This window comes from Gallinula chloropus (genome assembly GCF_964237585.1).
Source record: "Gallinula chloropus genome assembly, chromosome: 3".
Taxonomy (NCBI): domain Eukaryota; kingdom Metazoa; phylum Chordata; class Aves; order Gruiformes; family Rallidae; genus Gallinula; species Gallinula chloropus.
Genome location: NC_140087.1, coordinates 5,622,684 through 5,766,862, shown reverse-complemented (window position 1 = coordinate 5,766,862; position 144,179 = coordinate 5,622,684). Strand labels below are relative to the sequence as shown.

Below are 144,179 nucleotides of genomic sequence, written 5' to 3'. Positions count from 1 at the left end.
CAGATGCTGGTATCTAGTCAAACAGAACCATGCACAGCTCTCTATCATATGCTCTTTGGTTTAAAAAGAATCGTCCCACCCAAACTTGTTTCTTCAGAAGTGATCCAGAAAGTTGTGTGTCACAAATTTGTTGTGGTTAAGACCAACGCTGACTCCTGAGTTTGGAAGGTAGAGTTGGGGTGTTGTTTGAGAATGGGTCTTTCTATTTCAGGTTGGTGGGCAGCATTGGTGGTTAGTCTACCTTACCTGCTTTAGGTAGAAACTTGAGATCGCTTTACCACATGTGGTATCATCATGCTTCTTCTCTTCTTGTCTGATTCAGTTTTCTTTCTTGTGCTTTCAAAACACTTTGAAATGTTAGAAGAGACTTTACAGTATCTCCTGTCCCTTATTCCCCACTGCAAAGAGAGACTGCACTGAATTATCAAAATTAAAGGTGTGTTTAAATGTGTGACTGTGAAATTTCAATGTGACTCTTTAGGTCTGTGTTTTGATAAGACCAAATTATTTGAAAGAAACAGTTAAAAAAAAAATCCCATTTTTTGTGACGTTTGAGGTAAGCTAGAGATGTCTTTGACCTGAAGGAGTTACTTTGAATTTACAGTTCAGTTATAGTTCCTTATTTTGAAAATGCAGGATAAAAAAATTAAACAGGCTATAAAATTACAGTGGTATTTCACTTTTTAGGGGAATAGTTACTAATCTACAGCATTAACATCATTTGCAAATAAAAGAGATGACAACACTCTGCCTTTCTGCTAATGAGCATGGTCTTCCAGAACAGGAACTTGAGGGCTTCTTTTGTGAGGGTTTTCTTGTTTGGTCATGTGTCCATGTCCATGTCTGTGTCCATGTCCATGTCCTGTTCCCTGTTGTATCGTGTCCCATCCCCCCCACAGCCCTGCCCTGGATTTAATCAGAACAGAGCAGAAGCTTATCCCAGTGGCTTGTATAAAGCACAGGTGAGAGAGGTTGTGGTCTGAACCAAGAGATGGGAGGGCAGGTACTGCATGTGGTGTCATTTGAACCACTGTTTTTCCTAGAAATGCCTTTCTGCCTGAAGCAGCGATTCCTCTAACTCAGGTAGCAGTTCGTGCTGCACTAACTGCTTAAAAGCAACAGTCACTATACACGAAATAAACTGATGAGAAAAGCAAAGTTTCAAAAACCAGAAAGATGAAAGATTTAGTTTCCTGAAGCCTCTGCAGTGTGAAATATGGAGTGCTGGAGCAACTGCCTCAGGCTTACTGCAATTAACTCCAAACAATTTTTAGATGCACAATGAAATGTGGGCAGTTGCTATTTTTTTCTGTGAGTTTTTTGTTTCTTGAAACAATATGGCAATTAACACTGGTATTGCTGGGGGGTTTGCAGTTTTGTTTAACAGAAAATCCTCTCTTGCTCTGACAGGTGTATGAGCCATTTTATCAACAAGATTTCTTTGAAGAGGAATCGCTGTGTTTTGTTGCTCTGCAGCAAACAGCTATGATTTGGAAGATAAAAGCAGTTACAAACAAAAGGTCTTTGTTTATGTTGCTCACACAAGTATATGAAAGAAATCCTCTTTTTAATATGTATTCCAAAAGGGAAGGAAAGCAATCCTACCCATGGATTTAAAGTGTACTCTTGTTAGTGTTGGAGTGAGTAATTTAAAACTTCATCAACATTTTAAATTCTCCTAAACCTCATTTGCTGGTGCAACCTCTGATGACAGTCCTCAGATGGGAAGTTGAGATTTTAAAAATGCAAGGCAGCTGGAACATGAGACCTTGTGCTCCTGACAAACTCCTGTTGGTCCCAAGAGATACAGCTGAGGCTGGAAATTTAGGACTTGTGAGTAATAAAAGGCTTGAGCGGAAGAGATTCCAGGCTTTGGAAGGAGACAAGATATAGAAAGAGATTTTGACTTGGATATCACTATCAGACAAGAATATACAATATTTGGGACCGCATGTGGTTAAAAAACAGGAACTATATTTTCTTTCAGCACTTGTTAGAAGGCGAAGGTTTTGAAGTTAGGTGATGACTGGTTTTTGTTTTGGTGTACTGATGGTGTTCTGACGTGGTGGTGAATTTTAATGCTTGAGGTTTTTTTTCCCTGGCAGAATGCTTAAGAGGGAAGGAAGGAGCTATGACACAGCTGGTGATTATGATACCACTCCAGTTGTTGACACATTAATTTCAAGTGTTTATTTTGAAGTAAAAGTCTCCTATGCTCATTAATATTCTGCTTGTATGTTTCAAAGAACCTGTTTCAGTGATAGAGACTAATGCTAATGTAAACAAAAAACCCACAATTGTGTTGTATTTTAAGTGCTCTCCCAGTTTAGCATGTTTAAATTGCTAGCAATGTTTGCATTTTATTAGACTGCCACTTAAGAACTCGCTGTCAATTCCTGAGCATGGACTAGAAAAGGTACCTATTTCCTTTTAATTTCCATAAGGATCTAAGACTCTCTTTCATCTGGTTTTCCCCTTTAGTTGTAGACTTTGTGGTTAAAGTGGCTTTTCCTACGCTGCTACCTTAAAATGGGAGGTTAAAAATACTGCAGCGACTGGGAAAATACCACATTCTTCTAAAAAGAAACAGAGTTTCAACTCTCTTGATTTGTTTCTCATTTCCTGTGGTGTTTATTGCTTGAACTAGCTGCTGCCACCTCCTCGCTAAACTAACTCAAGGGTCTTTTTAGACTTCTTATTTTTTCATGCATATATCAAATGTTTCCATAATAACTCTAAGCTAGAGAATAATTATTTTTCAGCTTTTCCTTGAAGTCAATGTGAATTTTTATATTTAACTTTTGAGGGAATCGTTATCAAGTTCTGTGTGAGGAAAGCTGCAGTAATGTCTCCAACATCTTTACAGGTGCTTATATCTCTTTTACTTTCCATTTTACATAAGCCTAATAAATCTAACTTATGCAGAAAAGGCTGTGTTTATAAAGCTAACTTTTTCATCCTCGTTTTCTGTTCCTGAGTAGTACAAGGTGTCTTATAACAAATTTCTGTAGACATCTAAACATTTATCCAATGAAATGAGCTAGCTAAGGTACTGGCTTTAAAATGTGTCAGTGTTCACGTTCAGCATCTTTATTAGTATTCCTTTGAAATTCTTAATCCATTTCTATTGAAGTCATGGAAAAAGAATATATGTCCCTAGAGTTAATCTAATATCTGTGAGCTCCCATAACTATTAAGTGATGTGAAAGTACACGACTGGCTAATATAGCACTACTGTATCTTTATAAGGCTGAGAGTTCAAACTCTACTGTGATTGTCTTCATTTAAAAAAAAAATATTAATTTGATATGTATTTTGAAACTACTTTATACATGTAAAATACATTTAATGTAAAGTATATGTGCATCGTAAGCATCATAATAATTAATCATGCTACAGAATCAATTATATCCATGCTTTATTTTCTCTTGAAAGCTTTACTTCTTGGCCATATAATACAGTTTCTCCCTTTGAAAAAGGCAGAACAGAGGGTACTTTGACATGATATCTTATTTGGGTAGAGTGGATCTGTGCTTTTGAGCTTCTTGGTTCACCGTTCCCTAATTGGGAGGTTTACTGTTGTTTTGTTAGGTGTACCTTATTAATATTTATCTAGTTGTAAAATACTTCAGAAGTGCTTGTGCTATGCATGAAAGTCATATGCTTAATTTGTAGTGTGAAAACAAGACATAAAAATTCAAAAATTCTTCATTTTGTAATTAAGGGCACTCATTTCCTTTAATTAACACCCAATATTTCTCTTGTGGTATCTAATAGATACAGAGACATTTCAGTTTTCTATCTACAATATTAAAAAGTACCATTTTGCAGATGAAAAGGATATGTAGTCTTTCTGTGGTTTTCCTTCTGCACTAAACTGTGGAATATTGTCTCCAAATGTATAATTCTTTTGAGCTTCTGTATAATAATTCACAAGCCTCTGTATATTCTCAGCCTGTGTTCAAATTGAGCAAAATTTCTATCCTTGAAGAAATTTGATACCCAAAGAAAACCTGTCTCTCCGTTCCAGAAGCTCTTAACAGAATAATTAATATGTGTAAAGCTTTTTATCATAGAATGGTTAGAGTGGGAAGAGACCTCAAAGATCATTCAGGCTGAGCCCCTTCCATGGGCAGGGACACCCTCCACCAGACCAGGGTGCCCAGAGCCCCATCCAATCTTACTGGTTTTGCATTGTCAGTTCTGAGTGCTACTTAAATTAATATTGGGAATGTGAACTTAGCAAAATGTATGAAAAAGACCAGTATGGTGATATATGTGACAGATAAACAATGTGGTGTATTTGGACATTTATAAAGCAAATATTAAGTATGGCATTTGTATCTTCTATTTGTTAATATTAAAAATTATTTTTAACACATTGTGAAAGAGGACTGTTCCAACCTATGATAATCTACTCTAAGCAGAGTTAATGTGCTACAAGACTTGTGACTATGTGGCTGTTTTGAGGAACGTTTCTGGAACACATCCATAATCTGCCTTTTGAAACAACCACAACATAAAATGATGAAGTAGACTTGACACGTGTTCATTTACTGGGTCTCTACAGAAGAAAAATGTAGCTTCACTAGTCTAGTGGTTTAGACAACCAGAATTCATCTCTGTGCAGATACAGCTTATTCACTAAGCTGATAAATATTTTCCATAGCTATTTTGATTTTGATATTTTTCTTATTCAGTTCTCAGTATTGACAAACTGTTTTAATTATCTTGAAGCACATGCTCTCCCCCTCCTGCCTGGGTTGTTTTTATTAACATTGCATGAATGAGTGATCTCCAGGCTCCTCTTAGGTAGGATACTTAGTTACATAAGAGAGGCAGCTTTGTGTGCAATGATCTCTCTAAAATATTGAAGAGACTTTCTTGTCTCAAGAAGAACCAAGTGGTACAGCTGATATTACAGGGTAGAGTGTTTCTCTCTCTCCTCTCTCTTCAGCATCCCCTTCACTATCATAAGAAGGGTTAGATAAAGCTGCTGGAATCTTGTTAAATGTTTCTCCTAATGGAAACTTAATTTTGTTCAGACTGGAAGTGTATGTATCCTCTTTGAGGATGTGGAAAATCACTTTTGAAGGTGAGTAGTACAACTCTACTGTCTGTCTCATGAACCACGTTCCATTGTCTGAAACATGCTGTCACATGCTGATGGAAGTCAAGAGCTGTGTGTCTGCCATCATCGTTGTGTTCAGCAGGTGATAAAGCTAAGTAAAGTTTAGAAGTGTGACATGCACATAGGACAGATGTAAGGCATCAGGGATCTGAGAACTTCATGGAGAAATGTAGTTTTGCACCACCATTTGATTCTGTGTGTGGAAGCATACAATTTCATTAATAACTAGGGAAGGGCTGTACGGAACAAGTAGGTTTGAGACCACATCTTTGGCCATACCTGAACCTCTGAATGGAAAATCTATTATTTTCTTTTTAAATTGTTTTACTAGTCAATGACTGAGCAGACATTAAAATGTCTTGGCGCTGTTGGGGACTTTCAGTAATTTTAATAAACCCCCATCTTTCAGTGAAGCTGAGCTTTTCTAAAATTTATTTTAAGAAATGCAGACTTTTGCCACTTTGTCTTAATATGTGGATTAGGTTAAATCAAGCAGTGTTTTTAAAATAATTTACCAGGAAACAGTAACATCTATTGAATCTTACAGCCTGCTATAATCTAAATCTGAACCTCTGAATATTAAAACCTTGATTCTCCAAAGTACAGTGTGCTTGAATGTAAGCAAGTACAGTGTTTGGTGCAAAACTATATTGTCCCTAGAGGACTTTCTTATTGGCTTTAAGTTTTTGCTTTTTTTTCTAAAGTTCAGTGCTTCAACGTTTACATGAAAGGTGAGTTAGATTTCCAGGAAGGGTAACTGAATACAGCTGATATTTTTATGTGTAGAGAAAAAGATTCAAACATGGGCCCTGGAGGTAAGCCTTAAAGCCATTTTCTAAAACATCTGAAGTTGGAACTTCAAACATAAGCAACAATGAGATTCATGGTGTGCAACATCAGATGACAGGATCCTGTCTGTTCATTCATGTATGACAGGTCACTGACAGAGAAATTCACAAAGCTTAGTAACCAGTAATTGATGGGCACATTTGATCAAGAAGACATAAATATTGATGTGAAGATGTTAAGAAATCAACATTTACCACTTTGGTTAGCTGGTTTCAATCAATATCCAACTTCTGATTTAAAATATCCTTATATTTTAATTGGGATATTTTGTTATATTCATTTAGACTAAAACATTGAGTTCTTGGAGCACAGAGGAAGTAAAGGATGGTCTTTCTCAGTCATCATTAGAAAAGAGGGAGTAAGATATTTGGATGGATGTGGTAAGTTTGGAGAGTTGGGTTTGCATGTAGCATAACTTTACAGCTGAACAGGGATCAAAACTTGACCCTAAATCCTGTCAATGAAACCACGTACAAGTAAGTGATTATGCTGTTCTCTGAAGGAGTTTAGAAATGTTCTTATGCAGTGTTTGGAAGTTACCACATTGGAAAACCTTTTTCTTTTACTGTAGGTGCACTTTTTTTTTGTGTGGACCAAGAAATATTTTGCCTTTGTTTTTTAACATAATATTCCATGCCTTAATGTTTTAAGCAATGTTAAAAAGTGGGCCAGATTCTGAGTTACATCAAAGATGGCCTTACAAAAATCATTGGAACTATCTGATATCCCAACAAACTAATTTTTCTATTTGAAAATCTGGCTGAGAGTTTAACTTGGTGAGTTGTTTCTCTCTCTTCTTTCAAGAATTCAGTTTTTATTGGATTATGGTTTCTGTTTATCTTGTCCCCTAACTGATGCAGAACCTCTGAAAAAGAAACAACACTGTTTATATGAAATATTTTTTTTGGTGTAGGTTGATTTTTCCAGATTGACTCACTGTCCTTTACTTCCTATGATTATAACTCTTAGTTGGGAGAAGGGGGAAGCCGATTTTATTTAGGTGAACCTATCTATAGGACAGTGCTATTTGAAAGGGAGGCACAAGTGCTGAACCAGTAAAAAAAGTAACGTAGTTACTGTGTGTTGGAGCCAGGCTTCATTAGAAGTTCTGAGCACAGGAAGGGGTTGAACTGTGACATGAATCAGCAGAGGGAAATGAGTTTTACTAGAGTGAATCAATATTTGAAAGCGTACAACTGGTGTTACCATTTTTCCAGCAGGTACTTAGCATGTGCTTAGCTGTTGCCAGAAAATTCTTACTAGCTATTAATAATTTAGAGCTTTGACAAATCAACTATCTGTAATCCATTGGATATGCCAGATCAGCCTTCATAAGAAATTTAAAGCCTATCGTTTGACTTGATGAACAGTCAAATCTGAAGCGTTACAAGGTGCTTTATTTGTATAATATTGACATCATATACATACTTTTATAAATTTCCTGACACAGGAATCCAGAGTAAAAAGAATACTGTTGCTTATTTTATACAGTATATACTTCCTATTCTATGTCTTCTACTTCCTGCACACAAACACGGACCTATTTGTCTATGCTAAATATATTGCCTGGAACAAGTTTCATTTGGGGCTCTGCAATTTTATGGACACACATTTCTTGCTGTGGTGTTCTGTTGGATTTATAAAGTATTGCCAATGAACTAATACTTCTAAGAAAATTAATTAGCTAATTAATAATGTAACAAGGGAAAGATAAGGAGCTAAAAATTTCAAAATAAAACTTATTTACAGTAGCACTGGAAAGGTCCCTTGTTATATTGCCTTATTGCTTAGGCTAGCAAACAGTACAATGGAGTTGTGTTATGAAATGAAAAGTCAGATGATTAATCCAGAATCAATTCTTCATAACTAACTTGTGGGCTTTTTCACTAATAGTAAATTGAATATATGTGCTCCAGGATATTTTTGGATGGTGTTAAAGAACGCTTTTAATGCAGCAAATCAGGCAACTTTTCCAAAATATCTTATCACATTTTTAAGAATCTGATCATACAACCTTTATGGAGAAGTATCTGCAAATACTCTTCACATAGAGCTTCTCTTTTTTTCCTAGAAGACTAAGACCCAGAAATGTTGTATAAGTCATCGTTATACCTCATACAATAAAGAACAAATAAAATTCAATATAAGTAAAAAGAAATAGTAATTTTTTTGCCCTCTGTTGAAGCTGAAAGTTTACTATTTGGTATTTACACTTTGTTATATGTAACTGTCAATGTGAATATGCATTTGCACCTCTCTGTTTGTTTTGCACTCATCATTGAAATTGAGGACTAGTTGCAGGCAGGATTCTTGCAGACCTTGGTCTGCTCCCCTATACAGAACTCTAGTCTAACCTGCCCGTGCTCCACTTAACCCGGATAAGGATGATAAAGACTGCAGTTCTGCTGTCCATTCCCAGCTGAACAGTATATCCCAGAAGACCCTGGGGGGCTATACTCCTGTTTTCCCACCACACTACTTGCAATTATCCAAAGGGAGCAGGCAGTCATAGAAGGGTTAATCCATTATACTAACAATGGTAAGGCACTTGCATTTCTGAAACCAGATTAGAAAAGGAAATGTGCTTTGATAACCTCAAAATCCAGGTACTTGTTTCCACCAAGATGAATGGTTGGTCTCTTCAGCCAAGTGACGTGATAGGACAAGGGAAAATGGCACAAAGCAGCACCAGGGAAGGTTCACATTAGATGTTAGGAAAAAAAATTCAGTGAAAGAGTTGTCAGAACCTGGAACAGGCTGCCCAGGGAGGTGGTTGAGTCACTAACCCTGGATGTGTTTTAAAAAAAAGTGTAGATGAAGTACTTAGGGAAATGGTTTAGCATAGGAAAGGAAAGGTTGGACTTGATGATCTTAAAGGTCTTTTTCAACCTAGTCATTCTGTGATTCTAACTTTGGAACAAGACTGGAATGAGTCTTATGTGTCCTGATCAATATATGAAGCACAATGCTGTCAAAGTGCTGCTAAACTCTTGGTAGGTAAAGAAGATAAAGCACCTATTCTGTGAAGTTGAGCTCAGATGTAGCTGTGGCAGAGACCAAGATTCTATCTCAAAATTTCTGTTTGTGTTTTTCATAGTTCTTGAAAATGAGCAATAGATATATGCCACCTATCAGGTAAATGAGAATGAGGGAACAGATTTGCACCTGGACCTCAAAATAAGCTATTTCCTGCCCAACTGCAGTTCCTAGGTTTATATTATGGACTATAATGTTCTGCAAATAAGCAGCTAACCCCTGACTGACAAGTAAAACCATGTAATTGCTAATGGGTGCAGCTGCAAAGCAAATTAGGTATTGACCTGGGCAGCAGGTATTCCTTAGTAACGGTGCCTCTGCCCACCCTGTTTTGTGTGACCCTAGGCTAATCATTTTGTGTCTCTGTCACCGCATCCATGCTTAGAATGAGAGAATTATATAACCTCCTTGGCTTCCTAATATTGTTGCTTAGAGAAATAATTACCCAGAGCGTACACAGAGTTCTGAAAATGTAAAATTCTGTATGAATCCACAGATGGCATTTGATTCCTAATCTAGAGAGACAGCTGCTTTTCTTAGCATGCTACTTTGTTAATTATCATCCACACTTTGACAACACAAGTAATAAATATATTAGAAAAAGTTTTGGTAATACTAAAAGGGCTATCATAAGGAAAAAGGCAAAACTGACTGCTGGATCACTAGATGGAAAGGGCTTGAAAATTTATTACAAATAATAGAAAAGGTAAATCCATAAATTTAAAATAAAATAAAAAAAATGTGAGGTACTGGCTATTGACCAAGTTGCACTTGTCAAAATTTAGTGACAGACTTTTGAGTCAGATGTTAGAAAACTACACCTTCTTCTTCCACTCAAGAAACAGGATGTTCAAATGTTCAAAATTGCCCTTTGTATAGCATAGGTTAAACAGTTTCATGGTTTTGAGGGTTCTATAAATCTTATAAGTCAAAGTGCTGATGAGTTAGTGTCCTTACACGACTGTTTTAAAGTGACTGCTTATCACTAGCTGTAGTTCTTCCATTAAACTGTGAATTAGAGATTAAGGAAGCTTGTTTAAAGAATGCTTACTGCGGTCTTTTAGCACAGAAAGCACTAATTTGCCATTTTAAAGAGATTAAAAAGTACAGTGATTCTTCATCATCTTGGGGTCTGCAGTGAAATTAGCTCTTGTGAGAAGAGAAAGGGATTTGGGAACACTTCTGGAAGAGGTGTAAAAGCATTAAATGGGTCATAAAACAATCAACAGTGGCAGATTTACTGGGGACAGTAAAGGCAGATGAAGATAATCTTGTTATTTTCACATGTAGCATCAGAAGATACTAACAATGAAATGGTGCCTTAACTTCCCAAGGATAAAAGAGAATAGCCAGAAAGGGGACCTGAAGCATCTTGCTAGATGAAGGTCTAAGAACAGCCCTTTTCTAAGGCAATCTGTTTTTCTCACAAGCTGAGTAATTTTAGGCAAATGAGCAATGTGTGCCCTCGCACTGATTTCCCTGGGCAGCTACAGCTTCTTTGCTGAGATGTGAGGGGCCCTTGGCTGCTTTATGCCTATATGTCTTTTACCAGCTCTGCTCTTTTCCAGAGGCTTATTGCTGAGAAGGTCTCTACTCTCAGGTTCTGCAGTTCTTATCTATAGGTTCTTTACTGAGAGGGCATCGCACACTGGAACAGGGTCCCCAGGGAAGTGGTGACAATACTGAGCTTGGCTGAGTTGAAGAAGTGTCTGGACGATGCACTCAGTTCCATGCTCTGACTTGGCTGGCCCTGTGTGAGGCCAGGAGTTGGATTTGATGAACCTTATAGTATCTTTCCAACCCAGAAATTCTATGGTTCTATTTCAGGAGGTAGTTTAATGTTTTACATTACTTCACCTATTCTTGTGATGACTATAGTTCTCAAAGTTTAAATCAAAGACAGCAAGAGCAATGCCTTTAGAACAGCTCCATAAATTTTAAAATTTAAAGGTTTTGGGCCTCTCACTACAATAAGACCATCAAGATGCTTGAGCATGTCTAGAGAAGGGCTACAAAGCTGGTGAAGGGCTTAGAAGAAAAGTCTTATGAAGAGCAGCTGAGGGAGATGAGATTGTTTAGTCTGGAGAAAAGGAGGTTGAGGGGAGACCTCACTGCTCTCTACAACTACCTAAAAGGTAGTTGTAGTGAGGTGGGGGTTGGTCTCTTCTCCCTGGTAGCTAGTGACAGGACAAGGAGAAATGGTCTGAAGTTACATCAGGGGAAGTTTAGGTTGGATATTAGGAAAAATTTCCTTACTGAAAGGGTTGTCAGTTATTGGAACAGGCTGCCCAGGGAGATGGTTGAGTCACTATCCCTGGAGGTGTTTAAAAGAAGAGTACATGTTGTACTTGGTGACATGGTCTAGTGTTGGAACTAGTAGGGCTGGATAGATGGTTGGACTCAAGGATCTTGAAGCTCTTTTCCAACTGAAGTCATTCTATGATTCCTCTTTGAGTTTCATCATCTGTTGATCATGAACATGTTCATTGGTTTCATCAGAAGGTGTTATAAGAAACTTCTGCTTCTTTTTAATGTTTACTGAGCCACTTGCTAATTAATTATGCAATGTAATTTCTCCTTGGGCATCTCAACTCCCAATTCCTATTTTAACATTTTTTTCAGAATCTGTGTTTTTCTTCAAACATCTTTGAAGAAAAGTGTAGAATATTTTTATAGTTAGGTATATCAGGACAGGTTCCCTAGAACAGAGGAAATAGGGCTTATGGAAATCTTTCCTGTCTTTTTCTCCTAGAAGGCTTTTCTTTTTGATTTAGCCCTAAGATGTGATTTAAGTTGGACAGCTAAAATGCTTTAAATCAGCTGCCTCATTTAAATGCCATTGTCTGGAAACTCTGACAACATAGAAAAGACAGAACCTTTTTGGCCTGAAAGCTAGCACATAATATTTTATTTGTTGGCCCAGTAAAAGGTATTGCATTATCTACCTTGTCAGTAGATCCTGACATTCATAGTGCTTAGCCCTTACCTTGGGACACATAAAACCCTCTTGATAAATTGCTTATGAAAAGGCTGGGTAGACAACAGGCATAATGACAGTAGTGTATCTCTCTTCCCTACTTCATTCAGGAGAGACAGCATGTTTAGTTCTTCCAGTATGGGATGTTTCAGAACAATTACAGTAATTGAATCTGGTGGTAGACACATTTGTTGCTTTGCAGAATATATCAATGTTGTAAAATCACATTCATTGTTTTCTGTCTTTAGTCTGCTGCAATGGTCCCCTCCTCTTCCCACGGAGTAGAATAGCAATTGAGTTAATAGCTTTTGTATCTGTTGAGGAGTTAGCCCTTAAGTGAATATGGTTTTTTATGTGCATATTGTTTTCCCACAGAATCCCAAGACAAAGTCAGGGATTCAGCATTGTCCAGACTGTGTTTTCAAAGCTGTTCCTTGATACCTGGAGTTTGAAGATGGAAAATTTGTCCTGAAAGCTGCCTCAACCAAAATGCAGGTTTCTACGGGAGAGTAGAGCTTGGGCACGAGGAAGACAGAAATGTCTGGCTACTGAGAAAATGCAGGGCAGGAACATTCTGAACTAGCCATAAGCAGAGCTTAATGTTTAGCACCCACTCACTAAGGAAAACCCTAACCCAGGCCCCACTAAAATAAAACATTGCACAGCCATTCATATGGATAAAGGAGGATGAAAGAGTTTATATAGCTGATGCTCTAAGTTCAGGGACTGTGAAAAGTGCTTGGATGCTACAGTGAACTGTATTTCCATAGTTTGTGGAGCAGATGTAGTTTCAGTACAGGCTTAAGAATCTATGCAGATATGAACTGATACCTGGAACTGCTCCATCTCTATCCCTGAATATTTACACCATAGCCACCAAAGTCTGAGGGTATAGAATGACATGAAACTCAACTCATTAGCTGCTGAGTTACCATGCATTCCAATAGGTTACAGGTAGTATATCTCCTAGGGAAAAAAGAAATCTACCTTTTAAAGGTTTTTAAGAATAGTTATATATGACAAACTTGCTTTTCAGAAGTCATTGATATTCTAGGTGAAATATTTGTGACCTGTTTTGTCATATTTTCCCTGGGAGGGTTTTTTCCATCCCCCTCCCTCCATATTTTAATTAAACAAGTGAAAATGCTGTAGAAAATTTTTAAATTATTCTGGCATCTACAGAGATTAGGTGAATAAAGGTGTTGTGGGATTACTTGGGTTAGAAACGAAAACAAAAATAAAAATCAGTACTTAAATGTTCATTTAAATTACATTATTTGATGTATATAATAAGGTAAGAGCTGTATAAATGCTTTCTACATAATAAATTTCCAGAATATTTAATTTTAGAACGACTTTTTTTGTAAAGGATCTTGGGGTTGAAAGAAATGGGAACTAATGAAAAGTGGTACTCAGAAAACATGACAGAGTGAGTTCATATAACAGTGATGTGAAATGTTGATGACATTTCAAAGAATCTCTGTTCTATTTCAGCTTTGTAGGTTGGAAAGTCATGCTGCTTAAAAAGGATACCTGTAATCTGTGAGGGAAAACATTTGACCACAAAAGAAAGGTTGCATTTAGATTGTGTCTTTTATCTTCTCTTTCTGGTTTTTTCAGGGATTGCCCAATGACTGTGCAAGGATGCAGAATGAATCGGAACATAGTCATTTGGATTTCATTTGGATGCAGGTAGTATGTTTTGTGCTGGAGCCTTGGAAATGGAAGATAAAACAAAATAAAAAGAAACAAACAAACAAAAATGTTACACCAACAAAATGTACCTGTGCATGATGAAAATGAGTGGTGGGGGTTACCAGTTCATGAACTAGTGGTTTCATCCTGTGCTAGAATCCATACAGTTCATGGATGTAAAAGCAGTAATCTATCAATGAAGATAAGTGAGATATCCACAGTTGAGCACACTGAAAACTGGAAAGGGTTTGATAAAGAAATCAGGCAATTTCAGCCTTTGGTGGGGGGGCACAGGAGGAAGAAAAGAAAAAACCCAGCAAAACAAAAAACCACTAAAGATTCCACTTCAGTGAGAGATCTAAGAAACCCAGTCCACTTAGTGTTTAATTTAAAGCAACATGAAAGGTGAATTGATTACAGTACAGAGGGACATAGCTATTGGGATTTCTGAAAGTAGTAGCTTATTAAAGTAGGAGTAAAATGCAAACTGCTAAAGAAAGGCTGAGTTCAGCCAAGAATATACTGCTGCTTTTCTTAAGGATGACAATTAAATATGGCCATCAAGCAGCACAATAGTCCTTGAGGATTTGAGCCTTCTGTCAAGATTTAGATATTGAGCACATAGAAGTTATTGGTTGGGTGAGGTGTGTGACCTATGATCAAAAGGAAATCAGTACTTGATCATGAATTATTTGTTTTGCTTGAACACTTGTGATTTTTCTGTAAAAGCAGTTTTCTTATTAGTGCTTTAAAATGTTTCCAAAAAAACCAGCTTTTCCCTTTAATCCTAAATTTATCTACAGCTACGTTTGTTCAGAGCATTTATGTTGTTCTTTATGGAATGGTCTCAATTGAACACTTACATCCAAATTCCCTCAAAATTATTCGTTCATCTCAGTAACACTTTTGAAGGTAGGAGCATATTATGCATATTGCTAGATGGATTTGGGATGGATGAGGGTCAGTTTGTGTGGGTCTTTGACTATTCAACAGGGGTTTTGGGGTGGGGGGGGGGGGCGCAGAGATGAAGAAAGGCCCCACAGTTGGGTGAATGTCCAGAACCAACATATTTTCCCTGACTAGATGTTTGCAGTCAGGGTAGTTTATGTCACTTCTACTACTTTGATCTTGGGTAGCAGTAAGCAGACTTTTTCTTACTGTGCATATTAACTTTGATTGGGCACATGTGAAAGTAAATGCATCATAGTCCAGCTCTGCTACCACCATAGAATAGAAATGGAGTATTGTGGATTGTGGGACTGTGAAATCTCTATGCAGAGCATATTGACTGACAAGAGATGCGAGCACAGCAACTGTCACCCTCTTATTCCCTGCTTTGTTGTTACAGATATAGATACAGACAGATCTGTTTGTCAGTAACTAAACAAGACAAGCCCATATGTTTTGATTGATTAATTTATTATTCAACTGCAACAATAGAAATGGAGACCGGGTGATCACATCCAGGAATGTCTCTGTGGAAGTCAGTTTGTGTTGTACCTGGTATCTTTGCAAGGACATTTCCACTTTTCTATTCAGTATGTGTCTATCAATGGAGTCAGGGAGGACCTGGCAGTCCACAGATTCAGCGACAGCTAAAAGGCACGGTCTCTGTCATCCTTTAATTTAGCTCCTGACTGATGAGATTTGGCCAGTTTTCCTTTCATTCCAAGATGAAAATCTTTTGACTGCGCTTCAAATAAAAGAAAAAGTTGCTTACTTTGTGTCTGACAGAAGAACTAGCAGGGGAAAAGAATTTTTGAAGTGGTAAGCACAAAACAGTCAGTGCCATCTTTACTCATCCTGGTAAGATTAATTCCTTGCAGATCTATGCATCCAGAGACTGAGTATCCTTTCCAAAGGAAACCAGAAGCAATGAGTAAGTCAGCTTCACTTCTTTGCAATGCTAGCTAAATTCATATGTGGGTTTACAGTACCCTTGTTAGCTAAATCAGAAACGCCCCCTAAGTCTGAAGTTGTGATACCTCTTCCCCTAAAAACCAGGAGGAAATGACTTGCTTTTATAGAGAAATACCGTTTGCCACATGGGCTGTGCTTTCTAGATGGGGCTGAAACAATTTTCGTAGCGGTTAAAAATCTACTGTATTTATTGAGTGTAAGGGAACCAGAGGCCAAACGCATTACACCTTCAGAGCTGCATTCAATTTGTGATTCTAGAATGGAAACTAGGTTTTTGCTAATAAAGCTTGTAGTGACATGAGGAACGGAACAGATAAGCCCTTTGCTCTTTTTGCTACTCATTTCTGGAACTGAAACGTGAAGTCTGAACTTTTGCAAAGGTGCAGAAAAGCATTGTAGGATTTCTTGAATAGCCTATTCTTCTTAATGGGCCTTTTAAAATCCTGTTCCAAGCGTTTTTCAAATTGTAGCCTATTTCAGCTTTTATCTAGCACTCCTACCTTTACTCCACTCTCTTTGTGATAACCAGAGACTGCATTATATGTCTGTGTTTCAGTTGAAGGCAGATGGAATTTTTGTTTTCCTTTGTTTTTCACCTAAGGCTTCACATCTTTTATTAGAATACCCAGGCATTTGTTTGCTTATGTATGTATCCTCATTGCAGCCCTACAAGCTGATCCTCATATGGGTTAATTTTGTGGTTGCCAGAAACTTTGATGAAACACTGACCACTTTATGTCAACAGAGCATTGTCTCTGCTCAGATTTACTGTTCCATCCATCTTGCTGGGAGTTTTCTCATCTCTTCTTGAAGGAAAAATGGAGTTATAGGAAAGAGACAATATCCTCCGTAACTGTAAATCATTGTAGGATTGATTTTGGAGGGAGGAGGAGATGGGGAGACAAAGGTATAATGGTTTATAAGAGTTGAGATATCTGGACATAATAGGCAGACAAAATAGGGATTCATTGCAGAGCAGTACCCTATACTCTTCCTTTCAGGAAAGATCTTTCTCACCCAAAGTGGGGTTCTCTATGAGTTTGTAATGTGTCCAGCCCACATGTACTGCAGTGAGTGAGGAAGCTGTGGGGATGAATTGCATTTAGCTCTACCTGTTGCTTGTGTTCTGCCTGCAAATTTAGCCCTGTGAAGAAAAGGAAGCATGATGCACTAGAAAATGCCAATGATCTGAATTAAAGTCAGGAAAGGGTGATTTCCTCATCAGAGTCTGCTAGCCTGAGCAGAAAGGCATCAGTATTCAGTATAAGCTGCAAACAGTTTTAAAAGATGTAGTATAACCACCACTGCCAGGAGACAGCATAGGCGAATCACTCCTTGTCTGCTGCCGTAGAATAGAAATTACACTGTCCCAAAAGGCTGTATTGAAATAGTGCTTCATATCTCTGCTTTGTCCTATATAAAAAGTTGTGATACTTGGAGATTGCTCTACCAAAAGTTTCTTTTGGTTTCTTTTTCTTTTTTCCCCTGTACCTATCTGAGGAAGTGGGAGAAGTTTTAGTATAGTGATATTTGCTAACAGGAGTTGTTGAAGGTGTCAGCATCCTGTAAAGCCTACAGTGGGAAGCAGCAACTTAAACAGCCTCAGGGAAGACTTTTAAATGGGCTTCAGGATACCCAATAGGCTCTGTTTCAGGGGTTGCTCTTCATTTTACTGAAGTTAAAGAAATATTTTCCCAGCAAAGGTCTTTCTGATTTGACCTTATAAATGTCTTACTCTCCAGTCTCTGCTGAATGAATAGTGAGGGGATGAACACTGCCAGTTGTGATACACATGGAAATAAAGAAGAAAATGTGAGAGAGAAACAGGTTTATGTAGTTTAGTTGAGATTCGTAAAAGTCACAGTATTACATGAGGCATGTAGAGATCTGCAGCTTCCTAGAAGGAGAAGCACAGCAGGAGTACAGGCCAGTGTCATTATGTCTGTTTTTACTTCTGACTAGCTTTTGGGAGTACATAAGTGTAATATTCAAAACCCCCAGTCACTTCATAATGCTGTGCTACATTGGAATATCACTTTTGCATAGGTAATGTAGTCTGAGGTGAGCATTCCTCACAGGCAAAGGTTGGGAAGGTCTCAGCTGTGAACTTTGGATCCTGAAATGCTGATTCATAAAGTTTTTTAAATGTCTGGTGTCTTTTTAATTTTGCATAGAATCAGCTCTTAAACATGAAATAAAAATGGAGCCGTAATTTAGCTTCACTGCCATTACAAAAAATCAGAACTTACATAACAATAAAGGCATCATATTTTTTATCTTCCTTAAGATGTTAAAAATGTATAGAAATTTTCACTTTTACCTTCTGTTAGAATTGAGGAGGGAAATGTTAATATTTTTGATACTGTTACTGATTGCATTGTAAAGGCTTCTGCAAGCACTTACAATGTTCAGAATATAAATTTTATTTACAGAAATTTAATCCTTCTATATATTCGCTAAAGACCAGTTTGATTCTGAGTGAGGATAAGGAGGGTTGATCTATCAAGAGTCAGTAATATTCATAGCAAATAATAGACAGCTTGTACATGTATGCTCCCTGGAGAGTGTTGTCCATTCTTGCATGGACCAGGAAAGTAATATGAACAGTTCCTTATTTTCCTTATCTGCCTTAGTTTTGCAATACCAAATCAATTCATCAGCAGTGACATGCTGTAAGAAGAGCCTCATTGCCTATCAGTCATGAACCAAAAATCTATTGTTCAAGACCACAGTGTCAGCCAAAATGGACGTATTCTATTTTACCCCTGTCTCAAAGGCTGAACTTCTCATGATGACTGTTACTTTCTTAAAAGGGATTATGTTTCAGATGTTTCTGAGAGCACAGAGAATCATCCTAAGTATCTCAAAGAGGCTAAGGAACCAAGTTATCCTCTATCAGTTGAAGAATGATCAATACTTGTAATCAACAGGAACCAAATGTCAATTTTCCCTGCCACCCTGCACATCCAATATTGATTTATTGCTCATGAAGTCCCTCTTCTTTCCCACTGCAGCTATTAGATTACCAGGCATCTTCACAGAAGAACAGAACATTTTTATTCCACATCATGGTGTGTAGTAAAGTCAGGTAGGATGACATGAAGAAGCCTGGGATGGACTAACTACCTGGGACCTTCAAAAACCCAACCTGACTTTGGTCTGGGTGAAGGTGTGGCACGCTAACACCTAATTTAGAGCTCATTGTTTCAGGTGGCATTGCAAGGCAGGCTTCAAGTGAAGCAAAGGAAACTTGTGTTCAATAAGGAAGGATTGAATGAGAGACTTTTTTTTGTTTTATTATTATTTTGTAATGAAAAATTTGGTTTTGTTACCCACTGCAAAACCAGTTGCATTAAACTGCAGCTGGAGTGTTAATAACCTAGCCATTTCTTTCTGATGATTCAGGCTTAATGCACCTTTAATTAAATTTGTTGGAACAAGTGCTTTGCTTTCCTTGGAAAGGTGAAAAAAATGTTGAGAAAGATCCATTGCTAATTTAGGGATTGCCTTTTTGCAACAATCAATGCAATTAGTGAATGTTGCTTGGATAGTTTGAAGCAAAATGTAATGTTAGGGCTTTGAAATGTTTTCTCTAATCTTTTATGTGTGTAACTCTTAGCAGTGATAACAGTAAGATGATTACCCTTTTTGTTAATTTTTTCAGTGCTTTTCCTACAGCAAGTACTGCCAGGATTAAAGGGAAAAGAGAAGCATCCTTATTCTTTCCACTTTATTGCTGAGCTGAGCAAGTGAACGATATGCCACTAAATCTCACCTTTTACATGGGAATAAACATGGAAAAACAAAAAGTGAATTATCAATGCTGTTGAAGTGATGCTGTGAACTCAGAATGAACTCTAAATCACTGAAAGTTCAGTTCTGGCAGTAGATGCTGAAAGTATGGCTGGCTGGCTGATAAACCTCAGCATCTCACTGGTGCCTATTCACTTATCTATATCTCACAGTCACAGCTTAGATAACAATGGTGGTAGGGTAATGAGCTTGGACAGGATCTGCTCCAGAGGAGGTATATCCCCCCTCCTTTGCTGTTTATGTGTGGACAGTGAGGAAGGGAAAGCAGAAGAAAAGAAGGGAGGAGTTGAAACAGTCTTCTAAATTGTCTTCCTCCTTAGTGCTTATAGTATTTAATGGGTGATGGTAGACTCCTCAAGAGCCTGTCTTTTTCTATTCCAGAGTATGATGGGGGAAGTTTTTCTATTGCTCTGAGATCTGTGTGGAAAAAAATCAAAAAATACCAGGAGTATTGCTAGTGCAAAGGTGCTTTTGTTCTCATTAAAGTGTGTGTCCCCCTCCCATGCTGGCTTATAGCACAATTTGCTGCAATTCTGTGTTATTTCAATACCTGGCATGATGCATCAACAGATAATGAATCCTCCTGAATCATAATCATTGGCCTGTGGCAATGGATGGTGGTAATGACTCTGCTGGAGGTGTGTATGTAGACAGCATTAAGCTCTGTTGTGGTGTGCCCAGAATTGTTTTGCTTAATATAGAAGAATTTCTACCAATAAGATACCTTTAAAACAGGAGAACTGGGACCCAATAAGATACCATTTGAAAGACACTTCTGTTCTTTCCAGACCAGATGTTAGTGGCAACCAATCTCAGTGACAGGGTGCAGCCACCTCTGAAATACTTGTTTAGTTAAGATTGAACTTTTGTTGCTTGCTGGGTGTTTTGTGAAACAGAAATCCCAATGGCACATCTGCTCTCCAGGTACCCCTTGGTCAGGGAAATCAAATGTGGCAGAATTGTATTACCTGTTTGTGGGCAGAGAAAGTTTTTAGAATTTGGAATCTACATGTTTCCATGGCACTATAAATGATGATAAATGTATGTTTAGCAATAATAGGTGTTATAGAAAATGATTAATCTGTTTTTTAAAAAATGCAGAAAAGAAAGTGACTTCCAGAGTGTGTCAAGGAGCCCTGTAAGTCCCTGCTAACAGCCATGCATGGAGAGAAGAAGGCTTGGGCTGGAGGCAGAAGTACATTTAAGTTTTCATTCTGCTGATGTAGCAACAAACATTCCTAACCAAAAAGTCCCAAACCTAGTTTTATTTGTCCAAAGAGGTAATGCCTGTACAGGCAGGCATTTGGGGAAGAGAGCAATGTTACGACCCAAAAAGAATCAGATGCAAACACATACTAATGAAGGTAGATATTTATAATGAGTAGATGAGGAAACATAATGTCTATAGATTCTTTTGATGAATCTCTGCTATACAGAATGAATTTTCAGCTGCCCTGTAACAAGCAATGTGTATCATCAATAAGGTGTTCTGAAGTTGTCAGAAGTTCTCAGAGGAAACATAGTTTAGAATCGTTAAGGATGTCCAGTGACAGTCCTAGGATGATAACAAAAGCAGTGAAAGTGTAGGCACAGGACCACAGAGAGGCCCTCAGACTATAAACACAGCCGACTACTTATTGATCAGTTCAGATACAACCTGGACAGGAACTGGGTTTAGAGCAGAACAGCACCAGTGAGGCTGAGGTGTGTACCCTTGAAGAGTCCTGAAAAGAGGAATCTCCTGCTGGAAAAAATTATATTGTGACAAATGGTAAGGCAAAGCAGCCAATTTCTGTTAAATATTTTGCCCAGCATGGTATGCTGGGTTCAGGTAGCTTAATCATGAAGAGATTTGTGTATCAGCCTGAGAAATTTGCACATAACTCATTATATAGGTGGAAGTGTCTTTGGATTGTTTTTGCAAGTGGCAGATCCTGATACTTACCTGTTCAGCTGGCCACGTATTACAATTTGGTTTATCTTTTCAAGTAGGATAAAACAAATGAGATTTTCCACAGCTGAATACTTAAATTGTCAGAAGCTGAACGTGGACATAGTTTGTCCATCGATGATACTGCAAAGATGGTGAAAGCTGCATCACACCATTCATCAATACACAAGGGAAGTAACTACCTAAAAGGCTGGGAATGAACTAAACACCTGTTTTTAAAAAAAACAGTTACATTATTTACCACAAATGTCACAAGGATGGAGGGGAATACAATAAATAGTTGTTTATTTTCCTGGGTGGAAGAAAAGCAAAGAACCTGTAACAATTAAAGGCAAAGTTAAGATATGATTTCCTCACAAATTATTGGGAAAAGGTGATTTGCAGTATCAGAAAAAAGCACATTGTGGTGGGTTGACCTGGCCAGATGCCAGACCCCTACCCAACCGTTTTCCCACTGCCCCTCCTCAACAGGACAGGGAGTTCACTCACCAGTTATTTTCATGGGCACAACAGGCTTGGCTTGAAGAAAATTAATTTAATTTATTTCCAGACAAAAAATAAGAGTAGGATGGTGAGAAAGAAAGACAAAGCTAAAGCAGCTTCTACTCTCCCCCTTCCTGCCCTTCTTGACTTTGCTTCTTTGTTCCTGACTCCTCTACCTCATCCCACCCCGAGTGATGAGTTCCCTTCAGCCCTGACTGCTGGGTGGTGATTTTGCCCTTCCTTACCCAAGCTTTCCCCTATTGCATCTGTGGGGCTCAGCCGTGCCCCACAGTGGCTGGATTGGAGCCAGTGGGAACCTGGCCTCTTAGCCCCCCAGAAATGCTTGGGCACCTGAACCCAGTACACAGACAAAAGGGATGTTGGAAGGAGCAAAACCCATGAAAACAAGGACTTTTAGCATGTGGTGGAGGGGAACACAGGTAGAAAGAACCTGTGGTGTTTGTTTATAGGGCTATCTGCAAGGGATGGTCACTAGCACTGCTCTGTTCCTGGTGTGGCTGCTGGAATGGTTTCCTTGCTGCTTTCCAACTTTAAAAATATTCCCTTCGAATGCAAAACACTGAGATCAGTTTTGGCAAAAGTTCAGAAACACACTTAAAAAAAAAAAACCAAACCCAAACAAACCCAACAGACTTTTATGTTTCAAATGATCTGCTGGAAGTTCAGCAGGGTTGAGCACATGTTGGAAGCAGCGTATGCTGTCATGGAGCCCCTTGCAAACTACAGCCTCACATGGCCCACAGCCCTGCATGATCCTGCCTGACTCCTAGAGCTTAAACAGAAAAAAGATTGAGTAGAAATGCTACACAATAAGTGTTTATCTAAGCACTAATATAATTTTTTGGTAGGTCATTCATTATAAAGCTTACATCAGAGAACTCTGGCTTGTAATTAATTAATTTCTCCTGCTTTAAACTACAGGTATTCATGAGCCTACTCCAGCCTCGGTGTTACTGGCAACCTGAAGTAATACAAAGGTTGTGTCATGTGCACAAGCAGCATGGAAAAAGAGGTAAAGCTGAAAAAGTAATCACAGTAAACACGGGAAGAGTGTTATCAGTGGCCTTAGGTTGTGTAAAAACAGGTCCTTAGACACATGTAGTGGTAGTAGCTTGGATAAATTTCTTTTACTGACCTCTTTTCTGGACATGCAGGCTGGTTGAGATTACACCCAAGAGTGTTCTATGGTACAGATTTAGGAATTATGGTAGAGGCAGGTGTAAATTTCAGAGTTTTACTGAATCTTAGAAGGGTTGGGTTTGGCTTGGAGATCTCCCTGTCTGAAAATTCAGAGGCTGCAATGTCTACAGGGTTACATCAGGGATCAGCAGTGGTATCTACAATATCAAAGGTGGCAGGTTAACCAAAAGATTCATCAGTAGTTGGGTCCTAATTCTTTTGGTATTGTGGGAAATGGCCTTTATTATAGTATCACAATCATAAAGTATAAATGCCTTTCTCCTATTTGCATTACTGAGGTGCAGAACAGAAACTTAAAAGTTTATGAGAAGAGAATGATCACTGAATATCCCCGTTTTTATTTGTTCTTGGTGGTTTGAGGGCTTTTCTGTTTCTTTCTTTTCTTTCATTACTTCCATAGCCAATTAACTTTGGGGGTTTAATGGGAAATTTGGGATACCAAGTTAATTTATAATTGATTCTTTTGTAATTTCTTTCATGCAAACATCTCATCTACATCAGTCCTAAACCGGTTTTTCATTTTAACTAACATACAGCAAGAAAATGTTCCCTATCAAACTGGGCATGGGTTTAATCCCTACTTTTTTGTGGGTGAAGAAAGGTAGGGGTTTTTTTCCAGGCTGAAATCCTTCTTTTTGATGAATGGCCTATGTTGCTTAAGAGCTTTTGTACCTTTCATCTCTAGGCCAGGTGGAATGCTTCATTGCTGCTTTTCAGAACAGATTTTCTCTAACAGTGTTCCCTATTCATAAAGAACTAAATAGCTCTTGCAGAGTCACAGGGAAGCAGAGTGGGGAGATGGGGTCAGTCACGACTTGAAAATAGTCAGAAAGAAAGTGGTCTCCTGAATGACCACTTGCATACTACATGTGGCTAATTAAAATCCATTACTGCATTCTGCTGTGCAAAAAGCTGTTGAGATAGATTATTGGCAGCTCGTGGATAAAGCCTGAGGAAGGTCATGTTGAAAACCAGTTAACTATTTGCAACTAGGTATCGGGCAGTGATGTATCTGGGATGTACATCCAAGACAGATTATGAATGATCAAAATATTTGAAAGAAATGAGTAAATTCTTAGGGGACACACACATAGTTCCCACTGGAACACCCAGATGCTGGTTTTAGAGCCTTAGATCCTAAGTACATATGGCAATTTGAATGCCCACACAAAGAATTGTATGCCAACTATTGAGTGCCCCAAACTTTGAAACAAATCTGTATTTCTTTAAATTGGTTTCCAGGATTAGCTGTTTGTTGTAGAGCTGGTGGAATACCTTTGCCTAAACAACTGTGTGGAGCTGGAACTTCCAGATGGTATTTTTAAATCATGTTTGGGGGGGTTCTTTTTATTCAAAAACCTGGAACTTTTTAAGCACCTCCATCTAATAAGAAGGTGTTTAGAGCCTCCAGTTTCTCAATGAGAATGGAACTGGCTAGGCTGATGTGGAGATGTGCAATTGTGTGCTAGCTCAAAGCTGCTCACTTGCCTGGAAGTTGGATGGACATTACATGGGCACACATCCACTCACATCTCTATGAGGCTTCCCAACCTGGCCTAGGCTGTGCCTTGTTAGTGTACAGCCTGGGCAACCTCTCCCTGGTGTGACAAGGTGAGGATTTTCTCATTTGCTCCTGGTAAGGTTGCCAGTGCTTCCAGAGCAGGTTGGAAGGGTAGGAAGAGCTTGATCTCAGGTAAACCAAGCAGGGGTTTTAAAATACCTGCCGTGGATTTATGGAAAACTTTACTGTAAGATGTTTCAAAAGAGCTGCCTGAGGCCAAAACACTGGCAGTTTTAACAAAATGGTTCTGTCAAGAAATTGTCAGCTGTGTAAACACAGGACAGCATTGCACAGAAGACACCATTCTACAGTAGGGTGAGAGCTCTGTTGTTTTCGTTTACCCCTTGGGGCCGATTTTTGTTGCAATACTTTCATACCCATTGGAACTGCAATTTTAAATTCAGATGGTCTCTGTTGTGCTCTGATTATTTTATGAAGGGCCCTGCTTTCCAACTCCATGCTGGCATACTAATTTGATAGTTATTTCTTTTCTAATTTCTTAGTCTCAGACCTAATGTTTACACTCCCTCTAATTGTTTTTTATTATTACATTTACTGTTTAAAATTCTAGTTTCTCTCTGTACCTTAAGTAGCTTTCTGCCAGTGCAGCATCTTTGCTACACCACTGTGCACACAGTGTTCACTGTCTGCATTTGCATAATGAGCTAATCTTTGTTGGCTGATTACTTTGTGGAAAGAATTGAACATTTAACTGATAATAATTGCAATCTATCAAACTGCACAGTCACCTCGCCAATTATCACAGTGTGTAGGCTAAAACTTCTGTGGAATTTTAGGGCCTCTCCCTCTCCATACTGACATGTGATGGGAACCTCAGTACCCTAACAGCTCTACCAGAAGAAAGCCTGAGATTTGTACCAGGTCAGTTGCTCTGGAATTAATAAAAGCAAGAGATTTCTCAAAAAAAAAACCAATCCAGGTTCTTGGTTAAAGGTAATGATGTTCCTTAATATGTTTTAGGACAACAGAGGAAAGTATGTGCTTTTCCAAGGTACTGTTTAAATTGACCACCCTGCCTGTTGTTCATTGAGTTTATAATTCTAATGTTCTCTTCGTGAGCAGAACACCTAAAGCTTTAATTTCTTCAGCCAAATGAAATAATTCTAAAGTTACACATTAATTTCTCATATCTACCCTAAATGCCTGAACCCACCTTTTGGCAGGAAAGCTGTAGGAAGTCTTAGCATGGCTTTCTGTATTCACAGATGAAACTTTGGAAGATGAATTTGCAAATAGGCTACTCTAATCTCAGTGAAAATATCACAGGGATTAAATAAAACACATATATCAACATTGGTCTCTACATTGGCACAGTGGCATGTTTTCCCAAGGTGATAAAGTGCAGCTAGTCCTTGGGGTATGTGAGCAGCACATCCTTCTTGTGACTCTGACTTCTTCATAAACACCAACCATGAGACTGTAACTGTGATTCGAGGAATCCTGCTTCGCTTCCTGTTCTGTGTTCTGAAATGCTTTGAAATGGCAATAAGAGCTGCTAATACAAATACTAAGGAAAAGGCTCTTCCTGAGGATCTTGAAGGAGCTGAGGTGGAGAGGGAGCAAGTATTACTCTCTGTGTTGTACGGCTGTGGATCTGCAGCACAGGTTACACCTGGTTTCCACGCCATTGCCCAGGAACTAAATGCAACTCTTCGTTTTGAGTGTCTGCTGACAAAAGACCTTTGAAACCAGGTATGTGAGGTTTTCCATATTGCTCATATCTTTAAGTAACTAACACTCAGAGGCTACGTTTAGAGCTCTGAGTTTAGCACAAGCTTCCACACAGATTTCTGTTAGGAGCTGTGGCAACTCTTAAGCCGTAGTAGGCTGCGCAAAGCCCTGTGCAAGTCAGGGAAGGAGGAGAAAGGCTAAACCTGGGCCATGCACAACAAACATTGTGAAAGCCCCAAGGCCATCATGACTTGTGACTGTATTGACATCAACCTGGAATTTGCAAGCAATGGTTCCAACGCTCCTTTGCAGTTACTGGTTCAAATTTCTGCTTGAAGAACACAAACCCTTTCAAATGAATCCCTGATTCTGTACTATTGCAGTCATTAAATAATTTTGCTATTTTTTTTTAAGAAATATAAGTAAGCACTGGGTATACCAGGACCTTAGGGACACTGGCAACTCTGGTAGATAGGGGAAGGAAAAGGGCAGTTCGATCAGCAAGCTGAAGTACAAGCTATATCCCAAAGAAAAATTAGTGTGGGTTGCAGCTGGGGTTATCCCAAAGGAAAACATCTGCCATGTTGTAGGTGCTGAGCTTCTTTTCTTGGTTAGAATGGGAGAGAATGTTTGGTATTTTCTAGTTTATTGCCTGTTTGTGTCTTCTGAAAGGCTCATCTGGAAGACCAGTTTCTGACATTTACCTCTTCTGCTCTTTAAAATCAAGTCAAACTGGCTGGTTACAATCCAGACTGTGCTATACCATAAAATATGTTAATGTATTTCTCTAAATCTTTAGAACTTCTTCAGTAGCAGAAATTTATAGTAGGAATACGTTCATGTGGGGGGAAAACAAACTATTCTTACATTGGAGTTTTGACAGTTTCATCATCTCTACAGTAACAAATGGTAGTTTAACTGTGCATGACACCAGCCCAGGAGAGATTTTTTTTCCATGTGTGCACTATTACTCATGTTACAGGTTCAGCTTGCAACCCTGATGGGGCTGCTTCTCCCCATCTGAGCGTCTAGAAAACAACTTCCACAAAATAAGATGATGTCCTTCTGGTCCTTTAATGATAAAAACCAGCTAGTGGAAGAATCTGGCAAGAATCAGAGTGCTGCAAGTGGTGGGATTATTTCCCATTGAAGCAGGGGTTTATAGAAGATAGGAGGTGGCTAGTTTGTTTCAGCTGCATGTAAGAGCACATGCTTGGAGCTCTTTATGCTGTCCTTCTTGGGGGAATGTTGTATTTTAAATAATTCCTTGTTATTTTGGGAGGCAGTGCTGATGGGTAGGGGAGCTGTTTTTTGCGGGAGACGTGTTCTCTGAAGGGAATTACCGTGCTTTTGGAAAATATTTCATGAAATGTGATGTTAAAAGAACAATTCCAATATCATTCACAATGGAGAATGAGGTAGCAGTTTGCAGGCGGAAAACGACACTTTTCCTCAGCACAGCGTGTTGGTATCATGTGATGGTGTCAATAGCTGTTTCAAACTCCAGCCTTACTGAGCTCAGAGGGTGGGGAGCAGTGGAGCAGAGTCTGACTGGAGACCTGTGACTAGCTGTGTTCCCCAGGGCTCAGGGGAACCTTGATTGAGGACCTTGATGAGGGAATAGCATCCACCCTCAGCAAGTACCTGATGATACAGAGCTGGGAGGAGTGGCTGACACGCAGGACACTGCGCTGCCATCCAGAGAGACCTGGACAGACTGGAGAGCTGGGCAGGAGAAACCAGATGAGGTTCAACAAAAGCAAGTGTAGAGTCTGGCAACTGGGAAGGAATAACTGCTTGAGCCAGTACAGGCTGGGGGCTGACCTGCTGGAGAAGAGCTCTGTGGAGAAGGACCTGGGGGTCCTGGTTGATGACAGGTTGGCCATGAGCCAGCAGTGTGTCCTGGTACCTAAGAGAGCCAATGGGATCCTGGGGTCCATCAGGAGGAGTGTAGCCAGCAGGTCTAAGGAGGTGATCCTCCACCTCTGCTCTGCCCTGGTCAGGCCCCACCTGGAGTGTTGTGTCCAGTTCTGGGCTCCCTGGTATAAAAAGGACAGGGATCTCCTGGAGAGAGTCCAGAGAAGGGCTACAAAGATGATTAAGGGCCTGGAGCATCTCCCCTATGAGGAAAGGCTGAGTGAGCTGGGACTGTTCAGTGAGTCTCCATCTCTGGAGAGATTCCAGCCCCGTCTGGACGCTGATCTGTGCAATATGAGCTGGGGAGCTGCTTTGGCAGGGGGGTTGGACCCGATGATCTCTCGAGGTCCCTTCCAACCCCTGTGATTCTGTGATTCTTACAGATGAAGAGGAGCTGCCATTAAGAATAGCCATAGTGGTGGTAATCTGCAGCACTGTTGCAGAATAAAGCCAGGACGGTGGATGTCAAGCGCTACACCGAGCGTAACTCCCGTGGTTCGGGGTGTTTTGGGAGTTTCAAGTCTATTGCATGTTGAAAGTGGAGACAGTTATTCAGGATATAACTTATTATTACTTTTTTTTAAAAGGAAGAAAGCTGTTTGGCTCTAAGTGGTTTGGTTAAAAATACATTAAACTTAATTTTCATGGGAGTCTGGAAGGGTTGGGATCTCTAGAGGCCATGGTTTCCCCTCACCTCCAGGATCTGCACAAACTAAACTTCCTATGAGTATCTGAATGAGTCCAGAGTGATTTAGACAGATGGTCTAACTGGCTTCATGGGTCTGTAATTTCCCTCAGTAGGAACTCCTTGCCAAAATTGTATTTTTTCCAAATCTTGGTTTCCTGTTTTCTAGCAGGAGCCTTTCCTTTGTTGATTTAGAGCTGGAGGAAAAAAAAAATAAAAATAACTAAGCACCATCTTGAATCTAAATGGGGAATAATTTCCTTTGGACTTTAAAGTTTTACCTAGAAGGTCCATGACGTGAATTGTGACAGTGTATGGTGTTGCTCACAGCAGTGGGGTTTACAAATCAAGAGAAGTGTGATATAAAAAAACCTGTTGTAATTCGCCTACTAGATGAAAATTGCACTGCAGGAGGTAGTCTCCAGAAAATGGAGGGAAGGGAAGTTCAAATAGATGAATGTAAAAATGACAAAATGGGTGCAGTGATTGGTTTTTTTTTAATTGTTTCCATCACTTTTACCGCTTTGCCTGAAATTTAATCTTCTCCTCTAGAGAAAGCTGACAAATGGATTCTGTTATTAGGCTCCTTCCCCTTTCAATTAGTGTTCATTTTACCAGTATGGTGAGACCCTCAACCTCCTGGTTTTGTTGCTTTTTTCCAGCAGTGACCTTACCTGCAGCCATGGTGCAGAGGAATGTGTAAATGTATTTTTGTGTTGTGTTAATAAAACAGCCTTTAAAACTCAAGTCCACTTTAAAAGCAGCTAATTCCCACATCGTGGATGAATCTGGCACCATGATGGGCTTTGGGTTAGAGCACAGGAAATACCAAGAGCAGATGAAATCCTTTGAGAGAGTAAACACAGCTTTCCTTCAAATGGTTAACTTCCCTTGGAGGTTTTATTTTTGTTGTGTTTGTTTCTTTAAAAATGTACCACAAAAAAGCCTGCCTTCCCCATTCATCACTCTAAGCCAATTTTGTGTATTCTCCTTGTCTCATTCTATTTCTGAGCAGGAAACTGACCTGATGAAATATTAGTCAAGTGTCAGTTCGCAATTTAACCCCATCTAAACTAATTTCTCAAACCATGTTGATACCTCCCTATGCACCCATGCAGTTGTATGTTAAGTTTTAAGACCTTTTTCTTTTTTTTTTTTAATCCTGATGAAACAGAATCAAACAGTATTATGCTCTGGAGCTGTGGGGCTTTTTTAATTTACTGGTGGTTTGGTATCAGAGGAACAGGGAAGGTGTTTTTTTCCCTGATGCTATGCTGCATATACAAGTTTTTGAACCAGTTTTTGTTAGGTGAAGTAATAAAACTGGTACCTCCCTCATGATCTGAATTTAAAAGATGTGTTCTGCTTTAGCTTAGGTTTTGGACAAAAAGGAAATCGGAAAGGACATGGTCTTGTGTATCTCAAAATAGCATTTTAATATAGTTTGAATAATCTACCTTTGAAAATAAGTCGTACCTCTGTCTACTTCTGTGTGTTCAGTTAATAAACACAGGGCCAGAAGCAGCAGCACAAATATACTCCACTGATTTGCAGAAACAGTACACACATTGAAGCTCTCCCAATTACTTCCTTACAGGAAATAAATGCTGGTTGCTACTTCTGACACGAATATAATCTTATGTTTCAAACAAGGTTTGATTTTTCTATCCACTCAAAGAAGTTAAAATTGCATCTCCAGTTCTAGTCCAATGCAGCATATAGGGATGTATTATAATTTGAAAGAGAAAATGTGTGCTGTCATTACCATGTATTCTTAAATTCTTGATAAAAATTCTTTGCTCTTCTACCTCAGCTTTGCTCATCTGTAATTCCTTCTGTTGGTTTTATTTGTTGGTGGTGTTTTGGGTTTGGTTTTTTGTTACGATTTGCCTAAAATGCATCAAAGAGAACTGGAAGAGATCATATTCCATTGGTACTAGGTGAAGTTTTAGGGGTTTTTAAGGGACAGAAAGGTCCACTATCACAGGCAACTCCCTGAATAACTTGGGCTATGGAACTTGGAATAAATTATATATTTTAGTGATTGTTTTCTAGAATAGCATATCTCAAAAATTCAGCTAATGACTGAAAATATTGACCTCATGATTTAATATCTAGAAAGTAACTTTGTTCTACTGGATAGTTATCGTTATTGTACAACAACCAGGTCTTTCAGTGTATTTCCATAGGTCCTTGTTCCTACATCCCACACATTCTTGTTGGTGATGTGTTTTTCCTGTTTGTGGGGTGGTGTCGGGGGGAGGCCATTTGGCTGGATTAAAAAGGTGTTACCAGCAATCTCTTCTCCACATAGGCACACCACAGAGAGTGAGCAAATCATCTTCTAACAATCCAACCTAATAATCTTTGGAATGAATTAACTAGACTGTGCCTCACAGGCCCTAAACTGTCTGTTTATTTACAAATTAGGATTTCTCCCTCAGCCACAACTCATACAGTTTGACAGTACGAGATTCTTTTGGGTGGTAAACTTACTTGTCCTGTCAGTTCTTTTATAACAAAGTCCTTCTGCTGTAAACATGAGGTTTGGTCCCCATTGACATGTATGACGTGGCTGTTGGCTGTATCAAAACGCATGTGTTCTTATTAGCCTCCTTCACCAGCTAACCCAGAGCAGGGTCTATCTCTGTGTCCTGGTTCTGGCCAAGCCACAGTTACCCTCCCCAAGCAGCCAGGAGAGGTGAGCTGAGTTATCCTGGGCTGTTCTGCATACTACCTGACATCACTCCCCAATAAAAGGGGCGGGTCATGGAGGGGTGCTCATGAATGCCTCCATGGCAGTCTGAGCGCAGCTGGGGTGTTGGGTCAGTCCTCACGTTGTGCAGCACTCTGGGTTATGCTCAGGTCGTTAAGGTACTTCATGTTATCACCGGGTGTGAGTGGAATTTGCTGTGGGTTAACTGTTCCCCTTTCATGGTGATTTGTCAGTAAACTGTCCTTACCCCCAGCAACCAGCATGTGGTGCTCTGCCACTGCTTGGGGCTGAACCACCACACCCACCGGTTGTCTTATCTCGGCTTTTTTTTTACCTCTCCATCCGTTTTGTAGACACCTGGAAATGTTCTGAGAGAGGGTGTTATAACGTCTCTTACATCGCTGGTTCTGTTGTGGTTCCTGCTGGTTCAGGTCCTGGTACAAGTTGTGACCTGGTGTTGTGGATAAACCTGATGAAATCTGTCTGTTTCCTTAGGAGATGCAGCCTAAAGTAATTGCTTTCAGTGGTTTTTAGTGATGATGTCAAATAATTTACCTTTTTTTTCCTCAAATGTTGACTGATTCTCCAGGCAGCTGCAGCTCTACCTCACTAGTGAGTGTGGGACCTGCTCTAATCTGAGCATTGCTCTTAGTAGGGGCAGAGGTATTCTGAAACTCCCTGGGTGCTAACTAACTCCATTCTTCTTGTTGCTCTTGAAACAAAATCCCTGTATCAAAAATGCAAATGATTGAACCAAATACGTGTTCACTGGTACTACCTTGACAAGCAGTTGAGGATGATTCTCATGCTGGAGGTGGCAAAATAGCAGTGCAGCTACTGTGCCTTACATGCCACCCCAGCTCTGTCTGCAGTCTGCCTTTTTCTGACTCCCTTCTCAATGCCAAGTGCTTCTGCTTCTATTCCACATTGTGATTTCATGTTGCTAATGTTATAATGACACTCAGCCTATTTAATGGGGGTCTTTTAACATCACTCAACCATAGCTCCTTTTGAAATTAATGGAATATTGCTAGGGATTAGCTAGAAGTTACTTAAAGACCATACAAAAATGTTTTAGAGAAGCTGAGACTGTTTACCTGTTGGCCCAGTGATTGAGTTAAGCAACTTTAAAACAGTGGGAAACTGGCTTCCTGGGCTTTTTTCAACAGTGTGTGGGGTTATTTAGTGGGGTTTGGTTTGATTTGGTTTTGTCCCATTATGTTTATTATAAGTAACGTGTAAGTATGAGGAAGGATACACCTCTTATCTTTTAGTGCTCAGACTGTCATTGGGAACAATGAGACTGCTGAAAATGAGAGAGAAAAAGCCTGAGAGAGGGAAATAGAATCAAGATGAAAAGCAGGGAAGCAGCTGGAAGAAGCAACAAGAAAAAAATAGATTTAGAAACTGCCAATGTCTACATCTCAGTAGGCTTTAGTTCCCTGAAAGAAAATGGGGAGCTGGGTCAAGGGAGAAATTTATATATCAGCCAGCAAGGCTGGATGAGGGAGTCCTCAAACCTGAGGTAATCTACCATGTGAGCATGTCTTTGGATACCTGTGATTTGTTTTTTACACTGTCATTGATCTAAAGAAGATGCCATTGGTTCCCCTGACTACCTCACTTCAAGCTCTCTTCCAGTCTGCCTGTAACCTGTCAGCATCCCATTTCAGTCATATGGCACAGCGGAATTTTTATATTACTATCAAGAATTAAGATTTAGCTGGGCACAGAGTTTCCAGGCACTAGATGTTTTACAGACATTCTCTAATTAATTATCCCAGCACCTACATGAACTGCATGAAACTGGAGCTGTTTTGCAGCTGACTGAATTGCTGGAGGGGACATAAGCACTGCTTTGCTCAAGAACAGCACTGGGTACTTGGGCTGTTCGCTTTGTATTAGTATTCAATCCGCCCTGATCGTTGTGTGCTGTTGCCTCCTTGCATCAACTTGATGCAATATTGATCAAAATCATTGGTATTTAAGGGTCAGCTCTGCAGTGCCTCTCTCTCTTCTTTTGGGGGAGGTGAGGAAATACAAAGTGGGGGCTGTTTGGATGGCAGGAGTCTAGCCTGGCATTACGAGCTACTTTTCTTGACAAGTATTTGCTGCTAACAAAGTTACTGACATTGTGATTGGTACCTTAATCAACCTTGGCCTCTTTAAAAGTGTAGAGAATTTTACAAACACATATATACTAGTTTAAACACCCCTGGGTGTTTGTCATTTGGTTACTTTGAGATTTATGCCAAAAAAAACCCCAAATTTAATTTTTTAAAAAAAAGAGACTGGTATTAAGGTTAAAAGAACAGTTTTTATGGAAGTCTTGCCATTCTTTGACCTCCGTGTCAAGCAAGTACTTGGTTCTATCAGTTGTCATAATTCTTTGCTCATGCTTGCCAGCCTCTTTTATTAACAGTTCACAGAAGTCCAAAAATATTTAAAACACTTTTTCTCTAGACAGGAAAAAAAGCAAAACCTGTGAACTTATGAAATGCACTGTCAGGAAAATAGAAATTAGTGGCAAAACCTTTGTCAGTGCTGCTCACTCTCAGGTTGTGTATAATTACAGAGATTCCAACTGCAGGTTCTATCCTCTGACTTTGTGTGTATATGCTCACACGTTCATTTTATCCAGTGAAGCTGTTTTTCAAGAACTTTGCAGTAATGTTAAGTTTGTCTCACAGGAAAGTGTGGCAACGATATTGGGTAAGTTTAAATTATTAGTAGCTTCTGATGGACTTTGAAAACATTTATTATATCACAAAGTCACGTGACAGCATGTTGAGACCCCAGGCATTCTGTAAAGAAAACATTCCAGCAGGTGTTGATAAAGCACAGTATTATTTTCCCTGCTTCTTTAACCAAGTAACTTTCCCTGTGTAACATCACCTGGTAATGTTGCCTACATAGCTCAAATGCATTTGGGGAACTTAACGCTGCTCAGTTATTAAACTAGCCACAGCAGGGACCTGCCCCATTGTGCTGACCACTTCACAGCATCTGAGAATACAGGTAAGTAACTTCTTCCTAGAGAAGCTGTATCCTGTTTCACCTGATAAAGGAGCAATGTCACTGGAAGCATCAGGGTACCTAGGGGCTGATATTTCAATGTATAAGGCAATTTACCTACTTTCTATGCAAAATGATTATCTAGACCAGAAACCTCTTTGAGGGCAACTGCAGGAACAGGGCACGTCCCTCTAAACTGAAGTAATGCAACAATTACCCAAAAAATCAGAACAGCTCTGTACAAGGAGTTTGTTCTTCATTAGTTGATTTTTCACACAGGTGAACACACACTACCAGTTGTTTCTAAGAAAAATCACTTTATCAGACTCTGGCAAAATACAAAGGTCTCAGGACTGTGCTACAAGAAGGCAACAACAATGCAATGACTTGGGAGCAGGTTCAAGGCTTTATAAGGAAGACTTATGTTCTAAGGAAGACAATGCAGCATCCTACAGGTGGGTTCCCAAGCTTCCTTCTGCCAATAAAAAGTGAGGCTGTGCATAAAGACTGTAGGGGAAAATGTGGTATTTTAGGTTATCATATTTAGATAAAGTCCTTTTGGAAAAACTATATTCTGAAAAAAACTCATCTTTTTGTACAGTATGTACAGTTACACAGCCTGACTTCTTTCTGGTGAGACTGATGTATCGATCAATCAGCACCCTTTTGAAGGATGTAACCAGAACTGGAATACAAGGTGCTTGTGTGCTTCAGCTATGTATTCTACAATCTAATGTTCCTCATGTCTTTCAGCAGCATAGGTCTGTAGATTGCCTCCAAGCTTTCCATATATTCCAAATAGGCACTCACTCGAAATCCATGGAGTGCTTCTTCCTGCACAAATGCAGAAAATACTTGTTAGTTAGGAAAAAAAATAAGATGCACAACTCAAATTTAATGAATTCCAGGCTGGTAAATAGAGCTCATTTTGTTCCCCTTGTCACAGCCTAGGTATTTAAAAAAATACACACATTTTATTACATCTCATTTAAAAATAAAGGATTGGTAATCTCTGCTTCCAGACAGTTCTTCCTAATTGAAGGCTTTTTAACAAATAGTTTTTTCAGTTGTTAGTCTCATTTTTGGAGAATGTGATGAACAAGTTATCTCAAAGGGTTAATAGCTGTTTGTAATCCATCCCAGAGAGCAGGAACAATCAGAAAAAGGGAAAAAGTATTCATGGGCAAATCATTACTTCCGCTTTCCTCTTGGAAAAGAGGAAAGGCAAATTGTAGAGTAATAGAAGATGGTCCCTTTGATGGGTTATCATTTGTGGGGTTTTTTTTAGAAGGACACATTGAACGAGTGAATTGTTTTAAGTGCCAGGCATAATGTTGTCTGAATTGACAGCAAAGTTGTCTCCAACTTCATAGAATTGGATAATCACATATTGGCTTGGTTTGGAAGGGACCTCAAGGATCATCTAGTTCAAAGCCCCCTGCCAAAAAAAAACCCCTTCTTTATTTTTGTGTGCAAATGAAAGTATATTTCATATTTTAAGGACAAATTATTTTTTAAAAAAATTTAACAGCTAGCTGGAAACACTTACTAAATAATACCAGCAAAGGCAGACTGCTGTCAAATCATCATCTTTTCATGACAATTATAAGGCATGTAAGAAGCCAGGGAGAAAGTACCATTGGCTCTTGGAAGGAAAATAGGTAGAAGGACTTGTTCGTATAGCAAATGACCACAGCTAGTATGAACTTCAATATATGACATTATATGTAAATATAAAATGAATATGCAACGTTCATTGATGGCTGGGATTTTTTCTTAACTAGAATTATGTTCTTAGAATAGTTTATGCTTTCACTTGTATGAGAATCACTCCATCACAGCAATTTAAGCTTGTGAATGTTGTGCTGTGATATAAGCTGAATCTTGGAACTGAATTTGGCTGTTTCAATAAAAGGGCAGCTGATTAGCACTTCTGCAAGTATTAAACCCAAGTGACCTCACACAAAGCCCCTGGTGTAGCTGAAACGGAGTGACTGCACTGACAGAGTATGAAAAGCAAGTGTACAGTTTAAGTACATGATCAACTCGGTGAATTGCAAATACTCCAGTAGTGCACCAATGCTATACAGGATTTCTCCTTAGCTGAGCTGTACCATGTAAACTCTTCAGCCTGTTTATACCACAGGTGACAATATATACATTCTCTCTGCTATAATTTATGTGAAGTATCCCAATAATGCCATCAAGATGAAGTAGTTTTTAAGCTTCATTGACTAAAAACAAGTCAAACAAAACAATTCACTACATAGCAAATGTTTTCAAGGAAAGTTCTTGATCTGGTGTTATTCCTATTCAAGAACATGTAAGTTGGATGCAGAATAGTCAGAAAACTAGTTTGTTAGGTCAGATTAAGATGCAGACATATAGCACTCAAAAGAATTTTGACTGGAGGGAAAAAAACCCAGAGAAAAAAGCAGAAATGCTGCAGAGAAGAGTCAAATACTTGCATCTATACATGACTGTAGCTATAGCTGAGCAGTACTCTGAGGAAAAAAAAAAATCCAAACCAAAAATGTAATTTAAAATATGGCAAAAAATATGAAATTATGAGGCTGATAATGTAGTAATTGGAATCTGTCCAAAATATCAGCTCACTGAGCTTTGTGCTGCAACGTCTTCAAGCTTCAGTAGGACACCACTGCATAAACCCGCTTTCTGGAGAACAGGTACTTGAATGAGATTGGGGCCTGTCTTGTTTTCAGCAGGGGTAGCATTAAATTTTCTTCTGGCAGCTGACAGAATGCCCCATTTGGGAATGAGGATGAGAAATATCGATAACAGGCTGATGTTTTAGTTGTTGTAGTCGTGGACTTTTCATCTTATGCTGCCCTGCTAAAGAGCAGGCCAGGGGCACCCAAGAAACAGGGAGGGGACAAAGCTAGGACAGCTGACCCAAACTGGCCAAAGAGATATTCCATACCATACAATGCCATGTTCCATTTATAGCTGGGGGTGGCCTGAGAGGTGTGGCAGCTGGGGACTTCCTGCAGCATCCACTTTGGGTGGCGAGAAATTGCACTGTTCATCACTTGGTTTGTATATATTATTTTTATCATTCTCATCATCCTTTTTTGTTTGTCCTATTAAACATTTTTTATCTCAACCTACGAGTTGTCTCACAGGGAAGCAGCTGTGGGAGGCTCAGTTGCCAGCCAGGGCTAAACACCAACAGGGTCACGCAGGGAACTGAATTAAATGCCCTCATGGCTTAAGGTGGCTTTTTACTCTGCATACAAAGGAAACTGATCAGGACAAAAAGCAGGAGAACTCTTCTCTGGAAAACACTATACCAGAATTTCCTGCCAGGAAGTAAATAAAACTAAAGCATTATTTCACTCATTGAAAATCAAGAGAAGTTCAGTAAGAGCTTCAGGTGAAGTAACATAGGTACTTTCAGTACTGGGAGATTTGCTTCCCCTCACTAATTAAAAATTAAAAAATAATCCCTCACTTTAAGAAAAACTTGGAGATCCTGGGCTTCAGTGTGCTTCAGGATGTCTTGCTGTAGGTGTTTGAACACAGAAATACACATGTATATTTGATAATCGGGACCCAGGAAGATGCATATAGCAATGTAGTGACAGATCTCACTCCAGTCCATGTAATTCCAGAAACACTGAGTTATCCATTGCAGACAAATCTAGGTGAGAATGAAAGTATATATAATTAAATTGCTGTAGACATCCAGTCATAACCCATCAGCTGAATCTCTTAACTTTCCCACAATGCAGACCTTTTTCCTGTAGCATCACCCTACTTACAAAAGTGAAGGGATCAATTACAAAAGAAGCCAAGAAAGACCATTTTTAAAATCACAGGCTCTGACCAGACTTCTGGTGAGTTCTGCCAGACATAACCCCTGCAGATGTCATCTCACTGGTCTGGGTGTATTCTGGCAGCTCCTGGCAGCAAGCCTTGAAACTCACAGTCCCATAAGAGTGAAGGTGATTTTTGAAGGTTTTTTTTTTAGTGGGCTGGAGTGTAATGAGGGTGAGGAAGATGTGCTTAATGGGGATTTTTCTTTAAATTAACCTAGTTCTTTGCCTCATAAATGAACATCAGGCCCTAACCTAAGAGACATTTTCATTTAACCAAGTGGCTATGGAACACACTTAGCGACTCCTTTTTCCAGGTTGAAATCATGATGTATTCAGATCTGTACAGAACTTTCCATTTAGTTCTAGACCACACATTTTCTGCTGATCAGTCCCTAAAGTGTTTAAAAACATGCAGCAGCAGAAATACCAAGATTCTAATTAGATGACAGCAATCATACTCTGGCATTCGATCTGATTTCAGGTATTGATGCACACAAGCATCACACTTATATACATCACAGTCACTTTCTCAGTTCAGGGCTTGTTTGGTTTTCATCCTGCAGCAGGACTGCAAAATGACACAGAAGGCACAGTGGCACCCACCAGTCGTATTTCATTAAATAAAAATAAAAATATCCCCCAAACAAATGAAAAAAATTTTGTCAGCAATAACTTTCTTAACTGTGGTGAGAGGTCATAAGCATCAGCAATCTAATTCATCACTGCACAAAGCTCTTTAATCTTAATCAGGACCATAGCCTTTAGAAACAATGCTCCATACACATTACCAAACAATTGCAGTAAGTATGTAAAAACACTATGGATATTCTTCTTTAGTAACATCTCTTTCATGTAGAAGAATGGCAATGGATTGTAATATTTATGGCAGCTCATAGAAAATTAATTTTGCTCTAATATCACCTAACTGCTTCCTATCACACACATATCCCATATTATTCATTTCCCTCCTACGGAAAAGTTTAAAATTATTCCAGTTATTCTATTTATTTTTAATGATAAATCTGAGGTTTAAATATATATTATTTTTATCACGTTTTCTGCATGAACACATAATGGAAGGTCACTGGTACATAGCAGAATACTGTCATTCCTCCACCAAAGTCCGTTGCTTTCTATTCCCTGATGCTCTTAAGTCACTATGCATTCAATACTATCCCTCCATCTGCTTCCTAATCACCATGCAAGTGCTATAGAGAAAAAAAAATCCAACACAATAGTTCCTGAACGACCTTGATTTTGTGGATTTAAGTAAAAAAGCTGATGATGCTTTGACACACTTTCCTCAGTTACCTGGGACGGAGTGAAGCCAGACATGTGAAAGGCTGAAGAGACAAGTGGCAACTCAGCTTTCAGCAACATTTCAATGTGGTGAGCACTGCAAAAATAGACAGGATGGATCCCAGACTCCACTGTGGTAGCAGGCAGGTGGATCTGATCAACAACAACAACAACAGCAGCTTTAGGAAAAGGATTACAGACTACAATAATGTGGGGTTTTTTTAAATACTTTGCTGAGACTAATACATAAAATTATACACATTTATTTCTATGATAAGTCATCCTGATTATTTTAAAGACAGGGAATAAACAGAAAAGCCAGCGCCACCATCAGGAAAAACATGTAGTTAAACTAAAGAAAATTAAAAGTTAGAAACCATTATTATATATACACACATACACACATATATACAAAACATATATCCTGACTATTCCTCTGCATTAGCAATCTAAGTTTTTGCATGTAAGATTTAACTGTCAAAACAGGAACAGAGAAACCATTGTTACACTTTAAACAAAAGAAAAAAAAAAAGACTAATTTCTATTGGATTTTTTTTTCCCTTTTACTGGTGTAAAAGCAGAACTTCCATGGTATTTGTAGTTGTTTTCTGTGTGCTTGTTTCTTGCAGCATGTGTGGCTGGCATCACTGACTCTGTGCAGCAAAAGGATCAGTATGGAAAGCTCTGGATGTCAGTGGTTTGGTTTGCGGTAAGGAAGCTAGAAGGTCAAAGTGCATCCTTTGGCATCTTCCCCCTTCCTGAGCATCACAATCCAATGGCCGGATTTCCTAATTCGTGTTTTGACATTTTAGTTTAGTTTACCTTCTCTAAAAGTTATGCAAATAGGTTGATTACGGATTTTTTTTCCTTTTTTCTGAAAGATACACTATGAAACAGAAATCATTTGGGTATTGAGAACGAACATTAGCACAGCAGCACCCTGCTTTCAGTGCTGACCAGCTCTTGTACGGACAGCACCACATAAGTTCTTGGCACTGAGGATGTTCATCACAATGATATTTACACAACAAAACCACATTTCATCCAGTCAGAACAATCTGAGGGCTGGACTCACTGCTGAGAGTGTGCCAACACGGTCACTTCTGGTGAAAAGACAAACCAACTCATGCCAATACAGAGGTATGCATGCAGAAGAGGTTCAGCATCTAGTCTGCGTTTCTTATACCCTAGATGTCTCTAGTAAAGGCTACAGTTGTTTATGGTCAAAACATTTAAGCCATCAGGACAACATACAAAATCAAACTGAAGGGGTTTTACCTTAAATAGATGGAACCACATCTAGTAGAAATGGGCATGATGATGTTTCTTACACTACAAACCTCACCCAAAATTCTAATTATTTAACTCTGCCAAGCATTCAGTATTTACACATTCAGTAAATTTTAAAACTGTTTTACTAAAAAAATTCAAAAGGATGGATTTGCACACTCTAAAAATGAAGAAAAGGTCTTTCAATGGTATTGCAGCCTGCACACAAAATTAAATGCCACTAACAAAGTTTATTTTCTTGCCAGCTTTAAAATTCAATAGCATTGCCTCTACTATCAGACCACCATTTATTCCACTACTTTTAAATAAACATTTGAGCATATAATTCTCAAAGAATTTTTCAGGGTCATGTATTCAGTTAAAGGGCTTTAATGAGAACTTAAAGCATTAAAAAAACCCCAACAAGCCACTACCCAAAACTAAGGAAATTGATAAAGCCTCCTCTAAAAACTTTCAAAGCTGCATTTCAGAGAGAAACAGCTTTTAGGTTCTTACAGATAAATGCAGTCGTGGCAGCCAGAGAAATGCTGAAACAAGAAGACGTGAAAATCGCTGAAGAAAGGTCAGTGTCTTCTCCCCATCCCCTGACATCATGAGGAAGACCGAAGATGCAAACCAGTCGTAGCCAGCACAGCGCTCCTGCAAGCAGCCTGTGTGAGAAGGTTAAGGAATTCAGCCAGGTATCTCCTCGCTGCCCTCCTCCTCCTTCTCCTCCCCAAACCCACACACACAGAGGCAGGAGCTGGTTTGTTGGAGCAGGGCAAGGGGAGTACTGCTGCACAGAAGGCTGCTTCTTGAGGCACAGCTGCCCCCCAAACTGAAAGAGGAGGAACAATTTATGCTGTTTTCCCTACGCGCTGCTGTGTTCTGGTCCATGAGCAGCCAAGCCAAATCAAGTCAAAAACCATGGCTACATTCCTGTAGATCACATTGCAGCCACACATTGTTACATGGGCAACACCATCAACAATGTTGGTAAGGTAGGAGTATCAAAAATACTCGTGCATTGCTCTAGACACTTTATCACATACAAAAAGATGTGATCCTACTCCAGAACAGTTGTGACTGAAATGAATGAGACCCTTTTTTTATATCAGAAGTATGGGAATAAAAGAGTGAAGTTTTTCTTGAGTGCATGGCATGTGCAGTTAACTTCAGGAAAATTCCAAGTAGAAGCACCTTCTTTTTTTCCCCCCTCCCATACTGAACAACTATACCATCGTCAGAAGACCAAACTTACGAGTTCAAATTCTCCTGGTGTTTTCAGGCAGTACAATCTCTGCCATCAAGAAAGGATACAAAGTGAAGATACCACAGTTCTTTGCTGTTGTTTCAGAAATTTCTCACAATTTATTAACACAAAGCACAGCCCATTTTCAGCGTGGTCTTTTAGCAAGTTTAGATGTTTTCCATATCTAGCACAAAAAATTAAAATCCAGAACTGTTTAATGTTTAACTGGGTTTTTTTTTTAAATTCCTAAAAAACAAGAACTCATATTTACTTGGCCTGTGATAGTTAAGCTGTCATAGTGGTGTTCATCACAAATGCATAAATAGATTTAATAAAACCAGCAATACTTTATCTAAGAAGGTTCCACACCAAACATCTGCTACTCAGTGTTGCAATTCGTCATCTACATTCCTTTTAGTTCCGTTTTAGAGACTGGTGGTGGTGAAGAGCAAGGACTCTAACACATGACTCATTTTCTTCACATATGTATTTAGAATTCCATCTAAGTACATGCAATTATCAGCATCAGACTTTAAATATTAATGCTAAAGATAACAATCTGGGGAGGTATAAACACATTAACTTTTCCTTCATCACAGCTCTGCAAATTACCAGCCAAATAAAATGTTTAAATGGCATGTAACTAAGCTTAGCTAAACAGAATCATTTAGAGAAGTAATGTGAGGGAAAAAAGCCACATAACTCAGGATAATGTAATTTTACAGTAAGTCTTACTAACAAGTTACAATTAACCTTTACAACAATAAAGGATAATAACCTATATAATCTGTAAAGATAATTTAATTATGTACTAATACCTTTTTCATTTTCAAAGTTAAAATTAATTTTCTTAAAGATGATCTTTGGATTTAAATGGTATAAAGCACTGAGTTGATGGATTAAATATCATTAAAGTCAGTCCACGAAAATCAAACAAATTCTAGAAATACTCTAGGGAAATATTTTAATACGACGTACCTGACTGTCATTTCAACACCAAGCTGATGCACAGATGAAAGAGTTTCTTTCTTCACATCTGCATCCATAGCTAAAACAAAAGAAAGAAAAAACATAATGTGTTATGATAAGTATGATTTTAACTGAACACTAATGTAAAGCTTTTATCATCCATGAACATCAATTTTGCAGAACTGTTTCGTATTTGAAATGAGTTTAGTAGTCTTTGCAAAGGATGCATGAAGAACTTGCACTCCTCATACACTTTTTTTTAAATTAAAATAACTTTGTAAGAAAATCTTGACTTGTGGTATGGTTATCATTAGTTTACAACCCAACATAAAAAAAGAACCTTTTTTTCAGACCCATTTCTTATTAGAGCTTTATTCCTTCTGGTCAAGAAACAAGACAAAGCAGCATTTTCTGATCTACTTTTTCCATTCCAGTGCCCTTGAAGTCTCCTAGCTGTAAAAGCAGCCTTATTCTGCTTTGATATCAATGTCAGCAAGTTGTATAGTTGATGGATTTCAAGAATCCAGTACTACTATGCGTTGTTCTCTCACACAGTAATATAGACTCCATATTCTGCATTTGTTTAAATTAAAAATCCAACTTAACATATGAATAAATCATTACTTAAGGCAGCCTCTGTTGTAACACTTTCTCAAAATTTTAAATTCTAAACGCAATTAAAAATGGGGCATTGTTTCTCTCATGTACATATATCATCTGATATGACTCTACCTCAGATAAACTACAGCCCAGTATTATGAGTTACAAAGCCGGGAACTTCAGCTTATTTCTGACAAAGTGCTATTTCAAAACTAAACCCACCCTACCCAATACAGATCATAAAAACACCTCTAGCAGCCAACATACTTTGTTAAAAGTGTAAATAATAGATATGGAAGCAGATGTTCAAATATACTCGTGTAAGTGACAAACGTAAAAGTCCCATTAAGTAGATTGCACAGTAATTTGACAGGTATTTTCTTCTATATCCTTCTCAGACAGAGAAATCAAACTGAAGGACTCCCTTGACTACCCATTCAGGTAAACACTCTGCGTTCCGGGTAAGCAAACAGAGACTAGGTATTAAAGATTGAATACCTACAGGTTACAGCAGGAAATGTGTCTGGTTAGGAAGAGAGTTAAAGAAGAAAAAATAATAATTAAGAAGCACTCAGATAATCACAGAACTGTAGGGGTTGGAAAGGACCTCCAGAGATCATTGAGTCCAACTCCCCCCACCAAAGCAGGTTCCCTAGGACAGGTGAAATGAAGCAGGTTGAAATTTTCTTGAAGAAAACAATACAGCAAAGGTACACCTGACAATGAAGCAATAAAGTTCAGCAGAGGAAATACGGCAAGAAAAAAAATCTCAGTTTGTATTATAACTTTAATTCAGAGATTAATTCAGAGATTAATTCAGAGATGAGTGAAACTTTAACAGAGGGCAATGATTTAGGTGCTAGGCTCATGAGAAATTAACCTGGTACTTTCAACAAATACCTGTATACATAAGAAAAATCAACTGGTCTTTCAGTAAAACAAATTTCTTCAATAACCTGATGGGACTGAAATATAATCCCATGTTAGAAACTTTTTTTTTTTTTACCTAAATATCTTTTGCATAATATACCAGCAACACAGTATTTGGAAGAATACACATACGACCAAGGGGCTTTTCAGTTAAAAACCTGCAGAGATGAGTGAAACAGGTAATATCTGGTTACAGCTCCTGTTCCACATCATCTGCAATGACGGTACCACCAGTCATTTCACTGTCAGGTTCCTGTTTGCCATTGTGAAGGCAAGAGGAGTACTTATAACCTAGAAACCGTGATGGAAGACAAACCAGGGGATCTGAATGAATTGGCTACGACCAGTGGGCTGGGAGGGGAGAGGCAGGCAGTGCAAGGACCTCTATGCCACAAGGAAGGCCTGTGCCTCCATTCCCAGCTGGACTCTCCTGTGGGTGGCAATGCAGGAGCTGGTATCCCAGCCCAGCAAGGGTGGAATGAGGAACAGCAGTATCACATCCCACTGGCTGGGCCGTTTCCATTCTGCAACAGCTTACAGCAAGTACAGAATGCTTATTTTCCATTGACATTAAAACACAAGTCATTTCATTCATTCACACTGCTTTTTCTTCTCTGCTGTAAGAATTTTAAGTTGCTGAAAATGGGTTTCTCCTTATCAGCTTTCCTTTTGATATTTTCCCCTGTATTGTGAAAAAAAGATAAAACTAACACAGACTTTGGACTGAATAATAATTTCGCATCGCACTGTACCTCATCAAGGCAAAACCTGTTGCTTTTTTACACCAGTGTTATTTTATATAATCACAGCTCTGTGCACCAGGCAGTCCAGTAGCTGACAATCCACAACTCACAGTGGGAACACATAAACTGGGGTTCTCTGTCCTGGGTCAAAAGTTTCGATTTTCCTTTTAATTTTTTTTTACCAAATAGCAGACTGGGAAGACTAGACTTAGGAAATTATGAAGTCATTTGGAATGCACAAAGGACCACTTCCCACTGATTAAAAAGTGAACCTGGAAACCTTAAATGCTCCATTAAGCTTAGAGAAATTGTGGAATATTAAAATACTGCACACTGCAAACCATGGATTAAAAGTTGACTCTTAAACTTGCAGGAATATGTTGTGACTGTACTATTGTAATGACATTCAAGATACTTCTGATTTAATACCATCAATTTAATTTTCTACAAAACTCATTTAACAGATATTTATCAATATACCTGATATAACTAACTGACTTGAAACACAACAGGTTTCATATCAAAAGGCACTGACAAATTAATTTTCCAAATAAGAATGCCATTTATCCTCAAAGGACAGAACACCCCTCTGAACTGTAAATTAGATAAGCCGATATAGCACTATGGCTATTATTGAATAGAAGGGACAATGCGCTTTGTAAAACTTTTTACTTAATTAATAAAACAAAAATTCTATGTAGAACAGGTATACTACACTTTCTTTATAGATGTAAAACACTGTAAAATCGAAATTAAGCACCAGAGTATCAGTGACTTGAAGAATGTCAGAATTCTCTAGGAGCCAATGTATAATTAAAAAAAATTGTTATAGAAAGTTGACTTTATCTTTCATCCTAAAATGCACAAAAAACTGCACAACAGTAAATATGGGCTACTTTAAGTGTAATTTTTTTTTCTAGTCATGCAACTGCTCTTTATATGAGTAACCTACCGTAAATACTTCAGAGAAGGTAACCGTCAGAAATATTGGTATGCCCACTCTCAAATCGTCTTTAAAATCCACTATTTAATAGAATCTTGTTCATTCAAAAGAGAAAATACTTCCTTTGAAACACCAAGGCTTGCAAACCATTAATTGTCAATGATAACTTTAAACAAAGCAAAGCCAAAAAGCTAAGAACACTACACATGAAAACTGGTCGATTATATTTTTATACAATAAAGTATTTATTTTTATCCTTTGGTAATCACCTTGTTGTTTCTAACCTTTCTACCTCTACATCAATCTTAGCCAAACAATTAGGATCCCTGCTGCTTGGGGTGGGGGAACTGTGAGGGGAGGGACGGGGCAAAAAGGGTAAAGAGGGCTCACTGAGCAATTTGCCCCACCCAGTTCAGAAAGCCCAAACCTGGTATCCCCAGGTACAGCCTATTGCATGGCTATTGCTTCATCTTTAAAGAAAAGCAATCCTGGGCATTCTGAAGAGTTCCACATGCAAATACTGTGATCCTGTGGAGAGGTGGGGATTGACTTCTGCTTATCGGATATATAGTTAGTTAGTTCGCTACTGCAGAACAAACCTTGTCATAGAAAGGAATTTGAATGTTTTTCTCTTGTGGTTGATTGTCTTCTGTGTTTTTTACCTTCCAGGCCCTTCCTTCAAATCTCTGAACGGCCCTTAAGTGTCACAAGGGATTAGGGGAAATGAAAAACAGGTTTAAGGGAAGACAGGGAACAATTCTTTAAGCATTTTCAGTGTTTTTCCTGCTTTGAGGTCATGACTAATTACTTGCAGTAACCATGATCATACCCATCTCGAACCTCTCAATGGGCAGTACTTCTCAAAAAACATTTTGTAGAATTCAGGAGCCCAAAAATGGACATCCCATATGGCATGGTTTGCAAAGGCCATTACATGTTAGTTAACTCTGTCTATAGCTGCAAACACTTCAGAGTCAGTCAACTGGCACACACTGTCCAGTAGAATTCTCCCTGATCAGACTAGACTTCAATCAGCTTTACAAGTCATCTGAAAGATTGCTTTCTCATTCATTTTCCCTCTTAATATGAAGAGGCTTTTACGTGCTTAAGTCAGAAAATGGGCTACATTGCATTCATATGGAAATGACAGAATGCCAAACCAGAACGGGTTTGCAGCATATTTCATACAATTTGTACAGACTTTAGATAATAATTATTTTCCTTTTTAACTGCTGTAATCCCCAAAAACCTACTGGCTTCAAATAGAGGATATTACTAAAACTGTTGTTCACATTATTGAATTTTTTTTTTTCTCCTGGTGCCCAGGCCAAATGTTTTTATGGCTATACAAATAATCTTCACAAAATGTTAACAAATGCTCAATTTTAATTTCAGTAATGGTTACAAAGATTTGTTTTCTTTGTAGGGATGGAAAATACTTTTGATTCAAAGGAACCATCCAAGTAACAATGCTGCAAGCAGCTGTTAAAATCCCACGATGGCCAGAGCCACCTGCATAATCCCTGCAGATGCTTCAAAAATCTTTAAAGTACGTAGTTATGTTCACTATCAGATCCTCCTCTTCGGCTTTGTCCATAAAAACTGAAGCTGTGGAACTCACAGCTTTTAATTCTTTGTTGTTGTTAAACCAAACCCAAGTTTTTCCACTTACTCTTCAACAGGTATCTAAACACTGCACTCTCAAAGCAGTCAGTACAGAACTTTATGTTTGGTCAGTATCTATCCTCTCACTGATTGTTCTTACAAAAAAACTGTTCACTTCAAAACATTACTTGGAGTTGGGGCAAAGCAGAAGTCGTATATTTTTCACTATATTCTCTTTGGCCATTCTGCTACCATTTTTTGATGATGTCATGTCCTCCACCAGTCTACTCATCAGGAGCACTTCTGACAGTCTGAATCTCATATTCATTGGAGAATGGTCTATAAAAAAAATTCCACTTCAAAGAAAAGTATTATTATTATTGGATTTGAACTGTGAATGGAGACAGTGTAAACAAGATCCCAGAATAACTGCTGGAGCATGTTGGCTTCTCACCAGAGAGGTAATCTCATGTGCAATTCTACCTTGATTACTGAAAGTATGTGTTATGTCATCAGTATGCTTATCATAAGACTATTTTGATCTTGCATTGTTACCTAGAACTTTTTTATGTATTAGTTATCACAAATATCCAAGCTGGTTTTGCTAGCAACATCACTAAGAATGAAACAGATTTTCAATCCAGTTACATATCAACTGGCAGAGCTCAGTTTTTCTTACCAACATCTTTAAAGTCGGCACCCATCTTTAAAGAAACTCATTCATGAAATGATGAAGGAAGAAGGGAAGAATGCCCTTCTTTCTCCTTCCCTTCCAGCCTAATTTGGGGTTGTAGTCCTGTATTTCTCACTTGCTGCTCCTTCTAATCAGTTCTATATTGATAGTCTCCCACTGGTGTTTTTAAAATTTCTCAGTTTGTTACCTGATCCTCATGACCCTCACAAGAGTGAGCGTTCACTGAATGGCAGGAAGTTCCTATGGGGTGTTGTTCAGCTGGAGAACTAAACCTCGTCTAGAGAAGGAACACACTGTGACATTTGAGTTTGATGGCCAAGACCTGAAATCCCTGAGGTTCTGCCTGTCTAGCAGTACCTGGCAGAGCTGTTTCAGAGGCAAAGTTCAGTAGAAATAGAGAACTCATCTGCAAGGTCATCTGCACAACCAGAGCTACCAAAAAATCCAGCTGATCCTGAAAGGTCGTAGCACTCCCAAGTTTGGGCAGCTTGCAACACATGTTGGAGATCAATTAAGAAATACAGAAACCAGCATGTCAGATGACTCCACGAGTGGAATTCTTTGAGACAAGCATTTGTTGGAACCTTAAGAAAACATACATTTCCACAGAGCATTAATATTGAAATAAACTGGAATTTATCAACAACAGGAAGTGACTATTTTAAGAACTTCATATCCTTACTGTGCAATGCTTATTTTGCTACTATAGCAAATGTCAGTCTCTTGCCATCCTATTGCCTATTACAGCTAGACAACAATGATTTTCAAAGGTTATGATTTTTAAGAAAGGAAGAAAAATAAAAATTAACTAGAAATCAATAATTCTGGGAAAGGGGATAGAGTTCATTAACATTTGATGTACATATTGTAAGTTATTTTACTCATCTGACTCCACCTCACCGCAGTAGCATTGCTGTTAGCAGAAAGTAAACTTCAAGTAAGATTTGTGTTCCTCTTTATAATTAAACTCTGCAACTGCTTATCAGATATTTTTTCTTCTCTCTTATCTAGAAAATGATAACAACCCAAACTAATTTGATTTTTCCATATTTGCAAATTTTATAATCGACTGAAATCCTGAGGGATTCCACAGCAGATGGATGACTGTGCTGTTCTAATTACAACTACCTACGGGTTTAGAAAGCTGTCGTTTTTTTAAGATAATCAATTTCTCATCTCAAGAAACATGATAAACACTGAATATCTATGCATTGTACTGAATCCTGTTTCATGAAAACTGTGGCTCCTCTTTATTAAAATTAAACAACTGTTTGAAACTGGTTTTTCAGTTCCTCAGCCCCAAATTTATTCAAGAGAATGGTGGACACACACACACACAGAGTTGCCAAGCGCATGTTTAGCTTGCTTAGATGTGCAGCTAGAAAGATGCACCTGGAATATAGTTCACTTTCTAGCAATTCAATAGCTTTACCTAATTCAGAAAAATGTCTCTACTGTGACAGCAGTATTAGCATTTAGCTTAAGTAGCACTTTTACATACATGTATAGAAAAGATATTATGAAATAACATGGCATTCAACAATTAATTGTTCTTGGAGAAATTCCAACCCTTCATACATATTAGCAGAAAATCCTGGGAAATGTATACAAATCTGATCAATCCTTATTCAATCAGTGAGAAACCTTAAGCAAATAATAGATTTGAGTGTGTTTTGTTCATCCTTTCTGTACAAACATAGGAAGCACATTACAGTCTTCGGTTCTCAAAGTGCATCCCCCATCTTCATAGGACAGCCACACTGCATGTTTTATGATCCAAAAAAGAATCCGAAATGAGTGTAAATTTAGCTGCACAACCAATTCTTACTATCATCAACTTTTACTGTTCCAGACTGGAGCACAATCACAGATTCAATTTTAAAGCCAGATTTTTGTTTCAGTCTCCTGTCACCTCTGAAAGGTGCTGTGAAATTTTAGGAACTATTTTCCTATAAAACCTAAGAGAAATCTTTGGTGAAATGTATGCCATTTGCCTGAGGAACACTCTTTCCTGGACTGAGGAACTCTTCGGAAAAAGTGCCTGTACAAGACTGAAAGAAAAAAACTCAAGAGACTGAGTTGGCTTGTCATGGAAAGAAAATCTGTCAAGCTCAAGAAAATCAGGAACTGAGGCTTTTACTTGGTTATCTTTGTTTTGTTTCTGTAACTATTCTTTGAGATTTTCCATTCTAAAAGAAATATGTAATATATACAATTGTCACAGGATTTTCAAACCTGGTGTTTCTTCAAAGTTGGCATAAAATTTTAGAGAAATAATGTAGTGTTGTTGGCACCTCCACCTAATGAGCGGTTCATGGTGAAATCATACATCAATGAAGTAGAGGATAGAGGTTCAACCTTCCTGAACGTGTTTTAAATCCCAGCTTTGAACGAAAAGTGGAGAAGAGTGGATTGAAAATAAGGTACTTGACATCTGGGTGAACACAGTATGGACTACTGCTTCCCTTCACTGGAAGGAAGCACTTAAACAGCAGCATGCTGTCTTCACTGGGCAAGGCAGCTTGGAGGCTGCACAGTTAGATGTCTTCTGCTCCTCTTCTAGTTAGTTTTTGTCTTATTCAAACCAAGCAGGTTTTTCCTGGTTTTCTAACAGGAATCACTAAGATGATGTTGAAAAGTTAGGTCCCTCACCCTACTGTTCTCCAAAGAAATGCAAGACAAGTTTTCCCCAAGACAGAGAAGAAACTACACCTGGACCTTCCATGTCATTGGAGAATACGTGATACTTCGAACTACGACCTAAGAAAAGACATGTACAGAGGGCCAGTCTAGGTGTCAAATAAATCATTTGTGTCAAATACATTATGTGGGCTTTTAAAAGAACCACCAAAATCATCATTTGAATTGGAAAGTGTCAGAAATATGTAAATAGCAAGTCCTATGAGTCCATGAAAAAGATTTTTGCTCATTAAGCCTTCTGAGAAGTTGAAAAGCAAACGACGAACTAATGCAGGACAACATAAAACCCTTTAAGGATCTTTTAAGGAAAAATAAAACAGTGACAGAAAGAACTGTCACTTCAGCAACTCTCTTCATTAAGTAAAGAGATTGATTCTCAAATAAAATTAAGTGTATTCTGTCAGCAAGCTTTCAGAAGGTAAAGGCCACTACATAAAAGAAAAAGATACCTCTAAATTACTAAAGGGTTTGGGATTTTTTTTATGCTTTGAAACTTCAAAGGCAAGTCCGAAACCTCCAAGGACACTATATTTGCATCCTATGGATGTGAGAGTAAAGTAACAGCATAAATAACAGAATCTTCCCAAAACTGGCTTGGTTCTCCACAGTTAGTGGCAGAACGAGTACTCTAAATGACTGAACTACAACCTAAGAGAAAACTCCTGGACAGACAATAAAGAATGGAAGTGCATTTTCCAGCAGATATTAATGATACTTCTAAATCTTCTAATTCTGCAAGTGCTTCAAAGTATTAAAATGCATTACTTTACACTCAGAATAAATTAACTTTATCATTCATCCTTTACTCTTGGCTGCAAGCACAACATCTGTACAAAACTAACACTCAGATTACTCTGCCAACAATAGCAGTTCTTTAATGCAGATCCTTTAATGGAATATAAATTGCATACCCTTGGGTTGATTATATATTATGGGGCTTTCAAAAGGTGAGCCAGATTGCTTACACCATCTTAAATGTTTATGCCACCAGCTTTGCAAATCATTCTATAATAGGTGTCAACAAATACTCTGAATCATACCCTCACCTGTTCTGCATCTCCATCTTTCCATTACACACAGAGAAATGTGAAAGCCCATCACTAATAATTATCTGTGCTGTTTACTCAAGCGCATCATCCTCTGCTCCGAAGTGAGGCATTTCCCACCAGTTAAGTAACAAATTCCTGAGCTGTTAAAAAACATCTTAAACAACCCCCAAAATGCTACAGATGTATTTAAAAATAAAGTAATTTAAATATGAAGAGGCTGCAGGCAATAAATTCTTATGAAACTGACCTTTGTAGCTTCCTGTGCTGAAACAACAATCCGATCGGCTTTCAGAAAGATGCAACACGAACGTTTCAATTAATTCTGCCAGAACTGCCAAAAAAGCAAAAACCCATTATAACATCAGAGGATATGAATGAAATGTGGAACTACATTGCCTACCAAAGTGACAACACGGGAGAAACTAAAACTCTCTGAATTCCTGCATATTTATTCAGGGTTTGATGGGGGAACATTTCGAAGTGTATATTGTGCTTTTGCATTCCCAACACCATTCCTAATGTAAATTAAATTTTAATAGCTTTACTGAGAATATATTCAGTGTAAACGGAAAGAGAATCCCATATTATCTTTATATCCTCCAAGGATTACTTCAGAATTTGTTCCACAGTATCAATATGAAATGAAAATTAACTTAATTAAACGACAATGTCTTACCTTATTTGTCTGTGCATATAGACAGGGAAGTAAAACAATGGAAAAGAAAAACCACCCCCACACAACAAAAAACCCACAGCACCCCCAAATGATGCTAACAAATGTTTTAAGGGCTGTTTCAATAAAATATGATATAAACCCACCTATGCTATCACAAGGTAAAAATTATTCACTTAAAATAAAGCAATAGGAGCATTTCCTTTGGGAAGTTCTATATTATATGATGAGGAGCATTTCCTTTAGGAGTTGCTGTATTTTATGATGACCATAATGCCCTTATTCAGTCCTTGCCATGGAGCTGTGAGCCTGCAGATACTGCATAGATAAGTCACATGCTGACATCTGGTCCCTGTGTAGGAAATCGTATCTCCCACCTTCACAGGATGTTAGCCAGGAAGTTAGTGAGAACTCACAACAATGAATCACTGGCAAAAAACATTCTTGATTCCTCAGTTCTTCAAGTGTGAGGCTACTGCAGCTAAGCACACTGACACCTTATGTGTGCAAGCAAAGGGTGCACATACCGCATGGAAGAAGCCCTTACTGAGGTCAGCCACGTTAAGAATTTGAGAGAGCAGCAATGAACATTTCTTATAAGTAAATACTATCCCAAAACAGCTGCCATTGTCTTGATAAACAGGATTTAAACAACAGTGAGATATTCTTTTCACAATAACACAAAGCAAGGAAATCTATTTCAAGAGGAACAAATGTTGCTACCCATGACATGTCCTGGTTTAAGCCTGCATGTTACTGTTTCGTTGACAGCACCTCAAATTAATAGCACTTCAGCACCTAGCCACCCATCCCTGCACATAACTCCATGCTCACATGGGTGATTTTGCTGGTTTTAAACCAAAAGATTCCATTAAACCCTTTTAAATGGCTATCTGTAAAAACAGTTAGGGATATCAATCTGTGGTGGAGGTGCCAATGGAGAAAGTGTGAAAGTTCTTGAACTAGCTGACAGAAAACTGACATAGACTGCAGTGTAAGATATTGTGTGTGAGGAGGAGGGAGATGGAACCTCCACCCACAGCCAGAAAAACAATGAGGAAAAGATACCATAAAGACAATTAACTCCTCTTTCAGACATTTTAAGCCAATATATTGGCATGAAATCATGATTTTTTTTTTTTTTCTTGATTAGTTGCTTAAAACATTTACAGAAATCCATTTACACTGAATGAGTCCAGAAAAAAGTTTTTAAGAGGTTAAGTTTTGGTAATGCTGTGTTGATGGTAGGGCAAAGGGGAAAAGAAGCTTCACTACAGCAGCTAAACATGGATTTGCAGTTAGAGTAGCCAACTCCAAACATTAACAAAATTAATTTTGCATTGCAAAGGACTAGTGAATCAAAACAAAAAATTACACATGTAATTTATATTCTTATGCATTTTTATGGGGAGAATAAACTGCTAATTAAACCTAATATAGCTATTTTTAATCATGGTTAATAAACCACATGGGGCTAGCAAAAAGAAATTTATTTTATAGAGGAGCAAGTTTATTCATTTTGTGAGAATAAACAATCCCACTAATCTTCACTAATGCACTTAGTGCAATTTGGTCGACTAACAATATTACAAATATTTGTGTACAGTGGGAAAAAGTGTCTACACTTGGAACTGTAGACAGCAAAATGCAGAAATTAAACTTAACATCTATAACTAGCTAGATGTTTAGTATATGACAATTAGTACTGTGATTACTGAAATATGCCATACTACAATAACAAATGGGAGCGATGTTAAAAAGACTAAAATACCACTTAATTCAGAAAGTTTAAACCAAAGTTAGAAGAGTGTACATCTCTTTCTGTTGGAAGGCATCCACACACTTGACCTAGCAGTCAAATACTTCGGTTCAGTGCTTGAGTTAATGGGAGAAGTGACAGCTCAACTGCTAAGCAATTTTTTGAAACTCAAGCACTAAATTGATTTCCACCATTTGAGAAGTATTTATCTAAGTGCCTATCAGGATCTACAGAAAGCTTTTAATCAGGTTTGAGAGAGGAAGACACACATAGATTTTATCAAAACAGATTTGGTTAACACACAAATAGAGGGTTCTCACAAGACACTGTCTCTACCAAAAGAGCATCCATGTAAAATGACAAGTACTTTAATTTTTGTCTTTTAATACTGCATCATTGAACTGCCATTTGAACACTCCCTGACAATTTTTTTATAAAGGTGGAAACTGACTCAATGGTTTTTCATTTAACTGGAAAAATAGACAAAAGAAATTTAGGAAAGTTCACTGCATAGTACAATCAGCATTGCTGTGAAATCCCACATTCTCATGCAGAGGTTATATTGAGAGATACAGATTAGTGCTGTGGCCCACCAACTCAGTGAAAATGTTGATTTTTCTTAAATTATGGTAGCTCGGCTGTACTAACATTTAAGTTTTTAAGAGACTGGCAATCACCTTATGAAAATTTAATCCACATATCCAAATAAAGAGAATTTTAATTTAGGAGTGTGTAATCACATATAAAATAAATTAAAGGGGTTTAAAATTCCCTAAGTGATTGCAGTATGCTCATAAATCACCCAAATTCCTGAGGAATGGTGTTTTTTTTTTCTTGAAGAATTAAATGTAAAACAAAGAAGTTGGCTTCTAAACTGCGTAAGAACACTGATTAAAAGATATTCGTGTGCTTTAAACTGTTTTAATAGGTAGCCACCAAGAACGGTTATCTAATTCTAATTTTGGTTTAAGCCAAAAAACTAAAAAAACCTGCAAAAGTTGTCAGATTTTTTAGGTCCTTCAATGTAACTAAGGTTACTGGACCATATTCTAGACAAACTCCCAGGTGCGCTTCAGAGGAGTCTGAAAGAAAAGGAACTCTCTTGAGAGAGTTAACAGCAGTCCTGCTTGACTTGTGTTAGAGGTTAAAATTCAAGAGGGAAACCCTCAGCCAGCCAACTTTCTAAGAGTAGTGTCAGAAATTTTCTCCTCCATCAACCATACTTCAGTTTAATAAATCTATGAAAAAAAAATATGGATGGTGATTACCATCCTAATGGCAAGAATAGAGAGGACTTTGGGGAATTCCTAAGATAATGGGAGGTTTTCAAGTATTATACATTGAAACAGCAAAGGAGCAACCTGCAAATTCTTTGTAAAGAAGAAAACAGTAATAAAAATTCTGACTTGCTCCAAACTGGTTTGGTGGACAGAAGAAAGACATTTTGATCTGCAATTTCTCTTCCTGCATGACATGAAAGACCAATCATTCCACTAGGCCTCCTTGCACAATCAAGTAAGGACATAAAAAGGTAAACAACTCTTTTGTATTAGCCTAAAAACCTCTTTGCTCTTCTGTGAATGTAGTGTTTTTAAGTTGGTCACACTAAAATGTAAGAGCAGACCACAGGTAGATCTACATCTAACTGAGTGATCTTCAATACAGAAGATCTGGTCCATATTTAAGATGACCAAGCTGAGCTTAGAGAACCTACATCCTTCCTGCAGAAAAGAACAGACTGATGATAAATTCTGAATGGAAATCTAAGGCTGTTGCCCTGATTTGTCTTTCTGGAATCACAGCCTAGAGAATTCTCTCACACACTTAAGTGAAAGCCTATGGAAGACTATTACTCAAGACTAAATTTAGTCAAAACTTCTTTAGCTGGATCTAATGAAGACTGAACTTTAAATAATTTTCTCCTTGAAAGAAGGAACAATATGCTAGCAACTGCTCTAAAAATGCAGCATTCCATTGTATTTGAATCCAGAAGATCCTACTCGACAAGAGAAGTCCTTATTACTGTTATTTCAACATACAGAGTGGTGACAACTGAAACACTCTCCTTGGTGACATTCTAGTAGATGCAAAGTCTACCTTGCTGTAAGCCTCATTTACAATGCCTGATACAATTTTAATAAACTGCCAAAATTTAGCATTTTGTTATCCTGAATTAACAAAACCCACCAGCACACACAACAGCCATGCCTACTAAAAATATCCATTTTCCATTCTTCGTCCCATGGGGAAAGTTCTGCAGTTGCTCTCAACTTCTTGCAGCAATTGCTAAAGGCCTTAGCACACATAAGTCACAACGACGTGGCCTCAAAGGATCACAGCAACTTCTGTCAGCATGTTTTGATAGAACTACCTCAGATGATGCAGAGCTCTCAAAGTATTAACGGATTGCAGAACACTCTTAGTCATAACCACTTGGCTTTCATCAACCATTCTGCTTGTAAAAAATAAATAAAAACCCTGTGTTTTCCAGGAAGATCTCATAAGTAATTTCAAGAGCTGCAATGTTTTCCATATATTTGAAGTCATCAATATTTCCTGAGACTAAAAGAATAACTGCCTGAAGATGAAAATTACCTTAAAAGATATACCTCCCACATGTATTTTCTTAAGAGTGAACATTTTGAAGGTAAATTAATAGGCCCAAAAGCATATGAAATTCTGCTTGACTCCACAGAGCAAGTCATGTTAGTTGAGATTACTACCCCTATCCATACCCACATATGGCTATAAAGCTTCAGGAGAATGACCAGGATTTGGAGAGTGATTACCTCTCAGTTATGATGGGAAGAATGTGATTCTGCAAAACCCTCAATTTCTGTGACTTAAAGTCTCCTAAGAGAGGAAAGGATTAAGGGAAAGAGATCAGCTGCTGACACAACACTAACTAGTGTTAAAAGAAAGTAGTTGCTAGGCTGAAAACAACAGAAAAACTTGAATATGAGAAGTGGGGGAGAACTGGAAAAGACATGGATGAAACACTTAAGCCAAGAACACTCATTTTAAAAAAAACAAAACCAGCCAACCTCTCAATCATGTCAATGATTTGAACAAACAATATACGAAGCCCGGTGATTTTCTACATAAATCTAAACTGTTACTCAGAGGACTTGATTTGCCTGTTCCTCTTCCTGCCAAAGCCTAGATGCCAATACACAAAAAGCTCTTAGCTAGATGCACTAAAGATGCTTCAAGGGAGGCCACAAGCATTGCAAAGAATACCCCAAAAGAAGCCAAGACTTTACCTGACCAAGGGCTCTATCTGTGGTTCTCAGCTGACCTAAATGACCCAAAGACATAAGCAAAGACAGTCAACAACAAACAGGTTGATCCACAATTCTGTGGCACCTTTATAAAAGGAATGACTAGAAGAAGCCCTTCTCTCAGCTTATTGTGCTCAGAACAATAGAATGTAGAAGCTGGTTGTCTACAGTATGCCTCGTTTTTAGATGACTGAGAAAAATCCCACACTGCATTAAAAACTTCCTCAGACTTCTGTCTCCTTCATTAAAGCCCTTCAAAACTGGATCTTCATGCTTGACCACAGAAATGACTTAAAAGCTAGTCAGAGGTGTTGCTTAGCAAAGATGCCCATCTAGGGATGAAGATGGGCACTCCCAAAAGGAATGTAGTACTGTAGTGTTTAGCACAAGAAGAGAAGAACAAAGCGATGGCAATCAACACCAGAAGAATTGATTAGAGATATCAATGCTATATACAGCTTGCTCAAGAACTTTCTAATGGACTTCAAAGAGATGCTATAGATCCAGCATCTAGTAATCCTGACACCAGATCACAAAATATTTAAACAGAAATAAATTTTAAAAAAATAAATCAACACATGCTAAATACTATGCAGTCACTGTTGAATCGAGTGTCTTCTCTGCTGATTATGTTCTACTTCTAATTTTAGTCTTCCTTAGAAAGGGGGCCAGTACAGGAAGCATCAGTAAGCATCTTTCCTCTGTAATCCATGGAGTTTTGTCCATCTGTAACAAGCGAACGTTTTCATTTCTTGGGATCTGGACTGAAGCCTCTCAGTCCTCTGAAATGTGGGAGAATTTCACGTGCTGTGAGTGCTGCACACCAGCACAGCTGTCTCTCATAAAATAGCTTCAAGGAACATGATGTCTCAAACTGCACAGCTAGCAGATACTGTGCTGCTTCTGAAATACCTCCAATCAGACATGCAACGTCTGAACAGCTCTGCCTCTACCTTAAATTACCGGTGCTTACAGTTCGTTTATATTATTTTTCAGGGCATTTTTATTTATTCATTTAGTGTTTCATTTTGCTATTCTGTTTCTACTTTCATACCTTAGGTTTTTTTGTGTGGTTTCTAAAAGCACTTGCAGAAGTCCCTGCGAGGCTGAACAACAATTTTGCAGATACTTTCTTGCTGACTTTGACTCCCAGTTGCATCTCAGCTGGAAACAGTTATTCAGAAGCAAGTATAATTTTGGGGTTTTTTTTGCTTTGGGTTAACAAATCTTAATGACTCTCTTTAATTCCTCATTCTACCTTCTGGTACTTCCAACAAAGTTATAGAAAACAACCTACACAGGTTTGGAGGGTGTATATAGATAACGACAAAGCACAAAAGGAAAGACATTTCTCTTTGTAAACCACCTACTTGAAATGTATGTTCTGGTTTTTTGTAAAAATATTTTTTTTCAACAAAGAATTCCTTTTCGATGCCAGAAGAAAGACTAACAATTTTCAACAGAACTTTCCTATAATCCAAGAAGAGATCAGTCTAGAAAATATGCTGCATTCAAATAAAATCAATTTTACAAAGACTAAATTTTCGTGCTTCACAATGTATAGCTTCAAAAAAAGCCCTTACTGAAACACTAAATCAGAGTCATGGAAGAAAAGGAAATATATAATTTTGCTAGAAAAATCTAGGGTTTTTTTAATTGCTGATCTTCAGTTTATTTTCCTTATACTACAGGAGTTTATATAAAATGCATTCAGTTGTCTGTGAATAGCTATGAATTTCTATTTTTTTCACCTGTTTCACAAAGCTGTCAGAATGCATTTGTGGCTGTGTACAATAATATATACATAAGTGCCTATATGCAACATATACAAATACATATGTATTCTGTCTACACACACATTATTCCAAAGAGGTGACAGCTCCAAATAACTCCCAATCACCTAAGACTAGCAGCTGATGCTCATCTCAAACATAAGAACAGAAACCTCTGAGAATTTGGAAACATTACATAATTGACTTAAACCACATTATACAAACGACAAATTTCTTATTAACTATTCTAATATTAAATCAGCTCCTTTATAATTGACTTCCTTCAGGCTTCTGAAACTGCCCTGTAACTTTTATACTGCTATATAATTTATCATAAAATTCAAGCGTCTTATGTAAAACACACATGCTGGGTTACTTTGATCCCACATAGAAGGTACTTCTATTTGAGCTCTTTTTTTGTGTCAAATTTCGCTGAAAACAGCCCACACAGGCCATAGAGAGAGAAAAATAGGACATGAGACATAAGCTTTGTTTTCCCAGGAAAATCCCACTGAAACAGGTTTCATAATCACCACAAAACTGTTGACTACTTGTAATGATAATGCAATCCTCAATGAAACTTTAAAATTTGTTCACTAGTGGCCTTCTGTTTGCTTCCCTTAACTCAGTAAATCATACTCACTTTTTCCACTGATGGCATCTGGTCTGGATTTCATGACTTTGCAGAACTGTTTTCTACAAATTTCTGCCCACCCAGTTTGCTTCTCTGGACTTTTTAAGAGTGATAAGAGCTTGTCAAGATCTTTATCTAGAAGAAATTAAAAATGAGTGTCATTCTGTAACGATAACCTTAGCTCATTTTCTTCTCCCTGCCCCCCTCCCTGCCCCATGCTTTCTTTTTCTTTTAAACTTACTATAGTAAGCAATAAGCAGCTACTAGTTACAGAGTAATGCAGAGACAAGTAACTGCATTCAGTAACTTTCCACCATTTCAATGAAAAACAGGAAAGTAAGATGCAGCTGAGAGCCCTGACACTGCCTGGTACTTTTGGCAGACCTCACACCTTAGGAAGACTAAATGTCCTTCATCCTGGGACAATTAAATTGGAAAAGCAGTCCCAAAGCTGATGTTCTGTTCTGTGCAGAACAGAAATATTCTCTCTACTTACTGCTGGGTTTTGAACATCTAAGACATTAAGACAATGAGGCGCATTTTATAACTCCCCAAAATTATTATTCTCCTGTCTTGAAATTGTAAGAATTGTAAAGACATTTTAAAGAAAGTCATTTGGTGTTTCTTTCCAATTTCACCACTCTGAGAATCTGATATAGAAAAGAAAGGAAGAGATCCTTCACCAAATATCACTGGTTTAACAATAGAGCAAAAACATTGTAGAATACGAAGTGATGCATGAACAGACATGTAACTGTTCCACAGAGAATTTCTGCTTCTTTCTGTAAGCAGGTTTCCTTCCATATGGACAAGTATTACAGCATATATGCATATGCCTTCAAGTTGCCAGGCATGCCTACTGAGTAAGTGTTCCCAAAAAATACTGGGCAGCCCATGCTGTGAGAATTCTTACAGTAGCTTCGCTGATAATCTCCAGCATTTCCCAACTTTAGCAAAAGCACTTAAAACTGGGATTAAAGTTTATTTTAAAAGTATACTGTTACTGTTGTTGAAATGTCACCTTGCAAGTAAGAATTTTAAATTGAGTTTTCTGAAGAAAATAGGTGTACCCAACACACACCAGCACAGGGCTACAGGCTCTTCGTTGGTGCTGTCAAGGGCTGCAAGAGTATTATTCAGACATTTTCTAACTTCTAAACATTTGGCTTTTTTACCTGAACACTATTAAAACACTATTAAACAGGCTTTTGGTACAACTGTTATATATGAGGCACAAATATACCAGATAACGCTTCTCATTAAACATTCAGCTTGCTTATAAAATAAACCTGCACAACTACAAAAGGATCTTTATGAAAGTATCTTTTAAATACAAAGAAAGATTTTCAAACATTGCTCCTTACTGGTACTCTTACCTTGTTATTAAAGACACGCTCTCTATAATAGGGAGACATGCCTTCATAATTAAAATTGCCCGTTATGCAATGACAAAAGGACCGTCACTATGTTCTCTCTTAGCTAAAAGTAATTCCCCCCTGGCCTTTATTTTCTATTAAGTTAGAGGAAATTACACCCACTTTACCAATTTTCTAGAACAAAATATCACTGGCTGAGCCAGTAAATTTCACAACTGGCTGAGTCTCACAGAGGTTTGAAAACAGAAGAAGCAGAGCAACAACGTAGAACCAGTGTGTATAATCATACATGACAAGGTTAAGTTGGCTTTCAACAACATGACAGCTGTACTTAAAAGCTTAAGATTTTTTTAAATCAAACATCATCTTTAACAAAAATATCTACCTTGGAATTCACACTGGACAACGAATAGCAAGTTACCATGATGCATGACGACACAGCAAACTGTATATGCAAGGCAGCAGTTAAAATAATGCATCCACATTGTCTGGTAAATAAAAGAGGAAATAATTTCTTCCCATGTTCAACATTTGTTAAAAAAATGTATCAGAAAGGGTAAACTATTCAAATTGTATTTCTCTGAATGCAGAAGAAATTTCAAGTTCAAATGTCAAGTAATTTTATACAGTAACTTTATATAAAACTGATTAAACACCATTTTCTTACAGAAAATACTGATCAATTGAAACAACAATTAGACTGCCTCTCCTCAGGCAACTCGGTTCCCAAAGTACTTGATGCTGGTATGAAATATTTACTAGTCAACTGGAGAGGTAAAAATAAAGGTAATATCTGTACTAAGGTAAATGAACACATACTTCCACTGCATGCAATCTCTTTGCTGTGGGACCATACAGCTGCCATCATTATGAAAGGATCATAACCTACACTGCTACAAATTATTCTATAAGGTAAGGAAGGTTCTTCACACCTTGCAAGCTCTCCTTTGCTGTCTTTCTACAATCTGAACACTATAGAAATGAATTCTGTCATGAAAGCTTACTTGCAGAGAAGGGCAACCAGGCTGGGGAAGGGGCTGGAGGGCAAATCCTCTGAGGAGCGGCTGAGGGTGCTGGGGCTGTTTAGCTTGGAGAAGAGGAGGCTGAGGGGAGACCTTATCACCACCTACAACTACCTGAAGGGAGGTTGTAGAGAGGTGGGCAATGGTCTCTTCAGCCAGGTGACAGGAGATGGGACAAGGGGCAATGGCATGAAGCTGTGCCAGGGCAGGGACAGATTGGATATTAGAAAAAAATTTGTTACTGAAAGAGTTGTCAGGGCTGGAACAGGCTGCCCAGGGAGGGGGTTGAGTCACCTTCCCTGGATGTGTTCAAAAGAAGGGTAGATGAGGTACTTAGGGATATGGTTTAGCATAGGATGGGAATGGTTGGACTCGATCTTCAAAGGTCTCTTCCAACCTTGTGATTCTGTGATTCTGATTTAAGATAAAAATTGTTTGAGTTGATGGCTATTTAGAATACTTGCTCTACTTTTACTTCTTTTGGGGTTTTCAACTTTCAGCTTTTCAATAAAACTTAATTGTTTACACACACAATATACTATTTTCAAATTATCTTATTCTTTTAAGACTCTTAGAGTATCCTTAACATAATTACGTTATTGCATATAATTTATTTTAAGCTGATCTAAAGGCCTTAATGATTCATAATCAGTAAATTGTTTCCCTGTCATTGGAATTTATTACACAATACACAGTATTTCAAAAGAAGATTACTGTAACTCAATTATTATCATTAATAATTATTCCAAATTAATTAACCTGAAATTCCTTTGTTATCCTCAAGTAACAGTCCTTCCTTAGCAACTTTCCAAGTTGCATGCACTGATGCTTGGAACAGCTTACATGAAACTTTAATGTGAAGGATTTATTTTTATAGCATTATCAGTAGGATTTCTAATTCTTCCTCTGCCCTTTTCCCCTATTTCTTTAACAAGTGAAGACTGAAGAAAATCTTAGAACTGCAAAGCAAGACTCCTCTACAAGTTAAATAGTTATTTTACTTTCTAAAGGATTGTAGTAATTCAGTTTGGCAGACAAGGATCAGAGGCTACAAGCTGAGTTTTAATCAGTCGACTTACCAAACAGAGATGAGATTGAAACTTCATTCCTCTGAAGGAAATAAAACTACTGAAAATAAAAAAAATAAAATCCCCCACTAATTTCAAGACAGCAGGATTTCAAGATCATGGTCCATCTATCTCTGCTCCCTCCTTCTGGCTTCATGATTCAACCCCTATTTTTCCCTGCAGTTCCTCTAATATTCTTCCTCTCCTGCATATTTTACCACATTAATTGTTTATTTTGTGATTGCTGGTATCCAAACTACAGTTTTGGATGCACTGACACTGCTAAACATGTAACCTTTTACTGTGTTACTTTATGCTCCAACAATAGGATAAGGAAACAGATTACAGTACTGCAGCCCTTTCTGAAACCCTGCTAAAGGCCGTGGTCCCCTGTGTTTGCCTTCAGGTCCCTCTGGGTAGGCAGTATTTAATAAACACTTCATACACATACCAAACACAACCAGTGCAGGTATGTGTTCTGTCATCAGAATAGCCACAGGCCGGATGAAAACAAAAACTCGTCTTTATATAACCAGTAGATGCTTTTTCCCCCCCACAGTCAAGTAGGATACAAGACTTGGGATCCTCAGAGAGTGCACAGCAACGTTCAAACTCCAATGATCCATGCAACCAAAATACTATAGTATAGCCATGTATTGAATACATCCATTACATACTGGAATCATACCGTGGCAACTCACATTATCTTATTTTCTTCCAGCTAAACCACTTGCTTCTCTTAACAGCTTCTCATCAAACATGGACTGTCACTTCCTCAGCCAGGTCATCACAGTACAAAAAAACCCAAAGAAAAACAAGGGGGGGGGGGGGGGGGGGAGGGGCTGTTGAATAAAAATTTCTTCCAAAAAACTCACAATAGGAAAAGCATGCCAGCTCACTGTCATGACTTAGTGGGCAACTATAACTTTCAACATTATTACAAGTAAGTGTAGCTCCACTATCACTAGAGATTCTCTAAACGGATGTCAGTTCCAAAGGAGAGAAATCTTGCTCTTCTCTCTTCTGGTGTGTCACTAAATGGATTCACTAGTTACTCTAGATTAATGACTTGAATTTATTTTTTTTTTTCCTGCAAGACATGCCAGAAGAGCTGAAGGAGTTGAAGCACAAAAGGTGAGGGAAGAGAGGAAGAAAAAAAAAATTAACTATATTTACTAGTTTATGAAGCTATGGAACTGCGCTATAAATAACCTATGGTTACCTGCATGTATGAAATCTGAACACCACATCATAACTTTCCACAAGTTTAAACTTCTTTAAACTCATTCCCTAAAAGCTACTGCTTTGAAATTCTTCAAATAAATTTTCAGTCACTCCCATCAACTCTCACAACTAAAGAACTTGGAGAAGAAAAGAAAAATAGATCTGTGCAAATAGAAAAGTGAACATTATAGTTTAATGTACTTGTAAAAAGTTTAACTTTTAATAACCTAGAGTGTAGTCAATATTACAAGTAAAAATTTGCTTTCAACAGTTCTATCCTGAATAACAAAGTACTGTATCACTCTTTGAAAACCACTTAATAGTTCTTCTTCAAAACATCTTACTGAAACAATAATCGAACAATTAAGACCAAAAAAAAGCAGTAGGGTATCTTGCCACAGTATAAACAGGTGGAAACGGCATAATTAATTTCCACATGTAAATAGTAATCTGCATAAATCATTTGAAGCTTCACATAAATTATCTTTGACAGAAGATTAATTAATCTACTGCTATCCAATAGTTTTCCAACTCTAAATACAGGCTGAAATAATTAATGCACATCAATACACAACCCAGCAATTTTATTTTTCCATATATCCTTTCCTACAGACATACATACCATACAGACAAGTACCTAACAGCAGCAAAACCAGGGCAGGTATTTGTAGTGACCCACTATGTATTCTCCTCAAAGACAAAGATACTTTTGAGGTGAGTCTCCCAATTGAAAGCATCATCATGAAATGGAGGAATTACTCCAGATGCTAATTTTTACTGGCAAAATATCCAGTTGCCAGTGTTCATGAGCGTAACATCAGCATGGATTAAGAGCAAGAGTGTAAAAAAGTTCTGTAAGTTGCAGCCTTCAGGCCTTGGTGCTGGGAAACACCATAATCTGGACACTGTGGAGTTAGCACTGCTCTGCCTTTTCTTGCAGTTGGTTTGTTCTCCCTCCCTTTCTTCCCCAGATTGAGCAAGCCAAAAGCTGCCAGTCCTGCATGTTTACTACTGTCCTTCAAAAGAATTCAGAGAGTGAATAAACAAAATGAACAAACAAACAAACCAACCACAAAACCACCACCATATTTTTTGGGTTATCTTCATAGAAAACTCAGAGTGAATAAGTGATTTTCAGTGACCATCCCTCACATGGCACTTAAAGCTTTATCTATGGTTTCCATTACACTAGATACATTCACAGGCTACATGAGGTCTAGGGCTGTGGAAACAAAGCTTCCTGTTCTCTGACCTCCGTAGTACATGATCTTTTCAGTGAGCAACAGCCACACTAGTTACAAAATATTCAGTGAGCAATTTCAGTTTGCACTCAGAAAGGCAACTTCCATTAGTTGAGAGATGCCCCTGGGAAACAAAGGTTTTGTTATTGCATCTGTCCTTCAACTCCACCTGAAGGGAGGGTCAGAAGTGAAACAAATTCAGAGACAGCAATATCACATCTGAGTGCACATCCATAACCCTTTTCTTTTTTCCTCCCCAGCAGCCATCTCCAATATCTGTTCTATAGATATATTAAATAAAAAACACATCAATTCAGATTACGTTTTCATAGCTGACATCACAATTTCACGATGGACAGAGGAACAATTTTCAAAGACAAAAGAAAAGGAAAGAAAGTGTCTCTTCAGGTGTCCATGTCACCTGGGTAGTAAGGGAGGAGGTAAATAAGAGCTCAGGACAGAGAAAAAAAACTCTACAGTTATAGCATGTTCATCCAAAAAAACTGGACATTCTGCAACAGGGCTAAGAATCCAGTAGTCTTAATTACTCACTGAATAGAAGTTCCCCAAAAAATAAGACAAGAATAATGTTGCACAGGCGACACAATAAAACACGGCCACATGAAATGGGAACACAGATGGCTTCAGGGAACCACAGGAACTGTGTTGGGTTTCAGTCCCTGGTGTAACAAAGACATCACCATCCCCACTCATATCATGTGCAAGTGTTTGCACAATCTATACTCACACATCACATTTCAGTCATGATTTGTATCTGTGCTCTACAATCCCTCAAAAGTATCTGACTTCCTCACACTGCTGTCCCCATGCTAGAGGTGCTGCACCCAAGGACTTGCCACCCTTCTTTACACATCCTGAAAGCTTCAGTCTGGAAAATCAGATATTCAGTTCAGTGGAAGAAATTGAACTTGAACACCTTCAGTATTTTGGTTTGTTTTTTTTCAAATAGCAAACACAAAATATTTTGACCATGAAACTAAATGTTCTGTTCATTTTTCTGTTGTAGTCTTTCACTTCAGTGACCTTTAATATAAAAAAAAATGCTATTTCAAATAAAATATTTCAATACCTCATCAAACACATTTGCAAACCTTTGAAACCTAATTTCAGCAAATTTACTGTTAATCAGAAAGTTTTAGCCTAGCTTTCCTAGCTGGTTGTCATCCACAAAAGCGACAACTCCAATCTCCGTCCCGTTATCCCACAGAATTGCTCTGAATAAGAGAAAAGAGGTTCTGTGGCATACAATAAAATATGCTTTTCCAATCCAGAAGCCAATACTTTGGATTGCTTCCTTGAAGACATATTTAAAACAACTGTGCACTCACTTTACAGTGATTTGACTGGTTTCTTATGAAAATTGCCTTGGGATGCCTGGAACAGTGAAACCAATGTTACAGTACAGAAAACTCTTTTTTTTTTAACAACTATAAGATTATTTCCTCTTGTCAGAGATTATAAGGAAGATTGAAAGGAAATGACTGAGTTTTGGGGACTATTAGTTATTTTGGGGGGGGGTTTTCCTAGATACTTGTTACTACTTTGCGTTCTACAGTTAACATTTTCTATCACTTTTGAAAATCTATACCTGCTAAAGAAATAAATAATTTCTGGTAAGTACATCTCAAAGATACAGTAAACATGAACAAATACAAAGAATGATTTATTTCCTATAACCCATTCATCACATTCTTTAACCGTTGTCTATGCAAATTAAAACCTTAAACCGGTTTCTCTGTATGAATTAAAACTGCTTTGCCTAGATAGTTCTTCAAAGGATTCTTCAGTCTGCCCACATTCCAAATTGATGTTCAGTGTGGAAACCAACTATCCTAAACGCTGTCTATTTCACACACCACCAAGCTTTGTAAACACAGAGATCTGAATCAGGAAAACAGCGTACAAAAAATCTGTAGCTTAACCATACTGTCTTGCTTCAGTTACTAGGGAGATGATATAAATACATCTCATGAGCCACCCACCTGAGACGAGCCAAAAGGTTAATCTTGGAGTTTGCATAAGAATTAGATTACTAAACAGAGCTTTGCAGATTGACAGTTGCACAAAGCCAGACAAGCAAAACCAAACAAACTTATTTAGCTACAAATGCAGCCAACAATAAAAAATCCTTAAGTACTTATGATCTTATAATCTGGGGGGGTAGAGGGGGTGGAGGTTGGGGAGGAAGAAAAAAGAAAATCTTTAATTGACAGAGATGCTTGTTTGACATCTACACTGCTTGCAGGCTTGGTATGTACCTTGTCTGAGCTCAGCTTTCCTAGGAATTTCTGCAAGATAGCACTTTGGCAAAGGGAACGATGAAAACATTGGCCAAGGATATGGATCACTGCCCTAGAAACAGGACCAGAAAGAAATTCATTTAGGAGAAGAATTAATAGCATTTCCTCGATTAACACGCAGGTAAAGTTCCCAGAGTTATTGCCCATGAATCAAAATAAGAGTAAAACTAAAAAAAACAAAAAAAGTTCAAATCCACAAAGCACAAGCCAGTTTACCACTGACAATTTTGCTTCTACAGTTCATTTTTTTCAACCAAAACTGCAGTTTTACAAAAATAAAATAAACCCAAAATGGTATTTCCCATTTTATTTGATCTAGCCGTGTTTGCTGTGCTGACAATAATTCCCATTTTGTCTTTATGAGACTGACACCCAGTGAGGAGCAGAACATCTAAAGGAGCTACTTAACACACACTACATTGTTAGAACATCGATGAATGCTCCAGGTATTAGATACTTCAGAAGAAAACCCAAGCACAGAAAAAATATCAAAATAAAAGGACAACATAGCAAACTAAAAGCTAATTTAAAAAGTACAGAAAAACAGAAGTGAAGAACAGACAAACTGCCTTGGCTTTTATAGTAGGATAAATAACATTAAAAGGGAACAGTACAAACATCTCACCTGAATGTGCTACATCCCAGGCACGTGCCAATCCCCAGATCGTGGAAACTATTTTTTTCAGTGTATTGCTTCTTAAAAATTTTAGCCCATTATAAAGCTAAAGGTGGTCTGGTATTTTTTATTATTGAATAATTTTCCACATGTGGAATTATCAGCAAAGATGTTGAATTAATGAAGGCAGGACTTATGGAGACAGACACATTAAGTTCTAACCTTATCTAGCTCTCTCAAGGGCAAAATCCTCTCCTGTGGTCCTCCAATCAGATTTATCCTTACAAGAACATGATTTCTCTCCACTGACAGACCGTCAATTATAAAATCCCTGGGGGAAAAAACAAACAAAACCTAAGAAACTCAAAAAATCAAAACCACTTTGATTTAGAAAATGTTTAATTCAGAAAACTTTAATGAACAATGATAGCCTGAAAGACATACCAGAGCTAAAACACAACCTGGAAAATACACAGGCATAAAGAAAACCAGAAACATCAATTATCTTGAGACGTCTGCAAGCATTATCCTAACTTGTTACTTCCCTACCGACTGCTGATTGGAAAGGTCTGAGCAGTTACTGGACACAACAGAATAGAAAACTTCAAAGCTCTGTTACACCCACGTGCTCAGTAATTAGGGCAGAGTTAATAGACTATCAAAATTTGTTCTTTATTGGGCCTACCAGCAAGTTCTTGCATCATAAATAAGCAGCATTATTCATAGCACACAGCCAACTTGCTGTCTGAAGTTACTGTGTAGCCCAAGGTGTAATTTTTTTAAAGGAATAAAAGTCAGCTTTTATACACTAAGTTTCTTACAACTTCTTTTTTAGTAAGGAAATAATAGTAAGTCTTATCCTCAAATGTTGTATTACAATCATCTGCAACTGCTGAGATTTCATCCATACTGTTTGATTTGCACTCTGTACTGGTCCCATATAGGAAAGAGTAAGAGGAAAGTCTCCTAAAAGTCAGCATGAGAGAAGGGATAAAATGTCTGTGCTGAAATGACTGGCCACTGCTATCACAAGAATACATTTTCCTTTTGAAAGGATGCATTGTGCAATTTTATTTAGAAGTCAGCAATGGAAAGTCACACGAGTTGGAGAATTAAGTTATAAATAAATTTTAAAAAAACCCCAAAACAAATCCCAAAAACCAAAGTACTGATGGTGCTTTTAATTCATAAACATTAAAACAATATCCTTATCTTACATTATATTTGTAATGTTAAAGAAAAATGCAAAATAAGAAGGTATATTCATGCTCACAAATGTTTCACTTTTTCTTAAGGGAATAGCACAAATAGGAATGAGAAAAATATTTACTTTTTTATTTCTTATGCTTTTGGAAGTGGTCAGGGGGAAAAACAAGACTGTTCCTTCTTTTCATACTTCAGGACTGATGCCAACTCTGCATGTAAGTAAAACTATGCACATTAGAATCCAACTTCAGTGAGGGCATTTGTATGTTTAAAGCCACCGAGGCTTTTTATCTGTGTGTTTGTTCTCAGGAGAAGATTTTGATAGTTAAAATAACATTTTCACCAGCCCATTCTTACCCAGGTCCTTCAGAAGTTTCTGTGACGTTTTCCGCCTGAGCCGTTAGTAAAACCTGTGACACACCATACTGAGCCTCCAAGAGTAAGAGGGTGTTGAGCTCACAGCACAGCACATTTAACAACCTGCAGAGACACATGGAAACCACAGCACATCATCAGTCAGGAAGCCCCTAATGCAGAGGAAGACAAAGGGCAAAGATGTTTACGAGATCTTAAGATGGAAAGAAAAAAAGACAACCAAAACAACCAACACCAAAAATACCTGAAGTGTCTGAAAAAATACCCACACAGAACTGGGTCAGGAACACTCTCTTACACCCTTTTTAGCCAGCTGAGTGGCACAGCCTTGCACAGACAAGGAATGGTTCCCAACAGACTGTTCAGGTGCACTGAACAATCAGAGAATGTATTCACTGGTCAGCTCAGGATGCTTCTGTGTTTATGTCACAGATGAACAAAAGCGACACAAACTTTGAGAGATATTCCGTGTGAAAGGTGAAGAAATAATGATAATAGGGTAGTAAAGCAACTCAGAAACAGGTTGTCCAAAGAGGGAGGAAGATAAAAGTGTATCTTTCCTTTAGAAAACAGGCTTTTAAGCACTTCTGTACAATCAAATTTAAACACAGTTCAAAAGCAGTAAGAGATTGAAAATGTAACAAACCCAACAAACTTTCTATGTTTGTTCTTTTTTTATTTCAGGAGAAACATAAACCAATGGTAAATGAAGTAAGTAATCACAAGAGCCCATGACAGCACATTGCATACAATTTTCTTTTATAACCTCAGGGCAAATTAATACTGAGAATACTCCAATATATTTCATGTAAATCTGATGTAGGGGAATCCAAATCAAATTACTTTTTAAATAAAAAATAAAACAAACAAAAACCAAACAAAACCCTGATCTATACACTCTAACCCAGCAACAGAATAATTTCATTGAAGATTTCCTGCTCATGGAAAATAAAATGACTAAACATTCTTGTTGCTATTTTTATTTTCTGTTTTATCACAGCCATAAAACACAACATAAATTAGAGTTGATCAGCATTATATTTTGCATTCACATAAGACTCAATATGAACTACAGCACACCTCGTGTTTCAAATTTGTAGTCTGTTAGCCAATGCTTATTTTCTTCTATGTAATTCCCAACACATTTCTACTGACAATAGAAAAATTCACAAGCCATTCTCTGGATAATTTAACACCTGCAAATTCGCATAACTGTGGGCAAAGATTAAATAGTCAAGATGATAATGGTTTTTTCTTATGTCTTTCTCCCATTGCCTTTTTAATATAACTTGATCTATTCAGTTTCAATCCTCTTCAATTTTATTTTTAACTATTTCCTGACATTGATTTGTTCTCAGTACTCTTCTAAATCACAGAAAAATGACAGTTCAACTATATTTTTTATTAATATATAGAAGAAAAATCCACAAAAAGAGCACTGGAGTGATTACGAAGATGGGCCATTTCTTCTGTTAAGTATGATGCCTTTAAATGGCAAAAGAACCTGTTTCCAGCAGTTAAAAACCATGTGGGAGAAGACTGATTGCTGAGAACACTTACACCACCTCCTCTGGTACATAAGACAGTGGAAAAAATAAAACAAACCATAAGCAAATAAAAATTAGGTAAAAAGGATAGTGGTGGGATAAATGACAAAATACACAAGATCTACCATGAGCAGCCTCTGCTGGGGCATTCAAGTGAGAATTCCCATCTACATGGAAAAATGCATTTATAAATTCCTTTTGTCTTTCAAAGTCATAAATGCAGAAAGTTTAAAAGTAAAAAAAAAATAAATACAAATTATCACATTTTATAATGTATATGCTTGTGAGCATTCTTGAATATGGCTGTGGAGTTTTTCTTTTTTGTTTGTTTTTAATTGCACTTGGAACATAAGAATTGGATCAGACCACCCAGCTCAAAATCCTGTGCGTAAGGAGCACATGCTTATGAAAGGGTAGGAAACCTTGACAGATACAATAAAAATCAAAGCATATCTTTTTGAGGCACAGCTAAGTGTGGCTGAAAACTGGAAGGCATGCAGAAGGACTAACCCTGTGCAACAGTACAGGCTGGGGACTGACCAGCTAGCAGGCAGCTTTGCAGACAAGAACTTGGGGGTCCTGGCAGACAACAGGTTGAACACAAGACAGCAACATGCCCTTGAAGGTCAACAGCATCCTGAGCTGTGTAAGGAAGAACACTGCCAGATGGTCATGTGAAGCAGGCAGCCCTTTGCCTCTGTCAGCACTGATGAGGTCATACTCGGGAGTGCTGGGTTCAGTTCTGGTCTCCCCAGTAAGAGAATGACATGGACACACTGCAGGAGGTCCAGCAAAAGGCAACGAAGATGATTAAGGGTTTGGGCTGTCTGACATTGCAAAAGAAGCTGGGAAAGCTGGGACTGCCCACACTTGAGAACAGAAAGGTCAGGGGAGATCTTCTCAATGTGTAGAAATACCTCAGAGAAGTATCTGAAAGATGCAGCCAGACTCTTCCCAGTGTTAACCAGTGAAAGGACATGAGGCAACAGGCATGAATCTAAACCCAAGAAATTACATTTGAATGAACAGTGAGGTGGTGAAACAGCAGAACAAGTTTCCCAGGGATACTGCCGGATCTCCAGCCTTGGAGATATCCTACACCAGACTGGACACAGCCCTTGATAATGGTCTCTAGTCTAAATCACTTTGAGCAGAGCAGATGGACTACAAAATCTCCAATCTCCCTTTCAATCCCAACTCTACAATTCTGTGAGAACTCCTAGTAGGACATACCATATTCCCAGGAACAAACTGGAACACCAGTAAGTACAAGATTATCTGAAGGCAGTCTTTTCTTGAACAGTAATTAAAAAAAAAAAAAAAATCCTCCTTGGTAAATTAATATACATACCAACAGAGAAACCCAGAGCAAAAGTTTCATTAAATAATACCAGTGTCATCATTGCAGATTACAGCCTCAAAACATTTAACATCAGAGCCTACATTACCAATTTGATTTATTCTTATTATACTTTAGGTAATGGCCTGAGCTCCAATAAGAACACTGATTCAAACAGCGAGTGGCAATTACTAGCAAGAGTGCCAGACCAGTAGACAAAGGCAAAGGGCCAGAAGTTACCTAGGCAGCATTGGAACACTGGAACCTTCAGCCAGCAAAGTTCTGGGAGCTGCCTGTGAAGGCTGAACAGAGGGCATGAGTAATGAGCATACAACGTGCTTCTCTACGTAGTCTTTGTGAAGAATCAAGGCTTTTAATTGTCCCACTGAAGGCAATGCTCACAGTGCTTTTGAAAAATGTAAGATCTTCTGGATACTGAGCATTTATCAATACCCTGAGATGCACCTCCGATGCCTGAGGCACTGGAAGCTACAACCGCAGGGCAGTCATGCTTCTCCCAGTAAGAAAAACTCTGGGACTGATGTATTCCTTACGATGTTTTCCACATTAAAAGATTTTCAAAAGAACACCTAGAGCACTCCAGCTACCCAGTGTACTTACAAATCACATGTAATGTGATTGCTAATGGTAAAAGAGTATCCCTAGCTAAACAAAAATGCTTTTCATGAGCATCTCTTGCCAGCCTACAGGACTCCAAAGTGAAGCAGATTTTAAATTGCAGGAAGTGAAGCGTTGAAGTTTCCCTCAGTGAGGTAAAGAAAAAATACCATCAGTAAATACACAATTCTATCACAGAATCTGCTGCTCCTATTTTATTAATTATAAATTGTTTCAAATTGATAAAACTAACAAACTTCTACTAACAAAAAAAATGAATTCACCGCATAACTACATGATGTGGAAGCATGCCAACACAACCCTGTTGCAAATCAGCATCACTACTAATGGAGGCTCTGTCCTCTTTCACCTTTGGATTATTAAATAGGGGTCACAGATTTACAGGATACATGCATTCTCCAGTGATCCCTACTACAGATGTCTCTTCCCCTCAAACACATCCAGGATGTACACCTGGAAGGAAGAGGTCGGTTTCCAAAGAACCCTGTATCTCTTATTGAACAGAAAACACACTTAAAATAATAGACAGGAGGTCATTATTTAATTTTTAACTCAAATAAACTGTCCTTGTTTAACTGAAAAATTGTTGGTAGAACATAACTGAAGGACTACATAGTCTCTCATGCTTCCATCATAAAAACTCAAACCATAGATTTGGAGGAAGAAACCGACCAACACCTTCGCTACCAGAACCTTGCCAGAAAACCACAACACAGGTTCAATTCCTCCCCTCTCTCACCATACTCCTTCCTCCTCTTGAGAGGAGAAAATTCTATGAACATGGCTTTCTGCTACTCACAAAGACATAAGGATGTTGAATACCACAGGACATGGCACGAGAAGGGTTTCTTCAGGACATCCAGCCAATATGAATGGAAAAGAATGCACAGATGTTCATTATCTGTATTTTCTAAATATAAAAAGTTGACTCTTTCCTATCACATGCTTGTTCATCCCCCAGCTCCTATGGGATATAACTCACTCACCTGGATTCCACTGGAGTGCATTAGGCAGAATTTTGATTAATATATACTCCTTTGAGGCAAATTTCAAGACACTGACTGATTTTGATGCCAATATAGTATAAGCCATTTAAAGTTCTCTTTCCTAAACCTTTTTCTTACTAGCTTTCTAAGCCAACAGAAGTAGATACAACACATTTTCATCATTTTCTGCCCTCATTCAGTAAGAAAATAAAAATTATAAGAAAAAACATATTCACCATGGTATTTTACATGACAAAAAAGTGACAAAATAAAAATATTTATTATAGAAATCTGAAAATAACATGTCAATAGTCTTTTTTCCATCTGTTGCAGACTCTGTAATTCTGTAATACTGAGGCCATTATTGACAAACACGTGACTAATACCAGTATTTACAATTTTCAGTTAATGCCACAGAAACATAAATGCATTTAGAAAATTGACACAGAGCAGTGTCACACATACACCTTTTTCAACCTTACCTTACACAGGCCAAGTACATCTACTTTTCACTGCAGTATAAATTATGATTTTACAAAGTAGGATATCTTCAATTATCTCTAAAGCTGAGCAAGCACTTTCTGTCTTTAAAATTAAATAGTCCCAATTTGCATACATGAAGGAACAGTTCCACGTCCTTCTTATGTTGGGGACTCCAGAACTGGACACAGCACTCCAGGTGGGGTCTCATGAAAGCAGAGTAGAGGGGTAGAATCACCTCCCTCAACCTTCTGGCCATGTTTCTTTTGATGCAGCCCAGGATAGGTTTAGCCCGGGCTACAAGTGAGCATTGTTGGCTCATGTCGAGCTTCTCATCCACCAGTACCCCCAAAGTCCTCCTCTGCAGGGCTGCTCTCTATCACTTCATGTCCCAGCCTGTATTGATGATGAGGATTGCCCTGACCCAGGTGCAGGACCCTGCACTTGTCCTTGCTGAACCTCATGAGGTTTACATGGTCTCTGCAAACCTGCTGAGGGTGCACTCAACCCCATTGTTGATGTTATTCTTGAAGATATGAAATAATACCGGTCCCAATACGCACCCCTGAGGGACACCACCTGTCACAGATCTCCATCTCGGACTTCGAGCTCTCGACAACTATTCTCTGGGTGTGACCATCCAACCAATTCCTTATCCACCCAACAGTCCGCTCATCAAATCCATATCTCTCCAGTTGAGAGAGAAGGATGTTGTGTTAAAGGCTTTACAGAAATCCATTATTGATACTTTCTTGGATTATTGGTACTTTCTAGGGACAGGATGGTTGGCTATCAAAGGTAAAAATTTGGTATTTTGCCACACTTTAATCCAGCTAACAACGAAGTGTCACTAACATTCATAGAAAAATCAGTTTCTGAATAGAGAGAACAGCACTATGTAGATGCCTAAATAATGCTTTAGGCAGAGGCTTTGAAAAATATATATTATGCATGTATTTTCTTGGCAGGCTGTAAAAACTCAATGGCTCGCGGATGTATTCACTGTATTGAACATACTAGGTACGTTGCCTTGTTGCCATATAATTCATCAGTCTGAAAGAAAAAGTCTGTTCCTGCTGTTTACTTAATTCCTTTGTTATTACAAGTTACAGAGGTTGAAGGAGATTTTAGCCTTGAAAGAAAGGTGGTTAAGATCTCCAGTGCCATGCCTTTATGTAAACCTGTCTCACATCCAATAACTTATTAAAATCAGACCAACAGGTACACACAGATCAGAGAAATACAGCTGATTCTCTGTGTTTGGGATGTTATGAATTTATTACTGTGGTTGCTACTGTGAATTCCCTTTCTTTAGGATTTTTGCTCTGATGGCAATTTAAATTCAGAATCTTCTCAAATAGGAAGACATTGAGAATTTTTGCATCAGTTCCTGTGCACCCAGATTTTCAGGCTGTTCTAAGAAATGGTTGAGACAGCCTTCAGTGCTCTTTTGTCAACCATTATTAGCTGATTTAGAGACTTCCTGCTTCTACATGAGTACAAATCTGCTTTGAATTTAAAAGTTGAACTGTCAGTTTGAAAATCCTTTTATACAGAAATTAGGAACTGTTTCTATACTTCTACTTTTACGATTCTTATTTCCACCATCCTGCCTAATGTTGCACCTCCAGGTGAGCCACATGCACAACGATACCTGACCAAACAGCAAATCATAGAGCTGTGGAGATCTGTGAATGATCAAAGACAGTGGGTTGGGTTGTACTATTGGTATTAAGTCTGGCAGAGATAAATGTTTCTAGACAACTGCTTCACCAAAATTATTTGGTCACACAACTGTTCAGTCTTTTTCTAATTAACATTCTAAACTTTCAGATCTGTCATGGATCTGATTTTATTTGATCTAACTGCTGCTGAATTTGGTATTCTTGGTGCAATCTGTTCAAGGAGCAAACCGACTACCCAAGGCAGGGCTCATTTTACAGAACACAGATGTCCACAGTCAGCAGCACTCACAGAAAAACTCGTGGAACTTGGTCTCAAAAGGTATTTTAAATGAACTGTTTAACTCTCACAATTAAGTAATATAGCCTAGGGTTTCTTGCAAGCCTTAATACTGAAAATAACACACTAAGTATGACGAATTCCAGAATCATCCAGAATTCTGGTATCATTTTAATAGGGAACTTTGAATAACTCTGCAATAATTTTCTTCATGCAGGCAGTCAAATTTGTCATAATAAAAGGCTTATGTGTGCCAATTCTCTATTATTATTTGCAAAAATATTTGTACAGCAAGCCCTGAGTGCTCATGAAAAGCCATTCAAACAATAAGAAAACACACTCTTACGTTACCTGTGGCATACACAGCCCCATATGAAAATACCTAGAACTGTAGCTTCCTTTCTTTTATAGGAAAGGCAGTAAAAGACAGAGGGAAGGGGAATAGGACTTTTAAACAATAATTTTTAACAGATTCAGTCCTGGCTTTAAGTTAAATATGAGGTTCCAGGTGTCACTGAGATTCCAGATGTACCCGTAGAACACAAAGTTTCTGCTCAAAATTGTATTTAAATTTGTGAGCTTTTTTTAAATTTCCTTTATCTGATTACTACTTAATTATTAAGATATCTACCACTTTTAGAAGTAGGTTTCCACAATGACAAATGTTACTTAATCTTTTCTTGAAAGAAGGCGTTTTGACTGGATTTCCACTTGTTTTTTACTTTGTCAGTGTCCAGCAGAAAATGCCATTACCACAGTGAATTCTGAAGATCACCTAACAATACAGCTTACTTTATTAGATTACAGATGAGCTTGTTACATTGTTCATGTGTAGTTATGGACAGTTCTGTTGCTTCATTGAGTACAGGCCTTGTTTAAAATATTCTAAGCACAGGAGTAAACTGCTTACATGGCTTGAATATAACATTTTTGTTTACACCTTACAAGGGTTCCTAGTATTGTTATAGGAGAAATCTGTTCTTTTCCCTCATAAAAGTAGAAAACAATTCTATTGGGTGCGTGTGACAAGGTTTTGGTAGCAAGGAGGACTACAGGCATGGCTTCTCTAAGAAATCTTTAGAAACTTACCCAATGTTCTACAGGGTCAATGCCAGCTGGGTCCAAGATGGACCCGCCACTGGCCATGGCTGAGCCCATGAGCAAAGGTGGTACTGCCTCTGGAAAAGCCCTGTGCAACATCAGGAGAGGAATGAGAATATGTGAAATAAACAACTCTGCAGACACCAAGTAAGTGGGGAAGGAAGGGGAAAAGGTGCTCCATGCACCGGTGCAGAGATTCCCCACCAGCCCAAGGTGAAGAACACTCTCTGCAGACTGGCCTCCTGCAGACCATGGAGGTCCATGGAGGACCAGATAACCACCTGCAGCCCACAAAGAACCCCACACTAGAAGAGGAGAATACCTAAAGAAGGCTGTGGCCCTGTGGGAAGCCCACGCTGGAGGAGGTTCCAATCAGGAACTGTGATCCTGCAGGGGCCACACACAGGAGCAGTCTGGTGCTGAACGACTGCACCCCATGGAAGCTGGTGCAGTTCATGGGAACTGCAGCCTGTGAGAAGGACTGTCATAGGAGAGGTTTGTAGAGGACTTTCATTGTATTTTTTCTCCCCTATCCAGTTGAGGAAGGGAGTGAAAGAATGGTTTTGATGGACACCTAGCCTCTAGCCACAGTCAGCCCACCACAACAATCTCAAGGCAAACTATTATTTTAAACTGTAAGACATCTTGCTTTCCCTTACCCCTGATTAAATCAAAGGGAGTTCTATCAAGAATTTTATGGGGTTTGTATAATCTTACATGACAGATAATATCCTATTTTTCAAATTTCATTTTAGGACTTCTCATTCTTATCCAACAAGCGATTTCCTCTGAAACAGCATTTATCATTTCTGATATATACATTAAAATCATGGATGTCCCAAGTCCAAACTCTGCCACTGTTCCTCTTCTAATCTGCTGATAACAATCAGCACTGAGACTGTATCTTATGGTTATTCATACATAGTATGAAAGAATTTTACTGTTATATCAAAGTACAAATACAGCTGCAAAAAGCTCAGTACTATATCCTGCCCAAGGAAGGTTATCAATGTTTTCTGTTCTGTGAAGTACAATCCAGCAGATCTTTTGTCAATTGCACAAAATATGTTCCTAAGAAGAACATAAATTCAAGGGTTTATATGTTCAAATTTGGAAAACAAAAAAAAAAAAAGCATAATCTAATTTCCCTGTTAAAGCATTAGAAAGAACTTAATATGAAAAAACATGAGCATGACAGCATGAGCATATTTTAAATGTTGCTTCAGGTTCTAGAAGTATTTGGGATCAAACAGTACTCTTCTCAAAGTATGTTTTGGCAAAATTGATGATAATTAAACTAATACAGAATCACAGAATCATAGGGGTTGGAAGGGACCTCAAGAGATCATCAGGTCCAACCCCCAAATACACTAAAAATAATCGATACAGGGAGACAAGGTAAACCAAACTGATAACAACACAGTAAAAATACTTTATTTATTTTAGTATGACTTTTGGTTTATGCACCGTAACAGATACACCACATGCTCTTTTCAATCAACTAGGCAGAATAACAACATGCAATTTCTATTACTGCTTATCATATTGCAATATATCCGTTTACAGGTAATAAGATTAGATTCATTGCTATTCTCATTTTTTAAGCCATTTTTCATTTAATCTTCTTATGTTAAAAAAGAGGGAATTTCACCTTCATGCATAATAAAAACCAAACAATGTTATCTTATTAGAAGCAACACATCCAAGCATGTTATATCCCATTTAGTTAATGTGACCAGAGAATAAAAAATTAGTATCTTACCTCAAACCAAAGATATGTGATTGTTCATAATTGAATAAGGAATGAATTTTAGCTTCGGAATTCAAAATTATAAGCCTGTCAATGATATCCTGCCAAAGGAAGACAGATGTAAAAAAAAAAACCAAACTCATGTGTGATTTTGTATTTTAGACACATCATAGTTCCAAAGGGATATTAACTACAAAATCCATTATTAAAATGCACAGTGTAATTGCTTCTGTAAGAGGAGGTGCTTTCCACCATCAAAGTCAATGGCAAACAGAAACCATACAGAAGGCTAGAGAAAAAAAAATCTGTTTAAAAAAACATAAATCACTAGCCATACAAGAAGATCCCCACATCCTAGTTCTTATTCAATATTAAACCACCACAGAAATGTTAAACTGTTCTTTGTATGTCTGAAATATGTATACATCTATTTTATTGAAAAGAACAGCAAATCCTTCAGTATAATACTCTTTCCAACACTGGTTAGAACACTGGTGGCTCCAACACTACATGCTTCAAAACACAGACATCTATTCTCAGTGTAGCAAGGCCTGGCTTCCGTGGTGAGGCTTACATCCTTCATCCTACAGCATCTCATGTAATAGACAACAACCTGTGGCTGCTTCCCCCTTCTTCCACAAATTGAACCTAATTATCTTTCCCTCTGGTTCACTGCATATTCAAATTGCTTCTGAAGAAATAATTTCATTAAAAGACTAAGAAACACATAAAAATATTCACTGATGTTATTGCCTCCGAGACAGATTGCTGTGCTATGGTCAGAAGAAACAACCTACTAAATCTTTATAGCCTTATTTAATCTGGATTAAATCCAAATTTTCATTTTCGCCACGTTTCAGTAGCATAGTCTCAGAGACAGCAGAGGGAGCTATTAGCCAACTGGTTAAATCCAGTCATTTCAACTAAGTAGGAGAGAAAAGTCAGGATCCATAATTTCATGAAATCTCTGGTTTTCAACCAAAAGAAAAGTAAATACCACAAGTAAAACTCCCAGTAGTAACAAAAGAGAAAAAAAATATAGAATGTGTCAAATTAAGCTGTCTTCATAAAACACATTTAAAAATACAGCTAAACCATATTTTCCCTATTAGGTTTTCTCAGGTGGTAGGAGAGAAGGCTGCAAAGAATGCACTTTTTTCACATAGTACCTTCACAACAAAATCCACAGTAAAAAAATTTCAACTCAGACCTCGAGGTTGTTGTTAAAATCACTAATGCAAGCAATGGATTTTTTTAGAGTTTATGGCTTTTTAGATATTTGCACATATAAAGAATTAAATGCCATGGGATGTTTCTCTGGCAACAACCTCCTTCTCTCATCTAGACATCAAAGCCTGGAGTCTGCAAAAGGGTAGAAAGAGCAGTCACAGAGAGAGAGGACTGTTCATCAGCTCCATTTTCTAAAATATTTTTATATAGCCCTCAGATTAAAAAAAATCTGGCCTGTATTAAGAAAAATTTTTCTAAGGGCTCAAAACAAATCTGATTAGTCAACAGTTAAAAGGAATAAAAGCCCAACTGATAATCTATTCAGTCAATGATGCAACTAGTTAGTGAAAAATACAAAGGAGGGAAAAAATGTTTTAATTATGGGAATTCAAGAAATAAAGGGCATAGGAAGATGATTAAGTTTTATGTATTATCAAATACGTTCAGCATAAATATTACAAATCAGCTTCTGTGATATGATTCAGAAACAGAAAAACGAGCACACAAAGCCATTAGGTCTTTTGAACAAATCTAGTGGCACCAAAATTGCTTTTTCTTTGCTTTCTAACCATGGTTATATCTGGTCAGATTTTTTTATCTTCACCTTTCTGCAATCACTGCCCAAAATCATGGTTAAAGCAAATCTATATGTCTGCCTAACACCAGAAATTTTCTGAGGACCTAAGACTTTACATGTTAAATCAACACTAGATGAACTATTTCCCTTCTGATAGCTATATAATTTTGGATATCTAGTTTAGGCTTACAAAACACACTGTTGCACAGTAGTTAAATGAGACATACAGCATCCAAAACATCTGTACTCTTTAGGGAACTCTGAATAATTCTATCAGTATTGCTGTGAACCTAGAGAATTCCTCAAAATGCTGAAGTGTCTCAAAAGCCAAAACAACACAGACTTTCAAAAGTCAAAAATCATTACTTAAGATCTACCAGAATCTGAAAGCTCTTAAATATGTGTCACCTTCTACATTTATCTCCCCTGCTCCCATTGCCTCAGAAAACTTGATGACTGAACAAAATTATCCACTGACTGAAAAAAATTATCCACTGATGGACACACTAATATTTAGTAGATTGGAAAAATGAAATTTATAATCCCATTTCTACTTGAAACCATCAAAACAGTATTATGAAAAAATAACTACAAAAATCCCTTCAAAACATACCACATATGATATACTTGGTCCAAGCAACATAAACTACCATAAATCCAGAGCTTGTGCTAAACAAGCACTTTAACACAACAGCAATTCAAACGGCTACCTCATTAGAAAAAAAAATATTTTAACTGCCACTCAAGGTCAGAGATTAAATTCTCCTGTGCCTTCTAGATGAGCTACTGGATTGCAGTTGGATGAACTAATACAAAATAATACTAAATACAAAAATGGTAATACTGGTTTTCTTAGGACTGAAATATGACTTAATCAGTAACTTTCCAATGAATGATTTTTTTCTGTGTGTGAATCATCTGTGCTATTAAGAAAGCCTAAGGGGTTTTGGCTTTTAGTTTGTTGTTTGAATTTGGTTTTTTGAATTTTTGCTTAAATCCACAGTTAATGGGAGAGGAGTTATATAAAAGTATAGCTATCTTCCAGCATGTAGCTGCATGCACAGAGCTGTTTATGTATGTCTTTTTTTTTTTTCCCATGGAAAAACTTAATTCTAACCCAAGCCAGGAAAGATGATCTTTCCATTAGGCACCAAATTTTATATTATCTTTACTATTTCAAAATGAAAAGTTAGGTTAACCCAAAGTGATATGTGCATATACTGCCCTCATGCTGTATATAATACAAAATGCAGAAAATTACTATATCTTTCAGTAAGAGAAAAAAGTCTATGATCACAGTTTTTCTTAGGAAAAATGTCTTCACAGCAGGATTTATTTTTCTTTGAAAATAAAAACTATACTTACAGTGATATCTGTGGGTACTTCACGGAATGAATACATTGGTTTATTTGGTATATCTTGGTTACTCAGGAGCTCTAAAACTGCAGGGTATGTGAGCAAGTTTATCAGAGACAGAAAAGACTAAAGAAAGAAAAAAAAAGGGGGGGAAGGGGCAAAAAGGAATGTTAATCAGTTAAGTACAACCAAGGAAACTTTAATAAATATTTGCCATTTACTTTAAGTTTGTTCCTATCATCTCTGCACATTGAACTTGCCATAGAGCTGCCCAAATTAAGACTGAAAAGCCTGGCACGTGTCTGTATGATCTAAAAGGAAAGTAATCTCTGTGAAACGTGTGACATCTATCACACTGTGCAAGCAATTTTGAAAAATTATAGTATTTTCATCATCATCTAAAAATCTAGAGACACAGCATACTCTAGAACACAAGACTCTCACTGATTTTACTACAATAATGAGAGACATGAACAATGGCCAGTATTTTAAGACTTACACTTTTGTCACAGTTGTTAATTATTATTTTATATTGACTTTAATGGGTCCTTGGCATTATGACCTGCCCACACAACACAAAAATCCTTTCAATCAGTGACCATTTCATTAGCATATCATACTAACTTTGCCCCACATGCCAGGAAGCAGGTATAGTTGCAATAAAAATTTACAGAAAGGTATGTGTTAAAAATATCTGAAATACAGCACTGTTTTTTCAATGCCAACACAGAACATTAAGCAATTTCTCACCTTCTGACAGCTTTGGTCAATAGGGTCAACTGGAGTAGATTTGGGTTGGGTTATCCTCAAATCATCTTTTCCACACTCCAAAAGAGCCCATAATTCAGTTACAAGTGCCTTTATAAAGCCTAAAAAAATGTTTGTTCTATGAGTGACAGGAATACCAGAAAACCAATTTTCATATTTAAAAATATTCTACATCAAAATTCAATCTCAGATCCTCAAAATAATCTACATTGTGGACTAAAATTTCACAAGACAAATGGCCAAAGGGTTCCTTCTCCTCACTATTATCAATCCTTTAGTCAAACTACCTTTCTACAGCAGTCTGCTTATATTCAATCTAAAATATACAGCATGAGTTTTCAAAGACTATTATACTAGAGAAGATATTTATGTATCTTCAATGTAAACAAGGTGCTGACTTTCCTTAAAAAGTTACCTGCTACAGATCAAGGTTTAGCTGGTATTGGCTTGGTGGTTTTAAAAACACAGGTTTACTGTAATAGTAATAAATTCAAGCATGCCACCATGAAAAGGTAAGGCCTAAAAAAGTCTTTTTAAGAGAAGCACTACTAGTTGAATTTGACAGGTTAAATATAGAAGTGGAATGATAGCCATCTAACTCTGAAATATCCACACGTAAGTTACAGCCTTAATATAAACCTTCACATACATTATACAAGCACCTCTCAGGGTTGGAAAATCAACTCTGATTATTTTTAGTCCACCATACAACTTTGAGGCCAAAGGCAACAAGCAACTTGGCTGAGAACCTTAAACAGGACAGATAGGTTACTGCTCAAGTGGATCTGTTCCCCACTTTCTGAAAGATCCCAGAGGCATAAATAATAATCAACTAACAATCCGCTTCCCTGACTGGCAGAATTTGCCTGCCTTTCTGACAGTCTTTTAGTCAAGTCATTTGTATTACTCACCAGCCACCTTTAGATACTCAGAGAGATTATTTGTAACTTTTGCACATCATGGACTTTCTGAGCAACTTAAGATGGTAGTTTTACTTTACTGATAAGATTCTACTTTTAGCATGACTACCTAGACTGCTGGGTGGTATGGCAACAGTTGAGTTACCTGAGAATAAATTTGAAGGGACTTTGTGGTAGAGATTGAAATATGAGAAGTATCATCAATTCAGACAATACCAATTCCATCTCACTATTGTATGGGAGAGGCAATAACATTAAAGCCTTGGCAGTTTCTCACACTCTGAGCAGCCAGTAGCCATGGAAAATTGCAGACAAATTACAGAAATCAACAGTTTTTAATTCTGAAGATCAACAAGAACTTCACCTTTTAGCAACTGATTTTTTAAAATGTATATAAATGCATTCATGCACATACTGGAACCTTACGGAAAACCAAACCAATAAAGAAAACATTTTACATAATGTAAGGAAAATTAAAAATCCTTCATCAAGTGAACAACTTCATAGGTGGAAAGAATGTATTTCCATCAAGAAGAAACCAAGAGACGTTTAAGCAGTCTTTGCTAATACTGGGTAATTATTCCACTCTGTATTTTTTAACATCTTTCTCACCATCCTTTTCTAATATGCAAGACTAGAGCATGTAGCTAATCATAACAGCAACATTCTTCAATTTACCTGAACTCTGTAGAGCTACTGCACCTGTTGGTGTTGTTGCCATTTGTGTAACAATCACCCTGTTTCCAAACTCTTCATACTCATTTGTCTGTTAGTAACAAATATAAAAGGGCAGCATTATTTATTTGTAGGGCATGAAATCCTCAAATGATCTCTTCAATATTGATTTTTTTCCTACACTTGTTTACAAAATTTAATCCACTGTGTGGTTAGACTTGAACAAACTTACCATGGTCAGATTCCAAACCAAACACCTTTATCAAGTACCTTATCAATATTTAAATGTAAAATACTATGGTTAGGACAAGCAACATCAGCATAGAATACAATTAGTATTGAAATGTTTTTTCACACATTCAGTAAGATGTCTATAATGTTTTTGGCTACGTAGATTTCAACACCACCTACCAACTTGGTCTAGAAGAATCTGCACTTAGAAGAAAAAAGAAAAACTATTTTGCTTAGCATTTCAAATTTCACTCTAAAAACTCAGAAAAATTAAATATATACCTGACATTCTGAAAATGAGTAACATCCAACAACATGTCACCAATACCAGAGATGACAAGCTACATTTTAAATTAATTTTTGCAAAAATTAAATGAAACAACAGTTTCTGGATTTATTTTCCTATTATTTTCTTTCTTCTTTATTTTATTATAACCATTAAAAGAAAGCAAATCGTATAGACTCTGAAATGCTTACCTGGAGTTTCTTTGATAAACTGCTGAACATAAAGTTCACACAGTCATTCAGGGCCCCTGTACTATGCAGCAGAAATAGTCCTTTGGGTGTGGCAGAAAAATTTAGCAAAGCATCTAATAAAGTCTCTTCCCATAACAAACTGCAAGAGTAGCAAAATAGTAATCAAAACCATGGGAAAAAAAAAGAAAAACTACAATTGCTAAATTTTCACTTCATTCTCTGGACTCTGTTTACAGCACTATTCTGGTTTAGTTTCTTTTTTTAAAAAAAGCATTTGGGAAAGTTATCTTATGTATTACACTGTACTTTGTACAAACATTCCAATTTTTCTTGCCAAATTAAGGTTAGGTAGGAACACAGAACAGAAAGATGACATAATGGGGAGCCCAGAAGACCTATGCCATCATTAAATGTACTTACAACTTACTATCTGACTTTAGACAAGTCGGTTAAGGTATCAATCATGTCAGTCAGAGATTAGCAAAGCAGGCACAGAACTTCTCACCAATGTAAAAACACTATAAGGAACTAATACAAACTCACATTTGAGGAGATAAAAGCTCCTGCTAGGAATTAGTACACAATTATGTGAATAATACACACAATGGCTTCATGTACTAACAACAGTTAATGGATAGTATTTTCTACAAACACAGCAGGAAGAACAGCAATTGCAAGAATAAAGTATGATGATGCCCTCAGCCTACAAAATATTCTATGTCCTAAAAAGAAAAGTGAAGCAATTACATCACCTTTGACTAGGTACTATACCTGCAAGTATTACTAGACTCTTGTCATTCTTCTCTAAAAGCATTTGCTTACTGGAGTCTCATCTTCAGTTCCCTTTTCCCATTTCTGACTCCTATCACCAACAGGCAGCATGTACCTTTTCCTGTAGCAGTCAACCAGTACCCCAAACTTTAATCATTTCTCCTGCAGAATCCTTGCCATGTCATGCTCAGAAGCAAAAATTTCACCCAGAAATATATCAGCATTTCTTGTTCTGCACTTGACTGAAAAATCTAGATGCTATGAGGAAATTGTAGCTTACATCAATGGCAGTGATTAGTGACAGCCACCTCAGTCAGAGCTCTGCATCCCTAGAGTTCTCTTTACCTCTAGATCTGAATTGCTATAACTAGTTCACATGCCTCCACTAGCATGACTGACTAGGTTAAATAACTGTTGAGGTATCTTTGCAAATTATGCATGAGATCTGTGGTAAAGTATAAAAATATCTACTGATTTAATTAAAGTTTGCACTAAAGCCAACATCACCCTGGTTTTTCAAGGCTCACAAGTATTTGTGCATTTCTCATCTTAATGTATATGAATATCTATAAAGGGACATAACATTTTAGTATAAAAGGAAAAATGGCTTTCACTCAATATATATCAGTCTTTCAGCCAGAACGCTGCAAATATTGCTACATAATATTTTGAAGGTGTAGATACCATTCTGCAAAACAGCATTTTAAATTAACACCACATCAAAGCTGTAAGATAAACTCTGACAGCTATTTTGTTTTATGCCTTCTAATTCACATTTTCCTCAAACCAATTTCTGTAGTCAGAGAAAATCAACTATAAGTCAATTTTACATAGATTAGACGCAACTCTCTAAGCCAAGAAAATCTTGAAAAGGTCAAGAACAATTTTGTAACTCTGTTGAGATCTATACTAGGATGACTTCACTCCTTTCACCTACCCCTACACTTGTAGAAAAAAATCCACAAGGTAGAAAGATACGTCAACTAGGGATGGAGTAGCAGTGTGTATTCCTACTTGTGCTCATGCATAAATTAAGCATCGACTTACTTGTTTTTTGACTCTAGACTTATGGATGAAGTTGAGTCTGTACCAGTTACAGGAGTGGGTACTCTTTCTGAAATCAAACTTGTCTGTGAAATAAAAATACATAAATAAATACCTTCTCACTGTTTATTTACACCACCTTAAAGCTCCAGACCTTGCTTGTTCTCTCATTATATATTTAAAAAAAAAAACAGTGCTTTTTGGGACAGAATACAGTACTGCACTATTTTTTTTTCCAGAAAAGCTTATTTTATTTCTTCCTTAGGTAGAAACCATTTCAAAGCTAGTGTATTTTAATTTTTTTATTAAGAATCTTTACTTTTCAACTACAGACACATAAAGAAAAAAAAAATCAACATTAACAAAAACATCAGAAAGCAATTCTTTAGTCCATTTCTAGCACAGGTGATGGAAAACAGAAACAACAATTCAGTACCAAATTAATTCAGTACCAAATGTATTCAGTAATTCTGACAATTTTTATTTATTTATAAACTATATAAATTTATCTATATTGGTATGGATATAATTAGAAGTAAAGACAGAGGTAAACGTATGCATATTTTTATATTTGATGGAATTTCTAATTTAAATGGTACTTGAAAATAATTGGTGTGCGAAACACTGTTTAAGGTGAATGATTTAAGCTGGTTTATGTTTCTAGGGAGAAAATGCATATTGCACCACTCAAATGAAAGGGAGTAGTCATTAATTTACTCTTATAAACACGATCTAATAAATACCCAAAAGATTCCTCTATTAAGCTAGTCAGTTGTCCTGAATCTCTTAAGTTCCCCTTTTTTTACAGTCTGTACAAATTCTGTCCCAGAATTCCATCAGAACTGGCCAAGAAAAAATTTGTTTCTCTATCACTCTTAAAACTCCAGAAGATGTGTAAAATAGGAGAAAACAAGTTACCATTTGTTCTGGTTTTGCCTGGGATAGAATTATTTTTCTTCCTGGTAGTGGGCACAGTGCCACTATTGGATTTAGGATAAGAATCATGTTGATAACAGACCATTATTTTGGTTGTTGCTAAGGACACAGCCAGGACAGATGGCCCAAAGTGGCCAAAGGGATACTCCATGCCATGTGATGTCATGCTCAGTATATAACTGGGGGGAAGCTGCAAGGGTTTTAGACCATGGCATGGGAAGTGCTGGGCAGCAGTAGTCTGCAAGTGGTGAGCAACTGTGCTGAGCATCAGTTGTTCTGTATATTCTGTTTTCATCATTACTATTATTATTATTCTCTTCCTTTTTTGTCATAATAAACTGTCTTTATCACAACCAATGAGTTTTAAGCTTTTTTCCCCAATTCTCTCCTACTTGGGACAGGGAGTGAACAAATGGCTATGTGGTTGTTTCAGCTCTCTGCCAGGTTAAACTAAGTCACCAGTTGAGTTATGTAACTTATATCACAATTCAAATGAACTAAACTCATTAACTCAAAATCCTACAGTTCTCAATGCAGAGAACAACCTACGTTTCAAAACCAATAAACAAATTTAACATAAAAATTACTAAAACCATAATCTGAGAAGATTTTCCTTTTGAAATATCCCTGCCTGAGAGGGAAGATTGTACCTGTGGTGGACACTGGCTATTGTGACATCAGATGACCTCTAGCATCAAGGAAAATGTTTAGAAAGGGGTTGATCTATGAAAGATAGGTCTAACGAGTTCCTGGTTTAATCTTAAAGCACAGAAGTCTCAAACTAAGTTTCTGCTCAGTTCACATACAGAAGGAAAATTTGAGAAGTAGAACGGAATTTCTAGAACAATTCCAAGCGTTACCCCACTACTTAAATATAAGCCACCTTAAGCAAAGCACAACAACTACACAAGCTGAACCTGTTACTGTGAGATTTTTTTTTCCAGTCTGAAATAAGATTTACCTTTTTCCAGGCCTCTCCAATAGATTCATGCAAGCCATAAGGAATTAGCATCTGCAGGCCTTCACAAGTTCTGTACATCTGACGACATACAAAAATGAAAGCTCCTGTAACAACTGGCAAAATCTCAGCTCCAGACAAAAGAGAAATGTCGTCATGAAGAAGTTTCTTTGTAAACTGAACAATTACATGAACAGCTGTAGGACTAGAAATAAAATAACACTTTTAAAATGTTGGTTTGTAGTCATAAGTCTTGAAACAAATCCTCTGATTAAATTTACTTCAATTTTTCTAGGGGAAAAAAACCCAAAAACCTATGGAAAGAACTATGACCGACTATGGAGGGGCAAACTCTATTATAACTTGTAACAGCAGTCAGAAGAAATGTAATATACAGCAAGAGATTTTACTTTGGCTACAGGTCTAAATAAAGCAAAAATGCATCCGTTGCCTTCCAGCCAGCCCATACAGATTTGAAGTACACAGGCTGTGTGTTCTACAGGAGCCTAGTCGGGAAGACAATCATTTTAGCTTCTGCTTAATCAGTGTTAAGTTTATCATTACAAGGCAAAATTTATCCTTGTTCTTCCTTTTTTTTCCCCCAGATTTCCCTCTGAAGGCTTCTAGGCTTGTAAGGCAAAGGACAACTCTTTCTCCAAAATACTTTTACTTCCAACCCCATTAAAAATATACCAACTTCTCAGATTCCTCCACTTAGAAGACATATGTTCAATACATCTTTATGACCTGCAGCTTAGATATTTTTAAAGGCTAGTCCCAATTTTACTACCCTGTTTCAAGTTTTAGCATCAGCTAACAATACTACTACCAACAGGATCTCACAGATCCTAAGTTAACTACACTGTTACAAGTGTCAGTCTCTGATAGAAAAATCTGTCTCTAGTAGATGTAATGAAGTGGGAATGGTACATTGTATTTATTCTTTCAATAAATTGGGATGATTTTTATAATTATTCTAAAAACAAACAAGAAAATGAGAGCCTTTGGCCTGAACAGCAGTACTATGAATACACTGAAACTACATTCAGAGAAAGCTCTCAAATAAGGAAAACAAGTAAGCCATGGAAATTTCCCTTAATAAAAGTATTTTTAAATTGCTATTTCACCTGGTTATACACATCTCCCTAATTATTCTCTAAAACACTACTTTACTTGATAATCAGGTATTTTATTCCAAACAAACAAAACATACCACATTATAGATAAATGAAAAAAGAGAAAATGAGTCTCATAAGACTAATGCAATTCATTGAAGCACTCACTAATACTATTCATCAATGCACTCTTACCCATCTTCTTTGGCAGTTTTTTCATTTTCTCCATCTCCATAAAGAAGGAAAGAAAGACCATCTTCAACTGCAGCAATCCTTGCCAAAATATCAGCTACATCAATTAAAGTGGTTTCAAGACAATTTATATAAACCTATTTGGGGAAAAAAAAAGTTTTGATTTGATGCTGTTGTGAAAGCTGTTTATTCAGGTCTGGCTTATGTATGCAGAACCTGAAGGTCACCTTTCTCATGATTGCTTAATGGCTTAAAGAAAATAAGTAAACAGGCTATGTTCAAATGCCATCACACAGAAATCTTCGTCACAAATGGCAGTAATTGCCACTTTTAATGATAATGGCAGAAGTTCAATGACTGCACAGATACAGGCAACAGGCATTCCTAAATGTTTTCTCTTTTTCCCATTATGAATGTGGAAAGGCTTTTGATATGCCATCTAGGGGTATAAAAGCAATACCTGGATCAAGGTGAGAAACACACTAACTCCCTCACTGCTGCATATACATCTTTGGCTAGAAATGGAATTCTAGTTCCCAGTATCTCCTGCATCCACCTCACAGCCCAAATAGCTTTGGAATCATGAGCAGAGTCTTCCCCATGGAAGCAAAGTCAACTCATTTATTTCAGAGCACTGACTATATTGTCACAACTAGGCTGTAATCAAGCAAATTTGAACATTTAACACTGGGATTCAGGCTGCTCGGTCTGGGATCATCACTAATGAATGTACCACCCAAATTAATGCTAGACTGGCCATTGTTCATTAGTAATTGAAGTCAATATTCCAATAGCAGACAAGCAGAACACAGGTGCTCCATGAAGAACCTGTCAGGAACCAGCAAGGGCAGGATGTGCTGCAAGGGACGAGAAGCCAGGAATTCAGTGAGATACCAAGGCAGGTTGGCCATCGGATGGGCAGGCAGTCCTCCATACCCAAGCAAGGAGAGCAGACAAGTTTCAGAGACAGTAACTAGGCTCACCCTACAGCCCAAATCCTCTCCACAGTGATGAGGATGATCCAATGTTAAACCAGTGAGTCAGGGTCACCTCTGGACCCAGTAATCAGGATCAGACACAGCCAACCCACCACAGTGCAACTGGCTCTATAGTGACAAAGCAGGTCTGAGGCAGAACAATTGAGTAATTCATATCTGTAGGTCATGGTTCAGATCAATGGGACACTAGGCCTCCATGCTGCTACAAGATAGTACAGGTAGGGAATGACAATGAGAATCTCAACTGTGAAAACACTTCTGAGCGGAAGGTGAAGTGAGTCCACACTGACACCTATCAGACACGTCACTGGGGAGATCTCTGCTGAGGCTTCCTAGCAGAGCTTTCTCAAACAGCTGCCTTTGAGGCTGGACACCCATACTATTCACTATTATTTATGGTGGCCCTGAGTCCAGGCTGCCAAGCCCAGGAAGGGGAAATAATGGGGAGAGCTTGACAGTAGACAGCAGCTGTAATTCTGCAGGACTTAAACACTGTCCTAAGGGTACTCCATACCTAGAGTCCTAAGACACTATTCCTGTCTATAACCCTCAATAATTTGATGAGAGAATCACAGTATGCTTTTGCACTCAGGGATTGAGAAACACTCCACATTCCTAGGATTTATATACAACTGTATTTACAAAGGAGGAGGACAGTTTTCCAAGTGAGAAGTCTCCTCTGGTAGCCTCCCCCTACCCGCAATAATCATCCCTACCCAGGACAATAGAGTGGAGTCAACAGTGAAATGAGCTAGGGAGGATTATTGTTCCCAGTAATACTTGTTAGTAGTATGCCAGAATGGGGAATAAAGCACCACTCTCTTGAAGTACACTGCTTAAATCTTTTCCATTCTTCTGTTATTCATCAAGGACAGCTGGACTCACAAGAGAAATTACTTTTAAAATGCTATGCAATCCAGCTCCTGCTTCTTCTTTTATAGGCAGCTCTTTATTTTATATAGTGCACAGAGGAGAAATAAATTGTCTTCCTACTTTAAAATGCAAGGAATTTACTATTAATGATGGTGGTCAAAGTAACCCAAGAGAAAAATTCCATTTTGACTCTGCTTTTTTAGTTAAAATTTTCAGTGATACAGAGGGTTAATCCCTTACCTTTTATTTTTAGGTTACTGGATACCATTGTTCAGATTCTAAGAAAGGAACATGCTGTGCTGTCACTGTTTCTTCAAGAATGTTATTATTTTGCTTTCCCTGTGCAATACCAAAAGAAACTCACAACACTTTGTTTATTTAAAATGTGAATGCAATGTTCTGCACCAGCTATGCTTCAGCAGCAACTCTGAGACTACAGAGCCCAAGAGGTCAATACTGCTACCCACAGAGTGATCCTTCTGACAACGCCTGCTTACAGCCACGGAGTTTCTGTATATACACAATATTACTCTGCTTATAAAGCAAGTATGGCTTGCATTTATCCAGGTAAATTCAGAGATCAAATGTAAAATAACAGCACTGCGTTTTCTCACAAGGCCCATCGTACAGCCCAGGGGTCACATATGCAGCTCCAGTGCTACCCACACCCCAACTCCAGATGAAGACAGACATGTGTGGGGCCTTCTGAGATAGGCATGGCCCAGTATTAGTACTCCTGGGTGTCTAAGAGATGCCAATGGTTTAGTTGAGAAGCAAAACCAGTTCAAATTCTCGTAGAAGAGGAAGAGGGTCTCTCTTACTTGGTCTGCCTTTTCTAGCTATTGGTTTTTCAGATGCAACACAAAACAATTTTCCCCCTCATTAGAACAGGTATGACATTTCAGATTCACAAAACCTACCAACTTACTACAGCTAGTGTGTGTTAAATGTTTCTGACCATGACCTGTTTTTTTTTAAACACACTAGTTACTAAGTCACAGAAAGGCTTACAATTTGTTAAGAATTCAGCTACCTACAAAAGACAACTGAGCATGGCAGAAAAAAAACCCAACAAACAAAACAAAACAAAACCCCTAAACACTAACAAAACAAAATAACCTTATTAAATGTTGAGAAAATTTCTTTTTCAACTACTAATGAAGAAAGACAGCTGTACACGCTTTAGAATAGCATGTGACCATAAATTGCCTGGGGGATTCATTACAAAGGCCTTTATCACAGCAAATCAATGAAGTATCGCCTTAGTACCGTGTTTAAATTCGACCATCAGTGTTCAAAGCATATGCAGGCTCAATTATTTTTTGCACTTGAAAATGCTTGCACCAAGTTTTTGCAACATACACTAAAAACAAGACAACTGAGAAGTATTAATTGTGCATCCATAGATAGCCTTATAATAAAAGGTAAAGTAATGCTACTATACTCGGTATGGACACACACAGAACAGCTAAATTGTTGACATGATCCAGTTTTTGCAGGACTATGGTTCTGAATTTTACAGACATACATTAAAATGGTTTTTTAGAAACTGATTTTTACACTTTTAAAAGAGCATTGGAATATTTCTGTAGAGGTAAGTATTTTTTCAGGAATTAATGTGAAGAATCTTTTCTAAAAAAACATAAACAATCTGCCCTGAAAAAAAAAAAACCAACTATAACATATATATAGAGACAAAATTCAACTCTAAGAACCTAGATAAGGCATTAAAGTCAGGAACCCACACTGTCTTTGCAAGCATGAGTCTCAGAAAGAAAATTCAAAACTTCTCAGCCATTAATGCCTCTCAAAGTCTCTTTATGGTAGGCTCTTCCTTTACTCTCTGTCTTAAGACTTAGTCACCTAAATCTAATCATCTCAGTCAAAACAAAAACATTAGGACAGGCTAACTGTAACTAGAGTCTCAAGTACCCAGAAGTAGATAATGTTTCCCGATGCTTTTATAATGATTATGGAAATGTTTAAAAAAACCAACAGAAAACCAAACTCTTCACTTTACCAATCCAAAAAATAATACCTTTCCATGAAGAATTACATATGCTGTCTATACTAATTATTAAGAACAATTCAAGTTACCAACTGAATTTTAGAAGGAATACAAGTAGGTTGCCTTCTAAATAGCAGGTAGGAAAAATAAGCTTTTAAGAAATATCCCAAAGATACAGAACACAAAAGCTTTTTGCTTTTTTCTTTCAATGTGATTTTCCCAAGACAACAAAATTTTTGCTACTATTCATAAGATTCAGACCAGTCACGACAGCCTATACTATTTAAAGTATCCTATAATACCTAATGTAGAAAATAATGCAGGAGTGCCTAAATAAATCTTGTACAGAGAAAATACAGAAAAACTATAATATTCTATAGATTCAAAAATTATGTGGAACATTACTACAAACCTCTTTGCCACTCAGTAGACTTTGAACAGGATGAAGTAGAGCATCTATCACTGCGTCCGTATATAAACATTCAGCAGTACATCCTGCTTGATCACAAAAAACTTGCAGGATCTCCATAGCCAGACTTGCTGGAGAATAACTTTCTGGTGAACACAAGAAGTATTTGTTTATATTTTATAATACACAAATGTATCTACATGTCTCAGGCAGATTATTCTGAATTATAACTTTATTAAGCATTGGTTTAACACAGTTAGAGGGGAAGAAGGAAAGTAAAGGGAAAAAGGGAAGAGAATAATCTGCACAGATAACACCCAGATTAAACACTGCAAAAGAAGTTACCACAACGGCTGCAAGTTGGAGCACAGGGAGTTCCACACCAACATGAGGAAGAACTTTTCCCCAGTGAGGGTGAGGGAGCCCTGGGACAGGCTGCCCAGGGAGGTGGTGGAGTATCCATCTCTGGAGACATTCCAGACCTGCCTGGACGCCGCCCTGTGCAATATGAGCTGGGGAGCTGCTTTGGCAGGGGGGTTGGACCCGATGATCTCTCGAGGTGCCTTCCAACCCCTACGATTCTATGGTTCTATGACATGCCTCATAATAATTTCATACATATGTATAAGCATATATTATAAGTATATATGATATATTATATATTAGCATACCTTATTAACAAAATATTTACCTGTCTGTGTTGTTAAAGCTGTCTTTCGGGGACTTGGAAAGTAATAAATCAGCTGAGTGAATAATACCAACAGATCTGTTACGGTGACACTATCTGTTAAAAAACAAACAAAAAAACCCACTCTGCAAATTAAAGTGCAAAGTTAATTTTAAAAATAAAATAGATTCTGTAAATTTATGCAGACAGTGCTGTGCTTTTACAGGAAATCACCACTGAAAAAGCAAAGGACATGCATGTTCCTGGAACTCTGCCACAGTATTTCATGATTAACCTGCTCCCAGTTTAGCCAATATTAACTTTACCACACCTTCCATTGAAACAAATGGCAGCCAAAGTTTGGGAATGCTCAATATACACAGCTGTAGGAAAAAGTATTAACTTGGATTAGATTAAGTGAAACAAGTGGAAAAGAGACAAACTGTCAGACAATTCTTCTCAGGTCTGAAGCAAAACTAAACATTGCTAAAAGCAGGCTGGGAACTACTGTTCCAAGTTTAATATAATTATGTTAATAAATCAGTTTGTGAGGAAGGGGTTGATGAAGTTAAGGAGGACACTATCAAGAACACAGCTGGCACGATTGTTGCTTTTGAGGCTGGAGCACCTCTCCTGTGAAGACAGGCTGAGACAGAAGGGCAGATTTAGATTAGATATACAGAATAAATTCTTCATTTTGAGGGTGGTAAGGCCCTGGCACAGGCTGCCCAGAGAAGCTGTAACTGCTCCCTCCTTGGCAGCATTCAAGGCCAGATTGGATGGGGCTTTGGGCAACCTGGTGGAGCACGTCCCTGCCCATAGCAGGAGGGATGGAACTTTGGTGGTCTTTAAGGTCCCTTCCAACTCAAACCAGTCTGTGATTCTAATTACTATCCAGTAGCGTTTTGAATTCTAATTTGAATTAACAGTTATATTAATGCAATAGAACACTACAGTTGTTCTCACACACGCATTTGCCATATATTGTATGCCATACAATGTAGCACCATATGCAGATCTCTGGATTTCCAGGGGCCTTTCCATCCCATATCTTCTGGTCTTATTAAGGCATCTGTTCCACAGGTACCAGCCTTCTCCTCTACCATCATTTTACCTTAATAATATTAATAGGTTAAGCTCAGAACAATTGTTTTCAATTTGCAGTTAGCTTGAAGTACTAATTTTGTTTCACAGCTGAAAAAAACACAATTATGGTCCCTGGACATGTCTTGTTTTCCAACCAAATATATCCATTGGTTTGATAAAAGATATTGCTAGTACCTAGAAAGACTGAATCACACACTGATCCAACTCTCCTTGAATATGAAATTAATGTATCAAATGTATGGATAAAAGTGATCTATTCTACTACATCCAAAGATTAAAAAACTGAGTTGATGCTCTGAATTACCTACACCATCCGTTAAGAATGGTTTCCAGGCACAGAATTGCTGAAGAAAGTATTGTCCTCTAATGTCCACACATTGCAGTGGAAACAGATATTAAGTATGGATGAAGTGTTACTGTACAGGATCCCCTTTTCTCAGCCCTCCCCTTACCTTTTTTATTTTTCAGCTTTACAGGAAAGAGATTTCGGCCTTGCTTATAGATCAGCAATCTTCCTAAAAGGCACAGCGAATGAACAAAGTAGATGTGCTGCAATTCTGATCCAGTGTAAGAAAAGTTCTGCTTGTCACCTTTAAAAATGAAACACCACCACAAAATTAGAACTACACTCCTTCAGTTTACTCTGTAATACCTAGCTACTACCTGCAACACACATGGACCATTTTGTGTATAAAGGCAGACAGTTTAAGTGTCTAACCACTACTATTATTGTTCTCTCAAAAGATAGATGTATAATATTTTAGGAAGAAAAATGACAGAATGTCTTCTGCTTGAGGTAGCATGCTCAAAGATCTACAGAATGTGGATGTATGTGCACAGAAAACAAGACATGCAAAGATACTCACTATAGTGCTGCTGGGAGAACTCACTAATTCTGGAATTTGTATTAGCTGCTGCCTTGCAAAATTCAAAATAATCAAGACATTGCTGGACAGCTGCATTAATCTGGAAAAAAACCACAAAATAACAAAATACTTGGTATTCCATAATAAAGCCATTCTCTCTTGTATCCAAGCACTGTCCTTTAACACAAGATCCTAAATATCAACATAGCTGCATTTACTTCATGTTTCAGTGCTTTGGATGGGCTAACCAACAGGAGGCAAAATTATACAGGGCTATTAAAACACATTGCCATTATTATTGCATTACCAGCTCTTTAAGTATTAAGACAATCTATGAAAAAGAGTACAGAGAACATGCAAATATTTTTAAAAGTTAATGGCAATCTGTGATTTCCATGCTGTCATTACTATGGAAGACTTGCATTTTCCAGATATGAAAAGCTTTGTCTTGAAAACACTTACTAAAATCTAAGCTTGGTTGTTGGGTGGTGTCAGGGCTGTTAGTGCTCTTTGCAGATGGGCTGTAGCATTATCATAGCATTATCATCTAATCAATCTTTATAAAAGCTTATTATCAGCATGGATTTAGAAATTAATCACAATATAGCATATGAACAAAGAAGCACGTTTAGACTTAGCACAATTAAGAGCTGCTAGGATTTATCCACAAATCTAAGTAAAATACACAGAGTAAACTAGTTTAAAAAAATAAGCCAATCTGCTGTTTGTGCTTATATGTTAGAGTGCCCTGTTCATGGACTTCCTTTTATAAACTTCTTCATTGCATGGAACATGCATATATGAAAAGTAGTCTTCTACAGTTGTCTGTATCCTTGTATCTTAAAGTTTTATAAGTCACATATATTATATTACACTTCCCTTGTATTACAAGGCTTTGCAAAACACAGCCACCGTCCTGTCTATATCAATGGATCTTACATCTATATTGGTCTTGCTGACACAAGGAAACTTCCACCCCCCCTGAAGAGATGTGCCCATGCAGCATGTGTGATAGGATTACCAACTACATGACTAAAGATGTTTTCTCAGTTTGATTTATTTTGCTGACACTCTGAATCCTTAATACTTCATATCACAACTTAAAGAACACAGTGGCATTTTTTAGTCTCTATCAAAAATCAAAAATGTGTACAGAGTTTTTAAGCCACTTTTTCATGTATCAATTCTAGGTTTATACATGCCACAAAAATTTGAAATATGAACACAACTTAGGAAATAAATAATAATCCTAATTAAACACCTGCTATAAACCATTCAGATTTCCCCTTACCCAGAGCTTTTAACTTTGCATTTAACAAGAATTCATTTAAGCAAAGAGAAATTTAATAAAAAAACAACAAAAAATCAAAAAGGCTCATCTAGCTAAACAGCACAGAACAGCCTTTAAATGGTAAAACAGAGGGGAAAAAAAGCTCAAACCGTAATGTGCAAAGCAAGAGTAAGTTCCAAGTACATTTGCCTTGGGAAATACTTACCAAAGATTTATATTTCTTTTCCAAAAGCCTAAATACCACTGTTCTGCTGTAATGTGCATGCTAAAATGACAAAGAAGACCCAATGTCAACTTCAAACATATATATTTCATTTTTTAATTAAAAAGTAGGAATTATTTCTGGTTCTGTTCTATTTGGGATCCTGTGCACAGTACATATTCAATGTACTGAACGTTAGCCTGAAGCTTGTGTAAACCAGTGTTACACCCAGCTGAACCTTTTGCTTGTAGTACATTTGACCAAAAAAAAAAGTCATTAGAAAAATATGTAGCAGAACATGCAATCAACAGAATAACTTTGCTGAGAGGACAGACTATGTTTTGGTATTACTATGTATATACTAAATTATAAGTTTAGACACAGCAGGCTGCAAAAAGCTCCAATGTCCACTGGAGGTTAGTAAGTTGTGTGGAGCGTATCATATACATACCTGTACTTTCATTCTTATCACTTCTTACAGAAAATACCTGCAACTCTTCAGAGCTGTCTATCAATACTGACAAAAGGACTGAAGCCCAAAAGCACTACAAAGAATTTACAAAGCAGTAAATTCTCAGAAATTACGAAAACTATCAACTGAATAGATACAGAGAGAGAGAGAGTAGTGTTAAAGAGCAAATGACACAAATGCCTAAAAAAACCCCAGGCTTCCTTAATTACAGTGCTCATTATAGGTTGTTATCAGGTCACAATAGGTCTGTGATAATAGCAGTCATAAATCAAACTTTTCAAAACACGTCAGACATAAACAAGTTACAGGTTGTTGGGTTGGGATTATTTTTGTTTTGCTTACCGTCCACTTCTTAAACCACACTGCTTTAATATCTAGCAGAGCCAAGAAGTAGATAGGACTTAAAAAATCTGAAGAGGCAGGATGATTAGGCTCATGTTTTACTGACAAAAGCGACAAGGTACTCTCCACTACTTCTTCCATGTACCTTATGACACAAACACAAAAGCAAAAAACAAAAATCAGTTAAATCCTTCCACCAGAAATATTCAGGGAAAAAATTCTGGTAAAATATCATCATTCAGATAAATCATAAATGTAACAACAACAGTATCTTTACTTGATCTTGTAAGGATTTAATTCTTTGTATTATTATGCATAAAACTAGTAACAACCTATGTGTGTATTTTCCTACATGATCACATATTCTATTATACTTGTTACTTTGGAATGCATCTGAATTATTTTTGTTATAATGCATTTAGAACACTTCAAAATTAAGCAAGCAGCTCAATGTGACCCATGACTACTCCTATGCAATTTCCTTATTCCACTTTTCCCATTCTCTATTCATATTTCTCCCCCTCTTATCACTGGCCATTCATCTGTGCATTCCATAATTAACCTTTTACTAAAATTATATGCAAAAATCATTAATTTAAGAAGCAGTGACAGGTTTTTGAAGTTGACATACTTTTCTGGATGACGAATCCAGGAAGAGGGAGCTTCCTTTTGGTACTCATTTAAAAGGCGTATCTGAAAGAAATAATTATAGAAATTAAAAAATAAATGATGCATGATGTTTCAGTAATGACAAAAAAAAGGTATGAAAAGTTCACTTATACCTTTTTGAGTAACCGATTTATGTCTGCGTCAGACACATCCAGACCAGCTGAAATACGAAGAGAACATTCTCCAGAAAGAAAGTACAACTCCAAGTGTCTTGCTAAAAAAGAATTAAAAAAAAGAGCTCACCTCCAAGGCAACAGTGTCAAAACAAACTGTATTACACAGCTTCATTATAAAAACTAACTGATTTTCAGGAAATACAGAGAATCATGAAGAGTTGAAGGTAATTAAACACACATACCTAAACTTGTATAGACTTCTCTTGTCATGTTAAATGGAGAAGAGGAGAAGGTTTTTGCATAGAACCTAAGAATTTTCTCCTAAGGGAGAAAGAGTAAGCAATGTATTAAACAGACATGGCACTGTGTATTACTGTTGCACAATAATCAGTATGTTGTGGCATTATTCTTAATATTACATGTTGCTCAGCTGTCTCTACAGATGTGAAGTGTAATTTATAAAAAGATACAGTTTAGGACCACAGAAACCTACAATCCAAAGGCAATTTTGCTGTAATTCTTTAACTGGCAGCACCAATGCAAAGCCTCACTGAAATACAAAGAAGTGGATCAGGGAATATTACTGTACTTTTCCATTAAGGTTAATATGTTTACATTATTAAACATACCAACAACTAGTAACTAGCCCTGTTTCAAAAGAAATTGTAGACCTTCCAAGCTGAAAGAAAAATATTTCATATTTATTTGCTAACCACTTTAAATTTAAAAAAACCAAAGTAGTAGTAGAAGTAGATTAAGCAGCTGTCATCATTTTTTCCCCTCATCAGTGCCTGTGTACTATTGATCTCTATCAATTTCGCATCATCATGGAACATATACCTGACTTAAATATTATCCTGGGCTAATAATAGGACCCTGATGGACTATTCATAATACATATATAACTTCCTCCTCTTCAGTACTCTCTAATAAGGCTAAACATCTGACAACTAAGTACAGAACATAAGCTTACACTGAATGTTGCATCAGGATCTGACAGAGATATCATGAGATGCTTACGCAGATTTGGCCAACTCTCAGAGTTCAGGATATCAGAGGGAGGGGCAATGCAGAGTGTCTGCAATGCTTTCTGGCGGACCTGAAGTGGTCAAAAAAAGATAAACACCACAAATAATTTACCACATAATTTGGAAGAAGGAAGGAACAGGACCTGACTACAGAACAGACAAGGAATTCCAGCATACTTATATTCTGCTATATTTTTATGGTGATTTAGACAAACACTACATCACTGAGAACAAAACAAAATAAAACCAAACATACACTTTTTTAATATACATTTTCAATACTGGATGCCAAGCATTATGTTCCATTTTCTGCTTGTAATCAAATACTTTTATCAGGGAATATAGGAAACTATCATCAAATACTAAAATGTGCCCAGCACCTCACTAAAGTCAGCAATGGAACATGGAAACACAGTTACAGAACACTATGTTTTACTACTAAATTTTCATCAACGTTAAAATCTAAACAATTTCAAGTAATTTTTTATTTGCAGGTAACTGTATTATTCAGTAATTTATTTCATATTAGTGAAACCGACTGTAGGAAATTTTAACAACATTTAAGAGCATCAGAGTTTTTACCTGGTTTCTAAGGAAACTGAATAACAATGTTTATACCAGTCCCCATTTACCATGCCTTTTTCCACTTCCAGACAATCCCAAACAAATCTTCCTAGGACAGCACTCAAAATTACCTTCTCCCAAGTTCAAAAATATCAGCAGCTGGTGTCAACTGGTGGTCAGAGATCCAAATTAGCATTGCCACTGCCAAGAAGGCAAACTTAACTTGGACTTTATATATTCTATCTGGCAGCAGCTTGGCAAATCACCAGGCATCTCCCTCTTTCGTGTTGTCCTTTATGTTACCCCTACTAGAAGTTACCAAGAAGGTCAAGGGACATGTATACAAGAACATAATCTTCAATAACTTTCTCCAAACTAGAAATGCCCATCTATAGCACATAAACTCCTAACCAAAAAAAGTATTTGCTGAAACACTAGTTTTTGAACAATATAGTCATGAACAACAAAATACTGCACTGCGGAACAGCTGCTGCAGTGAAGCCCACATATATGAACCAACAAAGACAAGACTCTGCTTAACTACATATGAACCCTTACATTCACACAGTCTGTTTTCCAATATGCTATAAACATTCATTTGTTTTAATATTTTATTTTTCCTTTGAAACTTACTTCCTTAGGCTGAACAGGATCAAGCCTTTCTACGAGCAGCTGCAACTGTTCTTGACTCATGAACGTGTAACTCTGTAATACACATTATGAAATTATCATTAAAATATTTTATTAAACTGAACACCAGAAGATTAAACTCATCAGTCTTTCTGATACCTAATTTACTTCTAATAATTAGGACTTCAACATTTATACTAATTCAACATTAAAGTCAACATTCTAAATGTTTTCTGCTATTTGCCCAAAGTTAAATTTACAGCAACAAAATTCTCATTCCGTGTGTTGCTCTGCTTTACTTAAAATTTTCCTGTATCTTCATAAAATCCATTATAATCATTCATTCAGTAATATAGCAGAGTGTAGCAGGCTGGAAATCACCTGCACATTATTTCGCTCCTAAAGTAAAAAAAAAAAATCAAAAAAATCACAAAAAGTTACATGATGCATTGCTTTTATCTTTTATTTTTCCCATCTTTTTATCTTTTCCATGCATTACTTGCAAAACTGCTTTAGAGCATATGGGCACGATATTCATCTCATCAAGCATATGGTGTCTAAAGGTTAGACAACTAGTATAAGCTTCGTACTTCACAGTGAAAGAAAAGTAATTAACTGGTTTTAGGATATATCAAAGCTAGGAAGGATGAATCTTTTTTCTAGGGCAGCTTCTCAATGTCCACTGACAGAAACTTAATTCATTTTTGCAGTACCATGCTTATTTTGTAACAGAGAGAGAAAACACATTGTACTTGGTTGAACGAGGAGTCACTGTCAGAACAGTTGTCTGTATCATAGCCACTCTGGTGTCCTTTCTTTGGTTTACTGTCCAGCTCCTTATTAAGCATCCGATCTTCTTCGAACTTGTTAATCAAAGATTCTACAACAACCATCATGACATTCTTCAAGGCATGCATCATTTCTCTGTATCTTCAAAGTAAAGAAGATTTTAATGTTAAAAAGTGTAAAAATCACTAATAAAAAAAAAAAAACCAAACCACTTAATAGTGAATATGGCATAATGCTATACAGATCAGAACTCACTGAATTTACAGAGAAGAATGAAAAACAAATGCAAATCCAAAACGAGCAACAAAACTCCTATGTACCTTAAATGTTTCAGATAAAGAATCTTAATATTACTTTAAAATCCAGTTTTTTGCCCTTTCCAAACTAGTCAGTGAAATGTCACTAACATAACACTGTTGTGGAAAGTTCTCAAGAAAGAACAGTGTGAATCCACCAAAAGGGAGAACCTGTCCCTGAGAAAACGGCCACTTCTCATCTTTGTTACTATCTGTGTTTCACCAACATCCAATTTTTCTTCTGCTATAAGCCTCGAGTAGAACCAACAGAACAGAACACATCCAGATTCATGTTCTTGACTACAGATCATGTACACAAAATAATCTTCTTTCAACAAAGCCAGAGTTTTTCTAAGTTACATAAATTGAATAACATCATCCAGAAGGAAGCAATTTAAAATAAAAGCTGCATCAGAAAAACATCTTATTGTAAACTGTTGATATTTTCTTTTAAATTATTTTGTACTTTATGGCTACTATTACTTTTTCTGCCATCATCAAAGATATAAATTAACATATTGTGTATTAATATCCTCCTACCTCTCATATTAAAAATAAAATATACAGACGTATTTAGTGCATTGGATTATCTTCTACCAACTTTAACAAGCACAAGAGCCCTAATATTCTGATCCTTGAAACAAAAAGGCACAAACAGCGTAATTTTTAAAAACTCATCCTACCATCTATTTTCTAGATGAAATTAAATGCCAAATGATTAAGAACTGCTTTCTATCACAAATGACTGTACCAGAAAAACACTGAACATCTCACAAAGCAAAAAAGCAATTGCAATGAATGAAACTGGAACCCTGAACGATCCTGCGATGATATTAAGATCATCACAGTGAGATCAAATAATGCTCCATCAGATTTTGGAATGCTGGCAGGCAGGTGACAATAAAAGCATTAAAACACGTAAGTATAAAACATATCTGCGTACTTCTAGATGAGAAGCCTTCTGAAAACAAACAGAAAATAAAAACTTAGGGAACAGAAACATATATTTTTTTAACTCCTTTCTTACTGAGGACATAAAGTAAATAACAGGCATCATAGTAAAACCCTAAATCCACTAAAAGAGAGATGAAGATTGTGGGGGGAAAAAAAAAGATAAAAACTGAAAATACAGTTCACTGGAAATAGTGTATAAAGCCATTTTAGTGGCAAAAATACAGAAGTATACAATTTTTTGTTGTTGTTTTCTTGCTCTGCAACACACAAAAATGACCACCGATGCTAAAATTCGGCAAGGATTCATTGGCTGGTTTTCATTTTTCAACATTGACCATTTTTAATGGTTCAACATCAGTAAAGCCCTCATCTCAGCTCTCAAACAGAAACAGAGGGGAAAGAACCCAGTTCACTAGGATGACAAAAGTATGATGTCTCTTTTAATTAAAGAGACTTCTTTTAGAACTGTTTTAATCATTATATGTAGTTAGAATTGGTACAAGAATTCCAAAACCAATATAACCCATGGACATAACTTCTGAAGTTTTTACATATTTTCTGGAAATAAATGTTATGTATACTAAAATCCATCTTATAACTACTACCGACCATGGCTTTAAAGAATCACAGCAATTACCTGCCTATGCAAATTCTAAATACAAAGCATGAAAAATCAGTGAGAGAGCTAGCAGCCTCTTTATTCCAAGGAAAATTTATTTTCAAGTCTGTAGGAAGATGAGCATCTTAGTAGAAAAGTGGTGACTAATGAAAGAATATCACTGGTACTCAGAGGGGCTTTTTTAATTAAAAGGCTTCCTTATTAAATACCGTGTTCAAAGTCAATTAATCTGGACCACAGCCTCTATAATATGCTGATATGTGGTTTTGCACACCTACTGATTTCTGGCCATCAGATGGTCCAAATCAAAAAAATTTCAGACAGTTTTACACGGTTGGTCCACATACCACAATACACGTTATCCAGACAGCACTGCAGAAGTGTCTGTGCATGTAAACTAAAACACAAGGAAGACAGCTCAAGCTTCAACTTTTAAACTGGTCAGTGAAAGCACATCTGATTAAACCTTCCACTCTGGCAGGACACCTGGCTTGACCCCAAGGAAGAAAGTTTTAAAAATACACATGTATTCTAATGTCGCTGATGAAATAATATGAAGTACTAAACCTTCTCTCAAATCTTACCCCCACCCAAATCTAGTCCTAAATACCTCAAAAACTTCACTGCTCATTTTATGCAATAGTTCACAGTCTTAATTCCAGAGTGCAATGAAGCATGATAAATTGCAATGTAGGGTGGGAATATCTGAATTGCTTAGCCCTGATTTTTGAAAGCAGACAATAACTGTCTTTATCCATCTGCTCAGAATTTATTTTTTCAAAGTTCTGGAAAGGAGAAAAGATGACAAAACCCAAGAAGAAATAATAACATGAATTGTAAGCCTATACTCACTCTTTTGATTCACGTGTCTTCTTAGTAACATGCTGGACAAGTGTGTCATAGCCAGATACTTCACCCTGACTTTGAGCAGAAGTACATTTTTCTGTTTCTTCTTCAATCACAGATCCCACAGTATTATTTATATATTGTCGAAGGTATTTTACAAACTCATAGCTGTAATATACAAAATTGAAGTATAACAGATTTCCCTCAGCTCACTAGCAAGCATTTTCAACATTATATTGACATTTACTATCTTCTCTCCCAGCAGACCTGTTACTTTAAGGTAAGGGTTTTATGTTTTGCAGAGAAATAATAATGTCAACAACGTGAAATAAAATGTCAACAGTGTGAAAAAACATAATAAAGTTTTATTTTCTTCAACATGGTCATTATGAGCATATTCTAGGAAGAAATAGTTTTGTATTTCTTCTTGTGCTAGATTTGAAATCTTGTGCTAGATTTCCTCTTGTGTGTGTAAATTTGTAAAAATCTACTCAGACAAAAACCTCAAGGTTTAGTAGACAAAAATCATGGAATATCAAAAAATCTCAGATTTTTTTAATTTAAAAAAGCATTACTTGAAGAATCCTGAAGATAGCACTGTCTTATGATATATCTGTCTAGTATTATTATCTGTGCAGTATACACACAAAATGAGAAGAGAAACACAGAAAACATAATTTATAAACTCCAGCATTTGAGCATGTCTAAGGCTTATGAAAGTCCATGTGACTCACGGACACAGAAGATCTCACTCAGTCAAACTGACACAGACTGGCTGTCCAATTCATACATCGAACCTACAGAAATTGGCACTAAGTACTGTTAATACTAGACACTCACATAAACCTGTTTAACCACAAGAATAATCAGAAGAGGATTTCAAACAGAAGACTCTGGCTGGGTCCTCAGACTCTGTATTACCTACTGAAATTTCTAAAAAGTGGTGCTCAGAATATATATATATATTTATTAGTCTTCTGATTTGTATAAAAGACAAGGCAAACAGAAACATGCCAAAAAGTTAATCATACCTAATCAATAGATGTGTCATTATAGTTTTGTTATAGCAAATGCAGATGTGAAACTACTTTGTGTTAATTTGGGTAAATACAGAGTGAGAAAAACTCAAGTAAGTCAATTCACTATGTTGGTAGAGTCCAAAACTATACAATACAAATATATGTAAATAACAGCAACTGTTACAACAGGCAGTAGCTCTTGCCTTTCTTAGATATTAATTAAAAAACATTTTAAGAAATCAGAATGTATTCAAGATACATTCAAAATTGTGTCTTGTATCATGATACATACACCTCAGTGGACTGACTACCTCAAGTTCCATCAGGTGTCTTTTTGCCTTTTTAATTGGTCTGCTTTTTATAAATCTTTCACTTTTTTCTATTCCTGTATCATTTTGTTCTAGTGAAAGTAACAGAAACCCATCTCAAGAAAGATGCAACCATGTTCATTTGCATTTTCATTTGTCTTCAAGGCTAGCTTTTTACTTCTGCAGCTATGAGATTACACGAGTCTCCACTAAATGAAAGCTTTCATAACCATTTCTCCCATTTGTTATAGGACAGTAATATTTCCAGGGTATACATTTTTTGCAGTGACGGTTTTGCTCTGAAATACACATCATTATTCAGGCCACCAAGATTATGTCTGCCTGATGCCCTAGCCTTGAACTTCCCTATCATTTCTTCCCCTTTAAACCTGTCGTGTAACAAAGTGTTTCAGCAATGATAGAGTTGTTTCTTCACATGCAGAATCAAGTCAGACCAATCTGGTTGGACTTACAAAGGAAACACCAGAGGGAAAAAAAAAAAGAAAAAAAAGTGTTAAAAAAAAACAATTCTAGGACTCTAAGGAAAAAATGTGACAGAAAACATGCTACTTTTAATCAGCTTGCTGAGGGGTCTGTGTTTCTGTCTTTTCTATATCAAAGCAGGATAAACTAAGACCTCAAAATCTGATAAAATTATTGAGGCAAAATAACCATGAGGCAGAAACAGTGATGACTAAAATGCTGAGCTTAACTAGTATATTGGACAATCCACCTACTACTAATAAAGGAGCTTGCAGTTTGGGTGGATGGGTTAAGGGTCAAGGAGAAAGTTTTATAATAGTCTCACTAATAAATCACCATATGACCTCTCAGACCTCCATGGAAGCCAATCTATATGGCTGCGGGTCATGAACAAGAGCAGAATACCTCTAGAAACATTCCAGCACCAGACAGCAATGCTCACATTCTGCATTTAAAACAACACTTGTCATTAAACACTGTGACAACTTCTCTGATGAAAATACAGTATCTTTAGGATCACCAATTTTACTAGCAAGAGCAATGGATGCCATGGGGAAAGCTATGTATGTATTGTTTCCACCAGTTGCAGACTTTACTCCCTCATCCTAGGTATCCTCTAAGTAAGTCCTTAGAAGAAATACTGACAGAAGGTTTTCAGTTGTTTAGGGCTTTTTACAGTATGCATCTTCCTTTGAATAAAAATGTTTTTCTTTCAAAATTACAGGTCATTTGCACCTTTGATATGTTCAGAACCAATTTTTTCCTCTGGAGCTTGTCACCAGGTAACCTGGTGCTCAAACTTTGTGAGACTGTCAACAAAAGTGTTACCTGATACCATTTGAATTGCAAATTAAAATTGAGCTAAAATGCATTTTAAAGCAGTCGGCATCTTCAGAGGATACAAAAGCACGAAAATTTCAAAATTATAGTGACATCTGAGACAAACCCTAGTTCCACTTCACTTATTTACTTTTACTTAACTTTTACCATTGTGTAAAGTAGTGCTAAAAACTAGAATAATCAAAGAGAATTTAAATAGTGCCACTTCTGAAGAAAGAACCAGCTTTCTCAGAAGTAAGTTCACAGAACTCTGGTCCTTATTAAAACATCTTCAAGGCCATTTCAGCTTGATATTCTCTTGACTTGTCATAAATGCATACTAAAAATTTCCCATATAGTAAAAAAATAAACAAGTTAAAATAGTGTGGAAAGGAAAGAGGAGCCTGGGCTGCAGAAATCCAGATCACACGTAAGTGAGATCCTGCTGCCAAGTCTCATTTAACATTAGTGCAATAGGGATACACTTCTGCTTTATTCAAAACATAAATTAAAAGTCCAAATACAAGATACAAAAGGGTTCAGCAATATAAACCAGACAGAAGAATTAAATATGGAAGGCAGGTAGCCTTCTGAAAATTTACCTTATTTTGAAAAGCATTAGATGTTGTCTAGCAGGTGTCAAAAATTCAGCACGACAGACTTCAGCAAGGATTTCTTCTAGCTTCTGTTCCTATGTGCATTTAGTACATTACACATACACATGCACCTGAGTCAGCTAAATGGGGTATTTCTGTAAGTTCCTCTCACAAACAGCTCATCAATTGGTAATATATTTTTAGGTAACGGTAAGAGTGAAAAATAATCTGAAAAACGGCAAAATTAATTTTCTTCTCTAAAAAAGCATCTCTTGAGAGTTGACTAGTGACAGGAACACCTATAAATATATACACATTTGCACAGCAATATAAACTGTAAACATTTCCCAGGCATAATATAGTTCAACACATTTCTCCTCCTTCAAAATATTAAAAAGATAGAAAATATTTTTACTTGTGAAAATTCTCATCTGTTTCCTCCAAATGCAAGAGAATTTCTTCTGCACATTCTACCGATGGAGCTCCTGTGATCTTTTCCTTCACACTCTGCAGCAACTGTCTAAGCATAGACTGTAACAGAGCTTCATCTTCACTTGTAAAGTGAGACATCTGTATAAAACAAATATAAGAACAAGGTCTCGTAGTTTGGGGCGCTTTTTTCCCCCCTCCTCTCAAGATTCTAAGAATCGAGTCCCTTGAATTACCACTTTTTCCCCCTGTTATCAACAACATGAGATTTTTCTATCAAAAACATAATCACAGATGAGAAGTATTTCATAGAGCTTATATTCAGACAAACTGGAAAGAAAATAACCAAAACAGTTTTAATAAACCTCCTGTTATCTCAGTACAATATTCTTTAAGAAGATATTGCATTAAGAAACCTGCATATTGCTGTTTGCAGTTGCTTGGGAATTGCCTATCAAACAAGCACAATACTACGCTGTGATTTAAAACAAAAGTCATTTAAAACAGATGTAATGACCATATTGTGATGAGAAACCTCTACAAGTCTCTCAGCTTCTTCTCATTCATCTAACTACCCAGTTCTGATTTTTGAATCCCTCTACTTAGAGCTATTGCCCTGCCAATCACAGGTGTTGGTAGATTTTTTAAGATGGAATTATCAGAATTGTTTCATTTCCCTGCAGTAATCAACTGGCGTTACCTGAGGGTCCTGACAATTTAACCCTACAGCTACTAGGAACAACTGGGAGGGACAACAGCGAGAAACTAGAAACACCTGTCAAGTTCAGAAGACAGCATCTTCCCAGGCTTTTTACAAACCCTGAATATTAAAGACCTAAAAAGCTATATTTCTATCTTAATTAATTAAATTTAATTCACTGCTTAAATTTCTCTATATGCCAAGGAATACTTCCAACCCCCACAGGCAGTTCCAGCTGCTATATTTCTAGTCTTTTTTGACTTGGAGACCTTTGATTTTTTTTTTAAAAAAGTCAGACAAAGTCTCTCTAAGCACCTGTGAACAAACACTATGCACACTTGGAAGAGAATATAGTAAATCACTTATTAAGACATAAGAGCTATTAATTTAAAAAAAATAATCCAATACATACAGCACCAGCTGAAGGAGTTACCCCTTCTGAAAGGTAACGGTGATAAGCAGCACAGCTGATGAGCATTTTAATTTGTTCAAACATAATTCATCATTAAGTTGATCATCTTAACAGAAATGGCATTAAAATTATTTTTAAAAACCCACTAAACAAAAAGCCCAAATGCTTTACAATACTCTTAACTCCCTGATTTGCAGACCTCCTTCTTATAAATTAGAGTCTCAAAATATTTAATCAAAATCAATGCATTTTTAGGTCTGTAAAACCACTGTGAAGTCTTATAGTTTGACCTTAACAGTGAATGGTAGCTTATTTTCCTGTGAAAAACTTCACTTAGTACTGTGCTATAAGTAAGCATTTTTAAAAGTGCAATTATCTGGATGCTTACTGGCTGTCAATCAGTACAGCTCCCCACTAGAAGTATTCATAAAGACAAACCAGGAGAATATTGCAATTTCACCCGCAGCTTGCTTTGTAAAGTCTTAAATTTGCCTTAGGAAATCACTAATAGCAGTACTTATCCTGAAATTAATTTATGAAGGTTTGTGGTTTGTTGTGTTTGGTTTATGGTGGTAGTTCTTCTTTCCCCATATTCTTCCCAGGCATACCCTTCACATAGTTTCTGGGCAAAATTTAAATGATCTTTTCTCCCAAAAAATCAGTTTACCCAAGTCTAGATCGTGCCGTTTCCTTTCTGGGTGCTGTCCCATAACTGCAGGGCCTGCCTCAAACCCAGAGTACGACACCCAAGCAGCCTGCTGCAGCCAGCACTTACCCTTATGCTTTGCATGAGCAAGGCTCTCAGTAGCAAGTTGTTAAATTCGGGAACAAATCAGAGACAGCAGGTGACAGAAACACGAGTGGTGCAAGAACTCCTACCCCCTCTCCACTGTTACTGTGGGTCAGTGAACCGGCCTGTCACTTTCTGGCAGTAACCAGACCTCTAATGACCAGTCGGGTGTAAAAGCGGTTTGGCTTTTGACTAGGGGGCTACACCTGACCCAGCCCTAAGACCCACAGGGTCTTTGCCCGGGCACCTTGAAGGCGCTCACCACATACACTGGTTTAGCACCGCTGTCGGCTCAACCGCCCGCGCCGCTACCCCAGCCCCCAGGGAGGTTTCGGACGCGCCCCCCGCACCCGGCCCAGCCCGACCCCGAGACCCGCACGCTCGGTTCCGCTCAGCCACAGACTCCCGAGGCCCGACCGGGCCCCGCGGGTTGTGGAGATCAGCGTCGCTGTGCGTAACCCCCGCCAGCGTTCTGCCCCCGCCCCGCACCGAGCCCCTGGGCCTGCCGGAATCACCTTGAGGCGGCGACTGCCCTCCCCGTCGCAGCGGCAGCGCGTCTCCTCGGGCGGCGGCCCTTAGCAACCGGCGCCACCCGCTGCCGACTCTCGCCGGGCCTTTAGCAACATCGCGAGAGGCCGGCGGGAGGGGAGGGCCGGGCCGAGCCGCAGCCTGTCGCCCGCTCGCTGCTGCCCGGGCGGGGAAGCTGCCGTTACAGCGCGACCGCGGGCGCTCGGTTTCTCGCAGCACCGGGCCTTGGGCCTGGCCTTGCACCGCCTTCCGTCACCGCGGGCTTCTGCGCCCATGGTGCTGGCGAGCGCGGAGGCAGGAAGAGCGGCAGGCCGGCATCCCCGGGTGGCCTCTGGCAGAGGATTTGGGCATGACACGGCCTCCTTTGGCGCGGGGAGGCTCCTGGGCTCTGCGGTCACATACAGCGCGTCTCGGTGGTCTCCGCTTTGTGGGCCGAGTCACGCAAAAGGCGGCTGCCCAGGGGTAGCACTGACCTGTGAAGGGAACTGATCTACGCTTTCCCCTCTTGGTCGGCGCTGTAACGAAGTACAGCCACCCAGGCGGCGGCAAGGGAGAACCTGGGGCTTGGGATGCTGGGACGGTTATCCAAGGGGGCGGGCGGGTGGTGTGGTTCCCCGGCAAAGCTCGTTAAACATTTAGCTGCAGGTAGCGGCTCTCCCTGTCCTGACACAGACGTGTAAGGACTCCGCGCTGTCCAGCCCATGGTCCCCCCAACTGCCTCAGCCTTCTGTGTGGCACAGATTTTCCACTGGAATCAGAGGAGTATGTTCAGGCCGTTACTCCCAATTTACATCAGAAGGGCAGAAAATTGTCTCAATAAATAAAAAAGATAAAAGGCCAGGTGTTTTCCAGTGCGCTTCGTCCCCTCCTGGGATGAGGGAGTTACAAATGGTGGTCGGTTTGGGGTTTTTTTTCTATTAAATTAATGCACAAGATAAAACCAGCAAAAGCATTTTGATTTCAAATCATTTCCCATTAGCTTAGCTGTAACAAACCAGAAATCACTTAAACACAATGGTGTTTGACAGTGCTTGTCTATAAAGTGACACATTGTACATTTTTATCCTTTGTTGCTACTTTTTCTAATGGTTTTGATAATGTCGGCAATACTAACCTTCCATGACATGTTCCTGTAAGTGTATCTATAGTCCCTTCAGTTAATTGAGCTCAGCAAAGCTACACTGGGGAAGTATATAAAATGCAGTCTTTCTACTGGACAGTGATGATTCAGGAACTGAAACATAAACCTGTCTTACTGCTAGTTCCTCAGAAACAACATTCTGATCAACTGCAATGGAGTCTCTGTGGCACCGTTAACTCTGTTCTCTTCACTGCTCTGAAGTGGCCAGTGCCCTCAGGTAACCACGAAATAAAAACTGGACAATTGTCTGCTGGCTGCTGCTTGCAAAAGATCTTGAGTAAATTCAGCAGAGTCCTGTTAGCTCAGCAGTGCGCTCTCCACATCTGTGGACTGTTTGGAATGGACTGCAAGTAAGAGCAGGATATTCTTTGCCCACGCCAAACTCCTCCTCAGGCCATAGAATTGAGAATTGCTGTGCCGTGGTAAAGCACGTCTGATTCCTCTGTCACTTCACAAGCATGGATTCAAGTGACAGCACCTCAATTTCATGGCTGGTATGGAATAAAGGAATTCAATATACGTGACATTCAGAATTCCTAGTCTGTACTAGAGAGCCTCCGTTTTATCATACTTTTCCTATTTTATAAAACACCTTGTAAGACAAATTGCAGTTGTAGTGGCATCACAGCAAGATGTTCTCATGGTAATTGCAGTGGTTTTGAAATCCTTCCATTTCTTTCTACTCCTTTGCACCTTCTTGCATTTCATCCAGCTTCTTTTGCCAAGGATTTTGCTGTATTTGGAACCCAGAGCCCTTTCTCCTGAGCCAAGCTGGCAGATCTCAGGTGATCACTAGGGTGCATCCAGGCAAATACTTTCTGAGGGGGGGCAACACTATTCTGAAGTGCATTTTTCTATGATTTTATGATTTCTATGATTTTATGTCATAGTTACAATCATGTAACCATGACATAGTTTTATGTCATGGTTACAATCACTGTGAAATTGCTCATGTGGATTTCACACTGGTGAGATTCCACTGTCACTTAGACCAAGGCATCCTTTCCAACAGCAAAAATATTCCAGATGTTCTCTCCCAGTTGTGCAAACAAGAAAGCTCCTGGCTTCTAACCTTAACTTGGGAAGATATGAGATACAAACATGGGAATATTTTAGGATTTCAACATTCATAGGAGGTCACTTGTGATGACTTATATAATTTTCAAAACTTAGAGGAAGCTGCAAATGCACCAGTTCTTAGACTGTGCAGCATAAAGGTAAGTAGAGTTTAAAATTGACATGTTATAGGGATGTGAGCCATTTAAACGTTACAAAGAAGGTTAATTTTTTTACCTGAGGATAAGAAGATTCTCCCCCATACCTTAAACATTTCCCAAAATTTAATTACTAGCTTATTCTAAATTTCTGTAAAATTACAGTGTTCCTGCAGTGTTTCCAATGTGGCAGTTCAAAAAGGAGCAAACTATTGGGAACATCTGGTCTTAGTGTTAATGTCATTACACCAGGGACATCATTTCTTGCATTTCCTCCCTTTCTGCTGTCTTCTGCCCTGCCCTCTTTTCCTTCATTGTAGCCATACACAAGATGACCCTTTTGTGGATGGCAAGGAAAGGTCTGGAGAGATTTTTGGTATTACATTGTTGATACGCTGCCATTATGAAGGTCTCCAAGAATGCTTAGCTAAGACTTTCTACAGCTCAGTAGGTAGGACGTTTGTCTTAGCAAACAAAAGGGGGGGGGGGGTGTTAGTGTCTGATAAAATAACTTATCATAACTGGGATGTATTGAAATCTCGCTTCATGTTTCTTTCTATACTTCATTCCAGAACTAGATCAAGACCAGGAGGAGTCAGAGTATTCCCACTTTAGAGTTTCCCAAAGTAGGTCTAAGATGTAAGGGAAGGAGAAATAAGTGTGAAATCTGGCACTGGAGTTAACACAAGAAGCCTACCCCACCTTTCTGAATAGTCTGACATCCCTTAAGCAGTCCCTGAGCCCACAAATAGAAGATGAAGACACTTCATCAACCTTTTTATGACCACTGTGCATTTTTTGCCCTCTCACATCACTAATCATGGGAGTTTCCCAAATTGGAGGAACAATGAGCATGTTTTGAGAGTTCATTAGATCATAATCTAATCATAAATATCAAAAAGGAAACTGCTTAAAATATTACTGCTGATGGGAAAGTCTTTCCAAACTGTCTCCAAAGGAAATTTTCTATTTTGGACACCATCTGTCCTTTCCTCCCTGTGCACTCTGGGGAAATACTAACCCATTACTTTATGTTTCCATTGAAACAAACTACAAGGAATTGGTGGGTAAATGGGCATGAAGGTCACAGGCTGTATCACTTCAAACTATAAGCTGCACTTGGAAGGCCTGTGTTAAAACATGTCCATATGGAATTTAGACCAGTTGCATTACAAAAGGTATTAGAGTATCATGACATCAGTGTCAAGTTATATCACATAAGTTTGTACCTTACTACTGACAGCTAAGCTGGTATTAGATGTGTGTAAGCTCTTATGGGAATCAAAAAATACAATTGTGTCAGTTTACTTACTTGGTAATTAAATTTCAGTTATTCTAACATTTCTTAAAGACCTGAGATCTTACATTGCTATTCCTGCTTTCTTTTGTCAGAGAAAAGAAGTGAGAAACTGGCAGGAAATCGTCAGGACTCTCACGCAACATTGTAAAGCACCAATTTAGAACCCTCCTGCTCAATAACAATCAGAAATATTATCGATTAAAAATTTAACTTAGTAAATAGATAGCCTCTGATTTTTCCATCTGTATTTTATGATGTAATTTTCAATAGATACTCTGCATGTGGTTGTAAAAGTAACTACTGGAACTGAGGTTCAGTGCAGGCGATAAAATCTATACTGCAATGCTCAGTAACTGCCTCAATGAATCAAAGACAAAATAAGCTTCAGTGACAATATAAATTTCCAAATGCCAATAAAATTATTTCCTGATCTACAAACCTTGCACGGTGAAACTTCAAGGAGCTAAGGACATACATGTCACTGGCTCTGATTGGCCTTAGGCAAATCTCTTAACACTGCACTTAGTTCTTCATAGGAAATTGAGGATAATAAAATTATCTTTATATGCCATTATGAAAATTCATGTTGCAGACGTACAATATAATAACCAAATGGCATTATAAATCTCTGATTTTTTTGCCATTTCTTGCCTGATTAATATTTTGGTCTTTTTCTATCATGTGTTTCCTGAAGGTGGCAGCAATATTCAAGAGTTGTATGGATGTCTGACTTTTGAACCTATTGACCGGGAATACAGCATTTCTTTCCATGTAAAATATTTGTATTTATGGCTGTTTGTACTATGGTAAAATCAAACTTTGATGACATAGATATTGTAGTTGTGGACACGAGATGTGCAATGTCACCAAGAACATGAAGAAAATCGTTGAACTGACCCCAGTGGGATTGCTTATTCTTTTGTTAGGTAAAAATACAGAAGTTAGAGGAATATTACTGAAGTGTTAAGTATTTTAATTAACTTTTTACTGTTGCTTGCTGTTATCCATTTCAATGACTTCAGTGAAGCCTGTGTCATGTACATTTTCTGAAGTGAGTTGCTAGCTCATTTGTGGGCACTACATTAGCACTTCAAAAGAGTACAAATATCGTTTCTGATCACCGAGGGACGATTATAGTGTGTCTATTGGGTTCCCTTTAGTTCCATTCTTCCATTTGATCTTAATCATTTATAATCACTGCTAGAGTCACTCGGGCCAACGGTATCTCACACCAGCATCACAGAGTTCTCATTTAATCTTTAACACTTCTTCTGTTGCCTTGGACTCAGTATACTTCACATGATTGTGAAATGCTTTTATTATAGAGGAGAGGCAAGAACATCAACATTGGGAATTTTAGGAGAACTCTCTTCTCCTTTCATTCTGCTAGCAGTTGCCTGGTCAGGGACTTGCAAATCTCAGCTGCTGAGTGGAGAATCACGAAAGCCAGCAAAGACACCTCTGCAGCAAGGCTTTCCTCCCCTTTGTCTTTTACCCCAGGAGCGCAGAGTGTTAGGTGACTCTCATGCCTGGAAGTCTTCCGTCAGCTCCAGGTCTGCTCTCACAACGCATCTAGGACAGGGGCCTAGGTTCTGTTACAGCTGTCCCAGAAAGGCCACATTTGAGGAAAGGAATTGCACAGCTGCCAGTGGTCATGCTGCTGAAGGACATGTGAAATTAAGGCAGAGGCTGCCCTATGAGCCTTCACTGGTTCAAATGGACTTCCCAAGTCCTCTTATACTTTCCGAACTGAATGTCTCACCCTGAAAATAAAGGAAGAAACTGTGTTTATTTTAAAAGTAACCTCACCACCTAAATGTGGATGGAACATAAAAGCTGCAATTTGAAATTATGCTAACAATTTATTACACTGTGCTTCCTAAGAAGTCTGCTCAGAATACCTGGTGGCCTTTTTTGTAGTTGCCCGTGGACATTGCCATGCCTCAGAATTATCTTCCCCAATTACTGTCTGTGTTACCTCTCAAACCAGTACTTTGGTATTCTGAAGTTGAATATTTTTATAACTGCTTGCTTTTATGCTCATCTTTTATGCAGTATTGCTGAAGTAACTTCCTTCAGATTTCCTCCCAGGATTAGCATTAATTTCTGCATCTGTCACACTGACGTTTCAAAATTCATTCATCAGCTCTTCTGAGCTGCTGATGTGGTATTCTGTTGCAGACACCGACTGCTCTTCCTTTTTGTGTTAGGTTTCCCTGAAATATGTCATTGCTATCACTTCCTTTATTATACCATCTGTGCTATAAAGCCTGTATAAGTGGTTTTCTGTTGAGCCACCGCAGCTTCTCTATTCTCTGTTTTCCATCTGTATTCTGGCGGTTGTATCCATCCAGATAAACCACAGCTCTCCTTACCCAGTGGCTTAACCTGCTGTAGTTCTGAATCCCTGTCAAACAGTACGATTTCCTCCCTGCACTGTCACACCAAAGTGCTTTTTGTAATCTTCATATTTGCAGGGAGTCAAATCCTTGCGACATTCACTGTGTAAGCTGTATAATATGTGTTTTATATTCTTTTGTTAATATAAATTATAGCCTTGTTTTCTTCTACAAGTACAGATTAATCTAGCCAGATATGACGCACAGAAAACTTTGTTCTCTTCGCAATTGGAATGTTGTAAAATGCTTGAGAAGGGAGCAAATCATGTTCTTTGCTGCTCGTTTGAAATTGTACTCTTTTATAAGGCTTGCCCAGGAGAACACAATTTGGCCCACGCTTTGCCATGCTTTATTCCTCTGTGTACTTTCAGCAACATGTGTGCTTTGTTTTTCAAATATTTTGTGTCCTAGCAAACTGACCTCCTCAAACATCAAAGTGATGTTTTAAAGAAATAGTAAAAGCATTGCTTGGTAACAACAGTGTTTATTTAAATTCCAGAAAACACTTTTTAACTTTCATTTCAGTTAGATAACGTCTGGGATCCTACCATAATTTTACATGTGAGAAAAGTTTTTGGAGCTTCTCTGCACAAATACTCTGTGTGGTGTAAAGAAAGATGGATGAATAAAAGCATCAGTCCTGAATGTCTTCAAACTATGAAAATGATCTTTTAATGAAAACTGATTTAAAAATTGTTTTTAACAGAATCTGTTATGCAATGGAATCTCACTGGTAACACACAGACATCCCTTAAGATAATGAATCTCATTTCTTTGGAGAAGAAAAATATGTTATAGCTTTGTATTATTGAAGTCAATATGCCACCCTCATCTCTAGCATAATTCCAGTGAATTTTAGTGTTAAGAATGAATTTGATTCAGTAAGTCTGCAAATACATTTCTCTGACATGAATAATAATCTCTAAGTAACAAACAGAATACTTAATATTTTCATTGACATTTGTTTTATTGCTCTTATAGCATGAGTGAAATTTCAATAGACACATGTTTTTATCAAACTAATGATGGTGAGGAATAAGACAAATACTTTTATAGCTTGATACACCTCCACAGTGCCTATTACTTTTTTTTTTATGTATATTTTATTCCAGAATAAATCATTGTCCCCAAGAGATGCTGGTAAGTAAATAAGATATTAGCCATATATTACTTTATTTTAGTATTTTGGGAAAAAAAGAAAGTAATTTTCATGAAAGCCATATGGCTTGCAGCAAAACAAAGAAATCTATCCACAGACCAGGCATAACAGAAATCATTTGGGCTCTCTGCCAGTGCTTTTGGATGCAAAAGTGCAAAACTACATTCAGTTAGACAGATCTTGCTTCCCACCAATCAGGAGATTGAACGTTACAGCCTGTTTGACATGAAACGTCCTGACTATTTTAACCTCTACCTGTAAATTCAGAAGAAAATTGAGAGCTTGCAAAAAAGTATATCCATCCTCTTCTTCAGAAAACTCATCTCTTCCATCCTTTCTTTAAGGGAACCACCTCCTCCATCCAGGCAGCTGCACTTAGACATACCTGTTTGGGGCAACTACCAGAAGAAAAACCCATGGGCTTCCTGTTCTCCTCAGTCAGATTTAGATTCAGTTTAGATTCAGAAGGTGGGACTTGGGTCCCTTGATTCAGGAGGTACATTTTTTCCAGACTTGTGAATGATCTTGTTTGCTGCACCAGGCCTGCAGTGTACAAGTCAGGGCTGCTGAGAGGGAAAAGGGTTGTGATTCTGGGGTGGGAGAAGCCAGCCTAGTGATGGGGGTCAGAACTTCATAGCCTGGGCTTTGCCAGCAAAGAAAACGGGAGCACATCCTGTTTTGATAAGGCTGAGTGTAACCTTCAGCTCATTCACATGATGAATATCTAAGCTGTAAAATGGGTTTTGTGAACTCGTGATGACTTGATTGAAGACTGATTATTCTGCTTGGAATTCCTGGAGCACTCCCATAGCAATGCAAAGTATGGTAGCAGTGTCTTAATTATTATTTTAAAGTCTGTTTCCCTTTTTATGCACTCTTTCTGCTTAACTCCTGTTCCCAGGCTTGCTCTGGAGAATAATATGATAGCTGAAGGGGAGAATCCATGTGGATGTACACTTTGAGCTGTTGATTAATTTGATTTATGCTGATGGATCTGTATTAGATTATACCGATGGAGGATTCAACCCTAGTTTTAAGGAGGGTTACTACTCACAGCTGAGCAGTTCTTGGCAAAGTTCTCAAAAAAAACTTCAAAAATACATTCCTGCTTAGTTTTCAGCATAATTTTGCTAGCTACTCTGATGCTTTACAGTTTTTATAGCACTAAATAATTGTAATGCCATTATGTTTCATACTCTTTATTTTACTGCTTATGCACCATATGGTACTGATGTGTATTATATTGCATATAACTCAATACAATAAACATAGCATTACAAAACAGAGTTGCTGCATTTTCTTTATTACAGGTAGGTTACCAACTGTGATGAAAATAATATAAAAATATAGGGGGATTATTATTCCTTTCTTCCTACTTTTTATTCAAGAAATAACCCATGGTAAATTAGGTGCAATTTTCATGAAATTTTATACAAACATAGATCTTGGTAAAAAAACCCCAGTAAATAAGCGCTGCTAGAATTTTATGGGGTTTATACCTGATTTTTAAAATTAGCTTACGTTTGTAATGCCTTGCCTCAGAGGTTACTTGAAGATCAGTCCTCAGGGTTATTGCACATTCTCCGTTGTTTCTGAAGGCAATGGATGCCAAGAATCTCCCTTTGCAGAACAGAATCATTTATTCTTTCTCTTATTTACCCATATGTAGAATTTTTTTGCATCTTAACCAGGACACTCCAATTTCCTATGAAATACTTAGCTAAGCTTACTGAAATGAGCTGTCCTCTGCAGATGACTGTAATTACTTACGGAAATATACTGCATGGCTCTCGCTCTCATTTTGTGGGCTTGATTCCTGAGTGGGACCTGGTATCCAAAAGGGACCATTGAAATAGCATTTTCTAGGCAGTGCATGGGAAGGTTCAGTGTTCCAAAGCCCTCAGCTCATTCTTACTCCCCTCAGCATACTGAATAAGGAAGATGCAGGTAGAAAGTATAAAATGAGGGACTGTCCCTCACTCAAATCTTGCTCTGGAGCTTAGGGCTGAAGATATGTGCCGCTTCAACTTTTGCTATCCAGAGTCCATGAGGCTAAGTGCCCATCAAGGCTGCTTGAATAAGCTATGCAAAACTCCTGATGTCTCTTCAGAGTGTGTCCTAGTTCTGTCTGAGGAGAGGTTAGCAGTGGCAGATCTATATACTAGGCATCCTCCACCCTAAAGGACCCCAAACCTTCCTCAGTCAGCGAAGTCCCTATCAGAAGTCCTTGGGTGAGGGCTGCCAGGAAGGGAATTTTCCCAAAGCAAAGCTAAATTCCTAGAGCTGAGTAGTTCTTACAGGGATGGGACTTGACTGTAGCACTGTGGTTAAGTACTGAAGGGGCAGTATCAGTAGTTTTCCTTTTATTGCTCTGCAGTTCAGTGACTGTTTAATATAAAATGTGATCAGTCCTGACAGCTGAGACAGTCCCACTATTTCACTCCTCATCAAGCGTCCTAGTGGCTCTGGAGGGCCAAGCTCCCTCCTCAGTGGCTTTCCTTCTTTATTTGGTAAATCCTGACCTCTTTGCAAATCCACAGTAGGAGAAGAAAGTCCTGCTCAGCCTAGCCTATTCCTTGCCAGCTATAAAAGTCTCCTTGTAGCATGTTTATGTTGAATTTCCAGCTTTTAGGGCTGAGCTAGACAGCATCAGTGAGCACTATGAGACTAAAGCAGGCATTTGGGGATCTTCAAACAGGAAGCTGCATCCCAATTTTCAATTTGGGCTATAAAGTTTACCAAGTCCTGTTTATACCAGGGTTCCTTCTGAATCTGATCCTAAATACCTTCCTTTTTTCACATTTGCCTCTTTTTCTACTCAGTTCTCTCTAGGCCAGTAACAGTTCTTATACCAAGTTCTGCTACCTAGTATAACATCACAAAGGTAGGATGTAGAAGATGTGTCATATCTTTAAATAATGCTCTTTTTCAAATTGTCATTTATTTTGCATACGTGAAAGGTTCTTTTTCAGACAGATGTCATAGCAAATTACAACCTACCTGGGGTTCAGAAAGGACTGAAATGTATCTGGAGCAAAAGTACAAGGAACTGCTCATATATGCCATATTTTGCAAGTTTGGAAGGATAGCAGCCTGTTGGAAAACTTCAGCCAGCTTTTTACATCACCTGTCTGTTAAAGATGATTTCTGCATTATTAAATTAGTTAGCAGAACCCATCATCTCCCAACACTACATATTGCCTATATCAGAGCACCCAAGCCTTGGTTCATAATACATTATGCAAATATGGATAATTTTTTCCTATGCCAGTAATACTGGTTTGTCTCAACTATTTACTAGCAATAGAAGACCAAAAGAGCTGCTTTACCTGAACCCTCCTTCTCTCCACTTTTATGCTAGTTTAGCTCACCTATAAAAGCATGTGGTGTGGGTCCTGTGAAAGGCAAACCTAGGCCAAGCTGAGGGTTCCTACAACTCTTAGCATGCATCAACTGCAACCCCCCCACCCCCACTCCAGAATTTTAAACAGCAGCTCATTTGGCACCAGTGAAGCTGTTCAAGTGCTGATTATTCCAGGAAAGCCTGAGCAAATTAATTAATAATTAGGTATGAAATTAACATTCACCTCCTGTTTTCCCTAGTACTTTTCCCATGTTGCTAATTTGCTTCTGCATCACCAAGGGACAAAGTAGATTTAAGGAACATATGTGGGAATGAGCTAAATAAATGTCTCCCCAGGTAAACCTTGTTACATTTGCTAGCTTTTTTGAGTATTGCATAGAATTTTATCTTAACTCTTTAAAACATATGACTCCATAAATCCTTTTCTTTATTTACTTTTCCGTGCCTGTTTAAACAAGACTTAATTTTCTGATGATAAAAAAACAAAGCACTATTTTCTCTATGTTACAATATATAGATGTCTGGTGTATTATTTTGGTACGTCTTATCCTCTATGTTTGCATTTCCAATGCCCAACTTGAAGCTGTTTGTATTAGGATGTGCCAACTGCAAATTATGTGAGTTGATGTTGGGGCTGAAGTTTTGTGTATAATAGAGCAATGTGTTGTTGGAGGAGTTTTATATGTTTCTTCATGTTAACCAGAGGGCTTTATTCAGAGGGAGTGCTTTGTGAATCTCTACAATGAGAAATACATAAATGGTGTTAAGTGGGCCTGATGGCATCCATATGGGCAGTTTATTATAGACTGTACCAAAAGATAGTGTGAACATTGCAGACGTCTCATTGAACTGATGATAGCTTTGACTGTCACCTGCAGTATAGGGTGTGGGAAGATCTCCTGGAAATCTCAGGTGGCACAAGATGAAATTTGAATCTCTGTTACTCTTGAAGGTGAGTTTCTGGGACTTTTTACTCTAACTGGCTGTCTCTGGGCCCTTTACAGTAGGTAGGTTATAGGTATACCCAACCTTTATCTCCCTACTGACTCTGTTAACTGAGACTGTGACTCTTGTTTTCTGTAGTCTTACTGAATTTGGTTTTGATCACTCTAGGTTATTGGACAGGGATAAAGATATATGTAATTCAACGGAAATTATTTAAGTGTGGAAACTCATGAGTGTAGGTAGAGGCAAGTCTCTAATATGACCAGAGTTTAAGGTATATCTGTTATTGTAGGAGCAACATGTAGCAAATAGGAAGGTGGAGGGTTCTTTCTTACTTCTTAAGAAGAAGGATGTCAACAGTACCCTTAAACATCCTACCTCTTCCTGAATGTTCTTGACCTTGTGGGGAAGCTTAGCAGGTCTTTACAAGATTGCTTGGTTCCTTGGTTTGAATTTGGTGCTTTTTAGACATCTTATTTCAGTTCCAGTCAAGAGTAAAATTTTGGTCAACTAGGAACATTAAAAGTGTGAAATAACTTTTCACATACTCTAGCAGTCATTAAACTCATTTATGATGCAGATAATTTCCCAAACTGTTCTCATTGTATATCCTAGGAAAATAATCTGAACAAAATGGAGCTAACCCATCTTGTTCAGATCAGCCTTCTTGCCAGCATGTCAGCAGAGGGACTTTGTGCTCCTCAAGCCTGTTTATTTTAGTGATGCACCAAAAGGTAGCACTTTCCTCTCTTTGGATGCTGTTTACCATCAAAAGATCTAGGAATAATCTGAAAGGTAAATAGTTAGGCTACTTGTAAACTGTAATAGGAATATACGCCAACATGTAGGTTTACAAAGGGTAGTATTTACGTATAAGTCCAAAGAACAGTTTATGTAAAGATGTATTTTTTTAAAAGGTTGATTCATCAAAAATCAGTTACAAAAATACATTAGGATTAAATAGAATCTAAATGTTATGGCTGGACTTAAGTGGCTTGATTATACTTTTCAATGTCTGGCACTGTTTCCACAGTCCTAATAAACTGAATTTCTCTTTCTTCCAAAAATTGTTTCTGCTGTTTATCCCATTTGAATAAATATTTGTGCCTAGACTGGCTGGCAGGGGAGAGAGGCAAAACTCTTCCACAGAAGTCAGTGCTGGTGAAAGCCCTGAGCATCACCTTTCCACGTGGAACATGGCATGTGCCCAGGTGAGGGACTGTCCTCTCAGCAGTACTTACAGAGTTGGTCTGTGACTGCTAAGACTTGCCATCTCCCAGGAAGACACATTTCGATGCTCTCTCTGTGCAGTCTTAGGTTAAAACATTGTTAATTCAAGCGTATTGTAATGGATTTCACCAATTTTCTGATGTGGATGTTCAGTTTCTTCCCATCTCTTCTCATATCCTGGTTTTGGCTGAGGTAGTTACCTTTATTTCTAGGGGATGTATAATATTTTGGATCTAGGATGAGAATACTGTTGATAACAGACTGATGGTTTTAGTTGTTGTTAGGCAGTTGCAGTGCCTACACTAAGTCAATGACTTCAGGTTCCCAGGCCCTGCCAGGTGCAGAAGAAGCTGGGAGAGCCCAGCCAGGACAGCTGGCCCAACCTGGCCAAAGGGACATTCCCTGCCACAGAATGTCAGGATAGAAATGGGGAAGCTGGCTGGAAGGTGGGATTGCCTCTTGGAAACAGACTGGGCCTCATGGTGTGGGGTTTTTTAGGTTTGGGTTGGGTTTTTTCCTTCTGTACATGGTGAGCAATTGCATTTGTGTATCACTTGTGTTATTTTTATTATTATCTTCCTTTGTATGATATTAAACTCCAAGTCAACTCATGAGAAATGGTTTGGGTTTTTTTCCGTTCTCCTTCCTATCCCCTTGCAGGGGAGTGGGTAAGAAAGTGGCTGCAGGGTCCTTGGCTACTGGCTGGGGTTAAATCATGACATTGGCCTGTTGCCTTCCTTTTGCTACCAAAGTACAGCTTTTTATCTTGGTCTCCTCTGCTTTTTTCCTTTCAGTTTTGCTTGAATTGGGAGAAATTAATAAAGTACTTAAATCCTTGAAGAGCTCTGTGGAATGGCTCCTGGCTGCATTCTTCATTCCCCTCTGCTGTGTCAGACTCTTCTTCCCACCTCTTCCTTGACCTAGCTTCCTACAATTCCTCTTCCCTTCCCTATCAGTTTGGAGCAGAACCCCAGCACATATCATGACCTTGTACTTGTTCCAGGGAAGAAAGACCCAAAGTTGCTGATCTTTACAAGGCCTGCCTGGCCTCCTCCCATTCTGGTTTGGGGTTTTTTTTCGCCCTTGTTAGTCATAGAAAGGTCAAGACCTTTCCTTCTGAGCTTTCCTGAACTTTGGGTGCTAGCCACAGAATCATTTCACTATGAGAGACTGACAGAATCTATTTAACTCAGTGTAAAGGCTCATGATGACTTCTGAGAGGTTTGGGTAATGTCTGTGAGACCAAAGGACAGGTTGTGTTGATCAGAATTTTTCAGTAGCCACCCTATCCAGCGAGCTGAAGGAAAGCCATGGCTCACCTTAATTTCCCAGAACACTGGCTGTTACAGTCAGTGGTAAGTACAGGAACAGTGAGGAGCTCTTTCTTGGCTCATGTCTTGAGCTATTTCACCTTTACAGTGATGGTAATATTAAGAATTTTCACTCCCTTTTCACAAAGGAAAGTGACCAACTGATTCAGAGGATCCATCTGCAGTTTTAAAATGATGCCTTGTGTACCAAATATTTCCAGGTTGTGCAAGTTCATTTACTGGTTTCTACTGATATGTAGCTGAATTTTTCCAGCATTGCTTTATCCATATCATATGGAGGCTAACATTTGTTTTAAATATCTCTGACTATGGTTACATTACCCCTCAGTCAATACTCAGCTGTTTGATGTATTTAGTGCTTTTAATTGTAGATTATAATTACTCCAAGCCTTCTGAACATTTCTATTACTCTTCACTGAAACTCTTCCTCATTTAGTATCACAGAACACTAGGAGTTGGAAGGCACTTCAAAAGATCATCTGGTCCAACCCCCCTGCCAGAGCAGGATTACCTAGACTAAATCACACAGGAACACATCCAGGCAGGTTTTTAATGTCTCCAGAGAAGGAGACCCCATAAGTTTTCTGGACAGCCTGTTCCAGTGCTCTGTCACCCTCACAGTGAAAAGTTTCTCCTTGTATTTACATGGAACTTGCTATGCTCCAGCTTGCACCTGTTGCCCCTTGTCCTACTGCTGGCCATCACTAAGAACAGCCTGGCTCCATCCCCCTGAACTGAGGGGCCCAGAACTGGACACAATATTCCAGGTACAGTCTCACCAGGGCAGAGTAGAGGGGGAGGAGAACCTCTCTTGACCTACTAACCACTACACTTGCCCTTGGTAAATGTCACTTAACTTCTCCCACCCAACTCTCCAGCCTGTCTAAGTCTTGCTGAATGGCAGCATGGCCTTCTGGTGTGTCAATCGCTCCTCACAGTTTTGTGTTGTCAGCAAACTTGCTGACTGTGATCTCTATTCCCTCATCCAGGTTATCAGTGAATATATTGAATAGTACAGGTCCCAGTACCAACCCCTGAGGGACTCCACTAGATACAAGCTTCCAGCCAGACTCTGTTACATTAATCAAAGCTTACTGGCTTCTTCCCTTCAACCAGCTCTCAATGCACCTCACTACATGATCTTCCAGAACCTCCTGGACTGTGAGCAGCTGGCTCTGCAGGCTTTCCAGCAAATACCTGGGTAGTTAAAATCCCCCATAAGAACCAGGGCCTGCAATTGTGAGGCTATTGTAAGCTGCCTGTAGAATGCCTCATCAACTTCTTCCTCTTGATCAGGTGGCCTGTAATAGACACCCACAACAGTATCTAGCCTGTCCTTTAATTCTCACCCACAAACTCTCAACTCATTCCCTGTACAGAACTCAATACATTCTAGCTGCTCTTTCACATAAAGAGCAACTCCACCTCCTTTCCTTGTTGGCCTGTCTTTCCCAAAAAGGACATGGCCATCCATGGCCACATTCCAGTCATGTGAGTTGTCCCACCAATTCTCTGTAATTACAACTAGGTCATAACCCCTTGACTGCATACAGGGTTCCAACTCCTCCTGTTTATTCCCCATGCTGCATGCATTGGAGTACGGGCATTTCAGGGAGCAAGCTGAGCACACTGTTTTTGCCTTAGGGTGGTGTGAGGTCTTCTGGTTTTCATTATTACCAGAACAATGCCCCACTGGTGGGAACCCAGCAACAACCCTATCCCCCTTTGAATCTAATTTAAAGCCCTGTGGAGGAGGTCAGCTAATTCTCCTCCAAGAACCCTACACTCGCTGGACAATAAGCTTTTCCCCCATACTCCTGTCAGGCCTGTTGAATTATAAAACCAAGCGTGACCAAAGAAGCCAAAGCCCTGCCTGTAGCACCAGTCTCTGAGCTGTGTATTTACAGAATGGATCCTTCTATTCCATCCCATGTCATTTCCCAGAACGGGAAGGAGGGAAGATAAAATAACTTGTACCCCAGAGCCTTTCACCAACCACCCCAGTAGTTGTGTTCCTGTAGTAGTGTTTTTCTGCTTATAGAAATTAATTTAAAACTCTTAACCTATTAGCCAAGTTGTCCCATTCACATTTCAACACTTGTTTGATAAATTGGTGCAACAAGGTCAGCATCTTACATTAATGGTTTTAATGAACTATTGAAGAAATTACTTTGTGAATCTTGATACTCCTAGTTCTGTTCTTGGTATATATCTCCTAACTATGTATACCTAGGTATTCATGAGTTTTTGCCCTATTTTTCACAAGATCTTGCCTATGTTAATGTTCTTTGCCAGTTACCACCAACCTTAAGATATGATTTTGTTCTTGGGGTTTTTTCCCAGTCTTTAAAACTAAATCAGAATAGTCTCTAGGGTCTTTTATTTCTAGAATTTCTATCATTTTAAATACTTGTGTGTCATGTGCTGGATCTATGCTTTAAAGTTATGGTAAATTAAGATAGTACAAAATCTATACAAGTTGACCAACAAATTGTGTTTTGTTTGTTGACATATATAATCCTTTCCTCTCATTTTATTATGGCTTCTCAACTGTGGATTTTTTCTTCTTCTGTGCCTCTACCAACTTAGATGTTCAAAGTAATTTGGTTCAAAAAACCAAACACAGCATGATCCTTCATCAAGGAGAAAAGAGGTGACCGAAACAATGATAATTTTGCTATTTTAGACAGCCAGATGTCACACAACAAAGAATGGTAATGGGTGGCAGATAATCCATTTATTCAGCACTGACTACAAATTGGAGCTGGGACAGAAGAAACAATCATTCACATCAAGACCAAATCCTCCAATAATTTATCATAGCTGATTTAGATTCCAAGAGAATTGCAAAGAGGATGAGACAAAGGAGATAATCAAACATTTTGGAGAGATCTCTGATGTTATCTCATTCAAGCAAGTAAACAGTGAACTGTCCCATCTGCTTCTCAATTTCAGGCTTGGATGGGATTCCTGCAAGTCTTGCATTAAAAAACACAAACAAAACAACACCAACAAAGAGCCCACCACAAAAAACCACCTGTCTTTCTTTAAGACATGCTGAGACCTATATCATTGGAAATTACACCAACCAACCTCTGTTGTTGTCACCTTACATAAGAAACTGATGCTCTGGAACCTAGTAGAAAGGAGAACGCTTGGCCCACAACTTCCATCTAGGCTTGTCTGGGGATGAATTTGGCCTCTTATTCTCATGAGGAGAAGCTGCTGATGTGATGTTCTCTGGAGGATGCTGTGTGTTAATAACAAGATCGTGTGGCATCAAAAATGCATGTTCAAATGTTGGCAAAAAACAGTGTAGTTTAGATCATAGAATAATAGAACAGCCAAAGTTAGAAAAGAGCTCAAAAGATCAATGGTCCAACCTTTCATGGAAAAGGGAACCTAGATGAGACTAGCAACCTCTCCAGTCCTATCTTCAAACTCCCAGTTATGCATAATCCACCAATTCCCTGTGAAGGTTGTTCCAGCAAATGATTGTTCTTAACACACATAATTTCTTTCTTATACCAAGATGAAACCTCTCCAGGTACAACTTGTACCTGATACCATTTGTCCTCTCCATGTGACTTCTTGTGAAAAGAGAGCCTTCATCCTGTTTGAAGCCACACTTTAAGTACTGGAAAGCTGTGATGAGCTTCCCTCCCAAGCCTTCTCTTCTCCAAGGGGAAAAGACCTAACTCCTTCAGTCTTTTCTCACAGGGTGAGCCTTTGAATCATATTTGTGGTCCTCCTTTGGACCCTCCTCAGTCTGTCCCATGTCCTCTTTGGATTGTGGGACCCAAAACTGGCCACAGTACTCCAGGTGCAATCTGAAAAGTGCTGAGTAGCATGGAATAACCAGATCCTCTCTCTCCTAATAATGTCCTTGTGGATGCAACCCAGGATTTGATTTGCCTTTGTTTTTGCAGCAACACAGTGCTGACTTCTTTCTAGTTTGTTATCCACAGGATCCCCAGCTCTCTCTCAGTACAGCTCCTCCCCAACCACACAGATCTCAGTCTATACTGGAGTCTTTGGCTACATTGCCCCAGGTGCAGGACCTTGCAATTGTCTTTGATAAACTTCAAAGTGAGAACTTTGTTCTCACTTGTCCAGGTTTCTCTGTAAGATGTCTTGTCCTTCTGAAATGTCCACCTCACCATCCAGACTACTGTGGTGCTGTGGTACTCCACTGTCACCAGCCTCATGGTAAACATGATCCATTAATTGGTGTCCTTTGACCCCAACCATCCACCCACGTTTTAACCAACTATCTGTCCACCCATCCACACCAAAATGTCCCAACTTAGTTACAAGAACACTACAGGTGATACTGTTGGAAACCTTGCTAATGGTAAGGTAAATGACATCCACTGCTCTCCCTGGTCCACAAAACTAGCAATTTTAACATAGAAATTAATCAGGTTGGACAAGCATGATTATTCCTGAGAAAATCCATGCTGGCTGTTGCTGATCACTTCCTTCTCCTCCACATGCCCAGAAACGCCTTTTAAGAGGACTTCATGGTTTTCCCAGGGATTGGAGTATCCTGGAGATGGTAGAAGTTGTTCCAGCTTCTTTGTAAAACAAATTGTGCCATATTTTCTTCCATGCTACTAGATAGATTTGAAATTTTAGAGTGAATACAACATTCATTTAATCACTCAACTTCATTTAAAATTAGTGCCTTCAGGAATCCCACTCATTAAATTCCACTTCTTTAATGAGACCTTTTCTCCATGGCTTGACAATGGAATTTAAAGCTTGGGCTATAAAATCACACCAGAGCTGCTGAAATCTGAGAGTATAGCTGAGGGAAGGTTTGTGGGTTTCTTTTTTTTTCTCTAGAAAAGTGATGACCATAATTCATTCATTCATTATCAAAACAATGCCTTTAGTTTCATATATTATTAGAATTGTACATGCACATTCATTTGCATATTTTTAACTGTGTGTTAAACAAACCTGAGCTATGGTTTGAAATACTAAACATGGGAAAGTTAAGAAAGGCTACTTTTAACATTGCTCTGTGTATTAAAACTTGTGTTTGGGATACATGCCAAATTCTGGTATACATGAGTGCCTGCTGAGATGTTTGAAAGCTGGGTTTGCAGGAAAAGTTCACTTGACATTTCCAAACTTTAACTCAGAAATATTTTTTTGAAAGCATAAGGCTTCTTGCTTGCCTCTGTTATTTTTATGCTTTGATCATAAACCCTGGAAGGGAGCATCTTTCTGTTCTGTGTTTTGACAGCACCTGGGACAATGCAGCCCTGGGGAACTACTGAGGTTCCTAGCAGTAGTGAAAGGGAAGGATATGTAACAGGTAAAGGTAGCTGCTAAGTTTTTAGGCACCTCCTAGTTATGTGTCACCGCCTGAACTGATTTAGCCATAAATTTATTCCTTTCCTTCTCCATACCCAATACAGCTTCATGGTGAAGGGGCTGGAGGACAAATCATATGAGGAACAGCTGAAGGAGCTGGGGATGTTTAGCCTGGAGAAGAGGAGGCTGAGGGGAGACCTTATCACCACCTACAACTACCTGAAGGGAGGTTGTAGAGAGGTGGGCAATGGTCTCTTCAGCCAGGGGACAGGAGATGGGACAAGGGGCAATGGCATGAAGCTGTGCCAGGGCAGGGTTAGATTGGATATTAGAAAAAAATTTGTTACTGAAAGAGTTGTCAGTGCCTGGAACAGGCTGCCCAGGGAGGGTTCTCTGGATGTGTTCAAAACAGGGGTTGATGAGGTCCTTAGGGATATGGTTTAGCATAGGATGGGAATGGTTGGACTCGATGACCTTCAAAGGTATCTTCCAACCTTGTGATTCTGTGATTCTGTGATATGATGAAATGAGGAGCCTAATTACTCAATCTGCCTGTGAGATAGTTAAGAACTTGGATTTTCTTCTCACCTCCTCTCTCTCATATATACTGCAGGGAAATACATGGATGGGGTGGGTAGGGTGGTCCTGCAGCAGATTTGGAGATCGATCTGACTCAGCTGTTTGAATAGTGTATTTTGGCATCATGCATGGATTGCATTAGAGAGAAAACTTTCCTGCTTTGGCTTCTGAATCAGCCCAGCCACAGAGCTTCATGGTTTGTAAATATTTCAGCTTGCTGTTGTAGTTTTTCTTGTGGTGCATGGGTGAGGAAAGGGAAAAGGCAATATCAAGCGTTTATATCTCAGCAGAAGTTCACCAGAATTTAACAGAACAAGGAAATATTTCATTAACTGTAAGTGATCCTTCTTCTCACAGTCGTCCTGCAAATAATGTAAAAAGAAAAATGACTTCTAGAAAAAGCTGCAAGAATGTTAATAGTGGAAGATATTAAAAAGCCAAGATCCCTGCTTTCTTGGGACTCCCTGTAGTGATAAGGGCAGGCAGCATCCTAATACTTAGTAGTTAGGAAGTTTTAGTTGAGTTTCAATACAGTAAAAGGAGAGTCATTCTTTGCCTTCAGAAATTCATTTATCTGTATTTGTGCTATCAGTCAACACAAATAAGGATGTGCTTCCATGATATTCAATACTGAATTCATTAAATAACAGCATTTATTTGGCTTCAATTACAACAGGAACTTGATAAAAGATAGTTTATGATCCAACAGGTTAAATTCAATGCCTGGAATAATCTTATTGAATCAAATTCAATGGTGTGGTCTCCAAAGGTGCATTTGCTCAACAACTTTTGAAACAAAACTGTAAAAGATGCTGGTTTATGGCATTTTATTTAAAATCAATAGTGACTTCTGTGAATTCCAGCAATCTCTGGAACACCAAGTAAGAAGTGCAACTAACAAACGTCGCTGCAGAAATTTTTTTAGCTCCAAACAATAACTTTTTCTTTTCCATTCAGTTCAGATCTCCATCCCTCCGTTATTACTTTTGTTTCACCCTGTAATCCCTTCATCAGTTTTCAAGATGGTTCTAAATAGGAGACAGACAAAATATCTTAACATGTCTCATAACTTCTGCCTTAGGTTAAACCACCTGGTCTGATCATTCAGGTTGTTTAGCTTTTGAGTATCTCCTGGCTTTCACAGCCCTGAAACAATTTTTATCATCTCTTGCATCTTTCAGTGGTGCTTTCTTTTCTGCCTTATAAACACTGCTGCATGCCACTACACACACATTGTCAGAATATGTGGACTCCAAGGAGGATGGTAATTTAACTTCCCTTCTGTTTAATAAGGACGTTTTCTCCAAATGTTGGTTCTCAAAGCCACATCCAAACACAAGGCTACTACTGAAAAGATATCCAGCAGGGATCTTGATGAACAGATTAAACCAACAAGCAATTAAAACTCCTCACTAAAATCACGAGAGACTGCCAAGCAGGATCCTTACTCTCAAACTAATTTCATAAAAGGCATTACCCTAAATTAATAAAGGCAAATTGCTGATGAGGAAAAGAAAGAAGGAACCTTGTTCCACTTTTGTAAGGCAAGATCCAGCTCTTCGTGTTTTACCCACTGTTCTTATGAAGCTATCACAGAAAGCCTGGGAGGACAGCAAAAATATATATCAAAGAAAAAACATATATTTCAATTGCTAAAAGTTTTAAACCACTAATATGGTGGAGGGACAGAGAAAGATTTTGGAGAATCTGTTCTTACCCTGATAGTCCGGTGATCTATGAATAATCTGATGACCAGTTCGCCAATGGGTTTTTTTAATCAGTCTGGCAGCCTGTCACAAGTAGGGTCCCCTAGGGACCAATACTGGGTCTCACACTGTTGAACACCTTCATAAATGGGATTGAAAACACCCTCACCAAGTTTTCTTGCTGCTGTAGGCAGGACCAGAGACCAGCCAAGATTTTTTATGGCATGTCCTTTGTACAATATCTGCATTCTGGAAAGGATATGCTTAGAAATGATGCTATGTTTTTGCTTTTGAAAGCCCACTTTTGAAAGCAACTTTTAACCTGGAGGCACCAGACATCACTGGAGATCTATTAAGGTGTGTGTTACTTACACCTGAAAACTTAATCTAAGGTGGACTCTACATAATTCTTAGAAATGAGGTTTTGATTTGTTTATCATTTAAGAAAAGAGAAAAAAACAAAGTGAAATGGGAATAGATCTATTTACTAATTTAAAAAAAAAACATCCTCTGCTAAGTGGCAACTATACTTCCTAAAAATTGAATTTATTTGCCAGAATGAGCGCTGAGTCAGAATAAGTCATTGTGAAACCAGCTAAATACAAAAAGCCAAATTCAGTATTCAAATGCATTCACAGAGCTATCATTGACTGGGAACAGGGTTGGCTCAGAGCAGTGAAATGAATAAGCCTTTGCCAAGCGAAGGAAAAACTGAGCCAAATTTCAGAAACCACATCACAGGAACATTTCCCCACTGTGCCTGTGGTTGTGGTCTGCTGAAGTGAGGGAGAATGGAGAAGCATGAAATGAGACAGGCAGATGTGTATACGCAGGCACCCAACAGCAAGAGGGTTGCAGTGTAGTGGCAAGGTGCCTCCCTGACTGTAACTCTTAAAAAGCTGGGGAGAAAAAAAATGCTTATTAATTCTGTATGTTGACTTAAAAAGTGATGGATGGGTGTAACTTTGTGAAAGTAAGACCCTGCTTGTTGAATCGTAGATGTACTCTTCCTGAAAAGGCATTTTGCTTCACTGCATTGTCTCTTCTTCTCTGTGTATGTGACAACAGAGGACTTGTGCTATGAGAAGAGCCATTCTATTGAGCTGTTTTCACTGTGTTAGGGAAGGATGGGTTCATTATTGAAATGGCTTTATTAACAATGTGGAAAATGAAACTAATTTTCCATGAAAATATAGCTTGTTGTGTAGTGAGTTAACAGTTATTTATTTTGAAGATCAAGTTGGTAGTAGTATTATTGTCCCCATGTGAACTGAATCTGGCTATGCAAAGTGTCTGGGATGGAAGGGACAACACAAAACCCTAAAAAGCCTAAATTTACTTAGTCCTTCAGGACAAAACAGTAAATCTAAACTGGTTATTTAGTTAACTAGAATTTGGTTAAGATTTTAAAAGGCCAGTGAAGGAGAATTCTGAGAGAAAGTCTTAAAAATTACTAAATGATTATTAGAGAAAACAGAGTTAATATCGTTCATATCCCTATTTTTTTTTCCCTAGGCTGCAAAATCTTTTTCAGTTATTTTCAGTGGAACCAGATAGAAATAAAAGCTCTTTTCAATGCTCCTGAGCAGACCTGCAGACAGCACTTAGCAAGTCTAATGGGCCTGGGGAGATGGTGCTGCAGCGAGAGCTGAGCTGTATTTCAGGACAGTCCAAACCTCTGAGAGCACCAGCTTCCTTCCCTTGCTCTTTTTTTGATTGGTTGGTTTGGTTTTTTCCTGTGCACAAAACCACAAAGAATCAGCAAGGTGAGTAACTCTTAACCTGCTAAATTTTCTTATTTACCCAAAGGATAATGAAAGTTATTCAGAGAAATGAAACTATTCACGATCTAGAGTGTGTTCTCTAGGTGCAAGGTACCTGCAATGGAAACCTGGTCCCAGGAACCCAGGACAGGATCTCTGCTGAAGGCTTGCTCCCTTAGTAATGATAAGCTCTGCCTAACAATATGCACAGTACAGCAAACATCATACAGTCTTCTGCATGGCTGCCAATGCCTGTGGCCGCTGATCTAGGAGCAGGCAGTAGTCATTAGACCCATGCTGACTATGCATGTACTGAGTAGGAGATTACAGTGAGAGCAACAGCAGCTGCTCTATCTGGTGATATAATGACATGATGGTGGCAGAAATACTTGGGAAAAAATATGTGTTTCCATTGCTTTAGGCTTTTCCATCCAAACAGCACCATGCTGCCCTGTATCCCTAGTCACACACTACTCAAGTATACTGCAATTTCTTTTCATTATGTGTATCAGAAATAATGCTTACACCATTAATATATAATAGTATAACCTTTCCTGCTATGAGATATTTAGCTTATGTCCAACTAGTACGAAAAATAGAAAACCATGGTCCCTGGAAAAAAACCAAGCAGGCAGATGTATAGAATGCAGTGAGCTATGTCAGCCTCTGCCAGGACAGAGAGACTGAGCACTGAGCCAGCCCTAAGTTCCCACTTCTCCCATGAAGGACAGTGCTTGCCCAGTGCTGCATACTGCTGTTTAGGGACCGTTAAGGTCTCATGCTGATACCTTACACAGCACCTCGCTGTGTGTGCAGTGTCTGTGACGTGGCTTTAGTAACAAATCGTAGCATCCTCACCTCAGTCCACTGAGGCTGCTTTTCCGTCCCACGGTACAATTTCTGTTCTAATGATATAAACAAAATGGAAAACATGAAAAATTTATGAGGCTGTGTGTTAGCTTTTAAAAACCACTAGCGTATTACAGACATCTTGTGCATAATATAATTTGAGAAAATACTGTTTCCTTGCTGATTATAAAACCCCAAAACTATATAGATACTGTAGTTACAGGTCTTCTCCAACACAGCTTCTTGGTAGTCTTTTCTACACTTACCTTATTTTTACATGTTGCCTCTAAGATTTTGTCTTAAACCTCAGTGTTTGGCATTGTTCAGTGCAATTGTAGCCCTTAGGGAACAGCCAGCCCTCACCGCTCCCTAACCACCTCTTTGGAGGGCAAAGAGAACAAAAAAGGACTTATGGCTACACAGTGATTTCTCACTATGTTTTAATGGCAAGACTGGAGATGAAGAAAGCACAGTCTGTAGCCTGAGCCACAGGTCAGCAGTGGTTGCATCGAGAACAGAGGAGAAGCAGGAGAGCTGGGCTTGTGCTTGTGTGTTGAGCTCATTTCTGCCCTGAGGATTTTGCAGTGGCTGCTGGAGGAAACAGAGGGCTTGAAATAAACCACCACCTGGTAGAGGTTACTTAAAGCAATAGCAGTGGCTTCTTTAGTGCAGCAAGCCATACTCTGCTTCTCCAGTTATTTTGACCCTGTTATATGTGACTCGACTAACTTCATTGAGGTTAAGGTCAATTAAGACCAGGATTTTCCAGAAAGACAGTTGATTTTTGGAGTGCTTAAGGATTTTTCAGGATCCTTCAGTGGGGCCTGCTTTTTAGGAAGCACTGTGTATCCATGCCCTGTAGCTACCCAAGTGTCATATTCACACATCACCGCTAACCACTGCTGGAAACCTGAAGCTTCCTATTCGCAGTCCTGTTTCTCACTAATACTGGCATCAAATTTGGGTTATGAGAGAAGTCTATTCAAATGCACTAATTAAAAGAGCCATTGCAGCATCACAAGAAAAAACATACTTCGTGAATAAATCACTCCAACTTCTGTTTGTATACCCTTCCTCTCCAACTAATAGCATCTGTTCTGCGAGTGTGCCAGTATATCCTGTGGTGCTTGTCCATAACAGCAGGAAATTGAAAGTCAAAAATTCTATTTAAGGAAGCTGAATTAAGAGTTTGCATTCTTCCAGTTTAACTATTTTTGCAAGTAAAGCCACAGTTTAGGGATGCCAGAAAGCACAGTAAAACCTGCCGCCTCTTGCAGACTCAGAACAGATGCTTTTGGTTGTGGTAAGAGGGCAGAGAGAGAGATCAGCATGAAAGACTGGGAGAAAAAGAGGAAAAAATTTGGGGAGCTACAAAGAAAGAGGTAAGTTGAAGCCAGAGCCACAATGAAATTAAGGTTGGCATTACAAATAAATAATGGAATCATTTTTCTGGTAGTGTAAAGCTGCAATCCTGCTGATGGAGTAAACTCAGTGCTTCATGCTATCTGCACTTGCTGGTGGAAATTCTGTCTTGCTGGATGTAGAGCATGGACTTTATTATAGAATGCAGTTTGCAGGGTCCTTTGAAGGTCATCTAGTCCAACACCCCCCTGCAGTAAGCAGGGACACCTTTAACTAGATCAGGTGTGGACATTCCTGAATATGTTCATGCTATAAACTGCTCATAGATTAGCCTGGTGCTGTCACAGAAATGCTTGAATTAGAGAAGGAAATGACCTGTCAGACCAACTTAATGGCCTCTTGCAGATCTACTGCATGCAAGTGACTGACCCAAGAGTGATCTGAGTGCACTGCAAAATCGTATCTGCAAGCATAGATCCTGTTTGTGCCTGGAGGCAGCATACTCAATTTACAGCCAAAGCTGAAAGCTCTTTGAAAGTTGGCCCTTAAGGTCATATCCTCTGTCTTCATGTCTGTTAAGGATTTTTCCCTTACAAGATATTCCATGAGGTTTTTCTGGTGCATTCTTGTCTTGTTTTCTTTTTGATGTGGCAGAAGCAACCACCTTTGGGAGAAACAAAATAATCAGATTTATGTTTTGTTTAGCCAGTCTCAGTGTTCCTATCTTGAAAATAACTCCCAATGTAGTTTTATACTCTATTATCATAGTATCTGATCATCTTTCACGCTGAACAGTAGCAACAAAGAAGTTCCTAAAGGAAATCAGAGAGTCCCTGCCATTTTCTTTGTCATTTTTCTTTTTCAGTGCAGGTCTTTGCTTGGGCTGTGTGATTTTTAACTTTTGAGATTCTAATAATTTTGTTTAGTGATTTTTTTTTCCCTTCAGATTCCTGCAATTCAGGTTGGGGGTGGAGGGATGGAGTTTAAAGTTTCTTAGTACAAAGCAAGGTAGCTTTTAGATGGAGAAGGGTATCTCCTATTTAAGGTTTTGCTGTGTTTCCTAAGGAAAGCCAGACTACAATCTCTTTGATATTTTTTTTTCTTTTACCATAGCTGTATCCCTTCTGCAAGGAATGCTTTGTCCTCCTACTCTCACAGGCTTTGTCCTGTGCTTTTCAGCTAGCTGCTGCTATAAAACAGATGTCTCCATAGTGGATATTTTACCCTTTAAATGTTTGCATACACTCAGCACCTCTCTTCTAAAGTGTCACACCACCAGTATTGAGTTTTTTTCAGTTTAATGTTTTGCTAAGACTTTCTCAGTCTTCAAGGTTCTTTAATTTACCTGTTTTGACCCTGTTAAACTCACTGATTTGCATTCTTTTTCTATTGCTGTAAAGCAATACCTTCTTGGTAAACCTGAAGGGCTTTAGAACTGCAAATTCCATTTTTTGATTGAGAACTTGCTAACTAGAAGAATAAACAGAACAGATTCACAGGGGATTAGTGGCACACTGATAAATGGGTGGAAAACATGTCTGCAATCTAAAATTATTTGATTTCCTTCTTTGTTTTTGCTTATTCTACACTGGTAAATCAGTTCATTAGAAGTCATCCTTCATTTGTAATATTTCAACTGATGGGACAATCTGGCTGTAATAAATCTGGCTAAAATAAACTTTCAAAATGTCCATAAGTATGAATCACATAACCAGGAGCCAAAAGAAAAGACAAACTGAATTACTGAAGGTGTGGTCCCTGTTAAGACATGGATGCATGGACTTCATGTTAAATAGCTTTTCTGCTAGACAGCCTTTGGTATGTAACTGCTTACCTTTTTCCCCTGAAAGACTCTGTAATAGAAGTGTGCAAGTGCAAGGCTCTTGCAGCAGTCACTAGGCTTTGCTTCAGCTCTGTCTATATCTGGGTCATTAATTTCCACCTCATCAGTGCTCAGAATGAAAGCACAACTAACAATTAATGAATGAATTCTGGTTTAGCTACCTCAAAAGAATCTCATAAAATTGCTTCCAGTGCTACCTGGGCTATTAGTGATGGAGTATGGGTGAGCATTAATCTGTTGACTGTGTGAAACACACTGCTGGGAAGAATTGGGCAATGCAGAGCCCTCTTGCTTGGTATTTGTGAGTTATCATTGGCAGTGGGGACTGCAAAGTGCCCTGCAGATGTCCTGAACGTGCTTTGGAACATCTTTAAGATAACTATGAGAAATAATCCATCTGTGAACAAAGTCCATTGTTTTTATTCTGAAGAGATTGATGTTAAAATTCCTTGGTTAAGTGTGGCCTTTCTTTGCTATTTTAGAGTATATTGTTGTGACTAACGGCTTTGAAAGTTTTTTGGGGGGAGTAAATGGCAAATTCAGTTGTGTTGAAATGGCATTTAGTGCCATTTGAGATGTCCTCAGGCACACTGTGTGGTCTCCAGAACAGTGTAGTCATCCTGTTTGTCCTGCTTCACATCTGCCAAACACATGTGCATATCTCAAATGCCCTAGGGCATCTCAAATGGCAATAGGTACCTGGTTTAGTCCACTGAATCCAGCCTTCTCGGTTTCTTTTGCGTGATCTTAAATTGCAGGTGGGTTTAAGATGACTTAATTTAAGGTGAACTTAAAAGTAAGTCTTGCCAGGCAGCTGGGCATCTCCTCTATTTCTATGATTTCCCCCCAGTCCCGTAGATACGCCTTGGATATCCTTAGTGCACCAAAAGCAGTGCTAGTCACCTGTAAATATAGATAGTTTCATCCCCTGCAATCCATGCAACTGAATTTCATCCTTAACATCTACTTAATTCCTGTTGGGGCTCTTACATCCTGCGTACGAGGTAGTACCTGTCATTTAAAGTCTGACATGCTAGTTCAGTCCATTTGTGTTTCACTGATACAGTCACCCCCCCCTTAACTCTGAGGCACTCCATGCAGAAATGAATTACTCTGTGGGAACAGAGTATCAATGCAGAAGTTAAACAAATGCAAATTAAAGACAATCAACTCCTTTCATTTATGTTTTAAGTAAAATACAAGAGACTATGATTTCTTATGAGGATCCATTTAGCCTTAGCAGTGTGTTATTTATCATGCTTTCTACCAAAGGAAAAAATAGATGTTTTTCCTCCAAGTGATATCTCCATTGGAGTCTGTTATTCTTAGCAATTTTGAATTTTCCCAGGTAAAGTGACAATTCATCATCCTGAAGTGATGTTATCACTCAAATTACAGCCCATAGTTTTTGTTTTCCAGAGAAAGGAAAAAAAAAGACAAAAAAAAAAAGACAGCTAGTTTTCTATATCAAGAAAATCCTCTTTCATAGATGACAGGAAAAAGAGGCATAGGTGTTTGGCATATTAGAAGCTGACTGTAGTTATATTTCACTGAATGAATGCACAAGGTAGAAATGTGATACTTGTCAGGTTCTTGACACAAAAACATCATTCAAAGCTGCACAGTTCAACTCACCTTGAAGAAGTCTTTACCTAGCTCTAGGAAGAGCTCTGGTTCAATGCACATCCAACGGTGGGTGTTTCATGTTGGAAAGAACTTAGTTGAATCATCTCAAGGCCAAACCTGGGCAAGAGCTTTAAGATGGGTTAGTGGAAACAATTTGATGACATTGCAGCAGCAAATTAAGAACTAATTTTGTTCCATGTTGTTCTTTTGTAAATTTGACTGTTATCTGACTGGCTGGTGCTTGAAAATTTGGCACCATACTGCTTCCACAGAGGTCCCTGAGCTGTGTTGTGGGTGGGCCACAAGAGGTTTCTCAGTAGGAATAACCCCATGCCCTGCAGCTGCCACCCCAGAAGAGGTAGGGTCAACAGGGAGAGTTAGTGGTGGATAGAAGGATCAAACAAGGAGGCAGGTGTCTCCAAAATCAAATCATAGTGCTTGGGTGGCACACTGCTTGCTAAAAATCTCAGTGACCAGATAGAAATTCTAACTCCTGGTGATAACGAGTTATCAAAAAGACAAAAAAAATCACTACTCTTCATAAAGTAAGGCTATTTTATCCTTATTTTTTTCTCACCTTTTTGCCCTTGATTTATTCTCCATCCTGAAATCTGCCAACCTTTCTCAACAGAGTAGTCTCTAGTCCTTGAAGTCATCCCACCGAAACTCAGTAGGAGTTCCTGGGCAGAAAGATGCCATTCATTTCACTAAAATCATCTACAAGATGACAGCTACTTTTGCAGTAAGCTGTGTCTCCACAGCTGTCATTGAGACAGAGGCATATGACTGTGACATAAACCCACGCACCCTGTGTGCTCAAGTGGGTGATGTTGTTAGACCGACACTGCTCATCTGACAAATTTCCAGCTTGTGCAGCTGTTGGGAACATACAGCCCTTGATGTTTCTGGAGTTAGCAACTCTTCCTCCTGTTTTTTTTTCTTCCACATGCTCATGCAGCCCAAGGCCTGGCTCTACTGAACATCCTGAGCATTGAAATAACAGATTTGCTTTCAGAACAAGATAGTAATGGATCCAAT

General features: G+C 38.2%; 1 protein-coding gene across 1 annotated transcript; it reads right to left on the bottom strand.

Annotated features, from left to right (window-relative positions):
* Window positions 1-34,441: 34,441 nt before the first annotated feature.
* TBC1D32 (TBC1 domain family member 32) lies at window positions 34,442-111,716 on the bottom strand (the record flags this gene model as incomplete). Its single annotated transcript, XM_084261432.1, has 33 exons — window positions 34,442-35,496; window positions 38,135-38,323; window positions 39,813-39,953; window positions 41,586-41,740; window positions 42,390-42,505; window positions 43,300-43,369; window positions 52,802-52,885; window positions 60,683-60,808; window positions 68,883-68,976; window positions 69,763-69,871; window positions 71,104-71,226; window positions 80,938-81,026; window positions 84,098-84,214; window positions 84,839-84,957; window positions 86,455-86,542; window positions 87,160-87,298; window positions 88,978-89,060; window positions 90,872-91,073; window positions 92,179-92,312; window positions 96,467-96,609; window positions 97,155-97,247; window positions 98,690-98,827; window positions 99,104-99,203; window positions 100,600-100,659; window positions 101,411-101,555; window positions 102,042-102,103; window positions 102,193-102,293; window positions 102,438-102,516; window positions 103,169-103,294; window positions 104,421-104,492; window positions 105,170-105,347; window positions 107,928-108,089; window positions 111,562-111,716. 33 exons carry the CDS (start codon window positions 111,714-111,716, stop codon window positions 35,386-35,388), a joined length of 3,903 nt encoding a protein of 1,300 aa, XP_084117558.1. The 3' UTR covers window positions 34,442-35,385.
* Window positions 111,717-144,179: the final 32,463 nt, after the last annotated feature.